We start from the raw sequence: 138,882 nt of genomic DNA, 5'->3' as shown, positions 1-138,882 counted from the left end.
AAAATTGTAGGGCCCTATAATGGATAACTCAGCCTCACATCTCCAGTTATTCTTACATATATTCAAGCATATGGTTAGTTCTTTTCTTTTGTTGTTACATGGAGGTAATAAGTAGAAATCTAGACAGAACATTAATAAAAACAACATATGACAAAGTTCTGCTAAATCTCTTGTATTACGAAGTCTGGAAATGATGCCTCAGATTTTCACCTTTAGCTCAGCAAAGCTGACTTTGTCCAGGTTTTCCAGCCACAGGGCAGGAATTGCCCAGAGGAGTTGTGGGTGCCCCTGGCAGTGTCCCCCAGGCAAGGCCGGACAGGGCTTGGAGCAGCCTGGACAGTGGAAATGTCCCTGCCATGGCCCAGGGTGAACAGAGGAGCTTTAGGGTCCAACCCCAAATGCTCTATATCCGAGCGTTTTCTCCTTCCATCCCCTTTCCTTTAAACGTTGCACTTGCCCAGGTGTGCTGGCTGCAGCAGGCCAGCTGTGTTGGTCACTGGGAATGGATTGTACACCATTTGTTTGAAACAGAACAGCAGAAAAATGCCACCTGACTCACTCGATCCAAGGTGATGTCAGTGACTTCATTTCCTACCCTTTTGATGTCAACTTATCCACTTCTAAACACCTACTTCCTTTTTTATCTCCCTGTTTCAATTCTTTTTCTAAGCGTTCCTAAAGTCTATTTCCTCTTGGAATTCTAAGAATATCCAGGAATGAAGGAGGAATAGAGTTCCCTTGTGATGTGCAGGTCCTCATAAGGCAGAGGATCTGTTCCCTGCCCCTGCAGTGTGACAGAGCAGTCCATGAAGCTGATTGTTTTAAGTGTTACTCAATTGATCTTCCTACTTTGGATTAAGTTTTACTTAATGATGAAGTAATGAGGATTATCATAGACAAAAAGGGCTATGTCTCTTTTGGGAACATACCATTTCTGAGACTTGACTTTATTTCAAAGAGAGCTATAATTCCTTCTTTAGGGGAATGTAATTTAAATTACAATCAAACAATGGGATTTTTTTAGCAACTGTTTGACACCGAATGATAGAAATATTTTACTGTGTATTTCTTCCTGGGGAAAGGATTGACTGCTCCAAGATTAACACGTTCTGGATGGGTGCCATTTTCAGATAGTTAGTTCAACTAGAAGAGAAAGGATCTGATTAAGGGGATCAAGCTCATTATTTGTTGTTGTTTGTACTCCACGCCCTACAATGGGAGTGAAATCTTCGCCTCTTTTCCTAACAATAATTAGGAGCAGAGGGTCTAACAACTGCACATTAATATTCCTTTTCTTTAAATGAAAACATGCAGTAGCTAAGCAATTAACATTCCATTAAACTTTACAATCTTTAAAAAAGCCTTCCACAAACATTCAAGACATAGCCAGACATTCAAAAAGGAGCACTGAGAATAAGGGACTTGTGGGTTAGGGATTTTTCTGAGGTCGATATTTTTCAGGAACATCTGCTCTGATGTATAATCCAAGTTCCTGTGGATGCTGTGTTCCAGTTCTCCGTGGTGCAGCTCTGGTTTTCGGTGGTCACCCCAGCAGCACATCGGGTGAGGCACAGAGAGGATTGTGACAGCTGCTGTCCCAGGATTCTGCATCCTTCATCCACACAAACCTGCAATTCCTGCTGTACTGTCACTGCTGACACCACTGAACTGTGTTTTGTGAAGACTGGATCCATATTACTGGTTAGTACATTTAATAATGCGAGCGATTTAAAGCATGCACAAGAAATCACGTTTCAAAAGGCATGTCTGGGTGGTCAAGCACTGTGCCTCCCAGCAGAAATCCATCTGCCCTTCACTTGAGGAGCAGCACTGTAGCTGGGAGTTACACACGGCCCTGGTGACCCAGATCTGCAAGGACTGAGGTGTGCAAACTACTTGTTGAAATCCAGACATGGAACTAGTCCCTTTAAACCAGTGGTTAAAGTCACTGGAGCACTCACTTGTGGAACCCAGGGCCCGAAGTGGATCTGAGTCATCCCCAGGAGCAGCCTGTGGCAGGCAGCAGGCTTTGCTTCCTCCAGGAATGCTGACTGACTGGGGACTTTCATTCTATTTAATTAAAGGAAGGAGAACCTTGCTCATACTGGCTGCTCCTATATTAAGAATAAACATAGGTCATACGCCTCAGACACCAGCAAGGGCTTACATTAGGAATGCACTGAGGAGTTTGGTTGAATTGGAGATGAAATCTTTTAGGAGATCACATTTTATTGCCTATAGAGTTCAGTGAATGGTGAGATGCTAAATTGTCGAAGGAGCAGAAAAAGAGAATTGATAAACCTTGTGCTTTTTACTGCTGCTAAAAGATTAGCTGTGTTGGCTGTAGGCAGAGCTGACTTGGCACTCTTAGGGGACAGATTCTGTGTACAGGGGCTTCTGCTTGGTGGCTGGTTGACTTTTCCACTTTTTCTTTCTAAGATGTATCAGGACTCACAGCCTAGGCTCTGCAGTGAAGTTGAGCAAGCTTTTGAGCAGGGTGTTGGAATTTGGGCTGAGATGGACTTTTATAGTATTGGAGAGTTTTATAGATATATATGCATTAAAGCAGAAATAAATTTAACTGGCAGTGCTTTTGTATTTTTGATTAGTACATTTGCTAGGTATTGAGGATAAAATGCAGGTTGTCCTTTTCCCAAAACCATCTAAGCACTCACTTTCAGCATTTTAGTGAGGTCACAATGTTGAATAACAGAAAATAATGCCTGTGAAAGGCTGAGATCAAGGACTGAGATAAGGACCTTGGTTCATCAAATACAGGAGCCCTAAATTTACAGAACATGGCTAGTTGTGGGTGTTTTTTTTTCTTTTTTTTTTATCAGTTCTTTTCTCTAGATGCAGTCCTCTTGTTTTTTTTGAAAGGAGGTGAAGCTAATGTCAATATATGTGAAGTTTTTGTTCAAATACTGACATTAAACCAGAAACTTGTCAGTAGAAAGAAGACATTTACACTTTGCCAAATGAACAAAGGAATAAATACATAACCCGAGGGGTAGCGCTGCTGCTGCTAATCTTACTAGCATCCATAGTTATTTTCCAAAAAGGGCAGTGTGTCTTGTGTCAGAAGCTTGTCATTTAGAGCTGGCCAGATGGGCCCAGATTAGGATGATGGTTCCCCAAACGAGTATGCAGGAGAATGACGCTGATGCAGCAGCTGTGCAGGGAACTGTAATAAAAGGTTTTAATAGAGAGAAGTGCCTGTGATGGATCCAATCTTCTTAGAGCTCTTGAGTACTCCCAATTTTCCATCAATGTTATTTCTGCCTTCATTATGTGGTGTAGATGAGTGTCACTGTAGCAGTCCCTTCCCAGGTTCTCAGTGGAGGCAGTGCTTCCGATGGTCGGAAACAAAAAACAGCAGGAGAAAGACTGACAGTCCTGAGTGGAGGGCTGGATGCAGAATGACAGCTCACGGGGAAGTACTCTGCAAACTCTTCAGCTGCAGGCTCACCCTTTCATCTGACTGACTGACAATAGCTCTCTGTCAGAGTGGTCCCCTTTATGTTTCTTCTGCTGCTCTTCCTTCCCACCCTCCTGTTGCACTGCCATCCTGGAATTTGTGGGGATAAACCAGTTCATCTCACTAAAACAGTGAGGAAATAACTCACAAAGATAAAGTTTGCTGCTCTACTATTTTGTGGTGCTGCTTGCTGTGGGAGCAGGGAAATGTCAAAGGTAATGACAAAGAGATGGATTCTGTGGTGTATGAAGTTTTGGCCCAGCCTGGCTGGGGTTGGAGGGACAGGGTTCATGGGGAACCTGCTGGACATGACCTTCCCTTTCTGGTGTGCCTCAGCTGTGGATTCAGGTCAGCTGAAACACCTCAGGTGGGTCGATTTGCTTTTATTTCCATGCAGGACCTGGGTGACACCAATGCGTAATTTAAGAGGTTGACACTAAAGGTATTTGTTTCCATGTGTTGTGGTGACTTCGTGCATCTGAAACTCCTGTCTGACCCACAATGATGTGGGTACTTGGCACATGCTGCTCGCCAAGAGCTGAGCCTGCCTCAACAACTGACCTGCTTTCACACGTGTCACCACAGGGGTTGAAGGGACTTAGGCTGTCTCCAGATAAAGGAGGAGTGATCTTTTCAGGATTAATTTCTATAAAGCAAAGAACACCTCAAAACCTGGTCTTACATTTGGGTCAGGGACTCATATTTTGAAAAGCACAAAGCGAAGAATAGATGAGCTATGTCACAGCATTACAGATTCATCAAGGAAATAGTATTTGTTTTCTTGGCTGCTAAATGATATGAGGCACATGAAATCTCCTAAAGTGAAAGGTAAACTTGAGGAATTTTGGTCTGATTGCATTCTTAGTGAGATGTACCTCTTCTCAGAAAACAATAGATGTTTTTGAAAGCTTTTCGATTGCATCCACAATGTTGGTATTCTCAAACATGTTTGTTCTCAATAGGCATAAAAAATACATAAAAACTAAAATGGGTGAACTGGACCATGGAACACTGTTTTCAGATCATAGGGTTGGTGGCAGAGGTATGTATGCTGTCATGTTTAATACAGTTCACTCAACTGTTTATGAAACATTCTGTAACTAATAGCCTCATACAGGAGCTGCTTCAGCACTCTGGTTATGGTTTGGGTTGGAAGGGACCTTAAATCTCATCCAGTGCCACCCCCTGTCATGGGCAGGGGACACTTCCACTGTCCCAGGTGCTCCAAGCCCCAGTGTCCAGCCTGGCCTTGGGCACTGCCAGGGATCCAGGGGCAGCCACAGCTGCTCTGGGAATCCCATTCCAGGGCCTGCCCACCCTGCCAGGGGACAATTCCTCTGTGGCTCTGTCCTGTCCATTCCCACCCTGCCAGGGGACAATTCCTCTGTGGTTCCTGTCCTGTCCATGCCCACCCTGCCAGGGGACAATTCCTCTGTGGCTCCTGTCCTGTCCATGCCCACCCTGCCAGGAAAGAATTCCTTCTCTGACTCCTGTCCTGTCCATACCCACCCTGCCAGGAGAGAATTCCTTCTGTGATTCCTGTCCTGTCTGTGCCCACCCTGCCAGGGGACAATTCCTCTGTGGCTCCTGTCCTGTCCATGCCCACCCTGCCAGGGAGGAATTCCTTCTCTGACTCCTGTCCTGTCCATTCCCACCCTGCCAGGGGAGAATTCCTTCTGTGGCTCCTGTCCTGTCCATTCCCACCCTCCCTTCAGGCTGCAGCTGTGCCCCCCGTGCTGTCCCTTAGGGATGCTGGTACGAGCCTTTCTGTTTTCTCAATAGCCCCTGTACACACGGAGGGGCTGCAGTAAAGTTCCCTGGAGTCTCCTCCAGCAAACATCCTCACCTCCCTCAGCCTGTCTTCAGCAGGAATGTCCCAACCTCTGGGCATTTATTCCATGGTGTCTGGGCCATGTTTCTGTGCCCTGGGCTGGGGTTGTTCTCTCAGGTGCAGAGGGGCAGACCCTCCCCTGGCACTGCCCGTGCTGCCTCCCTGGGCTCCGGGGGCACCTTGCCACTTCATGCCCGGGTTTTTGCCCACAGGGTTCCCAGGCTGCTCTCCCCGGTCCCTGCCTGTCCCGGGGCACTGCCTGGCAGGGCACTTGGAGAATCCTTCCCCAGGGAGGCACGGTCTGGGGATGTGTTGTCAGCCTTTGTGCAGGCATGCAGCAAATGGGAACCCTGGCGGAGGCTTGAAGGAGGAGGGTGGCATGGCCCTGCAGGATTTATTTTACCTTTCACCCCTCTGGAAAACCACATGTCAGGTGCAGCACTTCCAGCCACGGGGCTCAGTAGGAGTGCAGGAGCACTGGGGCCAATTTCACTACTAAGGGAACTAAAGCTGAGGTTGTAAGGAGATGCAATTCCTTATCCCTGTAAGCCTCCCAGCTTATGTAGAATGACTGAGTGTCTGTGCGTGAGATCTTCACAGTGCTAGGGCAAAAGTTCAGGTAGTTCATTTACAATTGTAATTGTACCATCAATTTTATACCTTTTAGAAAAAAACTACTCCTGTTGCTCAACCCAGAGGCTGCATAACCATTGAGGCAGTTTCCTGTCACTGCAAGAGGATGCATTTATTGAAAATCAGCTATTTCTGTATTAGAAGTTATTACAATGCCTGTAAATGCAGTCTTAAGATGAATTAATAACTAAATTCGCATGTACACTATACTTTTCAAATTAACTTTTGTAAACAGACCACTGTTACTGTTTCTTATATCATTTCTACTAGTTTATGTTTGTTTCAAACTGTCATTCACCAACTAACAATATCAGTATGGAAACTTCTAGTGTTGAAAACATTGCTTCTGATTTCTATCTGTGAAGCTTTCATTTTATGCCTTGCACTTCAATTATTACTCAAGAATTTGAAATGACCTTGTCTGTTTGATATGATAACTAGATAATTCGGTGGTTTCTGCAAGAAATGCTCCTTGCAGCCAGAAGTACAAACCTGTTGACTACGAACATCTGTATGAACTTGCTGCTGAGGCAAAAATGGCCTCTGCACAAATTCAGTTAAAGGTATGATTTCTGTTTTATTTGGAGTGTGAATGCTTTTGAAATCCTGTGACCATATTTCTTGTCCTTGCCGCAAAGAATCTGAGAATGAATGGGGATCGCAAATTTCTGTAAAAGCATTCAGCCAGAGAGGGTCAAATATGAACATTTATCATGGCTTCACTGTGATTTGGGTGTGTTAATGTCAATGTGTGGGCTTTCTTCAGATCAGGGGATGCAAAATATGTCTGGACTCTACTTCCTCAAAAGACAGGAAAAATTCATATTTTACTGCCCTGAGGAAATTCACCCAAACTTATTACACAATCCTGGGGGCAATGAAGAATTTGTGGGATTAAATGGGAAGGGAAGGCTGATCCAGAAAAAAAAAAAAAGCAAACAAAAAGATACAAAGTGAGGATTTCCAAAGTCAAGTGGAGGTAGAGCTTAAAAGAAGATTAAAAATGTTGGATAGCCATAAAATATAAAGGTAGAGCAGACAGAAAGGTATAAATTGGTGCAGAACATCTCAGGGGGTAAAGAGAGGAGAAGCCTTATTTAATACTAGAGAAGGGTAACAATGAATGAGAGAAAAAATACATTCTTGCTTTATAATATTGCTTCCTTTAGTGCATGTAAGTATCATATATCAAAAATTCTGGCAGATATTGCTTCATGGATTGGCAATACCAAATTCTGCTGAATTCATTCAGGCTTTATTTCTATTTTTTTTCCCACCTTCTCAAGTGTTTTCCAACTGAGTAGGTAGTAAAATATATATGGTGAAAGCTCCAGAGAGACTAGAATGTGTTCCACCTACTACTTTTTGTTGCTGATTCAAGCCATTCAGATTTTGGAGAGCTGAGTTACCCTTCCTTTGAGGTAGAACCAAAGAAACAAATGGTAAATCAGTTGCTGGCAGCTTAAGAAATAAAAAGACAGCACAACAGGAGAAAAAGGTAATATTGCAGCAGTTATACATAATGGCATTGCTGTTTCTATAAACTAATTTCAAGAGCATGTTAAATTTTACATGCAAAACTTTGTTTCACTTAATTTTAGAATTGGTTTGAGGATACAACTATCTTCAAATTGCTTTATATACAGTATTCTGTTTGCTTAAGTGTGATCTCATATAAGAGCTTTCATATTTAACAAGAGAAAGATGTAACAGTAGCACGTTTCATGAAATAGAGGAAATCAAGAGGAAACTATAAATAACTTTAAAAATGTGAAAATATGTAAACAATAAAGGGAGTCAGTATCTTTGATTTATAATTTTTTGTAGCATAGTGTTTGAAAGCATGGAACAGGCTCAAGCTCCAGGACGGGCCCAGAGGCAGTCCCTGGAAACATCTTGTGTCCTCTTCACAAACACACAATGCCCCGAGAGCCCCTATTGCAGCTTCTAGGGTAGGTTTGGTGCCCTGCACAAAGGATCAGCCACATTCCAGCTGGGGTTTTCCTTCTGTGACTGCCTGGCACCAGCTGTACTCACCTGGGGCACTGGACCAGGTGTATTCCCCTGATACTGAACCAGGTATATTCACCTGAGACACTGACCCAGGCGTATTCCCCTGGACACTGACCCAGGCGTATTCCCCTGGGGCACTGGACCAGGTGTATCCCCTGGGACACTGACCCAGGTGTATTCCGCTGGGACACTGACCCAGGTGTATTCCCCTGGGCACTGACCCAGGTGTATTCCCTGGGGCACTGACCCAGGTGTATTCCCCTGGGGCACTGGACCAGGTGTATTCCCCTGGTACTGACCCAGGTGTATTCCCCTGGGGCACTGACCCAGGCGTATTCCCCTGGTACTGACCCAGGTGTATTCCCCTGGGGCACTGACCCAGGTGTATTCCCCTGGGGCACTGACCCAGGTGTATTCCCCTGGGACACTGACCCAGGTGTATTCCCCTGGGGCACTGACCCAGGTGTATTCCCCTGGGGCACTGGACCAGGTGTATTCCCCTGGGACATTGACCCAGGTGTATTCCCCTGGTACTGACCCAGGTGTATTCCCCTGGGACACTGACCCAGGTGTATTCCCCTGGTACTGACCCAGGTGTATTCCCCTGGGACATTGACCCAGGTGTATTCCCGTGGTACTGGACCAGGTGTATTCCCCTGGTACTGACCCAGGTGTATTCCCCTGGGACATTGACCCAGGTGTATTCCCCTGGTACTGGACCAGGTGTATTCCCCTGGTACTGACCCAGGTGTATTCCCCTGGGGCACTGACCCAGGTGTATTCCCCTGGGGCACTGACCCAGGTGTATTCCCCTGGGGCACTGGACCAGGTGTATTCCCCTGGGACATTGACCCAGGTGTATTCCCCTGGTACTGGACCAGGTGTATTCCCCTGGTACTGACCCAGGTGTATTCCCTGGGACACTGACCCAGGTGTATTCCCCTGGTACTGACCCAGGTGTATTCCCCTGGGACATTGACCCAGGTGTATTCCCGTGGTACTGGACCAGGTGTATTCCCCTGGTACTGACCCAGGTGTATTCCCCTGGGACATTGACCCAGGTGTATTCCCCTGGTACTGGACCAGGTGTATTCCCCTGGTACTGACCCAGGTGTATTCCCCTGGGGCACTGACCCAGGTGTATTCCCCTCGTACTGACCCAGGTGTATTCCCCATGGACACTGACCCAGGTGTATTCCCCTGGGGCACTGACCCAGGCGTATTCCCCTGGGGCGCTGACCCAGGCGTATTCCCCTGGGACACTGACCCAGATGTATTCCCCTGGGACACTGGACCAGGTGTATTCCCCTGGGCGCTGACCCAGGTGTATTCCCATGGACACTGACCCAGGCGTATTCCCCTGGGACACTGACCCAGATGTATTCCCCTGGGGCGCTGACCCAGGTGTATTCCCCTGGGGTACTGAGCTCAGATCCCTCTGACCCGTGTGTTTCTCGTATCTGAAGGAGGGTTTTAGCTTTGATGCTGAGGGACTGTGACTGGGGAGTTTTCAAGCCCTTCCTTGTCTGTGTGTGAGTGCTGCAAAAAGCAATCCTACACCTTTTGCTGCTGCTGTCCCCAGCCCAGCTGGGGCAGAGTGGGGACATGCTGGGGGATATGTCTGGGTGTGTTTGTGTGGGTGTCTGTGGGTGTTTGTATGCCTATGTGGGTGTCTCTGTGTATGTCTCTGTGGGTGTCCCTGGATGTGTCTGTGGGTGTCTGTGGGTCTCTGGGTGTGTCTGTGTGTGTCTGGGTGTGTTTGTGTGCCTGTGTTTGGGTCTCTGAGTGTGTGTCTGTGTGGGTGTCTCTGGGTGTCTGTGTGTATGTTTGTGTGTCTCTGGGTGTGTGTGGGTGTCTCTGGGTGTGTGTGTGTCTGTGTGTCTCTGGGTGTCTGTGTGGTGTCTCTGGGTGTCTGTGGGTGTTTGTGTGTCTGTGTGGGTGTCTGTGTGTCTCTGGGTGTCTGTGTGGTGTCTCTGGGTGTCTGTGTGTGTTTGTGTGCCGTGTGGGTGTCTCTGGGTGTGTTTGTGTGTCTGTGTGGGTGTCTGTGTGTGTGTGTCTCTGGGTGTCTGTGTGGGTGTCTCTGGGTGTTTGCTCAGTGCTCCTGTGCATGTGAACACACAGGGCCGTGGTTGGTTCTGCAGCTTTGCCCTGGGCAGGAAAGTTGCAGGCTGTTTCCACCTGAGCCGAGTGGAATCCCAGTATTTCTGACTCAGAGCATCAGTCCTTTGCTGAACTAGGTGTGGAGCGAGGTCTTTATTAATTTCTCCCTGTTATGAACTAAACCAGGACTTTCCCATGTACTTTTCTTGCCTTGCTGCCGTTTTGCCACAGGACAATGATCACATGGAGGAGGAACTGGGGATGGGGAGAAAAGGGTCTGTGCCTGAGCTGGGGGAGCTGCTGGGTGCAGACAGGAGTTCTGGAGGAAAGGGATGGCAGGCAGCACAAAGAAAGAGTGGGAGAGAGCTTTTTCTTTGTCCTCAGCATGCACCGAGGCCAGAGGCAGTCCTGAAGCAGGAGGGGGAGAGGAAACCACTTGTCCTGGGCAGCCTGGCAGCCACAGGCTCCTGATCCTCTTCCCCTCGCTGCTGGCTGGCCAGAGTCATCTGGTTCCACTCCAGCAGCCTTCCCCTGGCAGCTCTCCTCTGGCTGAAGCAGGAACTCCATCTGTTTCTAAAGCAGGTATTCCTATTTTATCCAAAGTGTGAAGCACTGTTTTTGTGAAGTCCTCAGACAGTGTGAGAGCCTCTCTAATTGGATGGATTTTGTAAAGCCTCCTTTTTAGTAATACATTTTTGGAATTCATTTTCTTGACATACTTTAATTCTTTCATCTTCCCACCTGTAAGAAAGTATGTTTTTTGTTCTCCTGCTTATCTTTCCTCAACTTTCCCTCCAGGGACATAGGGATGGGAAAGGAAAGAAGAAAATGGGCTCATTTTCTTTCTCTTTCTCCTCTCATTAATTGTGATTTGAAATGCAACAAACTTATTTAATGAAAATTGGTTACATTGGAGCCCATTGTTCTCTAGAAAAACACAGTTTTGAAAAAAGCTATTAGGTTCATCATCCTGTGTTTAAAAGTTTCCATGTGAAGGCATTTGGTAAAACTGTTGAATATGTTCAAAACACAACCTTTAATTTTCCCTGCAGATTAAAAAAGCAGAGCAAGTTTCAAAAATTAGCAAAGAGCAAATGCTGATGAAACAGCATCGCCAGGTGTGGTGGCAAGAGTATAAGAGACTGAGTGAGAGCAGGTAAGGGCTGGGGAATCTGAGTGGGTCATTACTAAAGAGACTTCAGCAGGCAGATTTTGGGCTGGCACGCTTGATTCAAGGGACATAGAGAAAAAAAGATTATAATACCTGATGTGAAGGTATTTTAGTGTGGGGAAGGAATGTTTGTGCTCTACATGGAGAGGGGCTGTGACATGAAGAGCTCACCTGAGGGCAGGGAGGACAGGGGGTGTTGCTCTGGGAGCTGTTCGGTTGATCTGCAGCATCTGAAGAATGTGCCTTTGGAAGAGTATCAGAAGTTTTCAGATGCTTTTTATTTCCGTTAGAGTCTGTCTCTAGCTGTGTGTTGAGGTCACACCCCAGGGGACATTAACAGTGCTCTGCCTATTACCCTGTGTACTCAACAAGAGCATTTGTGCCTTCTTTACCACCTTTGTGTCCAAGTCCTTCCCTTCATACCTTCCCAGGCAAAGAGCCTCCTTTTTGATGTAATTATTGGAGTTTTTGAGACTCATCATTCTTGCAAAGGTAGTGAATAAGAAACTAAAGTTTCTGCAAAATGCATGTTCATTTCCTTCAGGCAAAAAGCAGAAGAGGAAATGAAGACTTTTCTTGATGAAGAAAGCCATAAGAACAACTTTTTTTTTGATTTGAGGGACTTGGGTAAGAATTCGTTATTAATTTCTTAATTATTTTTAATAGTCAACATTATCCTGATTGTTTGTTTGGGTTTTTAAATCCCTTTCTTGACAGGGTTAGATTTTCAGAGCACAGTGGTGTGTAACATTTTCTGTGTGTTTGAGAAAGTTTTATGTTTCATACAGAGCAGAAATTGTCCAAGGAGCGGGACACTTATCAAACAGATGCTTTAGCTCCTGTCTGGCAGCTACAGGAGGATTTGAAACTCAAGCTGGCTAAAATGCAGCGCTGCCTCTCAAAAGAATCTTGTCAGAAAGCCGAGATCAATTCAGCTGAGGTGTTACAGCAGGTCGGTGTTTTAACTTTATTTTTACAGTTTATTATCACCATATTTTTAGCATTTTCATTTATTTTTTGTTGAACTTATAACTCACGTGCAGAGTGTGCCATAAAGCCCCCTTCTAATAATGGTGTAAATCTGCTCGCCAAAACCTGTAAAAGCGTGGCAGTGTAGGGCTGGAAACCTGACTCTGTTTCTAAGTAAGAGTTTTCATATTGTAACAAGAGGAAGAAGTAACCATAACATGTTTCATGAAATAGATCAAATTTATGAAAAAGCAACAGAAGGCAGTTTTGGAAGGTCTCATCCTTGAAAGTCTGGCTTTGGAAAGAGAGCTTGAAGAGTACAAAGAAAATGTAAGTTTTCCTTACAGGTTCAAGTAGAAGCTTATGGGGGGGGTGGGGGTAAATGTGATGCAGAGCAGTGTCCTGAGCAGCATTTCTTCATGGCAGGCATTAGTGCCCCCTTCTGAAGAGAAAAACAGGGTTTTCCTTGAAGTTCCTCCCGAGCTGCTGTCCCTGGAATGCCCCTACCCTGAGCTGAAGGCACTGCTGATGGAGGAGTACCAGGAGCTGGCCAGGGGCCACTGGGCAAAGCTCCAGGAGGTGTCCCAGCAGCTGGAGGCTCTGTCCAGGTACTGACACGGCTCTGCACGGCTTTTTTGGGTGAAATGTGTCCTGCAGTGTGACTGTAAGCTGTGGGGCTGCCCCTGGGGCTGGCTCTGTCCTGTGCGGAGCAGTGATTGCCCAGCCCTGGGCTGGAGAGGGAAGCCAGTGCTGGCAAGAGCTGTCAGCTGAAATTATAAACTACATGTCTGGTGGATTAAGGAACCAACAATCTGGTGTGCATCAAATGTCCTTTTCATATGCTCTTGCAGGAATGGAAATTCTGCATGGTAATTACACTAGTATGGTTATGACAGAGAAGTGCAGCCTTTCCAACACACATCTCCAGTGCTTTTATTCATAAAGCAGATTAAAAGGCCCAATATTTTCACAAATTTTGAATCACTGAAGTAATTGTCATCACAAAGGAATGTAAAAGATGTATATAGCTTTGATTCAGATAGCCAAAAGGAGGAAAGATTTTTCTGTAAATGAAAATGTCTATTGAAAGGGTAGTATACATAATGATCTAGAAATGTAATAAATCTTTGTGTTAATAATATAAAGCTTAGCCTCTCTGCTGAGCCTGTCTAGAGTCCAGGAGATACTGAGTTGCAGACACTGGATGGCCTTTGACTTCTTTTTGCCATCTCCTGATATTTCTTTGGATGGCTTCAGGTTGCCAAAACACTGAGGAAGGGTAAGCCAGTGGAATGGTTTGAAACCTGGACAGGAGAAACTGGGGGGAGCAGGAAGGTCCCTGAATTTCTTTGGTGAAACAATCACATGTTGCTTCCAAGTCTGTTTTCTGTGTACACACACAGTGCAGTGTTTGTTCTGTCCCTGCTGCTGAATGAGTTTGGTGTGCTGGAACAGGCTAAAGCTCCTGGGTGCCAGAGAAAGGGGCGTTATCATCTACTTATATTTTGTACAGATTGTACAAATATTCTGTATGTTCTTCCTGTGTTTCCTGAAACCTCTGTGTTATTACTGGAGCATCCTGGCTGTTAGAACATGACACTCATTGAAAATTGTTTTGATTTATCCTGTATTTAGCATGTACGAAGCCACAAATGACAAATTTAAGCAGTTCTTCTGCTGCACTCTCTGATATTTTTTTATAGTTTCTCTCACAGAGGCTTTAACAACCTCAGAGAGAAAACTTGTGACAAATGCTAAATCACTAAATGTGTACAAGTCTTTCTAGTGGTTTTAATCAAAATTGTGTCAAAGTTTAGGAACACAATTTTGGTGGAAATTCATGAATGAAAATCCTTGATTCACACAGCATGTGTGATACTGAATAATAGACAGACGTGGATGTAGACAAAATAGTTTCTGCAAATGGCTGGAAAATCTGCTGTAGTATTTTCACTGAACATAGGCCAGGTGTGAACTCAGGTCCGGAGCTAACTAAGTTTGCACCAATAATTAATTCATGTTGGGACTTAAAGATAAAATGCCATATTTGCAATGGAAAGAGAATCAGTAGTAGCCTGAACACACGTGGCCCTTTGAAGGAAGGAGGTAGTGACCTCTAGGTGGGAAAAAAGCAGTGGATGGAGCTGGGGCAGGAATCTGCTGGGAGAGGCTGCAGGGCCATAGACCCAGTCTGGGCCAGTGTGCCATGCTGAGAACTGGAGATGGAGGGAACCATTCATGAACCATCAGTGATCATCTCAGGCATTTTATTTAAAACTAGACCTTGGGGACTTCTGTTTGCCTTCTGGTCTCCAAAGCTTTAACGTATTGTTGGTTTATGTTCCAATGATTTTATCCACAACAGCATTAAAAAGGAGTTTTCAATTTAAAAAAAAGAAAGACTTTGTTCTTACAGCATTGCTTTCTTCCAAGGTACAGGTTTGTAAAAGACTCAACTCACTTCTTACATTTATATTGTCTAATTTGCATGGAGATATTCTGTGCGTTTGCAAAGACGCAGCCTCGTGATGGAAGTATTCTCTAATTCATCATGCTGACTGTGACCCCACAGGCACAGATAGTGCTGTCACAAATGGAGTGACAGGTCCTTGACCTTGGTGTGTCCCCTGTGCTCTACTGATTAATACCCCCTTAACGAAGCCTTTGCAGTTACTGTCATTGCTCTGTACCCAGAGAGACCAAACATCCTCCTGCAAAACATTTTTGTCTTATTTTTGTGATCTGAGAAGTTGCTCAGTAGCACGTGATTCTATGATAGCACGAGAACTTGGTCACTTCAGCTGTGTCACTCGGCCACTTCACTTCCTCTGTCATCATATGCTGAATGTAGAGTAAACTAACCTTCAGTTAATACCATTCTGGCATTGCACAGCCCATTTTTTTCAACAGTTCAGACTGTCTGGAACAGAGAATTTGGGAAATGTATAGAGAATGTTCAAAAAAGAAACTTTAGAATAAGATAATGTTCAGGTCTGGTCTATTCTGTGTGATTTTCATTCACATTAGAATGTATGTTGCAGTAGTCATTGCTTTTAGAAATGGAAGAAGAGCCTGGGGTTTTTTCCAAGCCTTATACAGGATTATAGCCTTTTATAATCTGATTTAATTTCTTTTGATGTTGCTGAAAAAACATTTTTGTGTTTGGAAAATACCCAGGTCCTGTGCTATCCCACAAATTGTGGGCTTGAACTGATGTGTGTTAGAACGATTCTCTAAGCACTATTGTAGTTTTTTCCACCATTTCCAAGGATGTCTGAATTATTTAATTCACTGAAGGGTGAATGGAGTATTGCAGACTCAGCACTGCATCCTCTGCAGCTCCTTTCAAAGGAATGGGAGAGCAGGACAGAGTGCAGGAAATGCAGCTCTTTCAGTGGGGTGTTTCTGCTGCAGCAGTGGCACTGCCAGCACCAACATTGATGTCTCGGCTGGGGGGTTGACGTCTCACTTGGTGTCACTGTGTGTGTGTGGCACAGTGGCACTGTGTCTGTGTGTGTCATGGTGGGCCTGTGTCTGTGTGTCACTGTGTGTGTCATGGTGGCACTGTGTGTGTGTGGCACTGTGTGTGTGTGGCACGGTGCATGGCATTGTGCGTGTGTCACGGTGTCACCGTGTGTGTCACTGCGTGTGCCTGCCGGGGCCGGCGCCGTCCCCGCGGGGCTCTAGCGGGCAGAGGGGGCTCCCCCCGAGCCGTGTGTGCCCCCGGAGCTGTGTGTGCCCCCCGGAGCTGTGTGTGCCCCCGGGGCTGTGTGTGCCCCCCGAGCTGTGTGTGCCCCCGGAGCTGTGTGTGCCCCCGGAGCTGTGTGTGCCCTCGGGAGCTGTGTGTGCCCCCCGAGCTGTGTGTGCCCCCGGAGCTGTGTGTGCCCCCGGAGCTGTGTGTGCCCCGAGAGCTGTGTGTGCTCCCGGAGCTGTGTGTGCCCCCCGAGCTGTGTGTGCCCCGGGAGCTGTGTGTGCCCCCGGAGCTGTGTGTGCCCCCGGAGCTGTGTGTGCCCCCGGGAGCTGTGTGTGCCCCCCGAGCTGTGTGTGCCCCCGGGAGCTGTGTGTGCCCCCCGAGCTGTGTGTGCCCCCGGAGCTGTGTGTGCCCCGGGAGCTGTGTGTGCCCCCGGGGCTGTGTGTGCCCCCCGAGCTGTGTGTGCCCCCGGAGCTGTGTGTGCCCCCCGAGCTGTGTGTGCCCCGGGAGCTGTGTGTGCCCCCCGAGCTGTGTGTGCCCCCCGGAGCTGTGTGTGCCCCCGGAGCTGTGTGTGCCCCGGGGCTGTGTGTGCCCCCCGGAGCTGTGTGTGCCCCCCGAGCTGTGTGTGCCCCCGGAGCTGTGTGTGCCCCCGGGAGCTGTGTGTGCCCCCCGAGCTGTGTGTGCCCCCGGAGCTGTGTGTGCCCCCCGAGCTGTGTGTGCCCCCGGAGCTGTGTGTGCCCCGGGAGCTGTGTGTGCCCCCGAGCTGTGTGTGCCCCCGGGGCTGTGTGTGCCCCCGGGAGCTGTGTGTGCCCCCGGGAGCTGTGTGTGCCCCCGGAGCTGTGTGTGCCCCGGGAGCTGTGTGTGCCCCCGGAGCTGTGTGTGCCCCCGGAGCTGTGTGTGCCCCCTGGGCTGTGTGTGCCCCCGGGGCTGTGTGTGCCCCCGGAGCTGTGTGTGCCCCGGGAGCTGTGTGTGCCCCGGGAGCTGTGTGTGCCCCGGGAGCTGTGTGTGCCCCCGGAGCTGTGTGTGCCCCCCCGGGCTGTGTGTGCCCCGGGGCTGTGTGTGCCCCGGGGCTGTGTGTGCCCCCCGAGCTGTGTGTGCCCCCGGAGCTGTGTGTGCCCCGGGAGCTGTGTGTGCCCCCGGAGCTGTGTGTGCCCCCCCGGGCTGTGTGTGCCCCGGGGCTGTGTGTGCCCCCCGAGCTGTGTGTGCCCCCGGGAGCTGTGTGTGCCCCGGGGAGCTGTGTGTGCCCCCGAGCTGTGTGTGCCCCCGGGAGCTGTGTGTGCCCCGGGAGCTGTGTGTGCCCCCGGGGCTGTGTGTGCCCCCGGGGCTGTGTGTGCCCCCGGGAGCTGTGTGTGCCCCCGAGCTGTGTGTGCCCCCGGGAGCTGTGTGTGCCCCCGGAGCTGTGTGTGCCCCGGGAGCTGTGTGTGCCCCCGGAGCTGTGTGTGCCCCCTGGGCTGTGTGTGCCCCCGGGGCTGTGTGTGCCCCCGGAGCTGTGTGTGCCCCCCGAGCTGTGTGTGCCCCGGGAGCTGTGTGTGCCCCGGGAGCTGTGTGTGCCCCCGGAGCTGTGTGTGCCCCCCCGGGCTGTGTGTGCCCCGGGGCTGTGTGTGCCCCCGAGCTGTGTGTGCCCCCCGAGCTGTGTGTGCCCTCGAAGCGGGCACAGCCGGGGATTAGCGCCGCCAAAGCTGCTTCAGAGGGAGCAGCTGCCTCGGGGCTGCTGCGGGACACAATTGCTGTATTTCAGCTCCCAACAAACAGAGATTGTGCTGGGCTCCCTACGATGCTGAATACACGGAAAGCAGGCTCTACATTTAAAATTTGAGTCAGGCATTCAGCCTGGAAAGTGTTTGTCAATATCTTTGACAGTGCAGAAATCTGAAAATACCTTAAATATTCATGTCAAATGTGTTGGCGCTTTTTGGAGTTGTTTTAGATGAGATGTTCCTTTCTGGAATTTTACGGACGTGTGAGTGAGGTGACATCTCCCATTCACTCAGCAGGATATGTTGAAATTCTCCATGTGTTTTGTGGCTATGAATATGCTGGGCTGGGTCATGCTGGTGTGTTTTTTTTTTTTTTTTTTTTTTTTTACCACTATTTGTCTCTGAGCAGCTGACAAAATCTCAGCACAGCTGACAAATTTTGGCACAGCTGACAAACCAAGGCATTGGCGGTCAGTGTGTCCCTACTTACAATAAACTACTTGTAGCTCTCTCTCCAGCTGATTGCTGCCCAAAGGATCTCCCACAAGAATTTCTCCTTGTTTAGGGCAGTGCAGAGATCCCTGGCCAGCTGGAATCCAAAGTGGGGCTGTGGGAATGAGGGGCAGGAGCTGGGGCAGCTGCCCCGTGTGCTGAGGCAGAGGAGTGGCTGAGCATCCTGCTGTTGCTGCTCTCCAGCTCAGGAGAGATGCTCCCTGACCAACATCTCACTCTGCCTCACTGGGCAGGAGATCTCTGTTCATCAACGTGCCTGGGCTGAAATAGCCAAGGCAAAACATTACAAAACCCAGTCTCAGCTCTTAGAACTGTCTCACTACTGTCACTAAAGTGACATGTTGAGATGCCACCATCCTGAGGTGTGTCAGGACTCACAGAGGAGGATTACTGATTTCTTTAAGGGTAGATCATGGAGTCTAGTCCAATATCAATGACATGTGAGTTTCTCACAGAAATCCCTTTTGGAAGTACCCACTCTTTCTGCCTGCTGAAGGATGAGGCTGTTCCTGCACCTCACTGGGTGCAGTGCTGCGGAGCTCTGAGGCAGTGCTGCTGGCTTGGGGAGGCCAGGAGCAGCTGGGGGCAGCAGCAGTTTGGGGGGTGGGTAGAGTCTCAAGATTGCCTTCTTTTAATTATCCCTGGGCTCTTAGTCACTTCAGAAACCAGGTCACTGGGCTAGAGAGACCTTTTGGTCTGACTCAGTGTTGCTGCTTGGATGTTAATGCTGACAATGACAGCCTGACATTAATCCCTTCAGGGCCAAGGGTTCACACTGAGGGTAAAGCTACATCCCAGCCTGTGATGTTCCTTCAGATGGATGTTACTTCTCACTGCTCTCATTTTCTGAGCCAGACTCATGCAAACTGATTACTACAGCTCCTACCCTAAAAATGGTGAATCCAATGCCTTGCTGATGAGTTTATGGCTGTTAGGAGTTTGGTAAACTAGATCCTCATTTAGCTGCATGCAAGGATTGCCACTTCATTCATCCCCTTTGGATCATTCATTCAGTGCTCAGTGGTAGAGCCTGATCATCGTGTTCTTTTTCATGCTGTGTTTTCCCTGTGGGGTCACTGATTATCCATGGCATGTTTGAGAAACATGGTGACATCCCCCAGTAAAAAGCCAGATTAGAAACAGAACAATTCACTCCAGTGATGGCACAGGGTCATATCAGCAAAGCAATGTATGTTTGCTTTATTTCATTGATCTGATTTTGTCACCTCTGCCCCAACATCCAGTTTACAGCATCAGGACTGAGCCCACTCAAGGCTGGGCTGTCCAGAACCAGACTCCTCCTTTTCAGTGGATAAGTTATACTGGGCTGGATTGTTTTGCATTCCTGTAGGAACAGTGACTGGAAGAAAGAAGATCAGTGGGTTTTCCAGACTGTTATCAATCAGTATCCAAGTGATCTTCAGAGGAGGAGGACTTTGTACCTGGATATGCTGCAGAGGTATCTTCCCCACAAATCCAGGCAGGAGCTGGTCAGTGCTGATTTACATATTCATTCACTTATACAAATTCTTAAACTGTGTAGTGAACAGTTGTGTTAAAGAATGTATGTTTATTGAAGCTCTTTCATTTTAAAATTTTTTAATTATAAGTTTAATTCTGCACAGTAAAGAAGAAACATCTCTGTTTTCAACATGCAGGAATTTGAAAACCTGCCAGATTTTATAGTTCCACATAGTCCTACAGCCCAACTCACAAAAATGACTTGTTAGCATTGCTTCTGCTGTACAGTTTTATAGCTGTGTTATGCCACTCGGTTCTCTCGGTGTTGTTATTTTTCATGAGGATGTACAGCCTTGTTGCACTGTCTAGGAATAGTAATTTTAATTGTTCTGTGGCACACACATAGCATGAAGAGTGGAAAGTTATCTCCCACTCTAAGGGAGAGGCTATTTTTATACACATAATGCTTTCAAATTGATTGCTGATTCCCCTTGCACAGTGAATAAGCACATAGCAGCTAATTGAGAAACTCATTTCAAGGCCAGAACACTTCAGGATGTCATAAGGAAAGTAGGAGGCTTTTTTTATCTCTGTCTGTATTTTTAGACCATCTACTTCCCTGTGTTAGAGGAGTGTCTAGTGCAAAGGAATGACAGTGAAGTGATACTGGTACTTAGCCAGAGTTTCACTAAAAAATAAAGTTCTTGTGGATTTCAGAAGTTTTGCCCTGGACTGAATAGGGCTGAACAGTGCTTTTGACAGTGCAGGTATGTTTTAGGCTCAGCCACTATTAATGGGTCTCCCTACTTCTTTGAAGGTTCATTTAAAATTTAAAAACACTGAATTTCAAAATCCTAATTCTGCATCGCGCTGGTATCCCTTGGTATTAGCACGACGACTGTGGAGGTGTTAAAACCCTGCTAAGAATCTGTGTGTGGCATTGGGACAGCAGCCCAGAGCCTTCCCCAGCTCCTTCCCTCTGCACACAGTGCTCAGGGGCAGGCACTCAGTGACTGCAGCTCCTTGCAGGGCTCTGGGCTTGGAGGAGCAAACTCTGCAGCTCCTGCCTTGCTCAGGAGTGTCTTGGCTTCGGGAGTCTGGAGCAGCCTGGCACTGGGAGCTGCTGAGGCAGAGCTCCAGGGGCAGCTTGAACCAGCCCTGAGCTGACAGGAATGTCTGAGCCAGGCTCCAGGTGAGCCAGCATCCCCTGCTCCCCTGCCAAAGACCCGGAATTAGCTCCTGGAATGGTCCCCTTGACACCTGTGAGCAGCCAGCCACCTCTAGAATCTCATTCATCCCTATATATTTTGGGGATATAAGGCAGGTTCAAGGCTCTGCTGCCTCATTCTATGCAGCCTTAACTGTTCCTGCTGCCACCAAAGGCTTGAACCTTGAATGGACCTCACGGAATTAGGCCAAGGCAAGTGGAATTTGGATTAAACACTCCTTGTTTTTGCTAGGTGCTGACACTGGTGGTGGCACTGTGCTGCTTGGTGAACTAAGATTTTTATTTCCAATTTTCCTGCTAGGAGAGAAGTGAAGCTGATTCCCCCCTGTACTGCTTTTGTACAATTGCTGTTATTGGTGCCCCGTTTCTCTGCAGATCAGAATAGGCCAGGAAAAGGCTCATCTTGCTGGAAGCTCTCAATGTCTCTGGAGGCGTATTGAAGGACCAACTTGTCTGTGACGTCCTTCAGGGCAGGGAGGGACCTTTGCATTCCATGTATTCCCATTGCAAACAGAGCAGTGGGCCAGGAGGATGCTGTGCTGCTGCAGAGGGCTGTGCTGGTGGGTGTCACTGCCCAGGACACCAGGAGATGGTGACATCCCTGGCACCTGGCAGAGAGCCCTGGGAACACTGGTGATACAAGAACTAAATCAATGACCAGGTTTGCAAAAGTGTCTAGAATTTTCATTTTATCAAGCCCAAGTTTGTAAGCCTTTCTGAAATGCCCTCCTGTTCCAGGTTGCTCATGAGAAGACTTGGGCTCATTGTCATTCCCTCAGGAATCAGCACAGAGTCCTGCTGTCAGCCTGGGCTCAGGTCAGGAGAGCCTTTGTCCTCAGGGCAGGGGCAGCTGCTGCTGAAGCTGCTGCTGCTCATGAGGCAGAAATGGTGCTGGCTGATTCCAGGCAAAAGCAACTGGAGATTTGTGCAGACCTGAAAGCAAAGGTATGTTCAGTTATAAACCCATCACCAAATCTGTATCTAACAGATGCATTCAAAATGAAGTTTTTACACTAGCACTAATCTGTTTTCTGATAAATAATGGATATCTTTCTGCCCTTCTATTTATTTTTAAGAATGCTTTCTAACACATTAAACAATGGAGCCCATACCTTGTTTACCTTTGTTACAGAAGGTTCGCAGTATTCTGGTTTACTGTGGTAGAGGTGAAAAAAAAATGCATGTGTGGTTTTGGTAAGTGAATATAGTAAAGTGGGAGGAGGCTGGACACAAGAGGAAGATGTTGTGATGTTCGTGCCTCAGGTGTTTGTAGGAGGAATCCTGTTTCTGGGCATGAGAGACATGTTAAGATTTGTTTAAACTGCTCTCTGTGATTTTTGACTTGTACAGAAATGAACATCTGAGAGCATGCATGATGTGTTACTTCACCAATATTCTCTCTGCTGTGCCCACACTTTTCAGTGCAATACTGAACATTTGATTTAGGTTTTCTACGAGAAGGAAAGCACAGTGAAACCTGTTCTGTGAGGCAGGATTTTGATGTTGATGCTATTTTTCAGTCAGCAATAACACAAAAGCCCTTCTGTCTTGTGTTCTGGAGGTGTCTGGTGTAGGAAGGTTTGAATCTAAACACTTTAGGGTTAGAAACTGTCTGGGCATGACTAGGTGGGGACTACCCTGCTCTGACTCCTGTGTCAGCCTTCCCTTGAGCCAGGGGCAGGAAGGAGTGGCTCTCTGCAGCTGAGGGGATGTTGGGTGATTTTTCACCTAGGCCTTCCTTTCTGGAATGCCTGTGTGTCTCTTACCTGCACAACCAGAGATGGAAGGGCCAATTATTCCAGAGCTGTGAATTTGAGTGGCTTTTTTTCCTTTTGTTTCTTTTCTTTTTCTTCCCCACAAGAAGTAACAAGCTGGTTTTGGTACTTTGTTGTCTCCACGTAGTTCAAGGTTCTCACGGATGCACTGAACATTGTCTGAAAGTTTTTTGGATTTTGACCTCCTGTTTCCAGGAACTGTTTGAGACTTAAACCCACAAGGCCTACGCTCTTCAAGGGTGACCTTCAAAGGGATCTTTGCTAAAATGTTCAACGTTTGAACAAAACCATGTCACCCGTTTCCCAGAGAAGAGAAATGAGAAAGGAACATTTCTTTCATTAAAGGAGGATATCATTGTGACCTTGTTTTGATCAGCTCCACAGCTGAAAGGGCTGGAGGGAGGAAGCTGAGATTGGGCACAGAGCTCACTCATTTTCAGAGAAATGATTCTCAGTGTTCCATGGGTTCTGTTTTGGTTTGATGGGGATATGCATTTGAAAACTCAGAGTTTGCCCAGTTATAGTTAATTTTAGAGACTTCTGGAACGACTACACTTCTGAACTTTACAACTACAGGATGTTGGACATGGAAAGCAGCTGCTGGCAGGTAGAGGGGAACTCAGTCCAGTACCAATTCACAGGTAAAACCCATCCTGAGAGGGAGCCAGAAGATGGGTAAAAAGGGAGTCTATCTCTGAGGGAAAGTGTGGAACTGGAAATCAGGGATGAGGGCTGTTCTCCCACCTTTTCTTTTTGGCCATTGATTGACTGAATGTTTTGCATTTCAGTAAGTTTTGTATCAGGAGATCTTACCTCTTGCAGAGGGGCAGTGGATTGCTCTAATGATTTACCTGCAGGCAAACCCTGGGTGTGCTGGTGAGGAGGTTGTGTCTGTCAGAGGGACAGAGATCTCCTTCATTACAGCAGCAGCTTTCAGACAGAGCCACAGCATTTGTGTTGACCCCAAACGTGAAAGGAAGGGATGGCACACACATGGGAAGAGATGTAAAATCTGACTGGTTTGCACTGGTTTGGTTAATAACCACAATATCAATAACCACACAATATCACCCAAGTTTTATACAGTTCTCTTCCACTGCCAACAGCAAACCAAAGGGGCAGCAGACTGCCTAAAGTATACATGATTCAAAGCTGGTTTAAATGCACTACAAACATCTATGCCATTGGTGAGACTCCAGGCCTTGTGACTGACAGGGAGGGATAATTAAAAAGTAAAGCAGCAGAGAAGTTAAATTAATAGCAGTTTTTACTTGGAGAAAGGACTTTCAAATTTTTATTCCATGTTCCATCTGGCAGAAGATCAATGTGTGTCCTTAACAGAAATCAGAGTTCCTAAGGAGGAACTTTGGAGCAACTCAAGAAACTCAGGTGAAATAAATCACATGGGCCAAAGGCAGCCATCTAAAGGGAATAAAATGTGAAATGGATACTGCTGGGGAGGATGCACTGTACATTCTTGAGGAGTAAATGTGCCTGGTACGTGTCTCTAACATCCCTGTTTGCCCTGGGAAAGCAAACAAAGCCAGCCCTGAGGGCTTCCACTTGGATGAGGGATCAGGAGTCACTCAGGTCTGGTGTGCTCTGTGCTCCAGGGCTCTGGAACGGACACTGGAGAACAAATCCTCTCTCTGTAAAATTCCTTTTCCTAAACAACTCAGAGAAGCAAAATTTTCTACGTTGCAAGGTAGGTAAGGCATGAAGTGAGGAGTGATCTCTTCAGAGGATTAGGAGGTGCTGCCTCACAGCTGGGGTTTGAGGGACTTGCTCTATTACATCACAAATTCACTTGAGGTGTCTGCACACATTCCAAACATTACTTTTCTATTGAAATATCTTGTAATATTTGTGGTCATACAAAGTGATTTTAAAAGAAGACTAGAGGGAAGACCTACAGCAGCAGATACCAGGGCAGTTGGGTCTCCTGTGTGTTCTGCTCGAGGGGGGCTTTTTCTTCCTCAGCACAAAGCTGTGTTCCTGCTTGCCTTTAAATCTCTTCTCTCCCTTGTTTTGTACTCCAGGCTTAATCCCCATTCCAGTGCTAAAACCTCTTGCAACACATTGTGAATTTTGGGAGGGCAGCTCTTGCATTTCTTATCCTGGCAGAAACGAAGATAAATTAATTTCAAAAAGAAAAGCACTAGGTGGAATTAACAGGGGTATTGTGAATTGTATAAAGCATCTTGCAGACTGCTTTCCTTCTCTATGTGACAGTAAACTTAGGGGAAAGAAATGTATTTCCCTATTCAGCATGTAGTCAAGTCACTGGTTTAAATGCTGTGATTATGAGAGATCAACATTGGAGTACCACAGCTGAATGCTAAAAAAATCTGCAGAGGTATCACATCCAGTGCTTTGGCTATAATCCTATCATTTTAAAGGAAGCTTCTTAAAAGAATCAATATTTGAATAGTAAGCTACTTAACAGAATGTTTTTCTTTTCCGGAAGCGTTGTCTATTCACCACTGAGCTTACCCATTCATTTGTTGGGCATAAAAGATACAAGTTTAATGACCTAAATTTTCAATACAGCTACTCATGTTTGTGGTGAGCTGTAGTATTTCTCCAGAATGGACGTGAGCAAGTGTCTAAGACGCTAATGTTCATCAAAGATGAGGCAGCTCTGACTCAGTAATAAGTTTTCAATCCAGACCTAATAAACCTGGCTTGGATAGTCTGAGGTCAGCACAGACTGACACACCGTGCCAGTGTTTTTTGGGCCAGATGAAGCTCATGCACAGTCCATGTGAAACTCGTGCAGGGGCTGTCTCTGCCCGTTTGCCTTTCCAGCAGTGTTTCCCCTGTTTCCCTGTACCCTGTTCCATGGTGTTGTTATTTCTCATCTCCCCACCTCCTGCTGAACTCTTCTCCAGTGTATTTCTGGTGTTTGCCTGGGCCCTCTGGGCAGGGCTGGAGCCTGCAGAGCCCTGCACCAGGGACGTGCCGAGGGCAGTTTGCTGAAGGAGCCAGTGTTCCTCTGGATTGCTCCCAGGACACTGTCCCAGCTTTGTGCTGATGCCCTGGGCTGGCCCTGCAGGGTTTGGAGCAGTGTGTGGGCAGAGCACGGGCTGATGTGTGAGCTCTGAGGGCCACTGGAAGAACCCCCAGCACCCAGAAGCTCAGGTGCCAGGGGAGCAGGCAGGGCTCAGCCTGGCTGTGACCTGCTCACAGACCTCTCTGCTGGATTTGCCAGAGCTGCGAGATCTGGGGGAGCTTTGAGACAAGCACTTCTCTCAAATCTAGTTCAGATTGTCCAGTGATAGCTGAGGCCGCTTTAGGATGGGTAACTCGACAAGCAGACAGCCCCTGCTAATGGTGTTTTCTCAGAATCACCTTCGGTGAGGAAAGTGGCACCTCAGGCAAGCAAAGCTGCACCAGAATTTGCAGTTGTAAAGGGTCAAAGGAGCTCTCCTCCATATGATGGCAGATGGGTCTAGAAGAGAGAATTCTGTATATAAAGGAAGCAATTTAGATAAGTAGTTGTAAATAGAAATGCAGCCCGCTTAAGGTTATGCATGTGTGAATATTTAAGCCTATATAATATTTACACGTGTTAATAAAGTGTTGACATCCCCGTTGTCAAGAAAAGAGAGATGTTCTCAATAATGCTGCATGAGGAAAGAGAGGAACTACAAGGACAAGCTGTGAGAAATAAACTGTTCACACACAGCCTGGAGCAAAGATGATGTGACGTGGTGTCAGCCCCAGGGAACTGACACTGCTCCTGTTCTGGATCCCAAGTTTTATCCGCGCTGATCCCAGCCCTTGTGAGCAGTTTCCTCACTGGAATTGGTTCGTGGTGCTCCTCCTCAGGTCATGACTGAGGGCTGTGCTCAAGTGCTTTTCTTTCATGTCCATTTTCCAGATTTAAACATTTATATAGCTGAAGACAATATTCTGTTCATGATCAATACAGTTACTTTTAACCATTTTTCTGGTATGTATTATTTTAACCTCTTAGAGGTAGCCTGTGGGGCACAAGCTACTCAAAAATCTGTCAAGGATGTGAACCTCCATTGTTTTTCTAACCACAGCCAGAATGAGATTATCTTCTGAGATTAGCAAACTTGTAAATGTATTATTTCTTGATTATCCTGCTGCCAAATGGTCTAATGCTGCTCTAATTCTTCTTGTAGGTCTTGTGTAGGCTGGTCAGATGCAGAAATTGTCAGCTTTTACCATTTTTTGTTTGTCGTTCAAGACCCTGTGGAGTCTTGCTGTGACTCCAGGTGCTGTTCAGAAGTTTTCAGGGTTGAAGAATCCCCAGTTTAGAGAGAAAGGGGCAGATTTTTAGAGCTGAAAGTTGCTGAAGACTTCAGATAGCACCTGTTAATAGCACAGGAGTTTGTTGCTGGCCCCAGGTGGATGTTGGTACCTGCTGCTGTCAGAGGCTCACTGTCTGTGGGGTCAGGGCTGTGCAGTGACACAGACAGGACCTGCCAGGGCAGGAGAGCTGTGCCCAGGCACAGGGAGTTCCCTTCTCCCTGCTGCTGGAGTAGCTGCAGCCCTGCAGCCCCTGCCGTGGAGCTTGGCCTTGAGTTTCCTGCTCAGAGCGTGGCTCTGACTGCTGTGGACACCATGGAGCCCAGGGTTTAGTGAGCCCCAGGAGGCACAGGACACCCCTGGGGCTGTGCCTTCAGCACCTGAACAGACATGTGGACACCATGGAGCCCAGGGTTTAGTGAGCCCCAGGAGGGACAGGGCACAGGACACCCCTGGGGCTGTGCCTTCAGCACCTGAACAGACACGTGGACAGCAATGGAGGGTTTTAGTGAGCCCCATGAAGGACAGGGCACAGGCACAGGACACCCCTGGGGCTGTGCCTTTGGCACCTGAACAGGCATGTGGACAGCAATGGTTCTTGCTGAGTGCTGCTGCCTGATGGGGATGCATGACAGGGAGCCCTGTGCTGATCTGAACTTCTCCCACCTCCTCCTGCAGTCCCTGACACATTGGCTGTTCAAAACCTTGGTGGCAGTTCAGGAGGTTACTGACAGCTGAGAAAAGAAAAATGGTAGGTACCATGATTGTAAAAACTCGCTCCCTAAATTTAAAACATGATGGCTTTTTCACGTTGTTTGGATGAACTCCCCCTGCCCTGTAATATTTCAGACTCCAGGGAACTGTTCCTAATATACACTTTAATTTTTCCCCTTTTACAAGCTCTAGTATTCACACCCTGAGGCACCCATCTCATTAGCTTTCCATTTAGGAATACACACATACACTTCCCATTCCTATTGTATTTCCAGAAATAACACTGTTAATATTTTATATTTCAGTGTTTGGTGGCTTTGAATCGTGCAAGTCTTTTGTTTATTATTATCAGCTAATACAATTCCACATCAGGAGCAGGTCTCTACATCCCAGTTTCCTTGGCAATGTCAGCCTTGTTGGGGCACAATTTGCTCCTGAATTCTACAGTGTTGGTGAGCAAGTCTTGCCTGGAGCTCTGGAAATCTGTGGGGTTTGTGCAGCACAGGGCTGTATATGTTTGAAAAAACCTTTTTTTCCCAAAAAGAAGTGCACTACATTTTAGTAGTGGTCGGATAGACCATAAAGTTAGTGACTTAAAAAAAAAAAAGGTTATTTTTGTCACAGACTTCTATAGTCCTGTTTAATTTGTCAAATATTTAAGTCCAAGGGATTTATTATCCCATTAACCCAAGGGGGATTTATGTGGTTAACTTCTATTACTCTTGAGAGAAATTGCCTGAATCCTTACTTTTCTATGGGAGACTGGGGTCTTTAACTTTTTTTCTTTACATTTCCCTCTCATTTTCTTAAAAACATTTTCTTTTTCTGTGCATCTCAGAATGGCAGGGGGGTGCTCAGGCAGGAGACACAGATCAGCAAGTGCTGCTTTTGTCTGGAGGATGAATTTTGTCTGAAGGAGCTATCTTGCAAGTAAGAGGCTGCACTGCTGGCAATGAAATTCACTTTTTAACGAGTTTTCCATGTTAATCTTGTAGTGATCTCAGTTTGGCCAGTTCTAGAGGAGACAGAAAGCAAGGACTTTGGGTGGGAAAACAAAGTTTGCCAAATCTAAAAAAGTCCTTTTCCTTGTTGGATGATGTGTCCATTAGGAACTGGACTGGGAGCAAGATCCTTACTGAAGGGCTGATGTTGCAATCCCGCTATTTCTTCAGCACATCTTATCACTTCATCACCTTTTACATCTGCTTTGCTTTTTTCTCTTTTTCAGAAGGCCCTGGGAAGGCAGAGCTCTAAAATGGCCTTTTCTCTATAAACAGAACTCCTTCGGTCACCAACTTGTTCAGCCCTTTTTTTAAAAATGTGAAGGAAAAATGTCATAGTTGACGTGGTTTAAATCCAAATTTGCAATTGAGAGGCATTTTTCCCTCTCTGTGCCTTGTGGCTTCCATCTGGAGGAGCCAAGAGGTATCTGTGTCTTGCCATAAATGGGTAACTCTCAATTCTATATTGAGCCAGAGCCCGGGCAGAGGAGATGGGGATGACGCAGGAGGTTGGGAGGGGAGGAGAGGACCAGAGCTGCTGTGGGCAGGGGATCACTGTGCTTATCTGAACAGGCACATTGCTCAGTGTGCTTTTTGTCTGTCTCCTGGGCACAGGGTGAGCAGCTGTAGGACACTCTGAGGGGAGCAGTGCTGTGGGGAGACAGCGATGCCGGGGCTCCTACACCACACTGCTCCTCCTTTCCAGGGCTTCTTTCCTGTCCTCGGGGGCTGCTGGCCTCTGCTGGACTCACCCAAAGCTGCTGCTCTTGTGCTGTGCTCCAAGGGAACCTTCAGGAGCCCAACATGGAGCTTTGCCACCAAGAGCAGTGCTCGTGGTCCCTGTGCTGGTTTTTGGTGGCACACACAGTCTGACCCTGAGCTCAGGCAGCCCGTGCTGGCCTCATGGGGAACGTGAAATGGTGCTTTGGCATGGCTCCTGCTCACTGGATCTCCCACCTGCCTTGTGCAACAACCTTTGCGTGGTTTCTTTCTTTATCTTTATCTTTATGGGGTTTTTAAAATACTGAATTTTTTAAAATAGTGTTTGAATCTCTAGTTGTCTCATAACCCCATTTTGCTGCTTGTGCCCATGCAGCCCTGACCTGAAGCTGTTGTGTTCCTGTTGTGTTCCTGTGTCCCATCAGGAACAGGCTGGCTCTGTTCTGCCGTGGGCTTCCATGGCTAGCCAAATGTTGTGCTTCTTCTCTTTTGGGGTTTCTTCTACCACGTAGAATCTTCACTTGTGAAGTTATTTTTCTTGAAGAGACCTTCTAAATTTTTTCCCAGGCATTCTTAGAATCAGTTGTTTGAATTTGAAGAAGAAAAACAAACTTGCACACCATACTATAAATAAGGAAAGGTAAGCAGAAGTGATTCAGAGATTAATAAAACTCTGGGAGATTCTAGAAGAGTATTTAGATTGTGTCATTTTGTAAGGTTGAAAATATGATCTAGAAAACATCAGAGTGGGGATCTCAGAGGACTTTCCTTTTATGCTTTCAGTTATGGCAAACAGTACTGGTTTTATCGCAGTTATTGGGAATTTTTGTTTATGATTTGGGTTCTAGAAGCTTAGTGTGTCTGTGTGGCCCAGAGTGCTCTGAGCTCTGGGAAGTCATTTCTGACACTGTTCCCCGCAGGATTTTACATCCTGTTGGTTCCTCGTGCAGGTTTTTCCTGTTTCCAGAGGCTGATGTTGCCCCTGCTGGATCTTTGCCTCTCACTGCAGCTGCCCTGTGCTCTGTGTGCCCAGCTGAGGGGTTTGGTGCCACCTCTTGTGTCACCACAGGCAGCTGCAGGGTCTGTTTATAGTAACTCATTGCTGCCTGAAGAGAAAACCTCACACGGTGCTGTGCCACTGTGCATTGTTTTGGCTCTAAAAGAGTTGTATCTGTAACCTTGGGTGAATGGTAAATACATTATTGCTATTCAGATGTTCGAGTGAAAGGACTAATTTATTACTTTAATTAGTTTGTACTGTACTTTACATTATTGTAATATGCAATATTGAAATAATGAACTGAAAAAAGGTGTGTATGCATTGTGTTCAGCACAGCAATTTAATAAGTCACTTGGCAAAACCTCCTCTAATAACACATGAACTGTGAAATGTACTTGAAATGCCAATTGTAATTAAAAACTTTCAGAACTTTATGCTGGCAGTGCTCGTACTGCTAAAATGAAAACTGTTTTGTGGAAGAGGCAATGGGAGAGCCAGGTTTCAGTGTATTTTCAATATTGGTTTAACAACTAGGATTTTTTTAAAATATTTAAATGAAATATTTACTGTTGACACAGTAAAATATGCCCTCTGATTTTGAACTCACAGGAATGGAAGAATGCAATCAAGGCCGTGTTAATTCTTCTTGTGCAGTCTGTGGTCCCAGGTTGCTGCTGTAGTGGAGCAGAATTATTGTTTGAGGAGGGTTTTGTTCTCCAGACCTGCATGATCCTGCCCCTGGAGATGAAGACCAATGAATGCAGCAGGTGCCTTGGCACACTTCAGTTGTAGGAGTTCCGGCCATTCAGCACCAGGTGATCAGGTGTAGGAGTTGTGGCCATTCAGCACCAGGTGATCAGTTGTAGTTGTGGCCATTCAGCAGCAGGTGATCAGGTGTAGGAGTTGTGGCCATTCAGCCCCAGGTGATCAGGTGTAGGAGTTGTGGCCATTCAGCACCAGGTGATCAGGTGTAGGAGTTGTGGCCATTCAGCAGCAGGTGCTCAGGTGTAGGAGTTGTGGCCATTCAGCACCAGGTGATCAGGTGTAGGAGTTGTGGCCATTCACACCAGGTGATCAGTTGCAGGAGTTGTGGCCATTCAGCACCAGCTGATCAGGTTTAGGAGTTGTGGCCATTCACACCAGCTGATCAGTTTAGGAGTTGTGGCCATTCACACCAGGTGATCAGGTGTAGGAGTTGTGGCCATTCAGCACCAGGTGATCAGGTGTAGGAGTTGTGGCCATTCACACCAGGTGATCAGTTTAGGAGTTGTGGCCATTCAGCACCAGGTGATCAGGTGTAGGAGTTGTGGCCATTCACACCAGGTGATCAGTTGTGGGAGTTGTGGCCATTCAGCACCAGGTGATCAGGTGTAGGAGTTGTGGCCATTCACACCAGGTGATCAGGTGTAGTTGTGGCCATTCAGCAGCAGGTGATCGCTTTGCACCAGCAGAGCCCTGAAGGCAGGACACGCTCCCTGCAGATTCCCAGCCCCTGTGCTGGATTTCCCTGCCTGCCCCACACTGTGCTGCCCCCTGGGCACCGTGGCACTGCACAGAGCAGCAAATCCACTCTGCCCCTCTCACCGGAGCCCAGGGGCCCATTTTTAACTGAGAGCACATGGGCAGGACTCTTTGGGAATCTCTCCTGCCACCTCCTGTGGGTGTGGGTTCCTCTGCCCGGCACACAAAGCGATCTGGGGCTGTGGGGCTGGACCTGCTCTAGCACAGAGGGGTTTAATGTTCAAATGGGCTTTAAAAAGTGAACAATAGTGGTATTTGAATCACCTAGTTAATACCTAACTTCTGGTACTTCTTAAACTTCACTCTGCCTCTGCTCCATTAAGAATATTTTATCCTATATGATTTCAACTCTTCTTCTGGGAAAAGTCATGGCATAAGGCCAGCCTACAGAATCATGGGCACATTTTATACATATTTTGTAAGCATTTTTTTTTCTGGCTTTTACCAATGTTCCTTTTTTTTTGTTTTGAATTTTTTTGGGGGCGGGGGATTGTTGCAATTATGTCCTTTTTTGTCATAGTTAGAAAAATTTTTAAAGGAAATTATTCTTTTTAATGAAAAAGCATGGATTAGACAAACATGGGAGGGAGAAGGGATAATCTAAACTAATTTCATGTGCTGGATACAGAAAATAATAACTGGGTATTGTGAACAAGTATGCTACAGTAAAACTCTCCTCTGGTATCGTCATTACCCATTTTCCTGATTGGCCTTGGGCTCATGCTTTTAAAATCCTAACCAGAAAATGAAAAAGTAGATTCAGAATTGAAATAAAAAAATGCAAAGCATGTTCTACCCCTGAGTAAATCCATGTGTTGGTGGTGATTCAGGGCAGAGCAGGGAGCGCTGCAGCAGTGGAGATGCACACTGAGTTATTGGCCTGTCACCCCTGTCTGGGGAACTCTGCTGTGTGATTAACGCTTTGTCAGCTTACTGAAGGCCTGCATTTGATGCTTGGTTCTGCTCATTCGTTTGCACCTAAGGTGTCAGAAACCCGGGTTGTGCCCCAGATTGATCTCTGCCCTGGATCAGTATTGATCTCTGCCCTGGATCAGTATTGATCTCTGCCCTGGATCAGTATTGATCTCTGACTTGGATCAGTATTGATCTCTGCCCTGGATCAGTATTGATCTCTGCCCTGGATCAGTATTGATCTCTGCCCTGGATCAGTATTGATCTCTGCCCTGGATCAGTATTGATCTCTGACTTGGATCAGTATTGATCTCTGCCCTGGATCAGTATTGATCTCTGCCCTGGATCAGTATTGGTCTCTGACTTGGATCAGTATTGATCTCTGACTTGGATCAGTATTGATCTCTGACTTGGATCAGTATTGGTCTCTGACTTGGATCAGTATTGATCTCTGCCCTGGATCAGTATTGATCTCTGCCCTGGATCAGTATTGATCTCTGCCCTGGATCAGTATTGATCTCTGACTTGGATCAGTATTGGTCTCTGACTTGGATCAGTATTGATCTCTGCCCTGGATCAGTATTGATCTCTGCCCTGGATCAGTATTGATCTCTGCCCTGGATCAGTATTGGTCTCTGACTTGGATCAGTATTGATCTCTGACTTGGATCAGTATTGATCTCTGCCCTGGATCAGTATTGATCTCTGACTTGGATCAGTATTGATCTCTGCCCTGGATCAGTATTGATCTCTGCCCTGGATCAGTATTGATCTCTGACTTGGATCAGTATTGATCTCTGCCCTGGATCAGTATTGATCTCTGCCCTGGATCAGTATTGATCTCTGCCCTGGATCAGTATTGATCTCTGCCCTGGATCAGTATTGATCTCTGACTTGGATCAGTATTGCTCTCTGCCCTGGATCAGAGGCTGTGAGGGAAGAGGTGCATGGAGCAGCCCCAGGGGAGATCATGGCTCAGGGTGTCACACACCACACACTCTGCTGCTAGAAAGTGGATTTGTAATGGGCTTTGAGACGTGTGTGTCACAGCTTGGTGTCTGTGTCTGCTCGCTGCTGCAGTGGGCTTTGCTGCCTCCCTGCAGGTTTGCTCTGCTCTCCAGGGGCACTGCCACTGCCTCCCCTCAATATCAGCGACATGCAACTTCTTTCCAGACCAATTTATGGCCTGGCCACAGCAATGGCTGCAGTCGAACAACCAAAAAAGTCCCTGGTTAACAGATAAATCCATGTCCAGAGGAGATCACTGGAGGATCAGGAGAGGTCTCAGACATGGAGGGAACTGAACTGCCCCCAGTGGCACTGACCTCAGCATTGGAGAGCATTTGAAAGGAGTGGGAAGCAGGATGTAGGGAAATCCAGGCTTACAAAAAGCAATTTTTTTGGTTACATAATCTCTTACCTCATATCAGTTGAGAAAATCTGTGATGTTATTACAGAAGTTTAAAGCTCCTTCAAATGCTCCTGCAGCTTATCCCAGCTCCAATCTGAGTATGCTTTTAGCAGATTTCATTCACTGTTTGCTTGTCATTAGATTTTAAAGCTTTCTATATAGGTTTTGCTTCAGTCTGTTTCAAAAGCAAGGTAGAAGGGATTGCATGTTCTTGTGACTCATTTTCAAAACATTCCTTTTTGAGTTCATTAGCGTGGCAAGTGAAGGGTGACTGAAACAATTTAGCATTTTATTTTGGATTCTTAAACTGCTAAGCTGCATGAGCAGGCTGCTGGCAAAATTGCTCCACGAAGATTTCAATTTAGGCAGCCCTGGTGTCACAATTTCAGTGTGTGGGAAGCTTGACTGGGGAGCTGAGGCTGAAGGGAGCTCTCCAGCCCCCAGGTCACCCCTGCCCAAGCAGGGCCAGGTACAGCTGGTGACCCAGGACTGTGCTGAATCCAGGAGGAAACAGCTCCACAACCTCCCTGGCCATTCCAGTGTTCACCCAGCCTCTCGAGGGAAGTGATGAAGGCATTGGAATTTCAGGTGTTCCCCTCCTGTCACTGGGCACCTCTGGAAGAGCCTGGCTCTTTGCACCCTCTGCATTTTCAAGTTATTTTCACATCATCACTTTGCCTGCACTCCATGAGAAGTCACAGCATTGTTTGGTGTATTGCAAAGAAAGAAGTATAATTGTTATTTTAGCAGGAAGCAGGGCAAGCGCAGCATCGTTCAGAGATGCAGCTCTCTGAGAACCTTGGGCCGTGGGGAGCGCTGGTTTTCTAAAAAGAGCATCTTTTATAAGCACAAAGCAGAAGAGTTAATACTCTGCACACGCAGCCTGTGAAATGCAGTAAAGGTGAAAAAATTATAAGCATTTTCCTCTCTTTGTGTTAAAGCGCTGTAGCGTAGAAAAGCAGCTGAAAAATGGCTGCAATGCTTGTTCCTTAGAGGAGTGCAGGCTTCTGTTAGTGCTTGACAAATCCATTACAAAAAGAGCTGGCAAGGCAACAACCAGGAGACCTCCCGAGTCCTGTAGGAAGCAGTGTGGAACAGATGAGGACACAGTGCTGGTGACAGCTGTGCCTGGGACACTGCAGAGGCGGCACTGCCCGTGGCCAGGTGTGCACACAGGTGTCCTGTGTACCAGCACAGCCAGGATCACGTCAGGAATGGGTGTTTGGGGTGCTGGGCTGCAGGACTCTGCTCTGTCCCTCTTGGCCTCCATCCCTTCCTACGTTCTGAGTGCTGAAGGGAAACCTGAATTACTGAGATGGTTTTAGCAATTTGGCCTAAAACCTGTTTGTATGTGATTTTATTGCATATTACACCATCAGCTGGGAACTGCACATGAACACGCAGAAAGGTGGTGCCTGTTAATGCTTGTGCTGTTGATAAGATTATAAATCTTACTTTGTAAGCAGATTACATGAGTTTCCTTCCCAGTCTCAGCTGGGCAGGGTCAGTGTTACAGTCTGCTGCAGGACTGCCTCTTCAACTCTTTGCTCCAGGTTCTACAGTGGAAAGCACAGCAGGAAGAAGCTGCTAGACTAGAAGCTGCTGTAGCTGCCAGAAGAAAAGAAAAGGAAGATGAGAGAAAAAGGCTGCAGAGAGAACAGGAAACCATTCGTAGAGCTCAGGATAAAGAAAAAGTATGAGAAACTTTTATACATTTTTGCATATATTAATATGTACTATTGCTTCTAAAATCTATAACTGATCTCATGCACACGTATCCTTGTGAAGTATTATGTATTGGTGTAGAGATGGGAAAATGGTTAGTCAGGTCTTGCTCCTGTCCGTTTTAGCTCTAAAGCTGCCTGATCTGACACACCAGTTATGTTACTCTATCACATTTCTTGGGGATAAAAGCCTCAGCAGGTGGCTGTGTCCCTGTCACAAGGCTGGCTCTGGCTGCACAGGACAGCCCTGGGAGCTGCCAGTGCTGCAGCTGTGTGCTGCAATGCAGCAGGGAGCCTGGCTGCACAGTGCCTGCAGCACAGCGTGGGGCTGCAGGGACAGCCCTGGGGCACAGAGCTCCGGGGCCCGTGTGCTGACTCCTCGGGAACGGCTTGGATGCAGCTTAATAGAAACTCAGAAAAGCACTCAGTGGATGCAATGCTTTAGAAAATCAAACTGTGTCACAAGTGTTTGTGTCGGCCTTTTTACTGAAGTGCCAGGCAAAAATCCATGTGGTTGTGTCACTGAGGTTTCACCTCTGAGTTCCCAGAGAGGGGCATTTAGAGGGGATTTGTTGCTTAGGTCAGGAGTAGCTCTGCTGCTTCTCCTGTTGTTCCAGCTCAGTCAGTGTATTTGCCTCTGTGCACATGGTGTTGGCAGAGGCAGGAGAACCACAGGGAGGGAAGAGGCCTGGGGAGGCAGTGCTGACCCAACCCCACCAATACTCATTTTAGCTGTAAATACTCTGGTTGTGCAAACTTTTCTCTTGCTGTGTAATGTCCACAGAGAGCAGCCCTGTGCCTGTGCACAGACAGAATAGCAGCTGTCTGGGGTCAGCAGTCATACGTTTCATCGGAGTATTTTACATTCTAGATCCTTAAAAGGGCAGATACCTTGTACTGCAGCTGCTTTCCTGGGGAATGCAAGCACAGTGGAAGTGGTAGTCTTCAGATTGTGGTGGGAAAATATATCCAAATTAGTGTCCACAATCTGATTTAACTACTTTTGTTGTGGGGGCTTCACATAATCTTGCTCTCCTAGTAAATATTTATTCCGTTAACTTGTAGTGCTCTAGAACAGACATTTTATTCCAAAAGGATCAAAATTGGAATCTCTAACTTAATGCTTTTCTTACTTCCTTTGTTGTCACTGCCTGGGCTTTGGAATGAGTGTTCATTTGTTTCACTGTATTTGTTCAAACTCTAGCTGAAACAATACTGGGCTGAGAAAGAGCTCAAGTGGCAAGAACAGGAAGAGAGGGATCTACAACATCTGGAGGAATTGAGAAAATTAATGGCTGAACAAGCAGCCAAAGACAGAGAAAGGTAAAAGAAATTAAATGTGAATACCTATAATATCAATAGGATTTTCTTGTAATCTAATTTACTTTGATCTCCTGACTTTGTTTTTTAGAATACATTGAGGAAAGATATTTTTTTTCCTCTCTGTTTGGCAAATGCTTCAAACTATATAGTAAGGTTACATCCTAGGTGACTGTATCCCAGATGTAATTAATTCCAGTTAGAATTCATTCACATCCATCAAAATTTCAGACCATTGTAAGCACTAAACTGTCATAGAATGTAGCTCAGTAATAAGTTTTTCTATATTTCACTTTGCATAAGGATTTATAATCAGGTTTGGTTTGTTTGAGGGGCAAGTGAAAGGAACACATTCAGCACTTAACAGACTCGAAGATATTTATTGTTGTCTTAGAGAGGCCTAAATTGCTCATCTAGTTGTAGATGTTGTTCACCTGTTTGATGGGATTTAGGACTTGAGCCTGCTCAGGCTTGAATTGCCAAGTCTTTGTTGCACAAGATGACCTTTTGTGGCCTGTTGAAGAAATACTGATTTCATAGAGGAATATTCTGTCAGAGGAACATAAACCCCCTGCGTGGAGTCTGGTTGTAACTGCTCTCAAAGCACAGCCTGACTCTTTTTACATGAAGGAAGCACCAAGTTGTGTGGACCAGAAATGCAATTAAAATAGGATTAAAGTGCCATTGGCATTAGAATATTAAACTTGGTCTTAAGGATAGTGTGGGAAACACTACTTGAGTATTACTTTGTCAGGACACCTTGCTGACCACTTACTCTAAATGTCTGTGTCCTTTTGCTACAAATATATCTCCACCTTTCCTCAGCCATGCCTGCAGTGGTTTTAGCTCACAGGAGAAGGAGCACATGTATTTGAATTATTGGGAGGAAATAATCACCCCTTCAGGCTATTGTGAATCAGAAGTCAGTAAATGTTCAGCATTCTGTCCCTCAGAAGTGACCTACTGTACAGAATGAAACATTTCACTGTCCAGGCTCAGGTACACACGTGGCATTGTCATGTTCCAGCACTGCAGAACTGAGTGTCCTGGCATGTTCCACCTGTCAGGGCACAGCAACTGGGTTTATCTCTGCAGAGCACTCATGAAATGGGCACTGCCTGGTGCCACACTTCTGATCCAACACATTTTCAGGGCCTCTGGGAAAAGGAAAACATGAGCTGGCTGAATATTCCAAGTACAGGAGATGGCCTGAATAGTGCACAGAGTTTCTAGTAGGTATAATAAAATATTTTTAAATTTTTAAATATTTTTAAATCTGCTGTTATCCTGAACTGCTTTTAATTAAACTAAATTAATTTAAAATGAACTAATTGGGTTTGTTTATGAAAAAGAAGCCTATTACCACAGAGTCACTATGGTGTTCTGTTAATTCAGGTCATACTTTGTAACTGCAATATCCAGAGCTCTGAGCAGGTCAAAGTAAGGGGTTAAAGGCACCTGAAACTGGATGTAAATTTTCAAAGGATTGAGTCCAAATTTCTACAACTCCCATCTGAGACATTTGACTGATTGGACATTTCAGTGCTTGGCTGTGAATGTTCCTAAGTAGCTGCAGTTCTTTGTTGTCTCCAGGTTGTGTTAACCCACACATGCCTCAGCCCACTGGGTGAAACTTTGTGTGAGATCCCACAGATACTGAGCAATGAAATGTGCTGAGGATAGTGCAATCAGCAAGAAATCCTACTGAGTGATGTTCTCTGCATTCAGAAAAGGTGGGGAGGGGTTGTGATTTCTGCTCCAAGCCCAGTATCTATTCTCTCTTAATTCTTTTATCCAAGTCATTTCATAGAAAATCTGCCCCAGTCCTGTCAGATGCCCCCAGATTAGGCAAAAATCATAGTTCTTTTGTGCTTTCTTCTGTTCATTTGGTGCTGCCTGCTGATAGTGGTCCAGTTCTAAGAACAGGGTGGAGGTGCCTTACCTGACTGCTGGATGTTCTTGCTGGTGGTTATATTTGCTGATAAAGCAGAAATTGCGGATTTAAACTCCCTCAGGCTGAGAAGTGAGACTAAACTGTCTGAACAAGGGCTCTGATTACTGCTGTGCTGTCATAAAGGCTCTGGGCTGGCCACATTTGCAAAGAACAGCAGAGACTTCTGGTACTCTTTTTTTCCTAATAAAAATGGAGGGATTAGTAGCTGACAGGCTGAGAGAGGTGGGTGCTGCAGGAGGCCAGCAGGTGAGGGATACACCTGTGTGCTCTGCTGGCATTCAGAGGGGCTCACCCTCATCTCCTGGCACAGCTCTGGGGCTGCAGGGCGTCAGGAGCTGGTGCCCCTGTGGTGCAGCGTGGGGCAGGAGGAGCTGCAGTCCCTGCTGTACGTGCAGGATCACACACTCAGCTGCGCTGAATGTCTCCACTCCACGTGTCTTTAGAACACTGAATTATAAACTCCCTTTAATGTGGTATCAACAACTAATGTGGCATCAACTTAACCATTTAAGTCTCACTGTGCTTCAAAAATTAGCATCCAAAAAGGCAAGTGTTTGTGGCTACCAGTCCACTTCTCCTTTTTTTGCAGTGAATTTCAGTCAGGTTCTCCACCAGGTCCCTGAGGTAGGAAATAGTTTGAAAATGATGTTCTAAAAGAGCGTGTCCCCCACCAAAGCAATAGATTTGGCATTACTCTCGCAGGGTGACAATAAAGTTGGCATGGAATTGTGCAAATGTTTGCACTGACTACCCCCAGGAAACAGGCTGGCCCAGTCCTGGAGGGGGCAGCGAGTGGGAAAGACCTGCTGTGTTCTGCCCCAGCACCTGAGCTGCTGCCAGCCTGGCCCCACGCTCCAGGGGAAGGCAAGGAGTGCAGAGTGCCAGGAGCTGTGTGGGTGGCCCACGGGGACAGTGGTGGCCACTGTTTGCCCGGGGCTCTGTTCTCCTGGGCTGGGATGTGGGTGCTGCAGCTCCCTGGGGGCTCACCCCCCTCGTGCCACCTCAGAGCTCTCACACACTGCCCTGAAACTCTCCTGGGCTCTCCTGCCATAGTAGTTCATTGTTTCCTATTGAATATTTATGAGACAGTGTCTGAAAGCAGAGTTTTAATGAAAATATGTTTATCAAAAATTACGCAAACGCGTACCTGCAATGCTACAAAAGGTACCTTTACTGAAACGAATCAGTTATGCTCATTTATCAGCTGGTGATTTATTAAAATTTTACTTACTGTGGTGCTTAAAAGCAAAATTGAGCATTAAGATATTTTGATTTTGAGGTTTTCTATAAAATTACCTTTATGTAGAAAATAGTAGCTAAAATGTTGCTATAGATGTAATAGAGAGAAAGAGAATGAACAACTTTATTTAGATGTGAATAGGGTGAAATCAAAGCTTGACTAAACATTGGAAGCCAAGTAGAAAAAGGCGTTGGAAGGGCGTTCCGACTTTGGGAGATGATGTGCAGTTGACTGCTCCCTGCTCTCCCTGCTGCAGTCAGCCAGGATCACCTGGAATGGCCACGGACTGCTTCAGCTTAGCACTGTTTGGGATTCCTCTGTGCAGGAAAACTGCCAGGGGCCAGACCAAGTGTCTGAAGTTAGGCCTGGCCAAGAGCCCCCCAGTCTTCCTTGGCTCTGCACAGAAGCCTCAAGAGTACTGAATTTCATGTTTGATAACTCTGGAGTGTTTTAAAACATGTGTCACAAAAGTCAGCTCAGCAGAGTGAAATGATTTCAGTATTTTGTCATTTTTCATTAAAACAATGAAGATCTGCTTTTTATTAAATATTCTCCATATAAAAAGCAGATTAGGCTTTTTCCCTGGTACAGAACGACCCCCTGAGCACTACTGCTGTAAGCATTTCTCTGCCCAAACTACAGCGGGCACTGTGAGAGCTGGGAGCCTCTCTGGGGTACTCTCAGGCAGCCTGGTGCCACACTCTTGGGATAAATTTGTTTGTCCTGCTAACTGTGATTGGGTTACTGACACAGAGGTCTTTGCTGGCCACCAGCAGAACCGGTGGTTTAGTTCTGATTGTTACAGTTTATAGCACAAGTTATATATTCCTTTGAGTCAAGAGAGTAAGAAAATAACAGTACATGCTCTATTGCAGTTGAAGCAGCTGTCTCATTCCAATTTCTCTAAAGACAAGTTCAAATTTGCAGGGCAGAAGGAGGTTAATTCTCCCAATTCAAAGCATGGCATTGGCAATTCCTGTAGAACTAAAAGTGACATCCCAACGAATATCTCTAGCTCCATAAGGAACAGACTGCACAGTAGCCTAAGGATGCCTGCAGTGAAAGGGGCAGCAGCACAATTGTGCTGTGGGTAAAGTTCTGGAGTTGCTGCTGTGAACCTCCAGCTTTTTCCTTTGGAAGAAGGGTGTTAAGCCTGGAGGTTTTTTTCTTTTTCCAGTGACAAGACTGGGAGTGAGGTGTTTCTTTTAATGGAAAGGGTTATAGGAAAAATTTCTTCTGCTATACACCGATGTGAGAGAACATTTCTTCTTGGCAAAGAAAATGGGGGAGAAAAAAAGAGTACCAGGGCTATATAAAGCCAGCTAGAGAAAATCTGTGGTCTAGACACGGAATCTGAAAGGTTAGCCAAGTTGTTTAAAAGAACAACTGACCAACCAAAACCCACCGGGAAACAAACCAAAAAATCACAACTCCCCAAAGTCCTCTTCCCCAAAAAAACCCAAACCAAAAAAACTCCAACGTAAAGGCCACACTGAAACGAGAAATGCCCCTGGGAGGTGTTTGGATGAAGGCCCAGGGCACCGTGAGGTGGGTAAAGAGGAGCAGAGTGAGCCAGGCTGGCGGCACAGGGAGGTGGCAGTGTCACAGGGATGTGGCCATGTCACAGGGCTGTGGCAGTGTCACAGGGCTGTGGCAGTGGCACAGGGAGGTGGCAGTGGCACAGGGAGGTGGCAGTGTCACAGGGAGGTGGCAGTGTCACTGCCCCGTGTTTCCCTGTTCCCGGCAGGGTGCAGGTCCGGCGGGCACTGCTGGAGAGGCGGCAGCAGCACAGGAAGGAGCTGGCGCTGCGGCAGGCAGCACAGGGAGGTGGCAGTGTCACAGGGCTGTGGCAGTGTCACAGGGCTGTGACAGTGTCACAGGGAGGTGGCAGTGTCACTGCCCCGTGTTTCTCTATGCCCACAGGGTGCAGGTCCGGCGGGCACTGCTGGAGAGGCGGCAGCAGCACAGGAAGGAGCTGGCGCTGCGGCAGTGTCACAGGGCTGTGGCAGTGTCACAGGGAGGTGGCAGTGTCACAGGGCTGTGGCAGTGTCACAGGGGTGTGGCAGTGGCACAGGGAGGTGGCAGTGTCACTGCTCAGAGTCTCTCTGTTCCCGGCAGGGTGCAGGTCCGGCGGGCACTGCTGGAGAGGCGGCAGCAGCACAGGAAGGAGCTGGCGCTGCGGCAGTGTCACAGGGCTGTGGCAGTGTCACAGGGAGGTGGCAGTGTCACAGGGCTGCGGCAGTGTCACAGGGCTGTGGCAGTGTCACAGGGGTGTGGCAGTGTCACTGCTCAGAGTCTCTCTGTTCCCGGCAGGGTGCAGGTCCGGCGGGCACTGCTGGAGAGGCGGCAGCAGCACAGGAAGGAGCTGGCGCTGCGGCAGGCAGCACAGGGATGTGGCAGTGTCACAGGGAGGTGACAGTGTCACAGGGAGGTGACAGTGTCACTGCCCCGTGTTTCCCTGTTCCCGGCAGGGTGCAGGTCCGGCGGGCACTGCTGGAGAGGAGGCAGCAGCACAGGAAGGAGCTGGCGCTGCGGCAGGCAGCACAGGGAGGTGGCAGTGTCACAGGGGTGTGGCAGTGGCACAGGGAGGTGGCAGTGGCACAGTGTTTCTCTATGCCCACAGGGTGCAGGTCCGGCGGGCACTGCTGGAGAGGCGGCAGCAGCACAGGAAGGAGCTGGCGCTGCGGCAGCAGCAGCAGCAGCAGCAGCAGCAGGAGAAGCGCCTGGCAGCGCTCCGGCAGCAGGTTGTACACTGCCCCGGGCTCTCACTGCTGACACACGGCCCAGGCAGACACACGCCACCTTCTCCCAAAGCAAAGAGAGCAACTGGGGAAAAGGCACTTCAGGGCCGACTGCCCGAACTCCCCCCTGCCATAAATCCTATCTCCTTTGCAGCTCTGACAACAGGAACATTATGACGTTAAATTGGGCTGTAGGAGCTGCTGATATCTCAGAGGAGATAGAGAGGGTTTTTTCCCGCTTGGATGTGATTGTTCTTCTGGGGTTTGTTTATTTTAATAACCTTAAGTCTGCCTTGAGTCTTAGGCAAGATTTATGAGTAATTCATATTCTTTTTAAATTCTGAAAACTTGCACAGCTTGGATGACTTTTCTTCAGAGATGTTTGAGTCTCTGAAACTACTGCACATTACTTTTAAAAAGACACCTATAAAATGCTTACTAATGCTTGCTAATGTCATAGTAAAAGTAGTGCTAAGGTAATCTTTTTCCTACTGCTGACTTTTGAAAGAGTAATATTGTCTTGATTTACATTTCTGTACGTAATCTCCTTGTTTTGTCCTCCAAAGGGGCTGGTTGGTAGTCATGACCTGTTGAGCCCTTCCTGACTCAATTCTCTTGCCAGAGTAGAAAATGCTTCTAGAAGGGCCTTTCCCTGGGATGGTGCTGCTCACAATTCATTATACTTCTCTGACCAACATTTATTCTTTGTTTCACACTAATGAAATGCTGCTTCATAAAGTGCATACACTGTTTGTATGGGGAGGGGGGAAAGATCTTAACTAAAGTAATTTGGCCTGCAGATTTGGGCAACCCATAAATACCAAGATGACATTTTATTAAAGAGATGGGTGAAAAAATTACTGTATGCAATTAAATAAACCAAATTAAATTTGGGTTTTTTTCTTGATTTAGCCATTTTTCATATGGCCTTTACTTATTTTGCTCGTGCATCTTTCTGTATTTTTTCAAACTATATCTGAATATTTTAACAGAAAGAAAGTAAAGAATGAAAAAAGATTAATTCTGGCACAATACAATGTTTGGGAGTCTTTGATATTGATCTAGCCACAGGAAATTACACAGTTAAAGCAGATGCACTTCAGAAAAGAATCAGAGTTGTATTATTTGGGGCATATCACTCAATGTTGTTGCCCATGACTCTGTAAAAATTGTCAACTACCACCCTGAACGGTTTTGTTCCCATTGGAGGAAAAAGAAGGAAGTCTGGACTTGCAGGAATTGTGGATATTGCAGAATTAGGAGGCTGCTGGATCCCTGTGGGGACGGGGCTGGCCGCTGGAGCTCACGTCAGTGTGTTGGGGAGCTCAGGGTGCTCCTCTCCCACGTCCTCTGCAGCTGGGAGCCCGTGCCTCTGTGCCACTCAGAGACAGTGGATAACGGTGTTCTAAAGGGTGTGCTCAGGCAGGGACCCGCTCTCCCCTCGGCTCTGCACAGACACTAATTGTGACCCTCACTGTCACCTTCAGGTGGGCGTTGCTGCCCAGCTGGACCCTGCCAGAGCAGTGGCTGACACGGTGGCCTCCAAGGCTCGGATGGGCATTGGGGCCAAGGAGGAGGCTGAGCTGCAGCAGCCCCTGTTCAGGCTGCACACCTACACTGAGGAGCAGGTAATGGGCTGGGATCCTGCCGTGCCCGTGGAGCAGGAGCTCAGCCAACTGTGCTCGTGTTCCAGGGCACTCAGCTTGCTGTGGAGGCTGCTCCCTCCATTTCAAACGCGCTCAAGGAACATCTGGATGTCTTCAGATTCCCTCACTGTTCCCTAACTGCTCAGTCAATGAATTTGCAATCATTCCCACTCCGGAATCTGAAAATTATTTACAAAAAGAGAAGAGCTATGGTACAATCCTGTGGTGTAAAAGCTTTCTTTTGACACTGAATCGGATGAAATCTAACAATGTCTATAGCTAAAGTCCAGCACTTCTCCTTTTAAGACATTTTAAAGCTTCTCAGTTTGGTAATGGAAAGCTGTGAGTTTTGTTTCATTATTAAAATTCCCCAAATTTGACCAATCTATGAGGTTCTGACAAATCTTAACTTAAACCTGCTCTGGAAGCAACATGTTGCTCTTCCTTGTACTTCCAGTGCAGTCCCACCGCAGGCCATGGAACAGGGATTGGAAAGAGGCTTACAAATCTTGTCAGATAAACTTCTGACGAATTTCAGAAGTAATTTCCCTGGGATTAATTGTCATTCTGACAAATGGAAGTGGTGCTGCCATGTAAGCACAAGGCAACACTGTGAGAAAAATCATAAAGGCCTTTGAAGCACTCGGATTCTATAGGAACAACCAGGAGGAGATTGGAGTCTGTGCTGCACTTGGGCTGTGTGCTTGGAGAACATGAGGGAAGGCAGCAGCTCCTCAGGGAGCTTCTTGGCTACTATTGATCATTTCTGTGGTTTTTTAACAGGTCATTTCTGACCCCAGGCTCCGTGTCGAGCTCGCTCTCCGAGAAGCTGGACTGCATAAAACCCTTTATGCAAGAGAGGTTTTGTCGAAACTTCCACCACCAAAGCTTCCAAGAAGAGACATGGAGTCTACAGCTTTTAAAATGTAGAGCACCTCTCACCTGGGGGGCAGAGGAGCTTCAGGGGTCTGGTGTGGCCCCACAGTATGCAAACCTTAAACCAATTCCCTTGGGTTGTGTCCTAGAACTGCTGAGCTCCCTGTGTGTGCTCCCGTTCTGAAGCTCTGCTGTGCTCTCTGAGCTGTGCTGCATCTCATTTCACCTGCCTGCTGCGGGTCTGGAGAGCTGGGCTGTGCTGCTGTAGTGTGATTGCCCCTCTCCCCTTCCACTGGGAGTGGGACACCTTGCTAAAGGACTCCTACACACAGCACAATCGGATGTGCAGCACCTTGAGTAGGAATTCTTGGGAGTTAATTGGCAGCAGAAGTCCAGAATAGCTTTGCACAGCAGTTACTTTAGATTTTACTATGTTACATGAATAAATCCCACAATTTTGTTTCCAGGTTTCTTGAGAATTTGGTTCTTCTAGTTATAAAATCTTCATTGCCCTGAATGTTTCTAATATTCCTTGATTATGATGAGACTTAAACCTTTGTCTATATTTAGAAGGCAACTTGCTGCATATATAATGCAAACCAGTCATACAATTTCATATTGCAGATTAGTTTTTCAGTATGAATTATAAATGGAGCAGGGATCTTTATTTCTTTATTTTCTAGTGGGACAGACTCCTGAGAGTGAGCACAGGGTCAGCCCAGGAGCAGCATAATCCCAGTGTTGCAGCTGAGTTCGGTGGGGAAATGCTGCAGAGCCTGCCCTGAGCAGGGGGAGTGATGTCTTCTGGGCTCAGCCTCTGTGTGCTTGTGCTAAAATTACAATTCTGTGCATATTTGTGCTTTTTATTCTGGTATCTCCTTTGGGGTAACTCGTTATTTTTAAAACACATTTGGCCACCTCACAACTGGCTGGATATTGCTGTAGGGAACAGACAGGCTATGAGACAACTCTCAGAAAGGCATCATCCCAAACTGAGGCAGTGGATTTTTCCCCTTGCCTTTAACAGCAGATCTACAAGACAAAAAAAATTTGCACAACTGAAATTGAGATTATAGTTGTCATATTTTATAAATACCAAGATGTTAATGAAAAAGAAAGCTTAAAGGAAGCAGACATTGGTTTTGAAATAGCGGGCACAGATTTTTTGGCAGGGACTCGTGGTTGTTTTCATGTCAGTCATTTTTCAGGGTAGAGAGTGAGAAGTCTATAAAGTCTGGGCTACCTCAGTGCAATGGTAAATCAGGGCCTTTAGTGACACAGCGAGACCAGAATGAGGATTTGGGGGGCATTTTCATGTCACATTGGAGCCGGAGAACATGCAGGTCAGTAAAAGGGTATTTTGCACAGCACAACCAAGGCTGCTCATGCCAGGAGAGCTCTGCAGAGCCCTTGGCTGGTCCCCAGCCTGGCCACACACCTCTCCTGCTCCTGTGTGAAGGAGGTGGATGTTTCACCCTACTTCATAACGCTCACCTTAGCATTGGTTACAAGAGCTGATCAGAACCCTTCAGGAAAAGGAGATGCTTAGAATGACATTGGTTTTCATCACAAATCTTTCTACACTTAACAAAAAAGAAATCTTCTGAGTTTCACACATGCAAATAGTAATTTAAGAAGTGTTAATGGTAAATAGGCTTCTCAGCCTGCCTGTCTTGTGGCCCTGCTCTGTGGGTTTGGCTGGCAGTTCAGTGCTCAGCTGTCTTTATGCCAGGGATGAAGCATGGGCAGTTCACTCTCAGTCGTACTTGTATAAAGCTTGATGAATACTTCTCTGTGGAAATTAACTTACTTGTTTTCAAGATGGACTACTTATTTGTGAATGTTGGTGGTGAGGAAAGCGTTTTTAATGTTAACCAGGGCCTGCAGGTCAGGTCCTCAGCTGACCACGGCTGGGTGCTGTGGTGTCCCTCTCGTACTCAAACTCCGGCATGTGTCTCTTTGTGGCATTTTTAACTACTGTAGGAATGAAAATCTGAATGGCCTTTGTAACAGCAGAGACAATAATGGTCACAAATACAGATTCGTTTTTCATGTCATTTACTTAGGTTTTGTCTTTATGCCCAAAGCCAAGGGATCTCCTTACAGGAAGATCGCTGTGGACAGGAGTGACCCTGACAGGACAGTCCTTCCCGACGGCAGGAGCCAGGAGTGAGGAACCTGCAGCTCTTGTTCCGCAGCCTGAACTTGTCAGTGCAGATCTTGTCCGTGCGGTTCCGGCCGCGCTCGGCCCGGCAGCTCCTGCCCGCGGTGTCAGCCGGCTCCGGCCGCTCCTGCCCGCGGGGCCGGGGCTCTCCGCTTCCCGGAGGGGTCTGTGTGCGGGGCAGGGATGGGCAGGGATGGGCAGGGATGGACAGGGATGGGCAGGGCAGGGATGGGCAGGGATGGGCAGGGATGGACAGGGATGGGCAGGGATGGGCCGGACAGGGATGGGCAGGGATGGGCAGGGATGGGCAGGGCAGGGCCGGGCAGGGATGGGCAGGGATGGGCAGGGATGGGCAGGGCAGGGATGGGCATGGATGGGCAGGGATGGGCAGGGATGGGCAGGGCAGGGATGGGCATGGATGGGCAGGGGTGGGCAGGGATGGGCAGGGATGGGCAGGGCCGGGCAGGGATGGGCAGGGATGGGCAGGGATGGGCAGGACAGGGATGGGCAGGGTCCGCAGCCCCGCTCCCGGCCCGTGGCTCAGCCGTCACCGTCGGTCCGTGGGGAAGAGCCCCAGGCGCTTGCGGATGAAGGCGGCGATCAGGCGCTGCGGCCGCTGCTGGTACTCCCACAGCACCTCGTGCGACGCCCGGATCTGGTCCCCCTGCAGCCGGTCCAGCAGCGCCACGCACACCACAGCGGCTGCGGGAGGGCGGAGAGCGGTCACCTCCCGGCCCCGCGATGGGAGAGCGGTCACCTCCTGGCCCCGCGATGGGAGAGCGGTCACCTCCCGGCCCCGAGATGGGAGCGGTCACCTCCCGGCCCCGCGGGGACAGCGGTCACCTCTGGGCCCCGTGATGGGAGCGGTCACCTCCCGGCCCCGCGGGGACAGCGGTCACCTCCCGGCCCCGCGGGGACAGCGGTCACCTCCCGGCCCCGAGATGGGAGAGCGGTCACCTCCCGGTCCCGCGATGGGAGAGCGGTCACCTCCCGGCCCCGTGATGGGAGAGCGGTCACCTCCCGGCCCCGCGGGGAGAGCGGTCACCTCCCGGCCCCGCGATGGGAGCAGTCACCTCCCGGCCCCGCGGGGAGAGCGGTCACCTCCCGGCCCCGCGATGGGAGCAGTCACCTCCCGGCCCCGCAGGGAGAGTGGTCACCTCCCGGCCCCGCGATGGGAGAGCGGTCACCTCCCGGCCCCATGATGGGAGCGGTCACCTCCCGGCCCCGCGATGGGAGAGCGGTCACCTCCCGGCCCCGCGGGGAGAGCGGTCACCTCCCGGCCCCGAGATGAGAGCGGTCACCTCCCGGCCCCGCGATGGGAGAGCGGTCACCTCCCGGCCCCGTGATGGGAGCGGTCACCTCCCGGCCCCGTGCGGAGAGCAGTCACCTCCCGGCCCCGCGGGGAGAGCGGTCACCTCCCGGCCCCGTGATGGGAGAGCGGTCACCTCCCGGCCCCATGATGGGAGCGGTCACCTCCCGGCCCCGCGATGGGAGAGCGGTCACCTCCCGGCCCCGCGGGGAGAGCGGTCACCTCCCGGCCCCGTGATGGGAGAGTGGTCACCTCCCGGCCCCGCGATGGGAGAGCGGTCACCTCCCGGCCCCGAGATGAGAGCGGTCACCTCCCGGCCCCGAGATGGGAGAGCGGTCACCTCCCGGCCCCGTGATGGGAGCGGTCACCTCCCGGCCCCGCGATGGGAGAGCGGTCACCTCCGGGCCCCGAGATGGGAGAGCGGTCACCTCCCGGCCCCGCGATGGGAGCGGTCACCTCCCGGCCCCGTGATGGGAGAGCGGTCACCTCTGGGCCCCGTGATGGGAGAGCGGTCACCTCCCGGCCCCGAGATGAGAGCGGTCACCTCCCGGCCCCGAGATGGGAGAGCGGTCACCTCCGGGCCCCGAGATGGGAGAACGGTCACCTCCCAACCCTCCTGCCCCCCTGCCCGGTCCTCCTAAGCCTCCTGCCTAACCCTCCTAACCCTCCTTTTCTAGATAAAATCATGAAGGGTGTGTGTTGGACCTTCGAGGGGGTCAAGCCCATCCATGGGGAGGAGGTGGAAGCGACAGGACTCACCTTTGAGGCCACACAGTCCACACAGGGCAGCGAATGCCGTGGACTCCATCTCAATGTTCCTCACGCCGGCGTCATAAGCCCTCCTTAAATACTCCAACTTTTTTTCACTGGAAAAAGAGCATAATGCACCATCTAATCTCCCCTGACCTGGAAAGGAAGCAGAGAACTGTCACTGTTGGCCTTGGTGGGGTCCTGGGGCTCAGGGTGTAGGTGCAAACGGGACATCAGCAGTGCCCACATCCCATCTGAGGCCCACAAGGCTCTCCTGTGAGCAGCTGGGTAATTGGTATTCCCCTCAGTGTTAAAGGCAGCGGATGTGTCTCTGTATAGCGGAGACGCAGGTTTCCACACTGGTAAAAGGTGGATTCAGCCCACGGCTGGGAGGTGCCAGGGCAGGCTGTGCTCTGTGGGGACAGGCCATTGCTGCGGATCAGCTGTGAACGTCTGCCGGGTTAAATCCCAAAAGTGCCAGCTGGCTGTAGAAGAGGTACAACAAGCTGTGCAGAACGGGGACACTGAGGAGAGGAAACTCTTTAACGTGGGTTTGATTTTTCTGCAGGGGCTGCTGTGGAAGCTGGAGCTGCTTGCAGAGGCATTCCTGGGGCAGGCAGCAGCAGTGCTGCTTGGGGAGCTGGTCCCAGGGCACTGGTGCTCCCCTGCTGCAGCTGCAGGCACTCTAACACTGTGCTCAGCGTGGGCAGCCATCCCGAGCCTCTCCTCCAGCCCCTCGGGGGCTCTGCTGTCCTGCTGTGTGCCCAGAGCAGGGGCTCTGCTGTCCTGCTGTGTGCCCAGAGCACACCCCTGCCCCTGCAGCTCCTCCTCTCGCAGGGTCTGAGGGCCCTGGGGCAGGCAAACGTCACCTGCAGCTGGGCCAGCCTGGGACCACCCTTCAGTTTATTGCTGCTCCTGCTTTAATCCTCTCAAATGGCTTTTTGTTTAAATAAAATATGGACTCGAGCAATACACAGATGGCTGCATCTGCAAGCAGATCTAAAGGTTTATAAATAGTGCTCAGATTATTAATTCTTCATTTATTACGTTTCATCTATCCTGCCTGCAATCAGCATTTAATTTTGCAAAGGAAACGGTTCTAGAGTAACCAAAGTTTGTTTATGGAAATCTCTCAGGCAACCAAATGTTTTCCCAGTGTTTGGTAGTTCTGCAGTGACAATCCTGCTGTAGGGGAACAGCCTGGTGGCAAGCTGAGCAAGGTGCAAACAGAGGTACTGTGTGTCTCGAGGGTGCCCCCTGCTCTGCCCGGGCCCCCCAGCACCCCGTGGGGCTCTGCCTGCAGCCCTCCTGGGGCCTGGGCTCCCTGATGGCTTTGTCCATGGAAGAGCGGGGGCCCTTGGCGTCAGCTGTGGTGAGGAAGGGCAGTCAGAGCTGGATTTACCTTCGTAGAAGTCGTAGGTGCACATGGTGTGGCCAATGAGCGTGGGGAAGTCGGGAATGTCCCTGCTGCAGGCCAGCAGCTCCTCTGCAAGGCCCTTGTCCAGCTCGGTGCTCCTCACCACCACGTCCCCCAGCACCACCTGCTCGAAGCGTGGCCGGAAGGAGGAGTCCACGGCCGTGTCCGTGATCACGACGGAGCCAGCCTCGATGCCTGTGGAAATGGAAGCTGAGGCTGCCAGAGCTCAAAGCACCTGTGTCCTGCTGCCAAACTTCAGCACAGCAGGAAGATCTCAACAGATCTATGTGTGCACGCAGGGCTCTTTGTTTCAGTGAGTAAAGATGTCAGAGAATAATTGAAATTCATGAAGTACAGATGTACAAGTAAAATGTACAGGATCAGCACAAGATGAGTGATCGTGAGAACGTGCTGAGTGACAGGAGCTGCTCTGGCTTGCACAGATGATGTACCCCCAACCAGCTTGTGCAGGCATGGACAGCACTGCTGCCTCAGACAGGGGACATGGATTCATTTGGGTCACCACTAATCCATGTTTTCTGTTTGGGAAGTGACACATGGCTGTAGTGGAATCGAGGTTTTTGTACACTCTGAGAATGTGCACTCTGCCAAGCCACTTGCTACAACTGGGTTTAACCCAAGACAAAATACCGTGTTTAATATTTAGAGACCTGACAAAATGCTAAAGTTCGGAACTGCATGACCTATTGCTGAGAGTTCTTGTTAACAATAGCTGTTTTGCTCTGAAGAAAGTCCACGAATCGCTTACCTAAGCCCCCAGAGGTACCGATGCGTATAATAGTAACGTCCCGGCATTTTGCATGGTGCAGCAGTTTGATCAGCTCATGAAGCATAATGGAAATGGAAGGGATGCCCATTCCGTGCTGTTGGAAGGAGAGAAGAGAGAAACATCAGTCCTCATGAGGCCGTGGCAGGTGACAGGCACATAACTGCAACAAGCTCAGGGCTCTGCTGGGGCCTCCTCTGCTGGTGATGCCAACAGCAATTTTTTTGAGGGAGAAGAGACATGTTTTGGTCTTTTTAGTCTGTCCGGGTGAGGTGTCTAATCTCTTCTCCTCCCCTCGATGCTTTAAAGTCTCCTCAAGTCAGTGAGCTGGTATTTTTCCCTGGGGACCCTGAGGAGGCACACAGTTGATACCTGTCCTTCAAGGAAGGTTCACAAATATATCCCAACATCTGAATGCTCCAAGACCTTCCCCGTGCATTGCCAACCTTACACCACCTGCTGACTTGCACTTTGTTGTGTCCTGCTCTGCTCTGCTCTGGGAGGGGTGAATTTCAGTGAGGACAACCTGAGCCTTCACTCTTCCGTGTGCCTTCCAGCCTGTCCTCACCCCACACTCGAGCATCTCTGCTCCATTGCTGGCCACAAAGGACAATGGAAGGGTTTGTGTCCCTCGGTGAGGACAGGCTTCAGAGGCAGGTGTTTGCTGTGTGCCTTGCAAGCTGCCTGTCCCTCTTCCTGGCTCACATTCCCTGCCCTGCTGCCCTTCTGTCCCCAGCCCCTGCCTGGCTACCAGCTCCCCAGGGCTGGCACTGGCTTGTTCCCATGCTCCGTGGCCAGTGCTGCCCCACTCCCGTCTCTGCTGCTTCTCCCCAGGGCTGCCAATGATCTACAGCTGCTGGGGCTTCTGCATCTGCCCAGTGCTCCCCCGTCTTCTGCTCCCTTGCTAGACCAACATCCTTTTCTTGGCTTAACTTTTAAGTACAAAAAGTGTTTGGTGCTGTGGAGTTTGGTTTTTCCTCTTGAAAATGCCTCTGGGTTTTTTTTTTTTTTTTTTTTTTTTTTTTTTTTTTTTTTTTTTTTTTAATCATCTTCCTGAAGAAAGCATGTATGGAAGCTCAATTGATTAAGGTACACAGCCAGTTTTTGTGTTGCTTTGTCTCCTTTCTCTTAGCTGTGAGACCAATGCTCTGTTTGCCTGATATCATGTTTTAAATATGAAACCTTTTTGCATGTTGTTATTCTGGAACATCAGCCTGGCTTATTCACCAATGCCTAAAAAATTTATTCACATTGTAAATATTCAGAGCTGGAGTCTGTGTTCCTGCCCCCGTGTGTTTGAGCTCAGTTGTGTTTCTAAGCAACTTGCAGAGATGTGATGTTGGCAGCTGCTCTGCATGGGGCAGCCTTGTGCTCTGCCCCTGTCCCCTTCTGCACTGGCCAAAGGCGGTGCACGGCCACAAGCTCAGGGAGGATTTGCTTTAGGCTGTGTCACTGCTGCTGCCAGGCTGGGGAACAGCAAATCTTGTGGCAGTTCTCCCCCTCGGATCCTCTCAGACTGATTCCCTCAGGCTTGATTCCCTTGGTCAGGACTGGTTTGGTTTTGTCAGAGGGACAAAACACGAGCTCTGTTGTGTGAGGGATTCCGTCTCCTGTGAATCACGTTTCAGACTAATCTTGTGCCTGGGGAAATGGCATCAGGACCAAGCCTTCGGGTGTGAGTGCTCCCCAGCACAGCCTGTGTTTGCTTTCCCCTTTGTTCAGTGCCAAAAATCCTGCTCTAAAAGAATAATCTTTCCAAGGCTAGGTTTTTCTGTTAGAGCTGGTACCAATGTGATACTCCCAGCGACGTTCCCCAGTCGATGTGTGGTGAGAGGTGGTTTTGCCTCCCAGAGCGAGCAGAACAGGACAGAACACGGGTCTGTTGTCACTCTGCACCTCCCGAACGGGGAGCGCAGGTGCTGGGGGACACTGTTCCGACAGAACACGGCCCGGCGGAGCGCTGGCGCTGCGGGCAGCGGCTGAACAGCGAGGAAAGCTCCCCTGGTGGTGTGCGGAGCCGTGGGAGGGACGGGCGGTGCCGGACGGCAGAGGCACGGCCCCGGGACTCACGCTGATGGAGAGCACGGGCCCTGCCCGGTACATGGCGTAGCGGTCCGAGCCCCCGCAGATGTCGGCCACGTCCTCGCCGGGCCCCGCCAGCCCCAGCTCCCGCCGCATGAACTGCGCAAACGCCCGCATCCTCCTCGGGCTGCCGCCGACGCACACGAACTGCGAACAGATATCACCGTGTTGGTGCTCGGCTAGGCAAGGAGCACGAGTCAGCTGGGACATAAAATACCCCTGTGGTGGTACTTGGGTACAGCAAGGAGCACGAGTCAGCCGGGACATAAAAACCCCTGTGGTAGTACTTGTCTAGGACAAGGAGCACGAGTCAACGGGACATAAAATACCCCTGTGGTGGTACTTGGCTAGGACAAGGAGCACGAGTCAACGGGACATAAAATACCCCTGTAGTAGTACTTGGCTAGAGCAAGGAGCACGAGTCAGCCGGGACATAAAATACCCCTGTAGTGGTACATGGATACAGCAAGGAGCACGAGTCAGCCGGGATATAAAATACCCCTGTAGTGGTACATGGATACAGCAAGGAGCACGAGTCAGCCGGGATATAAAATACACCTGTGGTGGTACATGGCCAGGACAAGGAGCACGAGTCAGTCTGGGTGTGGCGGTGGTGGCACATCCTCGCAGAGAAAGCAGTGGGGTGCCACTTCCTCACCGCCAGCCAAGGGACAGAGGAATGACTGAGGGTCACAAAAGGAGCAGTTAACATGAAACCCGGGCTGTCACTCTGGCAGGGTGGGGACTGTCCTGGGTCTGAGCAGCCATGCAGCTGCACATACTTGGGTATCAATCCTAGGCAAGAAAATCTAAAATAATTCAGCAAAACTGAGCTGGTAGCACCACCACTAAAGCAAACCCAGATGTTGGAGGAGCTCACTGGTTAATTTATTCTATGGGTAGTGCTGACTGCAGTTAGTGAGCACTCCTGATGGCACAGAGGCCATAAAGTCGGGCAGTAAAAAGGACACATTTTACATATTAAAGGAAAATATGCTCGGCTGGAGATAGGAGGAGGATGTGTGCAGCTGCCAGGGCAGTGCTGCTGATGCTGCCAGGGTGCAGGGCAGCAGGAGCCCAGGCTGGGCTGTGCCAGGCTGCTCCAGCTCTGGCCTCCGAGGCTCTTCCCCCACACAACAAGGGAAACACTCTGGTTTGAAATGAGAGGATGCCATCGTGACAAGTCAGTTTTGACAGCAGGTCTCTACCAAAAACGATATGACATCCTCTTTCAGTTGTCTCCAGTAGATGATGATCAAGATGCTTGGGACAAATGCCTCCTCTGTCTCTCCTCCAACATCGGGTCAATATAAAATCAGGGTTTACAGAGCTACCGGTTTTTAAAATGATCATTTTGTGTTGTGATTTCCACCCAAAACAATCAAGGACAGGCAACTTCCCTGCCCAGGCTGCTTCGGCTGCCGAGCCCCTTAGCTGAGCAGCCAGACCCCACCCCAGAGGAGCGCTGGCAGCAGCGGGGCCCCGGCAGCACGGGATGCACAGCAGGAGTGCCTGTGCAGGGGGGAGCTGCTGCCTCGCTTTTGGACCTGCTCTTTACCTTTATGTCCCCAAACATCGCTGGGAGGTTGTGTGTCTTCGTTCCCAAGTCCAGGTGGTACAGGACGTCCTCCTCCATCAAGTCCAGGTGAGGGTTTTTAACGAGGACAAGCCCACTCCTGCAGGGAGACAAGCAGGAGATGGGTTGGGGCAGTGCCCACAGGGGGACAGGCAGAAGTGGGGACAGGGCAGCCTGGAGGCTCCAGGAGGGTGCACACAGCCCTGCTGTTGGACAGGGACAAGGGACAAGCCAGCTCTGTGTGGTGTTTGGACCAGCTGTCTTTCTGCTCCAGGTAACCTCTTTGACACATCTGTTATTTTATCTGTGAATCTGACAAAAAGTACGTCTCTGTATATATCAATTCTGTCAATGACAACCTTAGCTCTTTCCTTCACAGAGTTTTGCCAGCAATGTCCAGGGGTGATATACTGTGCTATTTCCTATGTGACAGTTTATTAGGCTCCTAGCAAATCAGGATTTCACACTTGTCCCAAATAGCTGCTGGCAGGGGGAGTGCAGACACTGCAGGCAGCGAGAGGTCAGCCTGCTTCCCTTTCCACCTGCTGTAAGGGATGGGAAGCAGCAAACTAACAGCGCACGTTAGTTCTGTAAGTCAGGCTTAAAGGGAACCCAGAGGACATTTTTCTTCTCTTATTAAAACAAATTCAGATATCGGCTGTTACTCACCCCGAGTAACCCGTTGTTTCGGTCATAGTGGCTTGGCCAGAGTCAGCTGAAAGCGATACCCTGCCAGAAAGGCGAGGACAACCCTGTCTGTGTCCTCAGCTGTCGGGGTTTAGAGCTCCGAAGAGGTTTCAGGGGGCTCTGCAGGGGGTTAAATACCTCCTGTGCTTTGGCAGCTCCCGAGGTCAGCGGTGGCCAGCCCCGTCTCCCCGCCCGCTCCTGCCTCAGGTGCCGAGGTTCCTCCCAGACCGGCTTTTGGGGCAGTGCGTCACCACTGACCTTGACTGGGGCTGCCAGGGCCGGGGCCGGTGACACCTGGCCGCTGACCTTGTGTCCTCTGGCCGCTGGGGTGGGCCCCGGACACGTGGCTGCACATGTGCACCCCGGGGAGACGGTTTGTCCAGCTGGATGTCCCGGGCACTGAGGGACACTGACAGCCTGGCCACTGCTGCTGGCCCGGACACTTCTGCCGCCTGAGCCGTCCTCTGGTCCCAGTAGGTGCAAATCCAAAACATCCCTGCCTTTGTCTGGGGCGCCCAGAAATGGAATTTGGGCTGTAGCCAACCTCCAGCCCTGCTCAGAAGAGCTCCTGGCCCGGGGAGGCTGATGTCACTCTCGGCAGTGCCCAGCTGGCTCTCATGGTCCCAGCCCAGGAGCCCATCAGAGCAGTGTGTGTGTGCCGGGGCCAGCCTGGCACAGTCCCAGCCCAGGGCAGCCTGGGGGCCTGTGGGATGAGGGGGTGATGCTCCTGGAGCATCTCCAGGACACTGGAGATACTGGTCCTGCTCCCTGTCCCAGCAACAGGAGGCACTGCCCTGGGAGATATTTCAGGCAGCTGCTGGAGGGGCAGAATCTGGCATTTGCTGTTTGTCTCTGGGAATTGCCGGTGGAAGCTCTGATAATTAGAGAAGTGCTAGGTAATTAATTACTAGGTGAAAGCACATTTTGTTGGGCCCAGTTGCACCCTGCATTCAGGCAGTGACGTGGTGCTGCTTTCCTAATGGGGAGGGACAGAAATTGTTGCAACTGAGGAAGCCTTTCCCTGAGCAAATGCCCATTTTGCTACCCCTCCAAACCCTTTAAATTGCAAAACCCTGTATAAAAATAAGCAAACATTGCAAGTCCGTGGCCTGGGAACATGTAAATTGGGTACCTTGCCCAAGATAGGCTCAGGATAGCTCGGAGAAGGAGAAGGAGCAGAGCTCTCAGGGATATTTCAGGCTTGCTGGAGTCATACCAAAGGCAGGCTGGAAGGATTTCTCTGCTCTGATGAAGTTCTCCCTCCCTGGATGCTGTTCACATATGCCTGCCAAAAATGACTTATTACTGACGCTCCACAGCACTCCTGAAGAATTAAGATCTGGAGACTCTTCCCTTTCAGACAGCACCAGATTTCTGTGAGGGGCACAGAAAAAGTTTCCTTGGGGCTGCACACACCTTCTGCCTGCCCAAGTCACTTGGTGCTGCTGCTGTGGTTTCAGGCACACGGCGATTGCACAGTGGGCTCCGTGCAGAGCTCCCAGTCCTGTCCACTGAGAGAGACCTGGTCTGGGGAACAGAAGCAGAAGGCTTGCTGCTGTCTGCCAGAGGCAGCTGGGAATGCTCTGGGGAGGTGAGATCAGGCTGAGCCTTCCTGTGGAGCCTTCTCTGGTCCCGTTTGGTGGAGGAACATGAGGCCCTCCAGCACGGCTGGGCAGGGCTCCCATCGGGGAGCAGGGGCTCAGCAGAATGGTGGATGGATGGGTGGACAGCTGGTCACTCTGCTGGACACCTGAGTGACCCTGTGGCAGGGCATGAGTGTTCCCACAGGCTGCCTGGGCTGCTAAAGGCGGTGCTTCAGTGTGTCCCCTCCTCTGCCTGCCTTCCATGGCACAGGATTTCTGGGCACACCTGTAAGGATCTGCACCTGGACACTTCAAACCATCCCACATTGACACAATTTTCCTTGGCACATGGACAACTTCTTACATATTTTCCTATGAAAAGTAGTGTTCCAGCACAGCCAGCTGGGACATCCCTGCCTGGTGGTGAGCAAAGCCCCTGCCCTGCCCTCCTGCAGCCTCTGCCCCGGTGTTCTCAGTCCCAGGCAGAGACCTCCCCCGTGCTGGCAAAAGTGCAAGACTTTGGAGGGTGGCCCTGCTGAGTGAGCAGGGACAGAGTCCCCTGGAGTCTCAGCTCCATCTGGAATGTCAGGCTGACAACTGGTGGGCAAGCAATGTTCCTGTGGTGTTTGTCCCTGCTGTGCCCAAGGTAAAAGGAACCAGCGTGTTCTGTTTAAGTAAACATGATTGCACCAAGGGAAATGGTTGGGTTGTGCTTTTGGTTTCCCAGAAGTGACAGTGAAGGGACAGCAGCCACCACCGCGGCCATTCAGGTTTCAGGACTTGTCTGGCTCAGGTCAGCTCCCTGCCTGGCCAGTATGAGAAGTCTCTCACCTTTGGTTCCTTCGTCCATGATTATTTTTCCCACGGCTGGTCTTGGTAAATCTCAAACTGAAGTGTTCTTTTCCTGTTCTTTTCCTACCTCTGCTGCCTGCCATGGCAGAGGCTGCAGAAGGGAATGGAATAGAGTAACACGAATCTAATAGAATTGAGTCAAATAGAATAGAATAATGGACTAGGATAGGATAAATACTGAAATAGAATGCTTTCAGCTGAAAGGGACCTGCAGTGCTGATCTAGCCCAGCTGTCTGCCTGTTTCCCTTCCTCGGGGCCGCGTGGGGAGGTGGGGATGGTGAGAAGCAAAGAGCACTGCCCCAGAGAGTGTTTGTTTGTGCCTGATTCAGAGCTAAATCCAGCCTCTCCAAGCGCCAGGCAGCGGAGCTGTTACCATCTGCGCTAGAGGATGACAAATAAAGCACCATGAAGCAGACGGCAGAGTAACATATGGCAGTGTAGACAGGCTCTCGGCAGGGGAAGAGCTGGGGAGAGCCAGCGCCCCCGCGCCCATCCGACACCTCTTGTCATGTTGGCCGCTGTTTCGGAGCAGGCAGCCCCGGGGGCTCCGCAGCCCCGCTCCCAGCCAGCCCCGGCAGCTCTCCTCCTCTCGCCTGCTCCCTGCCGTCCCTCCCTGCGGCTGCTGCAGCTCCCCGGGCTGCGGATGGGTGAGAGAGTGCCCGGCCCGCAGCTCAGCCCTGTCCGCGGGGCGGGGGGCAGGAGGGGACAGCAGGGACAGGATGGGACAGGATGGGACAGGATGGGACAGGAGGGGCAGGAGGGACAGGAGGGGCAGGATGGGGCACGAGGGACAGGAGGGGACAGCGGGGACACGAGGGGCAGGAGGGACAGGAGGGGACAGCAGGGACAGGAGGGGACAGGAGGGACACGAGGGACAGGAGGGGACACGAGGGACGGGAGGGGCAGGAGGGGACAGGATGGGGCAGGATGGGGCAGGAGGGACACGAGGGGCAGGAGGGGCAGGAGGGGCAGGAGGGGACAGGATGGGGCAGGATGGGGCAGGAGGGACACGAGGGGCAGGAGGGACACGAGGGGCAGGAGTGACAGCAGGGGCAGGAGGGACACGAGGGGCAGGAGGGGCCCGTCCCAGCGCCAGCTCCTCCGGCAGCACCCCGGCAGCGCAGCGCAGCCCGTGCTCGGCCTCCTGCCCGCACAGCAGAGCGCTGGCGAGCGCAGTCCGAGGGGTGTCCTGTGCATTCCGCTGCCGCTGGCACTCGGCTGAGGCACAGCACAAGCACCGGCGAGGGTTTTACCTGACAGGAGCAAGGCCGTGTGCCAGCGGCGCAAAGATTCCCTGCTCCCCTTCCTCGCCCCGTGCTGCCAGAAAAGCGAACACAGGCAGCAAAATGTGGATTTTTATCAGCTGTTTGCTCCGGCTCCGTGTTTTGCCTTGTTTATTATTGGTATAAAGCTGCTCTTGGCGCTGGGAGCAGACAGTAAAACACTCTCCAAAGGAACCAGGCTCCACAAACCCTCGGGGCACCGGAGTAACTGCAGCTTGTCAGGACGTGTTTCCCCCGAGGGGAAGCACTACCGCAAAGCCATTTATTCCAGGCAGAAATGGGCCGCCTGACCTGTGGCTGTTGAGGATTAATCGGGGAGCTGCTGCTCTGGCAGTCCCGTGTGGCTCCGCAGCAGGGGCCGGAGCGCTGCCCTCGGCTGCAGGAGCGCTCCTCACGCTGGCGGACAGGGCACTTCTCCCCCCGTTCCCTCTCTGCGGCCGTGCCCCCGGCAGCCGGCATTCCCCTGGGAACAGGCAGGGATCTGTGCCCCAGAGCTGTGCCCGCGGGGGCTGCCCCGGAGGTGGGGACACCAGGGTGACAGCCACCCACACCTGCCCTTGCAGGTTCGAGGACCACCAGGCTGGCCCCACAGATGCCTCAGGAAAAGGGCTCTGCTTGGGCTATACACAGTTTCTGGCTGGGCTTGGTGCTGGTTTGCTGCTGACTTGCTGCGGGAGCAGGGGTCCTGTCCCTGCCCTGCCTGGCCCCACTGGAATTGCTGCTGCCACCCTGGACAGAGTCCTTCCCTGGCCCCACAGGGATCCACTTCGGCAGGAAAAGTTGCTCCTGGCACCTCGCTCCTCCCAGGGCTGAGTTCCTCTCACGCCTCCAGGCAGGATGGAATTGAAGGGAGAAGGAAGATGAGCAGTGGGGCAGTTTGGCCACAGGGGCCTCTCATCTGCTCTGGGGCAGGTTCCCCTTGCTGCTTTTTGATCCCTTCACACTGCAGGGATGGGGGAGCTGCTCCAGCCCTTCCACCCCGCAGGGACAGTTAGCTGTCACCTGCCGGGAGTGCCCACAGAGGTTTGTGTAAATGCCCAGTCTGCTGGGACAGAGCAGGGATGTGGCTCCAGAGACGGGCTGTGCTGGGAGCAGACACAGGATTGCCAGTGGAATCTGCAAGTGAGCCCCTCTCTGCTTGTTCCCTTCCTGCCCAGCGCTTCTCTGCTCTCCAGGCTTCAAAGCCAGATGGTGTCTGGGGTATTTTTTCTCTTTTTCTTTTCTTTTCCTTAGATGGGTATTTTTATCCTTTTGTCTTTCTCTCTTTGGGCTTGTGGGTGCGTGTTGCAGCCACTGGTGCCTGTGGGAGCAGGCAGGAGGAGGGCTGGGAGGAGATTTCGGCCACAATAAGGCAAATGAGGCAAGGCCTGAGCACAGTTCACAAAGCCACGCTGCTTGTCAAGCCCAATCACGCCTCAGAAACAGGACAAGGAACAGTTTTCCACCAGGAAACATGTGGGGTGGGTATGAGCCCCACCCACAAGCTGCCCTCCTCCCTGTGCCCCACACTGCTGGAGTGCCCACAGCTGGAGCACGAGGTGGTCCTCGGCCCTGGCGCTGTGGGGGTCTCGGTGGTGGCTGCTGCATCACCTCATGTGCTGCATTTGTCAGGATCTGAGCTCACTGAGCACTGTTCAGACACTTTTCTGCTCTCCATGGGAGATCAGGGGCTTCCCTGCAAGGGCAGGCTTGCACTGGCCCCATTACTCCGAAATGAAGCATCCAGACCCTACTTTAGCCAACTTCATTGAGATGGAAACAGCTGAAGGGAATAAATGCTTGTTCCGGAGGAGGCATTTAGTTCTGCTGGTGCTGGGCCTGTATTTCAGTGCCCTGGGGAGGTACATGGAAGACTGTCCCTGCCTTTCCTCCCTCTCCCCTGGGAGAGGGAACCAAACAGGCTTGAAGTGTGGGTTTTTCCCTTTTGCAAATGATTCCTTTCCTTTTCCCCGTGTTTCTCGTGCTCTCTGTCCCCGTGTCCTTTCTCTTTCTCCTCCAGGAAGGCTGGAGAGGGAGAGTTTGTCCTGCAGCCCTCCCTGACCTGCTGTCCTGCTCCACCAACACGGGAGCCTGAGCCCCAGGCACTGGGCAGGCAGAGACCATGGAGCTGGACACGGTGGGAGAAGCATGATAGGGGTTAAAAATAGCCACATGAAAATCAAAGAGGTGTCTTGCAGCCTTCGAGAGAGACCCCTGCCTATCTCTGCAACTCTGAGGGCCAAGGACCTTGGCACAAGTAAGGTCCTGGCATCCCTCTGCCTCACCAAGGTTTTTAAGGTTAAACCCACCGTGCTCAGGTGTGCAGCCCTCGGGGCAGGGCTGGTGGGATGGCGCTGCTGGCGGCGCTGCCAGAGGAGATGCCCAGCAGGAGCAGCTCTGTGCTGGGCCCCCTCGCTGGGCTGAGGGCTCCCGTGGGTGCCAGTGGGCTCTGTGAGGTGCCCAGGGACAGCCCAGCTCCCTCCTCAGCCTGTCAGTGCTGGAACTCTCACCGCTTGATGCCAGAGCTGTTGGAGCTATGCTGCTTTCCCAGTGTGCAGTCTTACCGTGCATTTTCCTCGTGTGGAAAGGTCAGGATCAGAAGCAAAGCCTGGCAGTGGGAGGCAGGCTTCTCCAGCATCCTGCAGGGGAACGCAAAAGCACTTCATATGTCAGCAGCGCTTGCACTGCTCTGCAGAATGTACGAAGAGATTTTCTAAAATGCCTTAATTGTGATGCAGACTACGGGCACAGAGCATTAATCTCTGTCAGATAAAGCACAGATGTGAGCACACGAACCTCTGCCCACCTGCAGCGGGGTGTGCAGTGTGGCACAGGGGGGTGGCCAGGGACCCCCTTCAGCTCCCAGCCGCTCCTGGTGCTGGGAGGCTCCGGGGGGATGTCCGTGTGTCCCGGGCACCTGGAGCTGCTGTCCCCCGTCCTCCTGCCCGTTCCTGCCGCCCAGCCCCAGCGCCGACTGCGGCAGCAATTCCTGCCCAGGGAAAAGCGATGGCTAACGAGGGAATAAATGAGGGATTCTGCATCCTGTTTAGCAGGAGTTAATTTCCAGAGAGTGTTTGCAGGCGCCTTTCAGCGTCTCCGGCTGGAGCCTGGAAGGAAGGAGACAGGTGCCACCTTGTGTGGAAACGTTTCTCCCTGCAGCGGGCACAGAATTCCTTCCCCCTTTTCTTTTCGGTGGCGTCACGGTAACTCCTCCCAGGGGCAGAAGGCAGCCAGCCCTGCTGCAGCCCCGCCAGCTCTCCGAAAGCGCACAGCAGCAGCGCGGAGCCCCGCAGAGGTGGGGAAGGAGGGCGCAGGGTTACAGGCAGTGAAGCCCCGGGGACAGGAGGGGATGCCGGGGGTGAGAGGCCGGACACCACCGGGGAACTGCGCTGGCAGCCCAGAGAGCCCCGAGTGCTGTGATCCCAGCGGGGACACAGCGGGATTCTGCCCCTGGGCTCAGGTGAGACCTCACCTGCAGAGCTGCCCCGGCCCTGGGCTCTGACACCAGAGCGACCTGGAGCTGCTGGAGAGAGTCCAGAGGAGCCACGGAGCTGCTGCAGGGCTGGAGCCCCTCTGGGGACAGGCTGGGAGAGCTGGGAATGTTCCCCTGGTGAAGGGAAGGCTCCAGGCAGAGCTGGGAATGTTCCCTGGAGAAGGGAAGGCTCCAGGCAGAGCTGGGAATGTTCCCCTGGAGAAGGGAAGGCTCCAGGCAGAGCTGGGAATGTTCCCCTGGAGAAGGGAAGGCTCCAGGCAGAGCTGGGAATGTTCCCCTGGAGAAGGGAAGGCTCCAGGCAGAGCTGGGAATGTTCCCTGGAGAAGGGAAGGCTCCAGGCAGAGCTCAGAGCCCCTGGCAGGGCCTGAAGGGGATTCAAGAGAGTTGAGGACAAACTGTTTAGCAGAGCCTGTTGTGATGGGACAAGGTGTAAACTAAAAGAGGAGAGATTTAGATTAGAGATTAGGAAGTCCTTGGCTGTGAGGGTGGTGAGGCCCTGGCACAGGTTGCCCAGAGAAGCTGTGGCTGCCCATCCCTGAAATGCTTACACAGCAGTTTGTCCCTGCTTGCCATCCCCTCTCCCTGTGCCCTGGAGCTGAGCTGTGGCAGCAGCACCCTGCTGTGTGCCACACCACATTCCAGCCATAGGCTATTCCCCAAAATTCTGGGAGAATTGTGCTCCCAGAAAGGACCCTGCAGGTGAGCAGCCAGCTGGATCCTGCTGGGTTCACCCAGGGAGGACACGAGCCAGGCTGTACCCTTAGCTATGCCACTCAAAAAAGCTGAAGAAATTTGGGCCCTCCCAAGTGATTTTTTAAACAGCATCTCATGGCCCACACCGGTTCTGCTGGGCTGTCTGCCCTCTGGTACACTGCTGGGTTATTTCTGTCACCTCCAGCACTGACAGACATTCTCCCTCTGTCCCTTTCCAGCTGTCCAGAGGCATCACAGGGAGTAGTCTTCAGTTCCCTGTCCCAAGTCAGACGATGAATTACTTGTCTTCCCCTAACCAGCCTCTTAATCAGCTGTTGGAGAGGAAAATAAACGTGATGCCTGGCTTTAGGAGAACAAAATGATGAGAACTGTCCTCACTGTGGCTGCTGCTCCCTCTCAGCCTGTTCTCCCCATCAGCTGCTCAGGCCCTGTCCCACTCCTGTGCCATGGAGGCATCAGTCCTGGTCTCTGCTGGAAGGTGTCAGGCTGAGACCAGCACCTCCTCTCCCTCCTGGGCCTGCAGTCCGCTCCTTTCCCCCGTGTCTGCTCTCAGGATAGAGGAGCACATGTCAGGGCTGCTCCAAAGCACTCAGTGTGGTTTTCCAGCTCAGAACCTGGCCACTCTCTGTCTCCACGCAGAAGCAGCCTGTCACAGAGAGGGGCAGGTGATGAGACCCTCCTGAGCCCACGTGAGGAGTGGGAGGAGAAGATGCTGGTGACTGAGCCTTGTCCTTCTCTCTCCTCCTGTCCCCCGCCACATGGACCAGCGTGACAAACTCCACGGCGTCAAACGCCGGGCCCCTGAGCGCAGCCAGCGCCGGGAGCTCTGTGGAGCCCCAGGGGGACGTGCCGCTACTGCTGCTGGTGCTGGTGCCGCTGCTGCCGCTGCCGCTGCCGCTGCTGCTGCCGCCGCCGGTGCCTGAGCTGGTGCCTGTGCTGATGTTGGTGCTGATGCTGGTGCCGGTGTTTGTACCAGTGTTTGTGCCGGTGCTGGTTCCAGTGGCTCTCCCGGCCAGCCCCAGCTCCCGCTCGCCCACCGCCGCCCAGCGGGGACGTGTCCGTGCTCGTGCCCGTGTCCATGTCCGTGTGTGCCCGTGTCCGTGCCCGTGTCCGTGTGTGTCCATGTCTGTGCCCGTGTCCGTGTCCATGTCCGTGTGTGTCCGTGCCCGTGCCCGTGTCCATGTCCGTGTGTGCCCGTGTGTGCCCGTGTCAGTGTGTGCCCGTGTGCGTGTGTGCCCGTGCCCGTGTCCGTGTCCGTGCCCGTGTCCGTGTCTGTGTCCGTGCCTGTGTCCGTGTCCATGCCCATGTCCATGTCCGTGTCCGTGTGTGCCCATGTCCGTGTCCATGCCCGTGTCCGTGCCTGTGCCTGTGTCTATGCCCGTGTCTGTGTGTGCCCATGCCCATGTCCGTGTCCGTGCCCGTGTCCGTGCTGCCCGTGTGTGCCCATGTCCATGTCCGTGTCCATATCCATGTCTGTGCCCGTGCCCGTGTCTGTGTGTGCCCATGTCCGTGTCCGTGTCCGTGTCTGTGTGTGCCCGTGTCTGTGTGTGCCCGTGTCTGTGTGTGCCCGTGTCGGTGCCCGTTTCCGTGTCGGTGCCCGTGCCCGCCCCTGGCACGGCCCGGGATGAGCCGGGGCAGGCTTTGAGAGCCGCAGCTGGGCCTGGCAAGGGGACACGAACGACATGTGTTACAGGCCCTGGAACTTAAATATTTTGCTGCTATAAATGTTAGCGACGAGAGCTCTCGTTACATTTAAATGCCAGATGACAGAAGCAGAGGCCAAAAAAAGGTCCTTCCCAGCCAGGCAGAAGGAGAGGGGGCGACTGCGGCAGCGGGGCCGGCGGGACCCGGGGCTGGCACTGGGGACACCGCCGGGGCAAGGGCAGACAGGGGACAGCCATGGGCAGGGGACAGCCTGGGGCAGCCTGGGGCAGCCATGGACAGGGGACAGCCTGGGGCAGGGGACAGCCGAGGGCAGGGGACAGCCATGGACAGGGGACAGCCTGGGACAGCCTGGGACAGCCTGGGACAGCCTGGGGCAGGGGACAGCCATGGACAGGGGCCAGCCCGGCTGCGCTGCCCCGCTGGGAAAGGCGCTGCCCGCCTTGGTGACGGGCTCGGCAGCGGGCAGGGCACTGGCAGGGCACGGAGAGGGGCAGCGAGCGGTGACCAGTGGCCGCCGAGGGAGCGCTCCCCCGCGGCCCGCGCTCGGCGTCTGGAATGGAAATGCCGTGCCGGCGGTCCCAGCCGGAGCCCCGGGACCCCTGGGCGAGCTCCCACCGGCACAGCTCGGCCCGCAAAGGCTCCCCCTCCGCTGGGGAGTGCTTTCCATCGCTTCGGCGTAATTTCAGTGCATTCCAGTTGGCTGTTCCTCAATAACACCCCGAGCAGAAAGGAACCGTGCAGCCCTGTGAAGTGAATCTTTGCAATTAAGAGAACTCGAGCGCTTTTTGGTGGGTGTTTTGCTGAAAACAAAGCGCTGCATGTGACGGGCTTGGAAAGCACAGGACTAATTACCAGCGCTATTTTAAAAAAGTGGCATGAAAATGAGTTGTGCTGCTAATGCTCAGATGCAAGAACACGGTCCGCTTAATTTAATAATGCCGTGTAATTTGTGTAAAACCAAATTGGTAGCAATTATACATTATTGTTAATTACTTGGAGCTGGGTTCTGCTCTCTGTGCTCGGGCTGAATCGCACCTGGCCGTGGGGTTTGTGATGTAGAGAGGCACACGAGCTGAGCACCTGGAAAAGGCGAGCTGTGGAAGGTGCTGGGGGCGAGCCCCTCTCCGGAGGGACAGAGGCATGTCCCCGTCCTGTCCTCACAGCCCGGGGTCCCCCGAGGGGTCACTGGGAGCTCCGTGTGCCGTGGGGCTGTTGGGACTGGCCCCACCGGCTGCCCCAGCGCGGCTCCGTCTGTGACTCACCCCCTGACTCACAGACGCCTGATGAAATACTCCCAGTCGCATTTATCACGGCTAAATATTAGAACAAGCTCTTTAATTTCAAACCCGAGTGCTTCCTGGGGTTTTCTCGGCAGCTGTGCTCGGGCCAGTTGCTGTGCTGGGAGGGGCGGTGATGCAACTTTGCTGCCTTGCAACTGCCAGGTTTGCTTGTTTGCATGCATACATACAGATATATATTTAGAAATTTCCTCAAGGCAGAAGAAAATAATTCATGACAAGCAGCAGCTTGGAAGGTCACCTGGATTATTATTTCTGTACCGCAGCTCACCTCGACTGTAATAAGCAAAGTCTTTATGTGCTGATGTTAATAATGCTGAAGAGTTAAAAACCTCAGCAGCTCTGGAGGCAATTATCAGGCTGGCTTTGTCATGCACAGCCTCATTTTGTGTGCTGCAACAAAGTGCTATTTTACGGCGTATTTTAGAAGGGATAACAGAGTTTGTTAGTGGTGGATTTTTGCTGTTGGGGTCCGTCTGTCCCTCCCCATGTGGTGCTGCTGGCCTGGGCCAGACCCCCAGCCCTGCCTGCTCCCCTCTGTCGGTCTGGGGCAGGACTCACCACCCCACAGAGCTTGAAAAGGCACGGGAGTCTAAAGGGAGATGGTTTTCCCAAAGGAGGGGCCTGGTCTGGGGTCTGGCAGCCCCCTCTTGGGACCAGTTCCCCCATGGCATCTTTCAGCTGCGTGAGCTGTTTCTACCCTCCCAGAGCATTGCAAAGTGGTCTGACTTGAAATCCCAGCTGCTCCAGAGAGAGGCAGAATTTATGAAGAACCAAGGCAGTTCAAGTTGCCATGGAAATTGTCTCAAAACAGAGAAGCCCGATTTTGCTATACTTGCTGTCTTGGGAGGGTTTTCTGTGTGGAAGGTTGACAGGGTGAACCTGCCCCGTGGCTCAAGGTGTGCTCTGTGCGCGTTGTGTTCTGGGGCCCACAGACTTCTGCAGACCACGGTATTTGCATAACATTAATGTGTTTGTTCTGATGTCTGTGGGTGGCAATTTGTGCCCACAGTGCTCCTTTCACACGGACACGCCATTATTACATCTGATTAATGCAAACATTTTCCAGGAAGAAGTTCCAGACTGTTCCCTGGCATGGAAAAAGCCACACGAGGTTCTCCTGCTGAGAACTGGAAGACCCCAAATTTAATCACACTCTGCTCCTTGCAAAGCTGTGCCAAGTCAGCTGTGTGTGGATACCCCCATCAAATCCACTCCACCTTTCCTTGGGGGGCTGTAAAATACCTGACAGGCCAGGGGCTTTACTACCCTCACCGTGCCAGCACAGCACCTGGGGCACAGAGACAGCCTTGTCATCATCTCAGAATCTCCAAAGTGGCACTTCTGGCTCTGAGATGGCACTGCCAGCCACTGACCCAAACACTGTCATGATATCCTCCTCAGACTGCAGTCCTGGTTTTCTTCCCAAACAACGTTATTACAGATAAAATTCTACTTACAGCTGGAATTTCCTATCAACAATCATGTAACCTATAGAAAAGATAATTGAAAAAACCCTGCTCTGTTTGTAAAGCAAATTTATTTGTAAGGACGCTTATGATGATGAATAAGAAGTGGCATTCAAAAGAACAGAAAAACAGCCCTGTTTATAGATTATGCTGACATTTCTTTAGTAACTTAATTCTTCCCTCTGCTTCACTATTAATTAGGAATGAGTGGCATGAAAACTGTACATGATCCAGCTACAGGAGGCTGTGGGCAGGAGCTGCCTGATTCCAGTTCCCCCGGTGGCTGTGAATGAGCACTTAGCAACAGCTGTCCCTCGGTGAGCCATGCGTGGGCCACTCAATGACAGCCTCCAAAATTCATATTCTTCTACCAGATGTAAAGCAGAAACTTTGTCATGTTTCAACCCACGTGTCCCCAGGTAATCCTGCAGGCATTGGTGAGGGGTGGCTCTTGGCCCAGCAGTGTCACCCTTTCCTGGGAGCTCACACAAACACATGGACGCTACTGGCAAAAGTGCTTTAGGCTGCAAATAAGCAGAGGGGTGTTCAGAAGGGTTGGCTGCCAACACCACCTGGGGGGCCTCGAGGGAAACTTGGCACTCCTGGAAATGTAGCTGTTTGGTTAAATTTTGAAAAGCTGTATTAGATACCCAACCTTTAGTCTTCTCTTCTGGAAAATGGTCCTTGTTAGAGCTGTGTTTTCTCCCAAGGAACACCTACACTTGAGCTACTTGAATGTCACATTCAGCTACTTGGCAGTATGCTGTGGAAAATCACTGGCCTTGTGTTGTTGAGCCAAATGTAGACCTATTTGTATTTTTAAGGGAATTAGTATTCTTTTCTCTATTTAAAACATTCCTATTACTCATGGTGAGTCAAATCCTGGCCCCATTTGGAGGGCTGTGCATAAATGGGCTGTATGCACAAAGCAGCTTCATTTGGAGCATTTTCCAAACCCTCCATCCACCTGCCTTTTCCCAAGGGAATGAGCATTTGCCTCCTGCCCTGGCACCACAACTGTGATTGCTGCCCGTGCTGTCCCAGTCTGACTGGTGCTACATCTCCATGTCTCCTGTTTTACTCCTCTGAGTTCCTCACTCCTGTCTGCAGATGCTCACGCTGCTGCTCGGGAATAGCGCGTGGAGGAAAAGCACAACTGTGTCCCTTGTGGCACAGGAGCAGAATCACACAGGGTCAGATTGGAAAAGACTTCTGAGATCATTGAGTCCATCTTGTGCCCGTGTGCTGTCCCAGGCCATTGCTGTCCCAGGCCATTGCTGTCCCAGGCTGTGTGCTGTCCCAGGCTGTGTGTGTGCTGTCCCAGGCTGTGTGCTGTCCCAGGCCATTGCTGTCCCAGGCTGTGTGTGTGCTGTCCCAGGCCATGTGCTGTCCCAGGCTGTGTGTGTGCTGTCCCGGGCCATGTGCTGTCCCAGGCTGTGTTCTGTCCCAGGCTGTGTGTGTGCTGTCCCAGGCTGTGTGTGTGCTGTCCCAGGCCATTGCTGTCCCAGGCTGTGTTCTGTCCCAGGCCATTGCTGTCCCAGGCCATTGCTGTCCCAGGCTGTGTGTGTGCTGTCCCAGGCCATTCCTGTCCCAGGCTGTGTTCTGTCCCAGGCTGTGTGTGTGCTGTCCCAGGCCGTGTGCTGTCCCAGGCCATTGCTGTCCCAGGCCATTGCTGTCCCAGGCTGTGTGCTGTCCCAGGCCATTGCTGTCCCAGGCCATTGCTGTCCCAGGCCATTGCTGTCCCAGGCCATTGCTGTCCCAGGCTGTGTGCTGTCCCAGGCCATTGCTGTCCCAGGCCATTGCTGTCCCAGGCTGTGTGCTGTCCCAGGCCATTGCTGTCCCAGGCTGTGTTCTGTCCCAGGCTGTGTGTGTGCTGTCCCAGGCCATTGCTGTCCCAGGCTGTGTGTGTGCTGTCCCAGGCCATTGCTGTCCCAGGCCATTGCTGTCCCAGGCTGTGTGCTGTCCCAGGCCATGTGCTGTCCCAGGCTGTGTGCTGTCCCAGGCTGTGTTCTGTCCCAGGCCACTGCTGTCCCGGCTGTGTGCTGTCCCAGGCCATTGCTGTCCCAGGCTGTGTTCTGTCCCAGGCCATTGCTGTCCCAGGCCATTGCTGTCCCAGGCTGTGTGTCTGCTGTCCCAGGCCATTGCTGTCCCAGGCTGTGTTCTGTCCCAGGCCATTGCTGTCCCAGGCCATTGCTGTCCCAGGCTGTGTGTGTGCTGTCCCAGGCCATTCCTGTCCCAGGCCATGTGCTGTCCCAGGCTGTGTGTGTGCTGTCCCAGGCTGTGTGTGTTCTGTCCCAGGCCATTGCTGTCCCAGGCCATTGCTGTCCCAGGCCATGTGCTGTCCCAGGCTGTGTGTGTTCTGTCCCAGGCCATTGCTGTCCCAGGCCATTGCTGTCCCAGGCCATTGCTGTCCCAGGCTGTGTGTGTGCTGTCCCAGGCTGTGTTCTGTCCCAGGCCATTGCTGTCCCAGGCTGTGTGTGTGCTGTCCCAGGCCATTGCTGTCCCAGGCTGTGTTCTGTCCCAGGCTGTGGTGTGCTGCCTGCTGTGGCTCTGTGTCCATCCAGTAGAGCAGTAGAGCTCCATCCAGGAGCACAGACCTGGCCCAGGCACGAACGGGGTGAGACTTGGGCACCGAGGGCAGCCCCGGCTGGTCCTGAGGAGATGTCACAGCAGAGAGAACGGGCTCAGCCAGTCTGCCCCACTGGGCTGCTGGGACCTGCCCTCTCCAGTGCCTCTGGCATCCCACCACTGCTCCTGGCAAACACAGAGCAGTGCTGGGCTGCACACCATGGCACTGGGCAGAACAGTGCAGCATCAGGTCAATAATATTTGGGAATTTCTCATGCACTTGGTCTGTTCAGGATTGTTTGTACTTATTTAAAATGTAAGATGTCGTTCCTAATCCATCATGTCATAATGGGAGAGCTCTGCTGACAGTAATTAGATGCAGTTATTCTGGAAATCCGCTTCATTTTCCCACTTAGGAAGAAGCTTTTGCTTTTCCAGGAGCCTTGGTGACGTTGGCTTAGTGCAGCTGGCACAGGGCCACTGTTTCCACCCAAAGTCTGTGTCATGGTGACCTTAATGTACCTGAAGTGTCCCTGCCCACAGCAGGGGTGGAACAAATGGGCTTTAAGATCCCTTCCAATCCATTCTGGGATTCTAGGACATGGACTATGATTGAAGTACCACGGTTGGAAGAATGTACAATTTTGGGGAATTAATTCAGGTGGGTGAGGGAGGGTTAAACTTTCAAGACGAATGAAGACACCTTCAACCTTAAAAATTATGATGTGACGTAACTACTCTATGACTATTTTGGCATGAGAATTGGAGTCAGATTACTTTTTTAAATAAAATCAAGCACATAGGTCCTGTAGCAGGGTATTTGCAGTCCGGCTCAGCCCTGGAGGGACCTCTGGGTGCTGTGTCCAGCCCTGGGGACACCTCTGGGGGCTGTGTCCCTGTGCCCAGCCCTGGGGACACCTCTGGGTGCTGTGCCCAGCCCTGGGGACACTTCTGGGTGCTGTGTCCAGCCCTGGGGACACCTCTGGCTGCTGTGCCCAGCCCTGGGGACACCTCTGGGTGCTGTGGCCAGCCCTGGGGACACCTCTGGGTGCTGTGTCCACCCCTGGATCCTCAGCCCAGCAGGGGCAGGAGCTCCTGGAGCTGAGGCAGGGCTGGAGCATCCCTGTGCCCAGGAGAGGCTGAGGGAGCTGGGGCTGCCCGGCCTGGACAGGAGCCCAGCTGAGAGCGGCCCTCAGTGTCCCCTGGTGTCCGTGTCTGTCCCCGTGTGTCCCTGTCTGTCCGCGTGTGTCGGTGTCTGTGTCTGTCCGCGTGTGTCGGTGTCTGTCCCCGTGTGTCCGTGTCTGTCCGTGTCTGTCCCCGTGTGTCCGTGTCTGTCCCCGTGTGTCCCTGTCTGTCCGTGTCTGTCCCCGTGTGTCGGTGTCTGTCCCTGCGCTCAGAGAGGGTCACTCCCAGCGCTGGGCAGAGCCCAGGCAGGGCTGGACTCTCCTCCCCACCCCGGGGATGTCCCAGAGCCCCGCGGCCCCCGCTGTGCCCTGGGCTCCGGGGTGGCCCTGCCGGGACAGCGAGCGGCACCGGGGACTCTCGGGGGATCCCAGCCCGGCGCACTCCGGGAGCCAGCGGCCCTGGCTGCCCAGAGGCCCCGGACGTCTCTCATTCCCGGCGGTCGGGATTCCGCTTCCCCCGCAGCCGCACCGAACCGGAAGCGGAAGCGGAAGCTGCCCCGCCCCGGAAGCCGCCGGGAGCCCGCCGGGAGCCCGCCATGGCCCGCGGCGCCGGCAGGGGGCGCCGGGCGGCGCGGGGCCGGAAGTGACGTAGCGCCATTGCCGGTGCGGCGCTGCCCCGCCCGCGCTCCTTTGTCAGCGGAGCCGCCGCCGCCCGCGGCCGCCCCCGGCCCCGCCGGCCCGAGCGGGGCAGCGCCGCAGCACGGCCAGCTCCGGGCCGCTCCGTCCGGCCCGCTCCCGCGCCGTCCCGCCCCGTCCCGCCGGCCCAGCGGGTGAGTCCCGGCCGGCGGAGGAGGTCGGTCCCGCCGCCCGGGAGGGGTCGCGGGGGGCGGCGGCCCGGGGGTCTCCGGGTCCAGGCGGGGGGCGGCAGAGGCCCCGCGGAGCCGCGGCCGGGGGCGCAGCATCGCCGCGGTGCCGCCGGGAGGGCAGGGCCGGGGCTTTCCCTCCTCGCCGCTTTCCGTGAACTTGCGGCGTTTTTGGCCGGGCAGAGCCGATTTCCTCCGCCGGCTGCCGTGGGGCTGCGCGGAGCCTGGCCGGGTGGGGGGCGCGGTGAGCCCGCGGGTGTGCTGCCTCTGCCCACGGTGCGCCGAAAGCCCGGGGTTCGGTGGGGACGGGAAGGTTCCAGGCCAAAGTCCCCGGTGCCACTTCGTCTGCTCAAGGTGCTCCTGCCCTGGCCAAAGCTGCCGGTGCGGGTCCGAGCCCCCCGGTCCGCAGCCGGGGCTCCGGGGGCACGGTGGGCTCCGGCAGGGCTCCGGGGGCACGGGGGGCTCCTGCGGGGCTCCTGCGGGGCTCCGGGGGCACGGTGGGCTCCTGCAGGGCTCCGGGGGCACGGTGGGCTCCGGCGGGGCTCCGGGGGCACGGGGGGCTCCTGCAGGGCTCCGGGGGCACGGTGGGCTCCGGCGGGGCTCCGGGGGCACGGGGGGCTCCGGTGAGCTCCGGGGGCACGGTGGGCTCCGGTGGGCCCGGGGACACGGTGGGCTCCGGTGGGCTCCGGGGGCACGGGGGGCTCCTGCAGGGCTCCGGGGGCACGGTGGGCTCCGGTGAGCTCCGGGGGCACGGTGGGCTCCGGAGGGGCTCCTGCAGGGCTCCGGGGGCACGGTGGGCTCCTGCAGGGCTCCGGGGGCACGGTGGGCTCCGGTGAGCTCCGGGGGCACGGTGGGCTCCGGAGGGGCTCCTGCAGGGCTCCGGGGGCACGGTGGGCTCCGGAGGGGCTGGGGACACGGCCCGGGGGCACGGTGGGCTCCGGTGGGCTCCGGTGGGCCCGGGGACACGGCCCGGACAGGAGCCGCTCCAGCCGGGCACACACACCTGCCGGCTCTGAGCCCGCACGCCGGCCTCTGCAATCTGCGCCGTGAACCTCACAGGGGGAACTGCCCGGGCAGTCTTTCCAACTCTTGACTGTAAAAAGTGCTGAAATAACTTGTTTCTAGCAGTGCTTTTACGTAAATTGAAACGGAACCGGTTTGTTTTCCAGTCGTTGAGAGAGCAGTTCACCTTCAGCAGGTGAGCTCTCAAAGAGCTGGGGCTCGTGTAGGAGGCACCAGTGCCTCGGGATGATGTTACTGGTGGAGCTTCCAGGTTCTGCACTGGAGCGGCAGAACCGGCACGTTGGTACAGAACCACTTTTTTAAAAGATGCGTTGAGCTCTCAGAAGGGAGCAGATTCTTTTTCCAGATCTCGTGTGTTTTTGTGGTCTGCGTTGAAGCCCATCTCAGCTTCTCCTTGAAGAAGACTCCTGTGGCTGTAGCAGTTAGCTGTGGGCAATGACGAGTCTATTTTTAAGCGTTCACTTTTCTTTTGTTTCCTGTAATACGATCTTTGCTCTGATCCTTACACTCATCTTCAGAGGGACGGTGCTGACCTGGAATGCGGCAGGCACTTTGCAAATCCTCCCGGAGCCCTCTCCTTGAAGGGCTGGGGCTGTTTGAAGAGTGCTGGGGCGCCTTGCAATTGAAATGGAAAAGCTGGACTCCTGGCTGTGGAGAGCTCTCAAGTGCACGGCTGGGGCCTTTGATGGCCGAAACTTTTTTTTTTTTTGGAGGAGGAGGTGTTAGAGCTCTGTTTTAAGGGAACAAAAAGTTCCTGTATGCCCTGTGCTCTCCCCAGGAGGTGTTAAGTGTGTGCAGTGGTTTCAGAGGTTTGCCTTCCCTCAGGATTTGTTTGCTGGGATAAGACCTGCATTCCTCTGTTTCAGGGGCGGCTGTGTGCTCCTTGCCCAGTGGCACAGGACTTGGGAGAAGTTCCTGACTGTAACTCTTTGCCTCTTGGTCTCCTCACACTGAGTGAGAGGTGTGTTTTGTTCTGTCTTCATTTGGGGATAAACTTTAAGGTCTGTTGTCACTTAGTTCACCCGTCAGCCTCCTCAGTTTGTAAATAATCAGCTCTTACTTACTAAGTCATGGTTAGGACAGAATTATATCAGGTGAGGCTGTTATTTAAATGAAACAACTTGAGGGGAATACCCCCTGTTGTATGTTCTTACTTTTAAGTCTTATAATGTGTCTCAAAGTTTCAAGCTGGGAAAGGGAAATCCTCCTGACCTGATGCTGATGATGTTTCCAGAGGTGTTGCTGATATTTCCTGCCTAAGTTCAACTGCCCAGGAACTATTGTTAGTGGGTTTTTTATGATTTATTAGGATAGAAATTTAGAAAATGATTTATTAGGAAAATACTTTAGTTGCAGGGCTGTTGGGTTTGTTATACTCTGTAGAGAATAGGATGGCTGTGTTAGTTACTGGCAGAATTGGTGAAGACCTGGTTGATGTGTGCAGAGGTTCAGCCTCACCCTCCTTGGGCATCACTCAAAGTGGTTTTGGCCATTTTGTGCTCCTGGAGATTGCAATTCAACGTGCTTTGGGATGTGAGCATTTTATTGTATGCCTTAGTAGCTGAATATTTGATATTCTAGTGATTGTTCACGCTCTTAACACTTATGAAGTGGGTTGCATTTTTTCTGCTGAGGTGACCTGCTGAAGATCACCTCTAACACTGAGTAGAAAGATCCTTTTGCAGGAGAATGGAAGTGTGTGGAGGAGCTGAGGTGAAAGGGGAGGGCTAAATATAGCCATTTCCTGCAGAACTTATCTGCTTTTGAGGCTGGCTTTCCAAATGGAACTGGTGTCTTCCAAGCCCTCACTGAGGGTAGGAAGAGAACATGGGCGGGGGAAAGAACACCCGTGGGGTGTTGTGAGTGGGTTGTGTTTGTGGTTTTTGTTTTTTCCAGCCAGCTGGTACTCTGAAGTCATGCTTAAATTTAATGAAAGCCCGATGCTAAAATAGGATCTAGGGACAGCCGTTGTGAAATAATTAGGCACCCGTTCAGCCCTTCTTGTCCCTGCCAAAGAAAAGCTACTTGAATTCATTTACATTCTTGGTATTGGAACTCTCAAATGGGCATCTTGATACCTGCTCTGGTGTGGATAAACAGGTTAAAAACTTGTCCCACTCAACTTGTCCCTGGCCTCAGCCAGAGTGTGCACGTGGATTAGGGGATGGATTAATTACTTTAGGACCTGAGGGTAGTCAAGACTGAGAGAGTTTAAGAGCATCTTAGTTACAGAGATATCAGATGCTATAGAAATCCTCACCTTTTGAGCACTGCTGTGGACAAGTTCTGTGGCCACATGTTGGGGGTGTAGGGCATTTATATGCTGTACGTGTGTCTGTAAAAATCAGGAATGATGGTGTTTTCTAGCAGCGTTGGAAAGCTGAATTCCCATGTGTTTGAAAGCTGTTTTGGGATCACAAATTTATAAAATGTTGTTGACTACAAAATGTGTGGAATTCCATGGAAATACTTTCAAGAAATTCCTTTTTTCCCCCACTGTGCTTGTAGCCAAAACATGGTTTTAGAGTAATGCTTTCAAAAGTGTAGAAGTGCAGTCTGGTGACAGTAAGTGGTTGTAGTGCAGTAGTTTTCCGTGTTACATTGGAGCCTGAGTTTGCACATGACCCAGTCTCAGGTGATGGTAATCCCCTCCTAAACGTGTGGTCTTCTGGAACTGTGTGTGTACAGTACACGCAGATTCCCATTTCAGAGTGACTTGCACCTGTAGGGTGAGGTTGTTCAGAACACATTCCCAGATTTCTGCTCTGTTAAGAAGATGCACAGGGGACGAAGTGCAGTTCTGCAGCAGCATCGGGGCACACGTTTGGGAGGAAGGTGAGGAGAGTGCAGTGGGTGCACTCCCAGTGCAGTAAGTGCACAGCTGCTCTCTGTGTGGGGGAAGCAGCACTGCAGTTCAGGAGTGCCGCTGTTCTCTGCTGGCAGCTCAGATGCTGCCCTTCCCCTGGACGGCCAGAGCTGACCTCGCGATTCATCTGCTCCCGAGTGCTCAGCATCAGGAGCTGATCCGTCTGCCAGGCAGTGCCCGTCCCTCTCTGAGGGCTCTTCTGATGTGCTCTTGCCTTTGGTGTGGTGCCTCACCTCGCTGGTGGCCCGGTGCTGGGCCAGGCACCTTGGACACAGGGCTCTGCCAGCTCTGCTGAGGACGTGCTTTGCATTCCTGGTGGCTGCAGACTGCCGTGCCACCGGCTCTGAAACACCTCTCTAGCCCCCTGGATCGAGGTCCCTTATCTCAGGGGATGCAGTTCTGTTTGAATACAAACATTGCAAGTGCCCAAACAACTGGGATAATCAATTTCCTTCAGCTGCAGCTTCTTCAAGCTTGGGACCTGGTTTAGTCTTACAGGACTTCGGCTCAGCCTGGTTTTGCAAGGCTGGGTGAGGTGGTGTGTAAATGAACTGATTTGCTAAGGGGAGAAATGCTTGAAAGGAAATACTGTAGAGATTTTAAAGTCACAGTGGAGGGGAGTGAATGGGAAGGGATGATCTTAGCTAATTCCTTATTATGTAAGAAATGGGGAATACCAGGATAAGCAATTTTCAGCAGCTTTAAAACCAGTAGTTCTTGTGTGTGGTGCCTGTTTAAGCTATAGAGTAATCGAGGTGGGATATTCAGGAGACTTACTCTTTTGAGGAACAGCTGGATCTGTGGGTAAACCTGTGGGGGGCCAGTAATTGCAGTGATTCAGATGCAGTTTTGGGCTTGGGAATTTACCTGCGACTGGGAGGTGTGGGGCTGGGGGCAGAGGAGGGTGGAAGAATTGCCCCTTTATGCTGTGTCCTTATGCTTTTTCCTGAGCATCTGCTCCTGGCCTTTTCTGCAGTCAGGTTGTTGCTGGTTAGGGGTGTGTGTTGTAGGTCGTTCCCCCCTTCGGTGTGCAGAGGCAGTTCAGTGGTTCTCACCCCAGAAATCCTGTTGTCACTGCATCTCCCCTTCTGAAACACTCCTGGAGGGTCGGAGCAAGTCACCGTTCCCTGCCTATGATGCCTCTGGAAGTGTCTGGAGCTTGTTGTAGAGTAACTGCAGTCTGCTTTAGGGAAAGGAAGGCTCCAGCTTTGTTAAGAAAAGCTTAGGAAAACCGAGAGCTCCCGTTTGGTGATTGTCCAGGGCTGCCTTTGGAGTCATTTGTGTTGTCTGAAATAACCAAGATGGAGATGGAAGGTTGTGAGGGGGAACACCAAAAGCTGTTATCTGGGCCTTTTTACAGAAGATGTCTTGCTGCAGCATTTAACCTTCTGTCCCGAGTGCCTGGAATGTTCCTTCTCAGCGTGCTGAAGCTGGTCATCCCGTTGAATGGAGACTGGTCAGAGGACTTGTTCCTTGTCTTACAGAGCGGTTACAGTGAGCTGTGCTCACTGGAGGTCGGGACTTTCTTCTTCTGGCTGCAGACCTTACCTCTGCTAATGAGCTGCAGAAGAGAGGCCAACAAACACCTCTCCTAATTGCAGGTCTGCTGTTTGCCTGGCAAGGATCCTGTGACAGCAGGAGCGGGCTGGCAGAGCCGCCCTTGGCTGCGCCGATAGCTCGGAGGCTAGAAGTGCCTTCCCTTTGAAGTCCTGGAAGCTGCTGATCTCTGCTTTCAGGAGTCGGTGTGCCTCGGCAGGCCCCTCCAGCCCTCGCCCTGAATGGCCTGCAGTTCCTGGCTCCGTGGTTGGAGGCACTTGGGGCTGTGGTTGCGCAAACCTTTTCACCAGCTGCTAATGGCAAGGGAGTAAGTAGTCCTGCTTCTCCTTGTGCTCTTCTTTCTCCTGCTCTGGCATCTCTGGCCGGGTGATACGCTGGATAAGGCATTCATTTGGTTAAAACTGAGCCTGCCTTTGCCAGGTTACTTCTAACCCGGGTTAACTCCCAGCTCTCGTGCGGGTGCCAGGGAGGGATTTCTGAGGCTATGGGTGGCTGAGCAGATGCAGAGGACGGTGTCTGTGAAGGCTGGTGCCTTGCTGGAGTGCACCTTGGGGGTATTTAGTGTGCCTTGGCCTGCTGGACCTGCTGTGCTCAGCTCCCCAGGGGGAGTTCTGCAGATTCCTGGCTGCTGGCTTCCTGGTGGCTCTGGCTGTGACACCAGGACGTGCTCGGACACACATTTTTGGCGTCCCACCTGCCTGCCCTCTGTTCTCTGCAGGGAGAGCAGCAGTGGGCAGCCTGGCCCTGAGCTGCCAGGCACGGAGCCAGAGCTGCCCATGCTGCTCAGCCTGCCGGGTGGGAGATGTCCTGGGCTCTCAGGTGCTCTGGAATGCCAGGCAGAAGAGACGAGAGCGAGATCTCCCTAGGAACAAATGTAAAATTAAACAAAATGCGTGTTTGTATTAGTCAGCCTAAACCAGACTGTGCTATTTAGGGCTCTCCATTGCAATAAACTAGTCTCTTGTATTTGTGTGGGAGGACTGCAACAATTAAAGTCGTTTTAAGGCTGAATCTTAAAAGTGAAAACAAAATTAAAAGATAATGGTTTGGTTGAAGAGAATATTAATTGTATCGTGTTATAATACTCTTATGTTAGAGAAGAGATAGGTTGGTTATTGGTAAAAGTTGTGTCCATGCTGCATGTCCATACTACACGTTAAAAGTCTTCTTGACTTCATAAGGTGTAATATTTTTATATTTTTTTAAAATTCTTTAGATCGCAGCCCTTACTGCTGCTGGAGAGTAAACTACCTGCTGTAGCTGCAGTTGTGGGCAGCAGCCTGATAAAACTTTGGCTTTGATGGCATGGGCTGGGCAAATCCCAGGCTGGAGTGATGAACAACACAGGGAATAAAGGTTTTCCATTCCCCAGAATAGGAACTGAACAGAACTTAAAGACTAACTGGCAAAAAAAGATGAAAAGATATAAGGGTATGTGTACAGGATAATAAATGTGAATGGAACCCGTGGGGAAAAAAGAGGGGAAAAAAGGACTATTCCAGCTGATTTTGGAATCAGGAGGATGATTTGTCAGCGGAGTTTGTGGCAGTCAGTCTTGTGGCAGGATTACACTGTGTGCTTCTCCTTATTTTCTGTTGTCAGAATGAAAACATGTACAACTTGGAGTGCACCAGTCTGAGTGTTAAGGTAATGAATTCCTGTCTCCTTAGGAGTGGGATTTCAATAAGCTGTGCATTTAAAAAAAGAAGACTATTTTAAATTTGACTTCTAAATACTGGCTCCAGTTAAGTGATAAGAGCATTTGAGATGTACCCTTAGCACATGAAAAAGTGCTGATCCTCATGAATTAAAAAACCCCACAACAAGACGGAGGGGTGTGTTTTCTTGGTGATTGTGATTACAACAGGAAAAATAAATACTTGGAAAATGTAGGATATTCTTTTCTGGACATGCATTCTTACATACTGAGCATCGAACTAAGGAACTTTTATTCCACTTGACCTTTATTTTTGGACCGAGTTGCAAAACCTGTCTAGATCCTGAGTCTGAATGAAGTGATGATGATGAAAATTGCCATGCAAGCACCTTTTTACTCCACCCGTTCTCCTCCTTAGGGGTGACTAGGTGTGTGTGTGGTGTGGGACCATCTCTGCTTATCTCTTGACTGCCCGCAGTCGCACAGGATCTGGCTTTGATGACTTTGATGTCTGGTTGCTCTCAGGCAGAGCCCTTTGGCTCACTTGGGCAGCGCTTTGTGCCCAGAGCAGCTCGCAAACGCCCGTCTGTGAGAGCAGAGGTACATCTTTGTGGTTAGGATGAAGGTTAAAGGAGAGTCTCGGCTCTCCTCCAGCTTCTTTGCATAATTTGAACCCGTCTCTGTCCAGAAAGAAACATTCAAGTTATTTCAAGTCGCTGGGATAGAAGAAAAGGCTCCACCTAAAAGAGTGCTCAGCACTGTGGGCTGTGTTGTCCCCACTCCAAGTCCCCGTGTGGTGGGCATGGTTGGGAGGTGGCTGGTGGCTCCCTTGGGCTTCCCTCCGTGTCTGCTCTCATGGATCCTGCCCTCGGCTTCTGCTCTTCGACCTGTGCGCTTCTTAAATTCGTGAGCAACTCCTTGGCATGGCTTTTGCTCTCCCACATGAGCTGGTCTGTCAGTTGGGCCTTTACAAATGTGCCAGAAATGCCACGTAGACGCTTTTGTGTGTGTTTGTGGACCTGGCGTGTTTGCATCAGCCTCCAGTAGAGAATAATCTGAGTAACGTGTCCCAGCTTGCCAAAACAATAGGGTGTTTTTTCTGTCTTGGTGGAGGTATTTTACACATTTGTAAGACTCATGTCATACCTCTAAAGCAAACCTGGGCATGGTTGTTCTGCAGAACCTGTTCTAAAATCTAAACCCATTTATTCCCTTCCCTCTGTACAGCTTCCTTATGACACAAGTAACATTTTGAAGAATGAGTGGATCAATATGACTGTTTCTAAATTGTGGAAATAAAAACCTAAGCACCATCAGAAGTCTGAAAGAAATATGGTATTTCCATGCCTGATGCAAAAGTGGCATGTTTAAATGACTGTAAAAGTCTTTGACTTCATCTTTTAGGTTGGGATTTGATCCTGGACATTGTTTAGACATTCAAAGAAAATATGTATTGGACTTTCATGTAGAACAGTGTCCAGGATTTTGAAGGAACTTAGTCTTGTTTCTCCATTAGGAAAGCCAGAATGCCGTGCAGTGAGGAGCCAGAACAACAAACTGGATTTTGAAGCTTGGTTTTCTTACACAGTTCCTGGAATCTCTAGTGAGGAATTGGTGTTCCTGAGGCTGCAGTGCAGTTTTATGCCTTCTGTAACAAAGGATCTGTGAGGAGTAAAACCTACTTTATTTCCAGTCTGGGGATTTGTAAAACCTTGACATGCAGCCCAATTATAATTATGTTGGTTTAGCTCCCAGAGTGGACGCTCTTTATTCTAAAAGAGGCCCTGCTGTGTGCAACCAGGAGCATTGAAGGCCCTGAAGTGTTAGCGTTTGAATGGTTTTGGCTTAGCTTTAAAATAAATATCTACTGGATATGGAGCTCTGGGGAGCAGACTAAAGCAAGTGGAAAAGGTGAATTAACTGGAAGCTGTTCCACAAGGCTGGGTCCATAGAGCTGCAGCACAGCGGCAGATGGGGGCAGGAGAAAGGCATCTTGAGAGCTCACTTGTGTTTTGAGCCTGACGTGAAGTAGGTGCAATTCAGAGGCTGCTGTTCCTCTGCACGGGGTTCTGCCGTCATTGTCCTTGCTCTGCAGCATCAGCCCTGTGTGGCCACAGCAAGTTTCCTGCACTGCTCCCACAAGGAATAGTGAGAACCATTCCTGGCAGCAGTGGAAAGGCTGCAGTGTTTGTCTCCTGGCACTTAATGGTTCTTCTGAGACCTGAATGAAAACATCAGCAGGTTCCCTTCTTGAAGGCAGATTGACAGCTTTTGCTGTCTGTGGTGGAAATCTGGAAAAGAGGAGCATGTGTGCTTCTCCAGGGGTGTGTGTGCCACAGGGTGGCTGAGCAAAACAAACTGGCCACCCCTTGTTCTTTCTGGGGAGGAAAGGAGCCTCATGCAGAGCTTTCGGACTCCTCCTGGTAGGAACTGACAGGCCTGTGAACTAAAAGCAGCCCTGGGGCTGCAGGGTTTATGGGGTGAGGAGCCCCTGGGCTGGGAGTGAAGGTGGTCTCTGCTGGTGGCTCTCCTAAAGGAGAGCTCTGGAGAGCCAGGATGGTGTTTGGCCCCCATGACAGGTACAAGTGACCAGGGGTCAGTGTGAGAGAGGGACACTTTGTGGGACAGGGACTGTCAGAGGAGGGAATGGACAAAGGGCCAGGCATGTGGCCGAGTGTCTGACAAAGTAAGTCACTGCTTGTCAGCTGATAGTTGGTGCTGTTCACCTCTGCACTTGGTTCTTGTTCTGGGGGCTCGGATAAAGCAGTGGCTGGAGACACGTCTGGGTGGGCTGCCTGGTTCTGGGGAGCACAGCTGGCTGGTGGCTGTGGTGCCCTGCCATCGTGGCAAGGTCCTTGTGGCAGGGCAGCAGGAATACGGTGGCAAGGGAGTGCTGTGTGTGGCTTGGGATGGCCTTGCCCGAGAAGTTCCGGGGGCACGTGTGGTGTCTCACGGGGTGGGAGCTGTGGTTTGTACAGCTTTTCCCTGGAGGCAGTGTGAGGCCCTGCTCCTGGCTGTGGGGCTGGAGACCACAGCCCTTTGTTGGGCTGCGCTGGCTGGGACCCCTTTGGGGGGCTTTGGGTGCCCCAAAGGAGCACGGCTCACCCAGCAGAAAAGGTTTGTTCTCAAGTGCTGGCCAGTGGGAGCACCACGGGAAGTAAACCCAAATCAAAGCCACAAAGAGCCGTGACCCAGAGGCTGTAAATGAAGTCTCTGAGGGGGTGGTGTGCCAGCAGTGGGAAAGGATACCAAAGATGAGTTTTTTTTTTCTCAAAGTTCTGAAATACTCTTCCAAAAGTCTTAGGGCTTTTTTGACATGATCGATCTTGTTTCAGTCCCACAGATGTGTTTGGTTGTATGTGAAAGAGGCATTCTTCTGAACTTGAGTTCATAAAGGCGTATTAATTAAAAAATGAATGTTGGACAAGCCAAAAACACTTGCATGCCATAATTGTTTGAAATATGTCTGTAAGTGTGTTAGCTGACAGCTTAGTGCAGCTTGTTCTTGGGACCACAGCTGAAGGGAAAAGGTGCTTGATGTGTTCCCTTGTTTTTGGGAGATAACTGTGGGTCAAGGGTAGCCACTGTGTCAAGAAGCACACCAAGGCCAAAGGAAACAGGGCTGTATGGCCAATGTGAGTTAGAGCTGAGCATGGAGGTGGGTTTTCTGGTGGAATACTTGGTCACTTTCCTGAGACACCAAGGGAATATTTGAGTATCTGATCTCAAAGGGATATTCTGTTGATTCTCTGATCTTGAAAGGCTACTTTCTTATAAAACAAACAAACCCACTAGGAACGTGGCTTTTCTGTTCGAGTAATTTAGAATGTTTAAATACAGTAAATGAACATAGTAAGCATTTCCCATGTAAAACATGCAAAAAACCCACATCTGATTTTATTCAGAATTAAAAACTAGCAAGCTAAAACTTGGACCTTTTGGGAAAGATTTGAGGAATTCATGAGTTTTTCAGTGCTGAGCTGATCCTCCCCTGAAGGTCATGCAGAAACAGGCGGCACCTTCAGGGTTGTGCGTCTGGAGTATAAAAGTTAAAATTACTTTAAATGGCTGAACTGTTTTGGGTTTAATTTAATTTATGTTTTTGTTTACTTGTTTTTCTTAAAAACCCGCAGTAAATGCTAAATAAAGTGTGTTAAACGCTCAGCCCAGCCGCACCATGAGGAGGGTTTAAAGGTGATTAAACACCCCCTCCCAGTCTAAGGCTTGGGATTTTCAAAGGGTGTTTCAGCCCTTCCCCAGTGTGGTGCTGGTGTGTGGGCTGCTGGGGCCGTGCACAGGGACTCCCAGAGCAGCAGAGCTGCTCCATGGGCTGAGGAGCACAGGGCTCTTGTGCCCCCTGCCCAGACCAGCTCAGCCCAGGAGCTGCACGTCCTGTGTCCTTGGGCTGGTAACGGGGCCTCACTGGCAAAACCCCTTGATGAGTTTTCTTCCATAATTAGCCCAGTCAGGCCACTGAAAGTCCTGTTTCCCAATTAAAAATAAACTTTTAAATATTGTATTTATAAGGGTGAACAATCGAAACAAATGTATAGTTTTCCATTAAAAAATCGGAATTTTTGGGTGTTGGGGTGGAGGGATGGAGAGGGAAATGGTCTTTGAAGATTGTATTTAGTTAGTCTTAACAAGATGTTCATTTGTCTTCAACAGCAACTAAGAAAAGAACAAAAATAAGTACAAAATCAAAATCAGATAAGTACAAAAACTGGTTATTTAAGTTGTACTCAACTTCCTGACTTAAATCACCGTGATCAACTTGGAAGCATTTAAATACACACCAAGACCTGAAATGGGTATTCCACCCGTACAAATGTAAAACGCTGTTTTGAAAATTTCAGGTAACCAGGTAAAATTCCAAGTGTGTGAGTTTCGGGGGGATTTTTTGTTTTGTTTGTTTTAAGCCTTGAATTTTGAATCGTTATGCTCACACAATTGCTCAGTTGGGTTTATTTTTCATTTCTGTAGCTGGTTTTTTCCTGGTAGTAGTCCGAAGTTCATTCCATCCTGAGTACATCCCTGCTCAAGTGGAGTGAAATACCCCCCAGCAGTGCTGAAGTCAGTCAGTGTGGTGTTCCTTGCTGGGAGCAGCCTGTGCAGCCTGGCTGGATTTTCTGGTGGCCAGGGGTTGCTTTCTCCCAGGGAGCCGTGCAGACCTGCAGAGAGCTCTGCCTTGTCCAGCCCTCCCTAGAATTGCTAGTTTGGCAACTCTGCCCCTGGGAAGTTTACCACGGAATTATGCTGAAGCTGTTTGATTTCTTTGCAGCTCTGCTGTGGGAACTCAGTATTTTTGGGTTTGTTTTGTGGCTTGTTCTGCCTGCTCCGAGCTGGTGCTGCTGGTACCTCTGTCACGGTGCAGTGACATCTCAGGCCTTTGCATGGGTGACAACAGAGCTGTTCAAACATTTCCTGCCCTCTCCTCCTCACCTGGGGGCAGGTGAGCTGAGCCTGTGTTGGTGTGGTCAAATGCAGACCATGGAGAGAGCCTGTGCTTGGAGTTCCCAGCAGTCTGCAGACAAGAGCCTGTGCTCCAGGCTTACCTGTGGTGCTGAGAGGAGCCTGTGCCTCTGGCTGTACAGAGGTGGGACAGTGGCAGGCTCCAGAGCGAGGGAACAGAGCACTGAGTGCTGCAGGGACATGTGGGCTTTATTGCTGCCGGAGGAGGTCATGTACAGCTACAGGTCCAAAAATAGGTGTCCCTCTGAGCAGCTGTGGGTGAGGAGTCATCTCTTAGCAGAGCTCTTAGCTAAAGCTCCGTTGTTAGTAGTAGGGTTTCTTGCAGCAGTGTGTTTGTACAGTAGGTCAGTGTTAACTAGTGTCCAGCAGCCCTTGTCTTCCCCAAATGATCACTTTGAGGAACTTGGAGTGAGTCCAGATGATCATAGTATTAAGAATGGGAACAGAGAGAGACAAAATCAGGTGCTTTTCTTGGCTGAGTAGTTTTGTTGCGTAACTTGCGTAGGTAGCTACAGTTCAGTTTCCTGCATGGTCATGGAATGGGTATTGGGAGAATGCTGCTGCAGTGCGCTTGGAATTCAGGGAAATCCTAGGCAGAGCAGATTTTGTTTGACTGCATAAATGTCCCTTCTTGAGGAACAGACCCAACCAACGACCAAGCTCACACGATAGCGACTCACTGGTTTTAGGCTCAAGCTCTGCTAGCCCAGGTTGTGATTATCTTTGCACTGGGAAGCCGTGAGGAATGTTAGATGATGTGTCCTGAAAATGGTGAGAGGGACATGCAGGAAGTCCTGCCATCAGACCACAGTGGGACACGTCAGCCCAAGGCTTTGGTACAAAGCAGTTCAGTCTTGTCCATGTTTGTGGTGAATGTTCCCAGACAAAGGGCTGTGTGGATCAGTAGGGATCAGTAGGGGACTTCTGTTTTTCCCAGCTCATACTGTCAAGTGAGTTCATATCATTCAGTCAATTCTGGAGGTTTTGGAGATGATTTAGTAATTCCTGTTTTTTTCAGCCTACTGTCAGAAAAATAATGTATTACAAGCATTGATAGAGAATTCTTTTATTCAGCTCAGATCTGCTTGTTTGCTGGCAGAGCTCAGCTTCCTTTGAGTGAGTGCCTGGCTGCTGCAGGGCAGGCTGGGGACCCACGGGGACAGGGGCTGGGTGGGCCAAGTGTCACTGCTGTTGAGTGCCATTGCTGTGAGTTAATCCTGCTTTTCAGGGGGGACATGGCTAATATGTGAGTAGGTGCCTTGTGAACAAGCAACAGCTGGGTGCAAAGCAAAAATCTGCTAAAACATGACTAATTTCTGAGTGTTGCATAGAGTTTCTGTCTGTATTCAGCAGCAAATTACCATTTTGAGCTTATGCTGCTGTTGCTTCACTGGAGTTGGCATGAGCTGTGTGTTTGAACTGGTGGTCATTGCTATGAGACTGTCAAAGCATTGGTACAATGTGGGGGTTGGCTCTCTGTCCTTCCACTTGCAGCACGGCCCATTCCGTTCAACGAGAGCTATTTTAATTGGGTTCCACTCTGTGTTATGTTAAAACTCCGATGCTAGGCGCAGAAACCCGTGACACTTGTTTTGTTTGTTCCTGAAAACATACACTTCATTCTGCTGCGGCCATTCAAATTGGTTTTACATGATTGTCAGCTCAAAATAATGCTGCGATTGGCAGCGGCATGGCAGCTTCCTGCAGCCTGGGACCAGCAGTGGGGTAACTCATCCAGGGGGGCTGGGAAATGAAAATTCCTGCTCTCAGAGCATCGGTTGCTTAGCAGGCAGCAGCGTGGCCTTGGGAAGGGCTGTCCCAGCACCGGCTGGCCTTGGCAGGCAGCTCCATGTGCTGGGTCACTCTGGGGAACATCTCGGCCCCGTGGCCTGGCCCTGCTGTCCCCAAACTGGGCTGGGAGCAGCTCCGGGTGAGGCTGGGAGAGCTTGGGTGGTGAGCCTGCAGTGTGTAACTGCAGTGGGATGGCTGGTTAGAAAATAACCAGTAGTCATGACTTCTGTTAATTAACTACTAAGAGTTAAATAAATGTTGTTGGAAAAACTAGTCTGTGTTTATTTGGCATGTCTCTCTCCAGCCGAGGCTGGTGCTAGTTGGTACACGCTCCACTGCTGAGTCTGTCTGCAGCGTGGTTTTATGTTTTCCATCTGTATTGATTTTCATGATTCATTGACCATGATCTAAGCAAAAAGCAGACTTAAATGACACTGGAGACAGCTGTCTGTTAAAGCAGGACCTTTCTGTAGTCTGAAATGGCGCCAGGTTTTTCTTCCATTACTTTATCAAGTAACACACACCAGTAATATTCTTTGTTTAATTTCCTTTTCTAGGTCACCGGTATGTCACCTCTCTTTTGTGTAAGGAGCAGATGGTAAATTCTTACTCTAAACTTCCCTGTCGGCTTTGCTCCTGTTATTTTTCTGATAATCATTCGAGGTTATTCTGAAATGGAAGGGGCATTACATTGTGTTTGGGAGTCTCTATGAAGGACTCAGTTCTTCTCCCCGTGGAGCTGTTTTGGAAGGTACATGTGGGAAGTTCAGATAAAAGCAGAAATGTATAAAGCTTGGGAAGCTGATGTGTTGCTTTTTCCAGCTATAATCTGTCTCTCTTTGTATGGCAAGCTGAAGTTCCAGATGTTGTTTTGGCTTAGAGATAGTGGATAGGGGAAAAATAAGCATTCTAGTGTTAACAGAGTCAGCCTGTCTGGATCTGAGCTGACAGGAAGGAAGGAGAGATAAAACCTTCATGAGTGGTGTGTGCAGTGCTGAGGAGCCAGGGTGCTGTCCCTGGAAAGCAGTCCCAGGCTGGCAGTGCCCAGGGCCAGCTGTGGGCACCCACCCTGACCCTGAACACTCACTTGCTCCGGGTGTGCAGCCTCCCTTCTCCTGTTGAAAGTTAATTCTTCCCCCTCTGGTGTCCTGCTTGCCCTCAGCAGCTGCCTCTGGGGTTTGGGGGAAGCAGACCCGAGGTGAAGGTCAAACATGCTTTTGGGGTCAGGTGGTTCTGTAGCTCCTGCCTGCATTGGGCCTCTGTCTTGGAGCACCAGCGGATTTTTGAAGCTTGTCCCTGGCAGGAGCTCCATTTTTTGTGAGCTGCAGAGTGGTTTGCAGTTTTTGTGAGCTGCAGAGTGGTTTGTGGTGTGTGTGCTGGATTTCTTGTGGAGGAGACTGAGTTACAAGTTGCAAGCTCTGTTCCTGGTGTATGGCAAATTGCTCTGTCCTGAAACCTGGGTTCTCAGTCTCTTCTGGGGAGCAGGGGCAGTCCACTCTGAAGTAAGAGTGCAGAAATGCATGTTAGGAGTACGTGTGGTGGCCAGAAAAGGGATTTCCTGGATTAGTCCATAGGTTATATGTATAATAGTCTATCCATTTTCTGTGTTATATTAAATGCATAAATACACTGTGTCCTGTGCCTCTTTGATACCTGTTTGTCCTGTTAAGCTTATTTCTAAAAATGTACAAGCAGATTAGTTTTAATTAATTGCTGAATTTCTGTTGACTTCCTCCTTAATCTTTCCTTTTTTCCCCTGTTTCATTACTGAGTCCAGGAAGTAACAGTTTCTGGTCAAGGCCATGCCCATGCTCCTTCCCCACCGTGGCCTGGAGCCCCTTGGGGCTGTCTGGCCTCGGAGAGCAGTTCTGGTGAGAATGCTCAGGTCATTGCTTAATACTGCAGAGCTGGAAGGGAATAGTGCTGACACTGACTCACCTGAGGGACAGAGGAGCCGAGCTGCTGCAGTCCTGGCATCTGAAGTCTTGGCTGTTTGCTGCTTAGAGTTGGGATGGCTTGTCCTCATCAGTTTGTGTAAGTTGCTGGAAGGAGGGTCTGGAGGGAGGGGAGCTGCTGTGTGTTGGTGTAGCACAATAAAGGACCCTTGGAGCGTCTCCAGTGTTGGCCAGCTGGACACGTGTGTCAGCACAGGCCAGGACTGCAATGGCTGGACCCTTTTTGGCCTTGTTTGTATCTCAGAAGTGGGAGTATGTGTCTGGAGCTGGCTGGCTGACCAGCTGTGGTCGTGTATGCATTACCTGACACCCCAGAAACACCATCCTTAGAAATCCCATTGGGCTGAGATGTGCAAGGCACGTCAGAGTCAAGGGCCCGGTGCCTGTTGGGTGGAGGAAGATGCAGAAGGGGAATCTGGGTGTGGGAGACTGCTGCTGCCTACCTTTGTGCTGCTCACATTCCTCTCTTGGGCCCGCAGGCAGCAGTGGGGTGTCTTGCTCATGTGGTTCATGACTCAAGCCAAGCCCAGATGTTTTCATGCCCAGTCTGGCCTATTTTCTGAGAATAATTTTGGATGCCTCAGTCCATTTTATTGTGGTTTTCTTAGTGTCTAGTCCAGCTGAAGTTCAGATGATTCCTGGTGTAATTGTGTGCTCACAGGCAGACATGGCAGCTTCTGCTTTCTCTCTGCAGCTGTGTTCCTGCTGGCTTCAGAGCACTCACAATTAGAGCCATGCTGGTAAGGACCTGGGATAGGGTTTGGGTGCTGCCTTTTTTTTTTTTTTTTGGAGTGGAAATTTTTAGAGCATGAAACCCAAAGAGTCTGTCTTGTGGCCAGAAGATGAGTGAAAATGCTGAAGGTTTCTGTGAAGTCAGCTCTGATCTCGTTGACCCAACCTGGCTTTCCATTTCCACTGAGCAGTGAGTTGTAGGGACATGGAAACCCTTTTATACTGACTGTTGGACCTTTCCTTCAGCATTAGCTTGCTGACAGGTTGATGACAGTTACTATCCAGAGTATCCAAAATTTATTTCCTTGTGCCTTTGAGAGTGTTTTAGTGCCTGTTGACCCTTTGTAGGAACAGTTTGTATAGCAAGTTATTTGTGGGCAGTACATTCACTCCTTTAACTTGAGTTTGCCTCTGAGGAAAATGGCTTGATGTTACTGGAAAAAGAGTGGAATGGTCATCTGCTCTGTGTGAGCAAGTGCTGCCTTGTGTCCTGTTCAGAGTGGTCCCTTGCTCCATCACAGCCCAAGATGAGGAGGGCTGTGGGCCCAAAGCATATCTGGGGGCTTGCTGTGCTCAGGAGCAGTTGGTGAAGGTGGTCTTTGCCTCGCTGTCCTCAGTGTGTGACAGTCACAGCCGCGGCAGAGATGTGGGACCTTGGGAACGGCCAGGGGATATGTGTCCAAAGCTCACTGGAACTGAGAGTGTGGCCTTGTTCCCAGCTGCTCAGAGGTGTGGTGCTCTTGGGCAGTCTGTGCCGAGCTCCAGAGCCAGGCTGGTCCTGGGAGAGCTTTAGCTGAGTGTGCGTGAGGCCAGTCAGGGGATTTACCTGTTAAATAGGGACATGAGCCTGGCTGCTTTTGGCTTCTGCAGCGGCAGTTAAACCAGAAGTCTGTGTGAATCTGTGGAATGTTCTTCTGAAGATCTGCAGGTACAGTCGGGTTTGGCAAGGCCGTGTGAGATGAGCCTTTATTTTGACAGAATACAGCTAAAGGTGTAAGGGAATACTTAAAACAGCTCTGGAAAGAAGTGTCAGAACTGTGTATAACTGGGGTACATTTGGTGTTTGGAGAGGTGACCAGTGCCTGATGACTGGACTGAGGGGTGCAGAGCTGGCAGGGATGGACACTGGTTGGGACTGTGATGGGGGACCCCTGTATGGGGAGGGACACAGAGGATTGCCTGAGAGGTCAAAGTAGACACAGCTCTAACAGCAGCTGAGGAATGCCAAGACAAAGGGATTTGTAAAGTCCTCGAGCTGTTTCAGCACACAGGCTTGAATGTTAGACGGATCAGTGTCCCAGGTGAGACTGCCACAGGTAAGATATGGGGAGACTATGGAGATATGGACCTGTGGTGGAGCCTGTGGTACCTTTCAACGCCTCAGGTGAGAAAGGGGGACAACCTGCAGGATGCTTTGAGGGAGAGGATCATGGTGGAGGGAGAGAACAGGGTAAAGCTGGGAACTGCAGCACTGAGGTTAATGTTGCTGATGTGGGAAGGACAGAAATACCACTGGAGGGTTCAAGGATGGAGGAGAGCCTGAGCTCATCCTAACCCTACTATCCCCTTCAAGTGAGCTCTAGGTTGCATTGCCCTTAACAGTGAGTGCCCCTCACTGTTCCTGGATTTCATGAGGCTCTGTACAGCCCTGCTCCCGAGTGTCCCATCTGCACAGTGCTGGTGGGGGACAGCAGGCTGGGGAGCACCAGGGCTGCAATAATAGGGCCTTTGTTTGTGTCTTTGATTTAAGAACAGAATAATGTGGCTCTGGCCTGTCCAAACAGGCGAGAGACCAAACTGTGGAACAGTAGTGCTAAAATTCTGGGATGGTCTAGTATAATCTCTGAAGATTTGACTTTCTCATGCAGCAGGGTGTTTCCTTCTTCCAGGGACTGCTACCTGCGTTCAGTTTTGTGGACTCCACAGTATCAGTTAATGAAATGCTGTGCTGAGAGGAAATGCTGTTCCATGGCTTGTGCCCATGGAGTGTCAGGAGCTGCTGTTCTCAGTCTGATTGCTCTATAAATGTGGGTTAATTTTCTTTGGCTGGCTGAGGCTAGGAGCAGTTAAGCTGTAAGTGGGGTGCAGAATGAACACCTGACTTTTCCATGTCCCCTAACCTTTCTGACTTTGTAGCAGCCTATCAGTGCAGAGGAATGCTGCTCTAACCGCAGTGTAATCCCTCAGCAGTGAGCTGGAGGTGTGAAGCCAGGCTCTCCTGTCTCTCCTTGGTACCCCTGCCATGGTCCTGTGTTCCTCTGCGCCTCTCCTGCTCCTGTCCTGCTCAGGTTTATAGATTTATGTATCTACACAAAACCTCCCCATATATGTTTATAGTGTTTCCAGCTTTGATGGTTCTGTTTTAACTAGTGGCTGTGTTTGCTGTGTCATGCTGCCATTGTATTATTCTGACAATGCAATGAAATGGATTAAAAAAACCCACCAAAACTTTTCTTATTGTAATTTTTATCAAAATACCCCGAACTGCACTCAGGGTGGGATGCTTGGGCTAAAGGGCAGAAGCAGAATATTCTTGCAGTGATGACCCTGTGAAAAGAACTCTGGAGGGTCAGGTTTTACCCGGGCAAAATCTCGCTGGGAATCTTGGTGTGCAAATGAGGGTCCTCAGCAGGGTGAAATGTCAGCCCAGCTGAGGGGTCACCTGGAGAGTCCTGGGGCCGGGGGAGCTTCCAGCGGTGCCTTCACCTCACTCAGAGTTTGGCTCTGATCTGCCTGATAGCATTAGGGACTGCGAATAAAAAGCATTTGCACCTCTCTGGGTCCCTGCATGTGTGAAAACAGAGACTGTGGGGAGATGCTGCTTAATTAATGCATTTGTAGGAACTAGACGACATTGTTATCTTGCAGCAGGGTGTGCCCCAGCGAGAGATGGTCACTAAAAGCTGTGCACGTCATCACATCCAGGCTTTTCTGCAACAAGAAATGAGTATTTAAAATTTGTGTAAAGAAAAACAGAGAAAACCAGGAAAAAAACTCCAGCCTTTTTTTTTTTTTTTTTTTTTTTTTTTTTTTTTTTTTTTTTTTTTAGGAAAAAATAGGACTTTTGTTAGTGATAACCAAGTCGAAGATTTGTGTTTGGAAATGTTTGTTTTGGTTGGCTGGAGTGTTCTGCAGAAACTCTGAACAGGCGAGCTGTGTAATATTTAACTAGTTACTAAAAAGCATTTGAGAATGATTAGCAGTGGGTGATGTCACTGTGAGTCCCCGTGTCTCGGTGTCTGGCTGAGGCTGTGGGGCAGCTGTGGGGCAGAGGATGTTTGCTGGGAGGGCAGGGTCCCGGGGGGCTGTGTTTGTGCCGTGGGGCGCTGCCTGGGCCACGCCGTGCCCTTGTGGGCACCTGGGCGTGGGGCTGAGTGCTGGTGCCTGCTTTCCCTGTGGGGACAGAGCCGCACACAGCAGGAGCGGTGTGTGATGGGCAATCCCAAAAGCCCGGAGATGTTCCTGCCTGAGCCCCTCCATCACACCCCGCACTGATAACATCTGGAGTGAACACACTTACTGGTGGAGGAGAGCGGCCAAGGCTCCGAGACACAGCCTTTGAGTAAGTTGGAAAGGAAGTCACTGTTACTGGCTGCGTTTTGGGTTTGTGTGGCTGTTCTCATCCTTTTTACTGAAAGTGTTCGGAAACAGCTTTTACGGGCAATTCCTGATAATCTCTCAGTTGAAAATATTTGTGTTTTGGGACTTCATCACAGCTGCTGGATAAACCCAGGTGTTCTGTCTGGGTCGGGTTTGTGTCTGGGTTGGCAGTTTGTGCTGAGATGTGAGTGTCTTTGGAGAGGGAGCCGTTCAGGGGGAGAAGTGTGGCAGTCTGGCGGCAGGACGTGCAGGGCTGCTCTCAGCACACATGGAGTCACAGATCTGCTGGGGATTTTCCTCACTTTGTGGGCCTCCAGAATGGCCTTGGGGCGGTGTTCCAGTGTCTGTACAGTGTCCAACAGGTGAAGTGTCTGAGGAGCTGTGCAGTGGGGTCCTTTTCCCGGCAGTGAGCGGAGGCAGTGTTCCCCTCCGGTAGGAGCTGTGTGTGCCGTGTGAGCAAACCTGCGCACGTGTAGCAGGATCCGTTCACACCTTTGTTTACGGGTGGAATGCGTGAGAAGCCGCAGTAACCCGTGTGTCTGAGTGTCTGGAGCTGTGCAGTGCCCGGCTCGGTGTGAGGTGAGGGCTGACTGCGCTTCCCGGGGTTCTCATGGGCTGGCAGAGCCCTCCGTGTTCAGAGGCTGCTGTTTCCTGCAGTGTGCACTTCCAGCCGCCCTTCCCCGTGTCCCAGCGCTGGCATGGTCACTGAGCCATGGCCCTTGGTGAGTGGGGGCTTTGGGCGGTGCTGCCCTGTGCAGGCTCTGCAGGGGAAGGCTGCTCATGGGCAGAGCTAATCCTTGATCCTTGCCTCCCGGTGAGGTTATTTACCCCGCGAGGCAACAAATGATACGGAAAGATACAAATGTGTCTTCAAAGGCGCTGGGAAGTTGCGGATCGATTGAAAAGTGTCTGTGCTTGCTTCATTGTTTGAGTAAGCCGTCTGTCGGTGTGTTGCCCAAGACCCCGAACTGATGCAATACCTACACACAGCCTGAGCTTTTACACTGGGCCAAGTGCCTTGTGTGTGCTGCCTCCTGCAGCCACAGGGAGGTTCTGTGCCCACGTGGAACCACCGGATGGTTTGTTTGGAAGAGCCCTCTAGGATCATGAAGTCAGACGATTCTTCCAGCAGTGCTAAGGCCACCACTAACCCAATGTGCCACATCTGCAGAACTTTTAAATCACTCCAGGGATGGGTTTCCACCAGTGCCCTGGGCAGTGCCAGGCAGCCTGTGATAAGGCTGGACAACCCTTTCCATGAAGGAATTTTCCCCAGTATGCAGCCTGAACCTGCCCTGGTACACCTTGATGCTGATTCCTCTTGTCCTGGCCCTGTTTCCTGGGAGCAGGCTGTATTTATTTTTATATGACACTCGTGCTTTGCTGTCTTTTCTTTTAAGAGCCGAGGGTTTGGCTCTTTGTGAGATGCTAGAGTTACTGACCGGGACAAACTTCCAGGACACTTTACACTGTGTTGTTGCCTTTCGTGTGGTGGTTTATTCTTGCTCAGCAGTGCTGTCATTTTGCTTTGTACGGGAGTAGAGAAGAACCAGTATCCCATCCTTCACTCTCTCTGTGTTTGCGGTCACTTGAGTCCGGGACATTTGGTCTTTGTGGGTGGCACTTTGACACGTGTTTGGATCTGCCAAGTGTGGATGTGTGCCTTGTGCATTTGCAGGTGTGTACCAAATGGAGTTGGTGGCTGGCTTCCATCTTCTGGCAACCAAGTTTAGACCATAAGAGAGGAGTGCCCAAGGCTGTGGCTCTCTGACGCAGGGAATGCCTTTGTGGGGCTGCTCGGGGGTTGTACCTCTGTGTGAGCTTCAGTTAAAGCTGCGAATTATTGCTTTTAAATGTACATTTCTCCTTCTGTGGATGAATTCAGCTCGTGTGTGGCTGTTGTGGATGGCACAACTGTGATCCAGTATTATGGATGTTTTCTTTTGATAGGAATCTGGTGAGGTACATGCAAAATATGTACAGCCCTTGGGCTCTTGGCAGGGGGCCACTGGGACTGTCAGGGATATCTGGGTGCTTCTGATCTCATCCGGAAAGTCTGAGCTGCTCCCGGGGTTCATGTTCCCATGTCTGTGTCATATGGAGATGAAATGCAGCCTGAAGTTTCTGCAGGAGTGGGCTCACTCTGCCTGCCACAGTCTGTGCTCAGTGCTGGCACTGGGGACTAAAGGCCATTTCCCAACAGCCTGTGCCTGCAGGGGTCCTTGTGGTGTTTCGGGTTGTCTCAACTGGTTCCTCTCTCCCCTGTGGCTTTTTGCAGCCGCTGTCCCGACAGTCCCAGTCCAGAACTTCACCCCACGTTGCTGTCAGGCCATACAGGAATGATTTGGCAGGACACAGTTTTCTTAGGAAGAGAGGAGAGAGCAATATCAGCTGTGAAAGTGGAGCAGGCATTGGGGTTTCGGGGTGGGTTTTGCAATGCTGGGACCTTGTGACTACAAACTGTAAGGATTCTGTTGGCTCTGTTACCTGAACCAGTTGTGTGACTGTTATGTTGGGTGTCTTCACCACATGTTTGATCTGCCTTGCACTTGGCTTACTGTTCATCTGAGCTTCCAAAGCCAGTTTAAAGGACTCCTTTGGAATCCAAGGCTGGCCTTGGAGCAGATGCTGGCCTGCACAGGAGCCAGCGTGCCTTCCTTGCCTATGCCTTGTGGCAGGTTTGTTTGGAAATCTGGGAGCTGCCACTTTGAAAGAGACTTTTCCATTGATGGCAAGTTCTGGTTTTCCAGTGGTAATGTGCTTTTGCAGGACCGAAATGATCCACTTTGCCCTATATGTGGCTGAAACTCAGACACAGTGTCCTACCTCCAGCTGTGCCCTGTGGTGTCCAGTACTGCTGCATGTGGAGTGTGGCATGGTGTGCTGGGGTCCCTGCCTGTGTGGGGATGTGGTGTGGCACAGGGCACTGGGATCCCTGGATCCCTGTGGGTATGTCTGTGGCACTGGGATCCCTGTATCCCTGTGGGTATGGGCTGTGACACTGGGATCCCTGTATCCCTGTGGGTATGGGTGTGGCACTGGGATCCCTGTATCCCTGTATCCCTGTGGGTATGGGCACAGGGCACTGGGATCCCTGTATCCCTGTGGGTATGTCTGTGGCACTGGGATCCCTGTATCCCTGTGGGTATGGGCACAGGGCACTGGGATCCCTGTATCCCTGTGGGTATGGGCACAGGGCACTGGGATCCCTGTATCCCTGTGGGTATGGGCACAGGGCACTGGGATCCCTGTATCCCTGTGGGTATGGGCACAGGGCACTGGGATCCCTGTATCCCTGTGGGTATGGGCACAGGGCACTGGGATCCCTGTATCCCTGTGGGTATGGGCACGGGGCACTGGGATCCCTGTATCCCTGTGGGTATGTCTGTGGCACTGGGATCCCTGTATCCCTGTGGGTATGGGCACAGGGCACTGGGATCCCTGTATCCCTGTGGGTATGGGCACGGGGCACTGGGATCCCTGTATCCCTGTGGGTATGGGCACGGGGCACTGGGATCCCTGGATCCCTGTGTTTATGGCTGTGGCACTGGGATCCCTGGATCCCGGTGTGTGGTGTGTCAGGCAATGCTGGCAGCCCCATCCCTGTGTGGAGCCCTGGGATCTCTGGGAATCCCTGTATCCCTGTGTGTATGGCTGTGGCACTGGGATCCCTGTATCCCTGTGTGTATGGCTGTGGCACTGGGATCCCTGTATCCCTGTGTGTATGGCTGTGGCACTGGGATCCCTGTATCCCTGTGTGTATGGCTGTGGCACTGGGATCCCTGTATCCCTGTGGGTATGGGTGTGGCACTGGGATCCCTGTATCCCTGTGGCTATGTGCTGTGGCGCTGGGATCCCTGGATCCCTGTGTTTATGGCTGTGGCACTGGGATCCCTGTATCCCTGTGTGTATGGCTGTGGCACTGGGATCCCTGTATCCCTGTGGGTATGGCTGTGGCGCTGGGATCCCTGTATCCCTGTGTGTATGGCTGTGGCACTGGGATCCCTGTATCCCTGTGGGTATGGGCACAGGGCACTGGGATCCCTGTATCCCTGTGTGTATGGCTGTGGCACTGGGATCCCTGTATCCCTGTGGGTATGGGCACAGGGCACTGGGATCCCTGTATCCCTGTGGGTATGGCTGTGGCGCTGGGATCCCTGTATCCCTGTGTGTATGGCTGTGGCACTGGGATCCCTGTATCCCTGTGTTTATGGCTGTGGCACTGGGATCCCTGGATCCCGGTGTGTGGTGTGTCAGGCGGTGCTGGCAGCCCCATCCCTGTGTGGAGCCCTGGGATCTCTGGGAATCCCTGTATCCCTGTGTGTATGGCTGTGGCACTGGGATCCCTGGATCCCTGTGGGTATGGCTGTGGCACTGGGATCCCTGGATCCCGGTGTGTGGTGTGTCAGGCAGTGCTGGCAGCCCCATCCCTGTGTGGAGCCCTGGGATCTCTGGGAATCCCTGTATCCCTGTGGGTATGGCTGTGGCACTGGGATCCCTGTATCCCTGTGGCTATGGGCTGTGGCACTGGGATCCCTGTATCCCGGTGTGTGGTGTGTCAGGCAGTGCTGGCAGCCCCATCCCTGTGTGGAGCCCTGGGATCTGCATTCCCCCATCCCGAGCGCGGCGCTCCCTGCCCGTGTTCCCAAGGCCCTCTAGTGGTTCCACAGGAGCCTGCCGCTCCAATCGAACGGCAAAGATCCTGTGCTCAGAAAGGAGAATACCTTTTGTGCATTTTTGCTGGTTGCATGTTAATTCCTGTTTATTTATCTGGGTTAAATCCCTACCCTTCCCTTGGGAAAAAAGTTCCTGTGAGTTCAGACACCAGATAGTGACTGGATATCTCATGGATCTTGACATCCATAACAATTTTCTCTGGGGATTTATGACAGAATGTCTTGTTCCTTACATTAAAATGTATGTTTTCTTTCTCTCTAAACAAGCAGTAACTGGAAGGGGTGTGCTTGCTGGTGTCACTAGAACCAGACTTTGGTGCTTATGTATGTGCATTAATTGCTTTGAAAAAGTACTTTTTTTTAAGCAGTGGGAATAACACCTTTGAACTCATGCTCTCAAATAATTTTTGAGGGAAAATGAGTATTTTGTAAAGGTCAGAGGCTCTCTCCCATGCCAGCTGAGCTGTGGAGGTGGAGTGGCTGTGCCCAGGGCTGGGAGCCCCCTGCCCAAAACCCCGGAGTGTCCTGGGCTGCACAGACACGGGGCAGGCTTTGCTTTGGTGCTGGGGACACGGGGTGTGTGTCACAGCCTGCTGCTGCTGTGCACAGCTCTTCTCACCAAAGGCAGACAAGATATCCCCTGAGGCTTTTGGGAAAATGAATGGCTGCAACAACAGCTTCATAGAAGCAGGGTTTAAATTGGAGTATTGGGCTTTTTTTCCTTGGGAGGACCACGCATGCTGTGAAAGGCATAAAATCTGTTAAAAGTCCACTATGGTTTGTCTGCCTCTGGGGGCACGGCTCTGACTTCCATCCTCATTCTCCCCTGAGAAATGCGGGGCAGGGACTTGTATGTACAAATATTCGTGTGTATATTTGTTCCTTTGATTTCAGGACCTGAAATAAACTGCTTGAAAAGAGCAGATAAATACATGTAACTGGCAGAGTTTCCTGGTGTTTGAAGCCTCCCGTATCTTCGGTCCCACGCTGTAGGCAGCTCCTGGTTCGTGTGCTCAGCCTCCTTTCCTGGCAGAGCAGAGCTGCTCCTGGCCCTGCTGCTCTCCCTCAGCCAGGTCTGGCACATGTGGGACAGCTCCCACCAGTGCAAACCAACCCATGCTGGTTTTGCCTGGGCCCAGAGGCTGCAGCCCTGAGTTCCTGTGGAGGAGCTGGCTGTGCCCGAGCAGCAGCTGGTGCTGCTGGTTAACCTCTGAACCTGCCCAGCAGTGTTAAAGTCACTTCTGGTGTTCTTAAAGCACCTTTGCCTTGAGCTGGATGTCCCTGCTGTCTGAAGGGCTCTGCTGGGGGACCCATCCCCATCCCTGCTGGGATCCCCTGGCGTGCTCCCCCTGCTCCCATCCACGCAGCCCCAGGCTGGCTTTGGCTCTTTGAGCTGCCGGCGTGTGGAAAGGAGCAGGGCAGGTCCCAGGAGCTGCTCTGCTCTGGGCTTGCTGAGTGAACAGAATGTTCTGCTGGCAGCACGTGGGGACCCCAGCACTACCCTGCCTCGGGAGCAGGGACCCCTCTGAGCTGATCTGCAGCATTAGGCCACTGATGGTTCCCTGGGATAGCTCTCCTCTGCTTTCAGCTTCCTGTGTGGAGTGCTCTCTGCTCGTGCTGTGTGACTTGGTTTGGTCCTGTGTCCAGTGTGATTGTTGCAGGTTAAATATCAGCAGGTGTTACGGATGCCTTGGGGTGTGTCAGGGACAAGCTTCCTTGGGGAGTGGGTCTTTGGAAGGGAGAGCGTTGCTCTGGGAGGTGATGTGGTCAGAGCTGCCTGGGCCTTTCTGTGAAAGCAAGAACTGAATACTTGGGTCAGAAATTTATGATCGTTTTAACTGATGACGAATCAATTACTGGAAACCAATCCATGTCAGGAAATAAATACTGAAGTAATGGCTTGGCTTTCATCACTGAGCACTTAAGAAGTGCTAATGATTTGAAAAGGCACAACAGAAGAGATCTGAAAGGAAAATGGCAGTATCGGATTTATTTTCAATTTTCATCTGCTTCAATTAGAATTAAATCTGAGAAATGGAGACAAATACCTGCACATAAGGAACATGGAGATGACTCAGTGGCTTGTCGAGGATGACTTTGGTTTGCACCTACTGCTTGCTGCTGCCCTTGACTGGAATTTTGTTCCATGTGACCAGGCCAGAGAGTCTCTGTAGGAACTGGCCAGCACAGGAGAGACAAACCATTCTGAGTCTCTAGCCCTGTCTGTTAAATCCTAAGAAACTGCAAAAACGTTTCTATTCAGAAGCCTTGTTTCACAGTAAAAAGTAGAGTGGTCTGTTGTTTTCTTGCAAAGACCGAGTATCGTGGCAAAGACTGGAAAAACAAAGGCAAATCCACTCCTTTATTTCCTGTTTTAGGGGGAGTGTGTTGCTCTGCTTAATGCTGGGATCAGCCTGAGCTGTTGCACAAGGTGTGGTTACCTGTCTTCAGCAGGGAAATGGACTTGGGCCATCGAAAGGAAAATCCTTGGAGAAGCAACTCAAACTGGGAAATTAATTTTCGGAGAGTAGCATCTTAAATACATCTCGATCTTTTTCTTGCCATCCAGCAATGGCTTTTGCCAGTTAATGGAAGTTATTCTGAGTTTTCTGGTGGAGATCTTTTCTGTTTCCCCTCAAAGCCCAGATAATCCAGTTTTACAGACCACCTTCTCAGCTCACAGTAATTTAGCTTTTTAATGACCGGTTTAAAGAATGTCCCGTCTGTGTTACATTCCTGCCTGGTGCTGGAAGGGTTCATATTTCCCTACTAGAAGCCTCAGTATGTACACGGTAGTTGCACGTGCTGTCTCTGTAAATCTGAAAAGATATTGCAGTAAATGCATGGATTTTGTAAGTGAAGGAAAGTATTTAGGAGACAAGACAGAGTTGAAAAGGGGACCAATGAACGTTGGGTTGTGGTTTGAGTAAGGAACTGATAAAAGGCACTGCTGAATGCTGCTTTTGGGGTGGTTGCATTTTTAGACAGCGGTGGAAGCATACAGACCTCTCCTGTCTCTCCTTTCTGCAGCTCCAGGGTGGTTGATGGAGTTATGATTCTCCCTGTGCTGATGGTGATGGCGTTCCCCTCTCCGAGCTGGCAAGGTGAGTGTTGTGTGGGCTCAGAGCTTCCAGTGTGGTCTTTGGTGACTCTTCCATGACTGATTGCTCCAGGGAGGGCACTGAGTTTGCAAAGTGACTTCTGACACTGCTTTACACAGCTGTGTGCACGTGAAGCTTTTCTGATACGAAGTGTGTTTAAGGTTTGCCTCAGAAAAAGGGGAATAGTATTTCCACTGCCATGGAAGGGCAGGAATGGTTCATTTGAAGATCTCTTGGATGTTTTGAGAGATGAGCTCCTGAAAGATGTGTACTTGCTACTTTGCTACTTCACAAACAGCCTTTGGAAAACATTGAATAAAAGCTTTCTGGGAGTAACTTGGTTTTCTCAGTTTTAAATTTTAACTTACTTGAGAGAGGTCTCTTGTGTCTGCTGTGACGTATCTTTGTCATGCTGAAACAGCTGAATTAAAATTGTTGCCTCCTACTTAGAGGGTCTTCAGCACTACCTGAAAACAATATCACTTCCCTTGAGCAGGTTTGATTGTCTTATGATTTCCTCTAACTGAAGCTGTTAAGAGCAGGATGATGTCTTTTCCTGGCCTCTTCCCGTTTGCAGATGATGAACGGAAGCTCAAGATGGTCCCCTACGAGTGTGTGTGTGAGGGCACGTCCTGCGGGAACGGGGACCGCTGCCAGGGCCAGCGCTGCTTTTCTTCCCTCAGCATCAACGACGGGGCTAAGGTTTACCAGAAAGGCTGCTTCCAGGTCTATGAGCAACGGAAAATGACCTGCAAAACACCTCCATCCCCCAACCAGGCCGTGGAGTGCTGCCAGGGACACCTGTGCAACATGAACATCACTGCGCAGCTGCCCTCTTCCAAAGGTGAGAGCTCCATTCATCACTGCTGCATCTGGAGAGAGAGGGGCTTGGCTTTGATCTGCTGTGCTGGGAGAGAGCTGGCTCCGGGAAGGGTTTCACAGGGACAGGATGCCCTTTGTGCCCTGGTGCCCAGCCCGGGGCCTGCTGGCACACATCTGGTGCCCAGGGGGTGGCTGTCCCTGTGGCTGGGGCAGTGAGGGGCTGCAGTGTGTGCTCGGGGTCAGGATGGAGGCTCTGCCTCTGAGAAATGGCTGGCTGCAGGTGGGGGCTGTGCTGTTCCACAGGGAGCATCCTCCCTGCAGGTGTGCTCACACCTGGCTGTGGCACAGCCTCTCGGTCCTGCTGAGTGGGTACCCAGGTAAGGGTTGGTGTCAGTGCTAATGGGTTTAAAGACTTTCTCTGGGAATCTGCAAATTCATTTTTTTTCTCTCTCTTTTCACACTTTTTCCCTTCCTCTCTCTTTCCCAAGGGCAAACCTTTCAAGGAGAAGCTGCAGGTTACAGCATGGAAACACTAATCATCGTTATCCTGGCTCCTGTGGTAGTGTTGATAGTTTTCTCTGCAGTAGCTGTGCTGATCATACGGAGAATACAGAAAAACCACATGGAGAGGCTCAATTCTAGGGATGCAGAGTATGGCACAATCGAGGGCCTCATTGCCTCCAACGTGGGGGACAGCACGTTGGCAGTAAGTGACCTACCTGTGTGCAGGTTGTGAGTTTCCCTCATTTCCAAAGCCCCCTCTCTTCCTTCTGTGTGGCCACGTCACTAAGAGCAGGTTTTGCTGCCAGGGGCTGCCACTTGGCCTCAGGACATGAGTGGTGCGGTTCCCGTGCTCCCAAAATTGTAGTATTAATGAATTTTAACTAAAAGATGGGTTTGGCAAATGTAGGTCCTTTGATCTGGAGAATCACTCTGAACTGTTTGTGTTCCTGGGCACAATGTCAGCACATCAAGACAGAGTGTGCCTGACTCTTGTGTGGCCTGAAGCAGTGGTGGAGAGCTGTGCTGCATGTTTCATACACAACAACCTGAAGGGCTGGAAGAGATGTGATGCTAGGTGGGAAAGAAAATACAGATAATTTTGATGTTTAAAACCTTCAGACCTGACAGCCACGATTTCGGTAGCAGGACTCTGGGCTATCAGTGATGTTTTGTTGGTGGAAGAGCAGTGGGAGTTCTAATAAAGGTGCAAAGCTTACTCAAAGCTCAGTTTCCAAAATATGCTCTTGCTCATGAGGTCTCTAGGAAATACAATGAGCTGGGAAGTGTTCCCTTGCTGCAGGGTGACTGTCCCTTCCCCCTTCCCTGAGCCAGAGTACAAATGTCCCAGCAGCTGTCCCTCACTTTATCTGAGCAGAGCAAGTAAAGCTTCAGGCAGATGGAGGGCTTGTTCTTAAGCAATGCAGAGCTTTCTTCTTGCACTGCTGAGATAAAATGTCCCCAACATTAAGAGGCTGGAAAGCATTTTCTGTTTTGGTGCTGTCCCACCACAACGTGCTTTCACTGCAGGGTTGAAGAGTGGCTTATGGCTGTGAATATTTCTTTTCCTTATTTTGCAATGCCTTTGGCTGTCTTGAATCAGCCCATAAGGCTTGATTGCATGTTACTGGTTTAAAAGGGCCAGTCTTGATGTATCCACCATGGCCCAGGCATGTGTGCAGCTGGTGATCTGTCCTTAAGCACTGACTTCCAGCTTTTACCAGCTCTTCTGTCTTACCTGGGCAAGATCATTTCAAGCCATTTGCAAACCTTCTAGTTATTTAATGTTACCTAGAAATGGTGACAAAACCTGGGAAGAATGAATCCAAGTTCTGTTTCAGAGAGCTGTGAGGGCTTGGTCTGGTGGAGCAGAGCCTCTGAGTGATGGTGCCAGTGCTGCTGCTCTGCCGCCCAGTGTGGCTGATGCACAAAATGTAATTAACTGGTAGTTCCTGTGCCTAAATGTTCATCTAAACAGCAACTCTTCTAGATTCCAGATTTTTCTTCTCCATTGTGTTTTAAGTCACTGGTTTTGTCACACATTAGGTAGGTTTACATTTAGGATTAGGCTCTGCAGTGTAGCAAGAGCTTAAAGCCCTAAGCTGCTTAGTGGGCATGGAAGGAGCTCTGGCCTCTTCAAATCTTGTTTTTACAGTTGCTGTAGATAAGCTTGGGAGTGTTTTTTTGGTTTTGTTGCTTTTGTTTTGCCTCCGATGCAGGCGTGAAGGAAAATGTGCCCTCAGTTCATGTTAAGAAGTAAGGTAGTCTCTGTCACTCCTAGATTATCTTTTTCTTGAGCACTCATTAAGAGGTTGTCAGAAGAAATGAGATTTCATGGATATCTGGTTCAAGCACAGCAATGCAGTTTTCTGGAGGTAATAGAAAGTTGATTACATTTAGGCTTTTTTATCCTATTTTCCTTTGTGAAGAAAGAGTCCAGCAATAGTTGTTAATGCTTTGAACTAATACAAAACTCCTGGCTGTAAAAGTAGCTGGGCATTAGCATTTTACAAGGCTAATGGGATTTTAACATTCAATCAGGATCTCTCTCATGTTTATTATAAGCTTACAGCTCAAAGTCTGCTTTCTATGCACTAAAAATACCAGAAACTGATAGAGCTTTTAAGAAAGATTTGTTAAAGAAATTTTTGTGGAGTATCAGTGGCAAATCTTGTGTAGGTGATGCTGGTAAATCCTCTCACCTTGTTTATATGAAAAGTGGCTTTGGTTTTAAATACCTGCATGAAGCTTGAATAGGTGTCAGAAACAGAACTGAGAGCACATAAGGGAAGTAAAAGAGGAGCTAAGTGCTGAAAAAGGGTAGGATCTCATGAGAGAGGATAGCTGGTAGGCCAGGAGTGGGCTTTCAGTGCACAGACATCTATTGTCATGTATTTACTACGCTTATTAACAAATAATGACTTACTAAACAAATGCTCTTTGACCCCGAGTGACCAAAGGGCATCCCCAGAGCCACAGATACCCCCGAGCTGTAATGTAACCGGTCCTTTGTGCATGTCAGCGGGGAAAAATGGGGTTTCTCATGGCTTCTGACTTCTGTTTTTCCTTCTGAACAGGATCTGTTGGACCATTCCTGCACATCTGGAAGTGGCTCTGGACTTCCTTTTTTGGTGCAAAGAACAGTAGCTCGCCAGATCACACTTGTGGAGTGTGTAGGTCAGTGTCTTCTGGGTGTTTTGTAGGACTTTAGTATTAATTTTAAGGATTCATTAATTTTTTTCTTCAGCATATTTTTTATTAATAATTGAGCAGTGTTAAAATTTGAGTTTGGGAAGCATTTGGGTCAAAGATACCTGGAGGCATTGACATTGAGCCAAGATGCTGTGCAGGCACTGAAGGGGTGAGGAAGCTATTGGGATAAAAAGCTTGGCTTGCAGACAGTGTGTCCTGATCTCCACAGGACAGGACTTGGTTTTGGTGGGGTTGATGGGGTTTTTTTGGTCCTTTTTTTGTTTGTGGATGGGTTTGGGGTTTTTTTGGGGGGTTTTTTTTTGGTGTTTTTTTTTAATCGTCATTTTGTGTTTCTGCAAAGGCTGATGATGGAATAGAAATGTAAAGGCTCTATCCCCAGCATTACATTTCCTACCTGTCCTGCTCACTGCAGAGTTCACAGCTTTGTGTTGTGCACACTGACCTTGCCGTGTGCTGCAAAAGCACTTTGATTGCTGGTGGTTGGATGGTGACACCTCCCAGTTCAGCCCCTCTGTGCTGCACTGGTGTGCAGGGAGGGGAGATCCTCACCCACTCACTCACAGCTGCAGTGAGAGCAGACAGGGAGAAGGGGCACAGTGTGACCCCAGCTGGTAAGAAGTGCATGCAGGGGTGGCCAGACCAGCTGGTGTGATACCTGGCTCATGACAGCCCAGTTCTGCCTGCTGAGGGCTGTTTGTCAGCTGACAGCTTCTCCTGTGTTTTCCCTCCACCAGGAAAGGGCCGTTATGGAGAAGTTTGGAGGGGTCAGTGGCAAGGAGAAAATGTTGCTGTGAAGATCTTCTCTTCTAGGGATGAAAAGTCCTGGTTCAGGGAAACTGAGCTGTACAACACTGTGCTGCTGCGGCATGAGAATATTTTAGGTAAGTAGGACAAGCACATTCTGTATCCTGGTGTAAAGGTGAGTTACCTGGACAGGTCACTTGTGGGGCACTGCACACTCCTCAGACAGCTCACAGTCTCTAGTTCTTGTCTTGTGATAAATAGCTGAAGAGAAATTTCAGGGAGAGTGTTCCAGGAGGGGCTGAGTCTGAAATGGGGAATGTGTCACAGCAGCTGTGACTTGTTGCTCTGCAGTATTCCAGCAGGAAGCAGTTAATCAACCAGGTGAATCAGGTGTTGGCAGCTGAGCACACAGAAGACAGTGGAGGTGCCACAGACCCCCATGGAAGGGGCTGGCTCCTGCAGCTCTCACTGCAGAGTCCTGCACAGTGTGTCAGGGGAAGCTCTGGTGGATCTGTGTTGGGTTGTGGTCTCAGTTTCCCTGCAGAAATGGAGGGAGAAAAGGTCAGGAGGAGTTTGTAGTAGGATTTAGGGACTTGAATACTTTTCCTTATGACTGAGTAAAGTGTAATATGAATCCAGTATTCTCTTCTGTTTAACTGTTCTGCTCAGGGTGAGAGTAAGCTCCTCTGGTGTTTAAACTTCGGCTATAGCTGCATGATGTATCTTTTTCCCTGGAAATAGGAAAGTAAATGAACCTTGTGCATCGCTCCTACCTCATGTGCTTGGTTCTGAGAGCTGGGAAAATGGCTTTGTTGTGTTGGGCCATGTCTGAGGTTTAAGCAGCCCTTTGATTCCTGATAGATGTGCCCTCCTGTCACTGGTGTGCCACCTCTGGAAATAAAAGCAGCAGCACATTTTCTGAGTGCTGACACTGCCTCACCCAAAATCTGACTTTAATCAGTTTTCCTTCAACTCCTTATTCTTGCTTCCTGTCAGAGAACCTTCCCTGGCTCTGTAGCTCACTCTGCTAGACATTTGTGTGTTTCCTGAAGCAGTTCCTTTGTTACTACAAAAATAATTTGGTGGCCTCCTGAAATGTGAATTATTGAACTTCCCAAGGGAGCAAATGACTTGGCTGAAATTACATTGCATATTTCCCTTGGTGCTCTGCCTGTGTTTAGTCTGTCTTGGTAACTGTCAAATTTGTTGGCTGTTTTTAGGTGCAATAATAAGCAATATCACAGATTAGAGAAGTCTCAAGTCTGAGATTATGCACAGGTCTGACTTCAGGAGGAGAGAAAGCAGTGGGTGTTCTTTCTGACAAATGTATGTGAGCTTTACATAAACATGGATTGTTAATTTGATTTGGGAATAAAACTTCTGTTCCCAACTAAAGCTGTTGAGGTGACTATCTGGATATATGCAGATGTGACAAGAAGGGATCTTCCCCTGAATTTGGGGTTCAATTTTGAGACATGACATTTTTGAAGACAGTTCTTGAGGTTCCTGAGTTTTGAACAGAAAATTTTCTCTATTTCTTTGTAGAAAATCGTTGTGGTTGGGCTACACATTTAACCCTTTTCTCAGCAGCCTGCACTGGCTGACTGTGGGCTCTAAAAATGGAAATGGTTGTTCATGGCTAGATGTTTGAAGTGTTTCTGCTTTCCCCCTCAAGTGGGCAGCAGCAAATGTGCTACAGGCTTGGGGTCTTTGTGTTTGACTGGGAACTTTCCCACCCCCAAGTCCTCCAAAAAAGAAGGAAAAATAAAAATATATTTCAGGTGTGAGGTCCTAACAAGTAGTTTTTCGGTGTGACTGACAAATATATAAATGAGTTCTTGTGAATAGACGTGAGTTGGAGTTGCAGCATTTGTTGGCTCTGTTTTCATCACAGTGGTACCTGCAGTGGTCTGCAGTGCAGCTGTAATTGAACGAGCTGTGCACTGCAAGAGGGGCCAGCAGTGCTGACTCACCTTAGCACAGGGTGTTCAGGGCTGGAGAGGACCCGCAAGGATCCAGTCCCACTCCTGAGGGGATGGTCTGTACGGGGCCAAACCCACAATTAGCACAATTATCTTGGCATTGTCAGCACCCCGCTCTAACCGAGCTGCTTTCCTCAGGGAGTCTTGAGAGAGCCCTGTCAGTTCATTTCCTCGTTTCTCCTCCTTCCTCTCCCCCTAGGTTTCATTGCGTCCGATATGACTTCCAGGAACTCGAGCACGCAGCTGTGGCTGATCACACACTACCACGAGATGGGCTCCCTGTACGACTACCTGCAGCTGACCACGCTGGACACGGTGAGCTGCCTGCGCATCGTGCTGTCCATCGCCAGCGGCCTGGCGCACCTGCACATCGAGATCTTCGGCACGCAGGGCAAGCCCGCCATCGCCCACCGCGACCTCAAGAGCAAGAACATCCTGGTCAAGAAGAACGGGCAGTGCTGCATCGCCGACCTGGGTGAGCCCTGCCCCTGCCCTGCACAGAGCCCGGCCCCGGGGGGCTGCACAGAGCTGGGCTCCTGGGGGGCTGCCCGGGGCTGGGTTCCCGGGGGGCTGCACAGAGCCTGGCCCCGGGGGGCTGCACAGAGCCGGGGGCTGCACAGAGCCCGGCCCCGGGGGGCTGCACAGAGCCCGGCCCCGGGGGGCTGCACAGAGCCCGGCCCCGGGGGGCTGCACAGAGCCCGGCCCCGGGGGGCTGCACAGAGCCCGGCCCCGGGGGGCTGCACAGAGCCCGGCCCCGGGGGGCTGCACAGAGCCCGGCCCCGGGGGGCTGCACAGAGCCCGGCCCCGGGGGGCTGCACAGAGCCCGGCCCCGGGGGGCTGCACAGAGCCCGGCCCCGGGGGGCTGCACAGAGCCCGGCCCCGGGGGGCTGCACAGAGCCCGGCCCCGGGGGGCTGCACAGAGCAGGGTTCCCGGGGGGCTGTGCCCTGGGGCTGGGGGCTGCACAGAGCCCGGCCCGGGGGGCTGTGCCCTGGGGCTGGGGGCTGCACAGAGCCCGGCCCGGGGGGCTGTGGCTGGAGGGCCCTGGGGTGCTGTGCCCTGGGAGCGGGGTCTCCTGAGCCATAGGGACCCCATGGGGGGTCTCTGAGCTGCAGTGACCCCGTGGGGTGGTGTGCCCTGGGAACAGTGTGTCTGTATGCCCGGGGTGTGTCCATGTCCCCGCAGTGTCCCGCAGTGCCCTCCCTGGCTGCTGCCCGCAGTGTCCCCGCGGTGTGCCCGTGTCCCGCAATGACCCCGCAGTGTCCCCGCGGTGTGCCTGTGTCCCGCAGTGTCCCCGTGGTGTGCCCGTGACCCGCAGTGTCCCTGCAGTGTCCCCGCAATGACCCCGCGGTGTGCCCGTGACTCCGCCGTGTCCCGCAGTGTCCCCGTGACCCCTCTGTCCCCGCAGTGTCCCGCAGTGTCCCCATGACCCGCAGTGTCCCCGTGACCCCTCTGTCCCCGCAGTGACCCGCAGTGACCCGCAGTGACCCGCAGTGACCCGCAGTGACCCGCAGTGACCCGCAGTGTCCCCGTGACCCGCAGTGTCCCCGCAGTGACCCCTCTGTCCCCCCAGTGTCCCCCAGTGTCCCCGTGACCCGCAGTGTCCCGCAGTGCCCTCCCCGGCCGCTCCCCGCGGTGTCCCCGCAGTGTCCCCTCTGTCCCCGCAGTGCCCTCCCCGGCCGCTGCCCGCAGTACCCGCCGCGGCCGGCAGGTGGCGCAGCCCGGCCCGGTGCCGGTGCCGTTCCCGGTTGTGGCCGGTCGCTGCCGTGCGCGGGTCCCGGAGCTGCCGGGAGCATCCTTCGGTTCGCTTCTGACACGCGTGTGTCCTCCCGCGGGCGGCCGGAGCCTGTGCCCGCTGCCCCGCTGCTGCGGCTGTGTGCGGCCGGAGCCGTGCAGAGCGGGCCGGGAGCCGGGAGTGGCTTCCCTGGCACCAGCCGCGGTGCTGAGGAGCAGCCACAGCCCCTGGCTTCTTCACACCTTGGGGGGACGTCTCACAGGAACTTTGTTTGCTTTTCTTTGAAGATAAGGGAGAAAAGAGTGGTGGAACAGTATTGCCTAGGCAGCAAGTGTAACAGGAGATGGGAATTTTTAAAATAACGATTCTACCGCGCAGTTTCTGTCACTTGTGCCTGAGGGATTTGAGATAGAGACACAGAAAGCGTGAAAGCCACATATGTGGGCCTCTGGAAACTTGCTGTGGGAATAGTAACAAATGGAGCAGTAAATTGAAAATACAAAGTGCCAGAGACTGGCTTTTAAATAAATTTGTAGTTCACTCTGAGGAGGGGCAGCAGATCCTGGCATTGATTGACATGGCACTGGTACAGTGAAATCTATTATATTATTTATCTAGATGTTTGAGAGATTTTTCCAAGAGAACACAGCAGTAAACACTTCTTGATTAGTTTTTATGGTAGTTAAATAGTTATTTTTTTAAATGTGTGCTCCTCAGACATGCATCTGTCACATTTTTCCTATATTCCTCCTCTGTAAGGGAAATTCACCTAAAAATTTGTTGCTTCTGGCATGCATTCATGCCCTTTCTTCTGTGAGGCTCTGTCTTGTTTCCACCCCCTGGTGTCCTCCTCTCAGGATGTGGAGCTGGGAGCTGCTCTGGCACCCCAGCAGCAGGAGCTGCAGTTCCAGCCCTGGCTGGCTCAGATAGGCTCTGCCTAAGCAGAAGCTGGGTGACAAAGTCCAGGAGTGGATGTTGTTCCTGCTCAGGCTGTCAGCTGGGGAGAAGCTGTGCCTTTGTCCTCCCAAAGCAGAGCACGTGCCTGATGCTGGGTCTGAGTTGGGCAGTTCTCCCTCGGAGGGGTCAGCACCTGGGGCTGTGCCCAAGCAGCAGATCCTGCAGTGTGCTAAAAGGGTCTTGTCAAACCAGGCTGTTCTTCTTTAGGAGCTGGTACCTTAAAGCAGGAGCTGCTCTGCCATGTGCTCAGTGCCCCTCAGAGCCCTGTGCTTTGAGAGCCCCTGGGGTGGAGCAGGGTCTCCCAGACAGCTGAGATGCCTTTGGGATGGGAACCAGGCTGCCACACTCTGTCCCCTGAGCCCATTGCCCCACCTCCTTGGTCTGGGGTGTGTGGGATGCTGACTGGCCTCTCTCAGCTGTAAACCTTGACCTGTTGCCCTCTAGAACCTGTTTTGTTCAGTTTGGATGGAGTTTTATGGTTTTTGGTGAAGTGTTCTCTGAGGTCCTAACATTTTCAGAGTTGGCCAGGAAATGTGATTTCTAACCTTTGTTTGCTGTTGCAAGCTTTCTTTAAAAGAAAAACTGTAAACCATACACACTGTGTAATATAATCTAATATGAATTTAAAGTAGTACATAAAAGTACATGTGTGTGTGTCAATATTTGATAAAAGTACTTGGATCTGGGAGCAGACATCTCATCAGTCCAGGATCATGAGAGGGTACATCAGGTGTCCCTAAAAAGGGTGGGGACAAACATTTTAACAGTGCTTGTTGTAATAGGCCAAGGGGAGGTGGTTTAAAGCTGAAAGAGGGTTGATTTACATTAAATATAAGAAGTGTTTTAGAGTGAGGGTGGGCAGGGCTGGCACAGGGTGCCCAGAGCAGCTCTGGCTGCCCCTGGATCCCTGGCAGTGCCCCAGGCCAGGCTGGACACTGGGGCTGGAGCACCAGGGACAGTGGGAGGTGTCCCTGCCATGGCAGGGTGGCACTGGATGAACTTCAAGATCCCTTCCAACCCAAAGTATTCTGTGATCTTTTTAGAGGTGCCATAAGCATATTCTTATCAGCTTGAAATACCTTGAAGTGCGCTTGAATTGTAGAAAAGGATTTTCCAAATTTTTGCTACGTTGAAGAACAGACTGTTCTTTGGAGAGAAAAGCAAATGAATGATCTGGTGATCGGTTAATTTTTGTGGGACTGAGGTAAAAAGCCTTTTAAGGTTCACCTAAAATAAACTCCTGTTAAATGCAAATAGTGTATGTCATTCTTCGATTTGCTGAGGAAATTAGGGAGAGTTTGTGTGGCCCGCTCTGTGGCTGGGCTCTGCCATGCACCCACTGCTGCTCAATTTGCAGTGCTCTCTGTTTACCGTGGCCAAATGAGTGCTCTGTGTGTTTCCAAATTTACAGTCATTTAGTCCCTCACGTAATGTTCTCTGCTTAAATGTTTAGTAATTAGTAGAAACCAGGTAGAGTGGTTTTGTCTGACTCATTTTAGATCTGCTTGAGGATGTTTATTTTTCAAGCTGCTGCAAATACGCTGTTTTTTGTTTTCCGGCTTTATTTTTTTAACTTGTGTGTGTCCTTGGTGCAGTGTTTTTCTCCTCCCTTCCCCGCGGTTCGGGTGTATCCACCTACCCAAAAGGTCTATAAATAAATTTGAATGCCGTGTAAAATTGTTTTCTCCTAAGCAGCAGCTGTTTGGCCTCTGTGCATCCGTGCCCGGGCTGCTGGGGACATCCAGTGGCTGCAAAACACTTCATGACAGTGTTTTGCAAGAGTGCAATAAAATGCCTGGTGATAATCCCTTAGGAGATAATGGGCCTGTCTGCGGCCTCAGGGGCTGGTTTTGCTGGCCAGTTTGGAGCTGACCCCGTTGGCCCTTGGACAGGGGCCCTGGGCTCCTTCTCCTTCCAAAACCACCCCACGGGGTCGCTGCTCCTGGGGCCTTGAAGCGTGCGCTGCTGCAGTTGGAGGGGACTTAACAATGACTTGTTTTCTGTGTCCTTCAGGCCTGGCAGTCATGCATTCCCAAAGCACAAACCAGCTGGACGTGGGCAACAATCCCCGTGTGGGCACCAAGCGCTACATGGCCCCGGAGGTGCTGGACGAGACCATCCAGGCTGACTGCTTCGACTCCTACAAGAGGGTGGACATCTGGGCCTTTGGCCTGGTGCTCTGGGAGGTGGCCAGGCGCATGGTCAGCAACGGTGAGTGCCTGGGGCTGCTTCCCCTGCCTCTGGACGGGTGAGCACACGGTGCCCCAGGGCACAGCCCCTGGCAGCAGTGTGCACAGGAGCAGCTGGGCCCCGCACTGCTTCGGTTCCTGAGAGCTGAGGAGGCTCTTGGTGTCTGGGGTACAGTGCCTGAATCCTCTTACCATTTCTGTTAAGGCAGAGAAGAGAGTCCCCTGCTCGTTCTAATTCATACCAAATTCTAATTCATACCAAAGAGATAAGGTTAAAATTTTAGATCACAAAGTCTCTTCCTTGTGCCATTAAAGCACAGTGAATATTTGTAGGTGTCTGTTTCTCATGACAAACCCTAAAGGACAGAAGGAAAACATACAGGAAGTGCAGAAGGGATCAGAATTCAGGGCTGCTTTTGCTTTGCTGGGTTGGAATGCAGCACTGGCCTGTGCACAGGGACAGTCCTGGCACTGGACACAGATATTGCTGCAGCAATAGGCTTTACCTGAGCTGCTCTTGAACGGGCAAGGGTGGATGGTGCTGGCAGCTTCACCAGGTTGGTGTGGAGCTCCTGGGACTGCAGACCTACCTGCCTGTGGGTGCATGCCCTGGGAATTCCATTCTGACTGAGCTCAGTGCCACCATGGACAAACTGAAGGTGATGCAGATCTGTCTCTGCGTTGGTCACGTCAGGACAGTCTGAAGTTTCAGGTGCTGCTGATACTAGTTGCACAGAACAGTTGCACTGTACTCCTGGCTGTCAGTGATTCCATGTCCTTGCTCTGGTTGGGATGGAGTAAACATCTTCCTTCACCTCTGTGCACTGAGCGGTGTGGGAATCACTGCTGGTCAGGTGGTCACTCTGATAACCCTGTTTGCTTTGCAGTGAGACTTTGGCATGGGGAGTGAGGCTGCAGGAGCTGGAGTGTGGTGTTGTGAAGGGGTGGTGGTGTCTTGGGGGGCCAGAGGCACTCACCAGCTCCCTGTGCTCCCCCAGGCTCATGGACAGCCTTCCAGTGACTAGGCCTGGTTCAGTGCTTCAGCTCACAGACACCCTGAACTTGTTTTAACATGACTACTAAGTCTGGTAGTTCTTGATTTTCATTTATTTATTCCCTTTTAATTGTTTTTTAAAAAACATGCCAAATGATCATCCAGGTGACACAGTGGTTGTTGGTATTTTCTTGTTTAGTACAGGAGAAAAAATGTGATAGGAAGCTCTTTTGGCACAAACAAGTACTTGTGTGTTGTCTGTGTGCTGCAGTAGGGGCCAGCCAGCATTTTCTCAGTACTCAGAATGGGATTTCAGTCCCCAAAGCCGTGTTTGCCTCCCTTCAAATACAGCAGTGCTGGTTCCCTGGAGAGTCCCCTGCTCTTGGAATGCGCTCCCTTGGTTTGGTGCTTGCCTGGCACTCACAGCTCGGATCCTTGGGAATTGTCAGGGGTGTTCCCAGGGCTCTGGTCTTGCTCCACAGTGGCAGTAACTCCAGAAGCTCAAAGGTGGTTCCTACTCCAAGGAACCCTGGCGTGTGGTTGTCGTTTCTGTGCGAGGCTGGAGCTGCTGCCATGCTTTGTGTTGGGTGGAGCAGTGAGTCCTGAAGGGCTCCAGGAGGGCTGCAGAGGGGCTGGGGACAAGGGCTGGAGGGGCAGGACACAGGGAATGGATCCCACTGCCAGAGGGCAGGGCTGGATGGGAGATTGGGAAGAAATTCTTCTTAGCTGTGAGGGAGGTAAGGCCCTGGCACAGGTGCCCAGAGCAGCTGTGGGTGCCCCTGGGTCCCTGGCAGTGCCCAAGGCCAGCTTGGACACTGGGCCTTGGAGCACCTGGGGCAGTGGGAGGTGTCTGTGCCTGTGGCAGGGCTGGGATGAGCTGTGCTTTAAGGTCCCTTCCCTCTCAAACCATTCTGGGAGTCTGTGGAGTAACAAGGAGTAAAGGCAAGAAGGCACTGTGGGTTGTGTCTGACCGGGGAGCAGAAAGCCAGCGGCCCCAGCAGAGCAGTAGTGACAGAAGTGACAGAAGTCACCTGCAGGCCGTGCAGGAGGCACAGGCTGGGGGTGTGCTGCAGGAGCTGGGTGTCCCCGGGCAGTGGGTGAGGGCAGCGTGTCACGGGTCAGTGCCACGCTGTGGGACAGAGGGTGAGTGGCTCCTGGCAGCACTGAGGGCTGCTGCAGAGCTGGGGGCTCCCACGGGGCTGGCCAGCAGCTCAGAGCTCTGCACAGGCACTACTGGAGTAAAGGCCAGCCCTGCTTCCTTTGTCTTCAGTACTGCGTGTCTTCTGCAGCAGCTCTGTGCCCTGTGCTTGGGAAAGACCACATGACAGCAGTGAACTGGAGCCAGACACTCTGCAGTGATAAAGTTCATCTGTAATATCCTCGTGGCCCTGGGAGTGTGTTCAGAGCTGTGGGACACAGCTGGATTTGGGGTTTGTCTCCTGCAAGCTCTGGCTTTACCTGCAGGACGGGCGTGGCAGCGAGGGCACAGAGGGTTGTGTTCCTGAGGTCTCACCCTCAGCTGGGTTCTGGGGTCAGCAGGACAAGGGTGACAATAGGAATTCAGCCCAGCAGGTGCTGTTTGCTAAATGCAATTGGGAATTGCTCTCAGCAGGAGGGTGGGTGATGCTGCTTTACACAGCACATGTTATTTGTCCTGTGTCCACGCTGGAATAGCACCAGGCAAACTGCAGGCTGCCCAGTGCTCCTGATGGAGGCTTGCTTGGCTACCACATCTCCAAATGACCCTACTATGCTCCAAGGCACTTCAGTTTCCTGAAGACTGTTTCTGTTTTTGACTAATCATCACAGACAAGGGTTTACAGATTTTTGCAGAGTATGCACAGGAATATCTATGGGACTTTGATCTTCATCTCCAATAGAACAAGAAAACAAAAATTCGGCTGTTGTAGGAAAGATTGAGAACCTCTTTTCAGCTTCAGGGTATCCAAAGCAGCAGAGATCCTCCTGGATTTCATGTGTGGCTGTGGGACAGCAGGTTTCAGCAGCAGCCATGGGTGTTTTGCTGGACACACAGGGCCTCATTAGCTGTGGCTTTTTCCACGCCGCTGACCCAGATGCCTGTCTTTGAACCCCAGTTTGTAAATTGGCTTCCTGAGAACGTTGCACTCCCTGGAGATGGTGTGTGAGGCTGATGCAGTGAGGAAGCAGAGCTGCAGGTGTGTCCTGGGGGGCAGCAGAGGGCTCCAGCCTGGCAGCTCTGTCAGCAGGGGACGGCTGGGGGAGCACACACACACACACACACACTGACGCTGGCGGCAGTGCCAAACCCCAGGACAGTTTGCTTTGGCCACGTTGTTGGTCTCAGGACCAGGCTGGGTGGGGCCTGGAGCAGCCTGGGGTAGTGGAAAGTGTGCCTGCCATTGCAGGGGTGGGATGAGATGGGCTGTAAGGTCCCTCCCAACCCAAACCAGTCTGGGGTTTTATGAGGAGGCGTTGAGCTCCTGAGTGCCACGGGCTCTCGGGGTTGGCTTTGTGATGGCACGTGGTGCCAATTACACCATGCCAATTTACTGTTTTCATAAGAAGGAATGAAATGCTTTGAAGCACCAGCTTGAGGCTCTGTGGATGCTAACAGGCTTATTGGACTCTTTCAGGAGTTACAAAAGCACCTGAGTGTGTGCTGAGCCTGTTAGAAACCTCAGTGCAGACCTTACATTTTTGCATTTGCTGGTAGAAATCCCAGTTTTTGATAGGCAGGAGAGCTGCATCTGTTATAAAACATGGCCTTTTGGGCAAGGGATTTACTTCTCATCCTTTCAGCTCCAGCATCTGCAAAGTGGGTCTGGCTCATACTTTGTGGACTTGCAATATGAGCTAATTAAATAACATCTTGAGTAGAAAAAGTTGTTCTGGGGCAGTGTGTGCTGTTCTGTTGTTCAGAGGCTGCGTGACTCTGTAGGGTTGACTTCTAGAGGATTTTCGTGCCTCTATGACAGGTGGGTTATGTGTTCCCTGCAGAAATGCTGCTCACTCACAGCCATTGAGTACTGTGTGTTTGTGTCTCACCAGGTATTGTGGAAGACTACAAGCCACCCTTTTATGACCTGGTTCCCAACGATCCCAGTTTTGAAGACATGAGGAAAGTGGTCTGTGTGGATCAGCAGAGGCCCAACATTCCCAACAGATGGTTCTCAGACCCGGTCAGTGTGGTGCTGGAGTTTCTCTGGCACAGCCATGGGAGCTTTCTCAGTTGTCACTTGCTGGGGGGATGATCTGGATGAGCAGCATCACCTCTGCAGGGGTTGGGATGTGCTGGCCTGGCTGGGGAGCACTGAGCAAACTGACCCCTGCCAGGTCCTGAGCTAGTCACAGATCTGCCTTTAGGAACATGAGTTAGCAAAATCTTACAGCTGCTTTTCCTGGTGGTGGTTCTCTCTCTGTGGGGAGTGAAGGGGAGAGAACCAGCCCAGGGCTTTCTGTGGCTTACAGCACACACAACAGAATCCTGGCCTCTCCTGCCTATAAAGGGGCTGTTGTTCTTTTTGAAAGGCTGATGCTCAGGTGTATTTTTCTTCATCAGTATCAGTCTGGCCTCTCCAGGCTGCCCAGCTGCTTTGTCTTTACCCCTGGAGCTGTGAAGTCAGTTTGAGATCTGCAGGGCTGGGCAGGGCAGAGGGCCCATCTCTGAGGTTTGGGTGTGGAGCTGTGCCCTGTGCTGGGGGCCCAGCCACTTAAATCTTGCTGGGCATGATGAAATCACAGGCAGAACTTCTGTACCTTCTCTTCTGTGCCTTCATGGGTCTGCAGGAGTTGGTGTCATTGAAGAGAAATTCTGTGTAGCGTTTGCTGGATTACAAAAAACCCCCACACTCCATTGTTTGATTAGAAAAAAACCCCACACTCCATTGCTTGATTAGAAAAAAACCCCACACTCCATTGTTTGATTAGAAAAAAACCCCACGCTCCATTGTTTAAAGCTGCATTAGCTGGTCACTCCAGTCAGCCCACGGGCCACTTGTGCTCTTGGTTTAATCAAGCTGTCCAACTTCAGGAGCTTTTGCAAAGGTGGAAGCTCTGTATTTAATAAACAGTGGGAAACTGAGAATGGAGTGTTGGTTGGGCAGTGGAAGCTCTGTGTGAGTGCTTGGCCCCAGGCAGTGTGTTCCCTGCCCTGTTATTTGTGCCTGACCGTGTGCCGTGTGCTCTGTACCCGCAGACGCTGACGTCCCTTGCCAAGCTGATGAAGGAGTGCTGGTACCAGAACCCCTCGGCCAGACTGACAGCCCTGCGCATCAAAAAGACTTTGACCAAAATTGACAATTCCTTAGACAAACTGAAAGCTGACTGTTGACCCTCTCCTGGTGCTGCTGTCCCGGCAGGAAGGCACTTGGCTGGCCCGGAGGGCTCTGGCCAGGCGGCTCCTGGCCCAGGGGCTGCTCGGGGCCTGGGGAGCAGCGGGGGGACCCCGGCCTGTCCCTCTGCTCCCGACACCTGGGCGAGCGCTGGCCACTCAGCTGCGTGTGCTGTGGCTGAGCTCGTGGCCTGAAGGAAGACAGAGAAATCCTAAGACAAGATCAGGGCATTAAACAATGGCTTTGAACAGCTTCTTTTTTCTTTTTTTTTTTTTTTTTCTTTTTTTCCCCCTTTTTTTCTTTTTTTCTTTTTTTTTCTTTTTTTTTTTTTTTCTTTTCTTTGTATTTTATTTTAATTCTCCTAATCGCTCCCAGGGTGAACACTTGGAAGTGGTAAATTTTAATCAGCAATATTGCCTGTGCTTCTCTTCTTTATTGCACTAGGAATTCTTTGCATTCCTTACTTGCACTGTCACTGTTAATTTTAACGACATGACTTGCCAAAAATATGATTGGCTGTATCCTGCATTGATCTATGCCTGAGTAATAGGAAAAGAATTCGGTAAACTGAAAATGTAACTGTCAGACTTTAGCTGCATTTTACATGTGTACTGATGTTTACAATAATGCTGAACATTAGGAATTTCTTGTTTATCCAAAACTTGCAAATTATTTATTACTAGTGCACTTGCCAGTTTTTTAAACTGTAAAATAAGTGCATAAAGTTAAAGCTTATTTTTATGTGGCCTCTTTCATGATTTCTTACACAGACATTTTTGTAACACAATATAACCTGAAACATGAATTGTTTTCTGTATTATCATGTTACAACTCGATAGTCACATTTTAAGTGCTTCACATTTGTAGGTGTGTGGTCTGTACCATATTTTAAGTTGGAATATGGAACGTATATATAGCCATTTCCCACAGGACCTTGCGTCTGGCATCTTACTGATCGGGGAAAGGAAAGCAATGGAGGAGTTAACTAGAATATTAGGTCATGAATGCTGTGGGGAAAATGCATTTTATTTCTTCTAAGCTATATAATATGCATTTAAACTCTGCCAGAAAAATAACTATTTTGTTTTAATCTACTTTTTCTATTTAGTAGTTATTTGTATAAATTAAATAGAATGTTTTCGAGTCAAACGTCGGAGTGTTTTAGTCGTGTTACTGCTGTCAGTGATCTGGTGCCCCTCCGAGGTGCTGAGGCTGCAGAGGGGCAGCAGGAGGTGCTGGGCTGTCCCTGTCCCCCCAGCCGTGTCCCTGTCCCCCCAGCCGTGTCCCTGTCCCTGTCCCCCAGCCGTGTCCCTGTCCCCCAGCCGTGTCCCTGTCCCCCAGCCCTGTCCCTGTCCCCCAGCCCTGTCCCTGTCCCTGTCCCCCAGCCCTGTCCCTGTCCCTGTCCCCCAGCCCTGTCCCTGTCCCCCAGCCGTGTCCCTGTCCCTGTCCCCCAGCCCTGTCCCTGTCCCAGCCGTGTCCCTGTCCCCCAGCCCTCCCTGGCCCAGGATCCCCAGCCCACAAGTGTCACCTCTGTGGGCACCCAAGGGTTCCCCGTGCCTGGACCTCTCCATACACTCCTCTCCTTCCTTACACCACGTGGAGGAGCCCAGGAATGGCAGTGCCCTCTCATCCTTGGGAAAGAGCTCTTTTATTCATTGGGGTTCTCCTGGAGATCCGAGGCTCTGGGCAGTGATCAGCCTCCCCACGGTTCCTCTCTGGGGGTGAAACACTTCTCTGAGGTTTCCCTCAGCCCTTTGAGTGCCAGGTTCTGCTCTGCTGGCCCTGTTCCTTTCCCTCCTCAGCCCCATCCTCCCTGTCCCGTTCCCGGGGGAATGCCTGATCCCACCTGGTTTTAGCAGCAGGAGCCCGGTGTGTGGTGGGTGCTGACAGCGCCCTGAGGAGCTCTGCAGAGCACCCTGAGCTGGCACCACCTGCCAGCTCTGATTGTGTGTGAGGAGAGCAAACTGGGAAAAGCGGATCTGATGAGTTTCTCTCCTAGTTTGTAACAGGAATTCAAGTGCCTGGATGTGCTTTGGTTGCCTTTAGGCTGGTGTGTGTGAGCTGTGTGCCGGGCTGCCTGGGACACGGCTGCAGCCCCGGAGGGTGGGGTGGCACCGGGGGTCGGCGTTGGGCTGGAGCTGCTCTGGGGGAGCTCCCTGGTGACAAGTGCAGCTGCCAGGTGACAGTGGGCACTGCCTGGGGCTCTGCAGTGACACCTGGAACAGGCTGCAGGGATTGAAGCAAGGCGGGCTCTTGTGGAGGTGCCGGGGGTGAGGCCAGCAGGGATGCCTGGGCAGGCTGGGTGACAGGAGTGGCACTGCAGACAGAGGGGACAGAGGCAGAGCTGGCACTTCGGTGTGAGTGTGGAGTGCGTGGTCAGGGTTTGGGCTGGAGTTTTCGCTTTTCCAGTGCCTCAGCCTGTTGTGCTGAGGGCTAGTGACAGCTCTGGCTGTGCTGGTGGAAGCCGGGCTGTGTCCCTCAAACACTGCCACACTGAGTCAGCATGTCACTGGGCTTTAGGAAGATGCTCCTGTTCAATACCTGCTCCAGCTCTTCTGTGCACTGTAGCATCCTCTGCTCCGTGCTGTGTTCTAGAACAGCACTGAGTGCAGGCTGGGGACAGCCCTGGGGGCTCCACACTCACTGCTCCCTTTGCACCGGGGTTTTCTGAGCCCAGTGCCGGGCACTGGCTCTCAGCTCTGCTGGGGCTGCTTGGGATGCTGCAGGATATGGGGCCTGCACCAAGAACACCGCAGTTCTCTCCACCCTGCTGTCAGGGTGTTGTGCAGAGCCACAAGATCCCCCCTGAGCCTCCTTTTCTCCAGGCTCAGCCCCTGTCCAGCTCCCTCAGCCTCTCCTGGGGCTCCAGCCCCTTCCCCAGCTCTGTTCCCTTCTCTGAACACACGGGATAACCAACTTAAGGATAAACCCACAGGCCATAAGAACACCCCGGTAATACTCTCTATCCTGTGTTAGGTAAAGAAGATTATCCAGAAAAGCCACTGGCAGAGTACAGGGTCTGTCAGTGCTGGGGGTCCTGGGCACTGCTGGGTGTGCTGGCAAGGTCGCTGCTGCTGCTGCTGCTCTGAGGACTGCCTTCTGCATAGGAAAAGATTTATTTTAAACATAGTTCGCTTTCACCCCCTGCTACTGAAGTGCTTTTGGTCCAGGTAAGGACTGAACTGTTGGAAGTGTTAGCTAGTGTGCGTGTGTTGGAATCGGGTTGCTGTTTGGCAGATGTGAATCAAGAAAGAGGAAGGTAATCGTTGGGAGTTATTTGTTAGCAAGTTCTCATCCCTTGCCGTGGGAGAAGTCGTTCAGCACTGCTCTGTCCTGATGTCAGGTGCTGCCGAGGACAGGCAGGGTCTGTGCTGCCCAAAGCCAGCCTGGGCTCCCCTTGGGAACTGGAGTGTGGAGAGAAGGGCAAACCCAGCCACAGCCAGGGAAGCCTTATCCATGGTCTGTGTGATTTACCCTGTTTCCACCTGTCTGGGCAGTCACAGGAGAACATTTGTTGCTGCTTTTCCCTGGAGGTGTCAGGGCTGGGGCACTGGGGGAGGTTCCCAGGAAAGGGAACACCCCAGCCTCCCATGCTATTTTTGCAGCGTGTTCATTAATCTGTGTTCCTCTTGTACCTCCACAAAAATCTAATCTTCTAAAGAGATTTGGAATTCTTATATATAATCTGCTGCAGTGAGGGCGTCGGTGTGTTCATTACTATGGCGATGGCACAGGCAGTTCCCTCCTGCAGCTGAATTATTCATGTGTCTGGCAGGTTTGCACTGCACCAGCCAGGACAGAGCTGCTCCAGCCCTGCCTCGCTGGGGCTCAGAGCCTGCTGAGAGGGGGCCCTGCCTGGAAAAACAGCTCCAAGGAGCAGAGCTGCCTGCAGGATTCACTGTCCTGGTGGTGGGGACAGTCCCCAGCAGTTACAGGAGGAACGCTGGATGGAACCTGAAGGGTGTCAGATTTTGAGGGTTCAGGAAGATTTTTGTTTGAATTTCTCTGTTGGCCAGAGAGGCTGTGGCTACCCCATCCCTGGCAGTGTCCAAGGCCAGGTTCAATGTGGCTTGGAGCAACCTGGGACAGTGGAAGGCGTCCCTGCCATGGCAGGGGGTGGAATGGGATGGACCTTCCAACCCAAACCATGCTGTGGTTCCACTGTTGTAGCTGCAGAAGGCTTTTGTTGGTGACTGGTCAGGAATTTGTGGTCACTCCAGGGTGTCCTGGGGACGGACAGCTGCTGGGAGCAGCCTGAGGCTGGGCACTCCAGTTACTGTTGCTGTAGGGAAAGCACTGAAGGCTTCCTCTCTCTCAGTTGGAACTCCCCTTGTGGGCCTTCTGGGCTGGAATTACCCATCACAAATCCATGTGAAGCCTTCCAGAATTTTCTTTACCTGGATTAAACTGTTTTGATAGGGACAATTCTCTTCCCTGCGAGGCAGAATGTCTGCTGTACAAAATGCTCAGCCCTGGCGCAGTGGTTGGCACTGGAGAAGGGCAGCAAAGACATTCCAGGTGCAGTTCCATTTATAGAGAGACATTCTCAAACACAGAATACATTTTAAAGATGAGGTTTGTGTGGGGAAAGGGTTTTATCCGATGCCGAGGGGCTGTGACAGGTGCTCTCAGCTGGGAGCAGCCCCTTGGCCATTCCCTGTCAGAAGGGACAATCCAGAGCTGTCAGGGCCTGCCCCAGGGAGCCGTGGCAGGACAGAGCCACAGGCTGCTGGGCACGGATCACATCCAGTGGCCAAAGGGGCTGCAGGAGCAGAGCCTGGCACCTGCTGCATGGCTGCAGCTTCTCTGGGTGTGGCCTTGTCCTGCAGCCCCTGATCCCGTGTGCTGCAGCTGTGGGAGGGATCTTCAGGGCTTTGGGACTCCTGATCCCTGGCCCAGCCTGTTCTGTTCCTGCCCCACTGCTCGGGGCTCTGGGTCTCGGGGTGGTGGCCTGTGGGACAGCGCACCAAAGTGTCTGCGAAGCCTCACACCTGGGGGATGTCAGTTGTTGGTTTTATGAAAAAAACCCCACAGGGTCCCCCTTGGCACCACAGTGGCTTCCCTGTGTGACATCCAGCTCTGTGTCACACCCAGAGTGCAGCCCTGGGGCTCCAGTCCCCTCCTTGGGGCTCTGCACCCTCAGGTCTGAACCTCTGAGGTGGATTTAAAAGATTATCTAACATCATAATTAATAGTTTGTCACTGACTGCAGCCCCTACCCAAACACTGACCACCTTCCCCAGTGCTGTGACTGTCCCCTTCCACTGTCACAAAACTGCCCTGAGCTCCTAAAATCAACAGCATTTGGGTACTGACATCAGTGTCAGCAAGTCCAGGTCTTGGTTTTCGTGCAAAAATCTTTTCCTCTCAAAAAATGAAAAGCTGATGCTGTGTTCAGCTTCAACACCTGGATTTTTCTTCTTCCCATGGGTATCATGGAGAGAGTTTTTAAAGAGGTTTTTTGGTGGCTTTCACAGCATGGAAAAGGCCATGATACCTTCCTCTCATCCCTGTGTGTTCTTCTGTTCAAGCTCAGAGATACGCCATGTGTCAACTGTGAAAAACTGCCAGAAGGAAATCATACCTCCAAGGCCAGGGGCTTTTTTGGTTAAAGACATTAAAACTTGCAGTTAACTTCTTTGGATCTTAGAAGATGATGACACCCTTAGTGTGCTGCCAGCTGGAGTCAATGACTTCGCATCTCCCCAGTCTCCTCCCCCGTGGTTCTCTGCAGCAGTTTCCTCTTATTTTCGCCACCCCAAAATGCTTTTTCCCAGGTTTCATAAATATCTCAGGTTCACGGCACGGATCTCTGTTGGTTCTTGGAATGTTCTGGAGAAGCTGGAGCCGCGGGGTGGTATCCCAGTGCTGTGCCTGCAGCTGGGCAGGTTTGGCTGTGTGCTGTGTGCAGGGAGCCGAGGGCAGCTGGTGCCCCGGGGCTCTGCTCCCTGCCCTGGCTCCAGCACTGGCCTCCGGCTGGGAGCGGGGCCCTGGCACAGCTCACACGGCTGTGTTCAGCTGCCCGGGGGACACCCGGGGCAGATTCACTCTCAGCTCTCTGGTAATGGGCTTCTCTGGGAATTTTAAACTCGTGACAGCCCCTCTTTACCGGGAGAAAGGACCCTGACACCAGTAAATACAAAAAAGTGTTTTGTGGTGTTTTCTAATTGTCTGCTGAAGTGAGAGAACCTAAAACTGTGTCTCCTCTGAAAGCACTTTAAAAAGGAATTTGCATGAGAAACTTGACACAATTCCATGTTCTCAGTGTCTTTTGCTCTGCTTTATGGAGATCTTGAATTCACATTAAACCTTTAGGAAAAGGGCTCTGGCCCTCTGCCTTATTCCAGCTTGGCACCTTTGGCCATTCCAGCCATTACCAGGGGATGGTTCCGTTTCCCTGTTGCTGTTTCTGGGAAATCTCCTCTCACTCCCCTGGGAGATGGTTCCAAACTGGGCCACGGGAAAGTTCCCCTTGGAAATTGGTGGGTTGGGCTTAGGTGGAAAGAATGTCCCTGGATCCCTGGCAGTGCCCCAGGCCAGGCTGGACACTGGGCTTGGAGCAGCCAGGGACAGTGGGAGGTGTCCCTGCCATGGCAGGGCTGGCTCTGGGTGGGCTCTGAGGTCTGCTCCAACCCAACCCCTTCCATGATGAAATAACTTTTTAACTGCACTGATGCTCGCCCTCTGGACACTCCTGGTGCCTGGTGCTCAAATTCTCCAAGAGTTCCACTGCTGCCCTCCTCAGTCATGTCCTTTCCAGCAGATTTGTGGGCCAATGTGTGCAGGAGCACACCACGGAGTCTCCACCTGGGCTGAGCAAAGGCTTTCCCCTGGTGCTCTGCAGCACTACTGCCAATCTACCTCAGATCCTTCCCCACTGGCCAGTTGGCCCAGCCCAGCCCAATTAGTGTTTGCTCCGTTTCACAGCCTCGGGAAGCAGCATCTGGGCAGGGGGTGACTAAAGAACGATAAAAGGTTTCTTGGAACAGTGTGGGAATTTTTCACCTCTTGTTCTAATTGCCACAGTCAACAACATAATGCTTTTGCTGGAATATATCATTCTGATTGTAATTTTTGATGGCTTTATGGTATTTCTGGACGAGCAGAGTGGGGCTAAGGGAGTCCAAGGCTGCTCTTTGGCCAGGACACTGCTGAGGGAGGCAGAGGACCGAGGGGAGGGGTAGCTGCTGCCCTGCTGCCCATGCTGGGGGTGTTTGTGGGTTTCCTTTGGTTTTTCTTGCACAAAATTTCAGTAAATCTCGGTTTTGTCCTGACGTTGAGCAAAACAAATTACAAAACAAAATTCTTGTCTTTTGGCCAACTCTGTGAGTGCCTCCAGTCGGCAAAAGTTTCTGTGGTGTTACCTATTTCCAGAGGCTCCTCCCTGCCCAGGCTGTTTCTGTCCCCATGTGCCAGGCCATGTGAGCAGCTGAACTGGGGAGCACATTTGCCTCACAACAGCCTCAGAGCCTGGTGGGGTTTTGTCCCCTCCCATTCCTTGTCTTGGTGTTCTTTTGCTTTCTGCTGGTGTTTGTTGTGTCAAAAGCCTGAGGAAGATCAGGCAGAGGGTGAAGGCTCAGTGATGATGGACAACCAGGACCCAAACTTCCAGCTCCTTGGGTATATATATATTATTTTCTAAAAGCTTTGATTCTTCTTCTTTACAAGTGTAGGAGACGCTCTTTTCATCCCTTCTGCAAAGTGTGAGCAAACATGTTCTATACAGACGTTTTCTTTCTTAAACTGAAGAAAAGCTAATTACATAATTCCGACTTTTATGTCTTCCTTTACATGGGAAAGCAGAATAATTCTGTGCTGTGAACCTAAACAGAGTCTGAATGAGTTATATTTACATTTCCTAGTAGCACTGAGCAAATGAAGCGAATTGTTTGTAAGACTTGGGAAGGAGTGGAACTGGCAGGAGCAGCCTGCGTTGGTCGGGTCTGACAGCAGAGCCCGGGTGCTGCCGAGGATCTGAGGATCCAGTGTTCCCTGCCGGTGTTCCCAGAGCCAGCTGGGATCTCCAGGAAAGTAATACGGGGCTTAGCAGGTCCTTGGCAAGTCCTGGATGGCTGAGCAGGTGCAGGGCCGTGGGGAGCGTGGGCAGCGAGCAGGCGCTGGCTCCGGGCTTTCAGAAGGGAATCAGGAGGTAATTTTCCTCTCTTGGTTTATTTTTCTGGCAGCCAAACCTTCATTTATTTTATTAGCTCCTGGCAGGTATTTTCTAAGCCCTCTGCAGTATTTCCCAAGCAGTGAGGTGGGCAATACTCTGCTGTGCTGTGTTTCAGTGCAGTTGGACAGTAACCCACAGGGATTATCTCCCGCTGCTCTGAGGGACTCATGTTGGACTTCATTAAGATGTTGCAATTCCCATCACAATTAATTGAGGATGGGGTGACATGGAAGTCCTGAGTGTCCTCCCGGGATCAGTTTAAAAAAGGAAAAAAGTGCAAGAGCAGCTTTTTTTGGTGCTGTTCAACAGCCACTTGATCCCAGGGTACCTGGGTTTCATCTCTGCTGTGTCTGTGGCACGGTGGAGGGCAATTCGTTTTCTTGCAAAGAGAATTTAGTCAGATGATTTCGGCTTGTGAAGTGTAATCACAGAATCCTAGACTGGTCTGTGTTGACAGGGACCTTAAAGCTGATGCAGTGCCACCCCTCTGCCACGGGCAGGGACAGTCCCCACTGCCCCAGGGTGCTCCAAGCCGCGGCCAGCCCGGCCTGGAACACTTCAGGGATGGACAGCCGCAGCTTCTCTGGACAACCTGTGCCAGGGATTTTCTTCCTAACACCCCATCTGGATCTCCTCTAGCTCAAACCCATCCAAGGTGCTGCAGGGGCACTGCGAACTGCTGCTGGGTGACCCGGTGCGGCCCTCTGGAGCCGTCCCGCCGCAGGCGCCGAAAGGCACCGATGGGGGTTTGGCAGAAGCTCCTCGGGTTAAGGATGGTCCCGGTCCGGGGCAGGTTTGCGCATCTCCGCAGGCAGAAGGCCCGGGGCCGCCCCTGGCGCTCCGCTGCCCGCTGCCCGTCCCGGGGGCGGCAGAGCGGAGCCCGGCCCCGGCCGGACCGAGCGGGGGCCCGGCGGGGCGGGGGGACCGGGCGGGGCCGGCCCCGGCCCCTCCCCGTAAAGCCGCTCCAGCCGCTAAAGCCGCGGCCGGGGAGCGCCACCGGCACCGGCACCGGCAGCGACACCGCCGGGGCAGCGGCACCGGAGCGGCACCGGAGCGGCCCCGGGGCCATGCGGGCAGCGCCCGGCTCCGCGCTGAGGGCGGCACTGCCGCTGCTGGGAGCCGCCGTGTCCCTCTGTGCAGGTACGGGAGCCCCGGGAACCGGGAGCACCGGGAGCCGGGGGAGGGCCCGGGAGCACCGGGAACACCGGGAGCCGGGAGAGGGCCCGGGAACACCGGGGGCACCGGGAACACCGGGAACACCGGGAGTTGGGAGCGGCCCCGGGAGCCCCGAGAACACCGGGAACACCGGGAGCACCGGGAACACCGGGAGCCCCGGGAACACCGGGAACACCGGGAGTCGGGAGAGGGCCCGGGAGCCCCGGGAACACCGGGAACACCGGGAGCACCGGGAACACCGGGAGCCGGGAGAGGGCCCGGGAACACCGGGAGTCGGGAGAGGGCCCGGGAGCCCCGGGAGCACTGGGAGCACAGGGAACACCGGGAGCCGGGGAGGCGGTGGTGGGGGACGCTGCGCTAGGAGCCCGCTCACCGATCCCGGCCGTGCGCCCGGCGCCGCTCGGGGCTTCGGGCTCCCGGTGCCCTTAATTCGGCCGCGGGGACCAGAAGTGGGTCAGCGGGGATTTACCGGGGCGGAATCCCTGAGGCTTCTCACACCATCCCCGCCGGGGCCGGGCAGCGGCAGGTCCCGGGGCGGTGCCGGGCCGGGGCCAGCGCTGTCACCGAGCCGTGCCGTGCTCCGGGACCGGCGCCTTCCACACGGGCTCGTGTCTCCGGGCCGGGCGCTGGGGACGGTCCCGTCCGATCCTAAAGCCGCGCTCTGCGGCAGCGTCTGCACACCGGCCGTAAGCAGGGCACAGAATATTTTACAGTTTTTCTATGAGGTTTACTGGATTTTACTTTCCCTCCGTGTTCTCGGCAGACAGTTCCCTTGCGTGCGCTCACTAGGGCGGTGCAGAGAGGGGAGGTCCCAGCCCCAGCACGGCCAGGGACCGTGCCCGGCGGCGCATCCAGCTGCTCACAGAGCCCCGCTTTGGGGCAGGACGTAGGGCTGTGTAATACCGCACCTCTGGGGATCTCTGGTGCCTGCGCGGGGTGTCAAACCCGCTCCGTGCCAGCTCCTCTCCGTCCTTCTCTCGGCTTGTGTTAGCCGGGTGTGGGAGTGAAGCCCAGAGAGAGCCCCGTGCAGCCCCGGTGTTCCCGGTGTGCCTGGGTTAAACCGGAGCGCGGCTCTTAGCGCTCCCCTCGGGCCCCTCCGGCGCTGAGGAACCGCCTTCGGTTGCTGTGTGTGTGAAGTGTCGCCTTGCTTTGCTCTCCGAGGGGCAGTGCAGGGTCCCCTTCTCCTCACCCCGAGCCCGGCTCAGCCTTGGGGAGTGCACAGAGCAGACAGGCAGAGGTGTGGCAATAGAGGGGACAGTCTGGATGGAAAATTCCTGGTCAAACTGCTCGGATGTGACTTTGGGAGTGCTGGGGACTCTCTTATGCAAGCACTTCCAGAGCTGCAGTGGATCGGGGCTGTCAGCCCTGGGCTATCTCAGCTGCCTGCCCGTGGAGTTTGTACCCTCAGCCCCTCACGGGCTGGGACCAGCAGGTTCATCCTCAGCTCTGTGCCTGTTATTGCACAAACCCCTGCACTCACACTGCTCTGCTGTGTCTCTTGTGTCCCATAAAGCACAACCCTCCCAAGGATACATCGCCTCTTCGAACCTGAAAATGTCCTTTGGCAGCTCATTCCAGCAAAAGTAATTTCCCTGGGTGTTGTAATCTTTTCCCTTCCCTGTTAAGAGTCATTTCAATGCCTGGACTCAGCTCCTGCCTGCTGGGTTTTGCCTTGGCTGCTGAGCTTTTCCAGAATGGGGATTTTGAGTGTCCGGTATCCTCCTTCCAAAACGATGATATTTGCAGATGTTTATAAAATCACTCGCCAGATGTTTATTTAAGGAATCAAAACTCTGGAACTCTCTGATGTCTCTCATTCAAAGATGTTTTCCTCAATTCTAGAACAAATAATTTTCCTCTCTTTTCTACAACTTTCTAGTTTTTGTCCTGTTCGGTATCAGCCCTTTTTACGGTGTATTTGTATAGGGAGCTTTTGCTCCAATTATTTTCTTTCAGAGCCCTCTCCAGAGGGGGGACTTCTCCATACTTTTCATAACAGTCCGAGAAGCAGATTTAGTTCTTATAAGAACTGTCATTGTTCAAAATTCTGGCTTTGCCTTCTGTAGAAAGGTGCTACAAGAGAATAAACTTGTCAGGGACAGGGTGTCACTGCTGTGACTGGGGTTGGCGGGTCCCTGCTGTGCTGGGGGTGGCCCCGGAGCTCAGCAGTGCTGGAGGAGGGAGAGTGAGGTGCACTCAGCAGCCACGGCGTTCAGGGCTCTGGGCTGGCAGCTGTGGCCTCTGTCCCCAGCAGTGGCAGTGGTGTCCAGCAGGCACAGGTGGACTGTCCCCAGCAGTGGCAGTGGCAGTGGCAGTGGCAGTGGTGTCCAGCAGGCACAGATGGACTGTCCCCAGCAGTGGCAGTGGTGTCCAGCAGCCCTAGGTGGGACTGGCCGTGTCTGTTGGACACACCGGTGCTCTGTCCCCAGCAGTGGCTGTGGTGTCCAGCAGGCATGGATGGGACTGTCCCCAGCAGTGGCAGTGGCAGTGGTGTCCAGCAGCCCCAGGTGGGACTGTCCCCAGCAGTGGCAGTGGCAGTGGCAGTGGTGTCCAGCAGGCACAGGTAGGACTGTCCCCAGCAGTGGCAGTGGCAGTGGTGTCCAGCAGGCACAGGCTGACTGTCCCCAGCAGTGGCAGTGGCAGTGGCAGTGGTGTCCAGCAGGCACAGGTAGGACCGTCCCCAGCAGTGGCAGTGGCAGTGGTGTCCAGCAGGCACAGGCTGACTGTCCCCAGCGGTGGCAGTGGCAGTGGCAGTGGTGTCCAGCAGCCCCAGGTGGGACTGGCCGTGTCTGTTGGACACACGGGTGCTCTGTCCCCAGCAGTGGCACTCTCACAGGCACCCGGGGCTGTGGGGACGGTGACCAGGCTGCCTGAGGGAGGGGAGCCCTTCCTCCTCTGCTGCCAGCCTCCTCTGGGCTGCCCAGAGCTGTGGGGTAAATGTGGAATGGTGAGGACCCGACCCCATCCATCTCCTAGGTGTGATCTCTGATTTCTTCATAGAACCTTCAGCTCCCCAGGATGGCCTTTGGCCTGACAGCTCATTTCTCAGTCTATACCTGACCCCTTGGCCATCCTGAAACTCTTCCTCCTTCTCCTGTGCCTTTTGAGGTGGGTGACAGCACCTGATCCCACATGGCAGAACAGGGCTGCACCTTCTGCTGGAGTCTCCTGCTGTGCTGTCTCCGTGGGCTGAGGAGTTGTCCAGCCCTCCCCAGGGAGGCACAGCCCTCTGCTCCCCGTGGGGAGGACTGTGCTGCTCCCTGCTCGGGCACAGCGGAGGCTCTTTGTTCTGGGATGAGATGTTACCCTCCTCAGCCCGGGGCAGCGCTGGAGTCCCCATCCCTGAGAGCCCTGGATGTGGCACTTGGGGACCCGGCTTGGCAGTGGCCACGGCAGTGATGTAGGAGCAGCTGGACTCGGTCTCAGAGGGTTTTCCCATCCAAACAGTTCTGTGATTCCATGGTGAAATTGTTTTGCAATGCTCTGAGCTCGGTCCTTCTGCCTCCAGCAGCCCGTTACTCATTTCCTGCTCCCCTGTGCAGCTCCCCGAGCACCCAGCCCATGTCCCCGTGCCCAGCCCCGTGCTGCTCCTCTCAGAGCTCAGCTGCCGCCAGGCAAGCAGGGGAGAGCTCTGAGGAGAGCAGGTCTGGCTCTGGGGAGAGCAGAGCAGGGTCTTTGGTCTGACCCTTTGGCAGGGTCAGCTCCCAGCTGGAGAACCAGGGGCTGTGCCAGGCCCACACCCAGCCCACGGCACCTTTACTGGCACCTTCTCTGCCTTTTGTCCTGGCTCCATCACCAGCAAGGGGCTGCACAGTGGGAAACAGCCAGTCTGAAAGTTTTGGGATCTTCTTTGAGCCTCATTTTGTCACAGAGAAAGTTTGTCACCTGGGACCCTTCTGAGCCCAGTGAGTCAGGCCCAGGTATGTGTCCTGCAGGGTGGAAACATCCCCAGGGATGGAGGTGGCCCAGGGACAGCCGTGTCCTGGCTCTGGGGTCTGTGCCTGAGGCAGGGGACCCAGGCAGTGTGGAGACCCCACAGCCATGGGAGCCCCAGATCTGTTATTTGGAAATAAAATCAAAGTGTGTCTGTAAGGACACAATAGACAAGGACTGTACAGAATGATCAGAGATAGAAGCATTCTGGATATTCAGCATTTCCTCCCATTGGGCTGCTCAGATCTTTGCTTTCCAAATTTAATTTTGAAATGTTCTGCTGCTCACTCTGGTGAGCAGTGATGGATTATGACTTAGAGGAAGATTAATGCCCTGTTAATCTGTGTAATGAAAAGTCTGTGCTGAAATGTCGAACCTTGTGTGGTTCCTAAGAGAGGGCAGGTCTGGGCTTTGCTCCCCCGGAGTTTTTAGCTCAATTCTGTCAGCCCCATGGTGTCAGTGGGCTTGTGTGAAGTGTTCGATTCCTTCCATTGAACTTTTGAAGTTGCACTGTCTATCCCTGTGCTTAAATTACTCCCTGTCTTCATGAAGCTGGTGTTTAAACTCCTGTCTCCCATCCCTTGCTCCCGAGCCGAATCACGCTTGTTCCTCAGTTATCCACTGATTCACGGACTTGATGCTGACACTTGCTGGCGAAGGGGTGGAAGCACACAAAATCCATCTCCTACGGGTTTGCTGGGAATCAGGTGCTTCCTCCTGCTCCGCAGGCTCATTGTATGGCATGTCTGCCTGTGCTGCGTGTTTTCTGGCAGTTGTAGTGAAAACTAAACTGCAGGAAATGTCACTCTTTAGGTAAGCCAGGCAGATTATTTTCTCCTCTGCAGACCAAGTGCGCTGCCCCTGATTGATGGTGGGACTCACCCCAGGATCTGGTGTGCAGTCCCAGCTCCTATTGCAAGAGCAGCAGGAAAAAGCCCTTGAAAACACAAATGTCTTAAAACCCCCAAACAAGTGGGACACCTGCCCCTGCGGTGTCTGTCTCCAAGAGCTGCTCTCCCTGTGTGCAGTGTGTGCATCCCCTCGGCTGCCTCTTGGTTTGTGCTGCTGGGTCCTGTGAGTGTCAGCAGCCCCTGGGAGGGGACCCTCTGTCCTTCGGTGTGTCTGTGACTGCTGTCCCTGCCAGGGACCCTCTGGGCTCTCCTGTCCTGTCCTGTCCTGTCCTGTCCTGTCCTGCTGCAGCTCTCCAGCCAGTCCTGGGCACAGCCTGCCCCTGTCCTCGGGGTGCTGGGCTTTGGGCAGGGTCAGGACAGGTTTAGGAGGCACTGCTGCAGGGTTCCAGGCTCAGAGGGAGAGCTGGGACCCTTTGGTGGCCAGGTCTGGATGCCTGGCACTCTCTCTGCAGCCCTGGCGTGGTTCAGTTGTTCACTTTCTCCTGATTTCTCAACCAGGGAATGGAATGTTTTGAGGGAATGGTTGTGCTTGAGTAAATAAAGGAGTCACGTTCATTAGCAGATTAAAGAGTGCCTTATTTTGAAAGTTTGGGGGCACATTTTCCTCCTGCCTCTTAGATCCTTTAACTCTTTGCCGGTCACCTGATTCCATTCCCTGGTTTCCAGGGTGGTGGGAGTCCTGGCTTCTGCCCTGAGGCAGTGCACCACCGGTGGCATTGCCAGGACTGTCCTCAGGAAAGGGCTTGAGGAGGGAGGAAACATTTCTTGTTGCAGATGGGGACTGCAGAATTTCAGTCAGTATTGCAAATCCTTCCTCTTCTCCTGTGCTGTGAAATGGCTCTGTGGGAGGGGAAGCAGCTCCAGGGTGGTGCTCCTTGGACACTGAGAGGAAGATGTCCCATCACTGTTCCCCCCTGGGCTGTAAGCTGAGGGAATGCCTTGCTGCCTCCTCTGGGACAGCAGCAGAGGCAATTCAGAGCAGGAATGGTCCAGGTGTGTGATGTGGGACTTGGGATCGCGGCTGTCGATGGACTGAGGTGGGCAGACCTTTCCCAGGGAAGGAGCTGTTGTCAATAACCAGGAGCAGCACTGGGCCTTTCCTGGTGGAGCAGAGCAGATGAAGCACCAGCTGCGGTGAGCGCTGTCCCTGAGGATGGCAGGGGTGGGGACACAGGCTCCTTGGGGCAGCAGTGGTTGCACAGCTGTCTGTGACACCAGGTTTGTCACCTCCCCTGCTCAGTGGGGTGGGAACAGCCTGGATCTTCCCAAGGGCATGTGCAGAAAGGACCAGGTTCCCCCCCAATTCCACCAGAGCTGAGGCAGCTGAAGTAGCACAGGTGCAAGAAACCTGTACTTTTGTGGTTGTATTCAATCATCTTTCTGCTCTGCTAGAAAAGGGTTCTGGATGGACACAAATGCTCCTGAAAACAGGCGCAGGGATTTGTACCTGGTTTGTGATTTCCATTAATTTTTCTACCTGAGAAGTCAGCCAGCAGCACAGGCAGGTATCTGAGGAACCTGAGGCTTCTGCTTTTGTAGAATTGTATTTGAATGTGGTCTGTGAAAGTCTTCTGTGATCAAAGTGTGCTGTCTTTCCCAAAATTTCAACCCTAATTTTGTTTCTGAACAGATTCAGGTCCAGTTTTCCCTTTTTTCCCCCTGTGTGAGGGCAGGATCTGGTGGTGCCGAGGCCTTGTCATTCTGGCAATGGCTCGGTGGGGTCAGGGGGAGGCTACAGAGCTCCTCAACCATCCTCATGTTTGTGGGGCTCAGAGGGGCCCTGGGGCTGCTCAGGATGTGCAGGGACAGTTTTGATCAGCTCCGCTTTCAAGTAATGTGCAAGTACAGCGTATGGATGAATCTGTCAGCTATCCACTGCAGGTGACGTCATAAAGATCATTTTCCCTTTTATTTTTAGGCTGTGAGAAAGGAGGAAAAACACCGTAATGATGTGTCTAAAGCCCCGAAGACACTTGCAACAATCTTAGACTCATTTCCTCAATAATGCTTTTATTTTGCAGTTTTGGTGATGATGTGTCTGTTTTCCTTCTGCTAGGTCTCTAATTTATTAGGGTCTGATGAGTCTTGCTGCTGGCAGCAGTCCTAGGCCCAGGGTAATGTCTTTAGGGAGAGGTTTTGCTGTTGTACCGTGTGTGATGGACGGGGCTGTCCGCTGTGCCGAGGCTCTGGCACACCCTGACCCAGGACACACACGGACTGGCCCGGCCAGGGCAGTTGGGTGTGGGCTCAGGAGAAATGCCAGCAGCTCTTGTTGGAGAGGGGATGGAGATTGCCGTGGGGAAAGCAAAGAGTGACACAGAAACCACATTTGTGCTGCTGTCTGTCGGGACTTCTGTGCTCCTCGGGGCCTCTGAGACTGCAGAATCATGGACTGGTTCAGGCTGGGAAAAGATCTAAGATCATTGAGTCCAGCTGTACCCCCAGCACTGACAAACCCACCACCAACACATGCTTTTATTTCAACTCTCTGTTCTCCTTAAATAAAAGAATAAAACTATTATTATTAATAATAGGAACAACAACAATGACAATAATAACAACAACAATAACAACAACAATAACGATAATAGTAACGACAATAATAATAATAATAATGACAATAATAATAATAATAATAATAATAATAATAATAATAATAATAAAAGCCCCTCTCCCCCACAATTCCAAAAGGAACAGAGGGATTTTTGGCTGAAATCACTGTCCTGGGCAGAGCAGGGCTCAGCCTTGCAGAGCTGGAGCTGACCCAAGGGTTGCCCGGACCAGGTGTCCCATCCCAGGAGACAGGGGGAGGAGTGTGTCACTGCGCCCGTGGCCAGCCTGGGGTGCTGTGTCGCTGTGAGCCGGCCCGGGGCTGTCACCCGGGCAGCTGTGGCACAGCTGGCTGCTGCTGTGGGATGGGCAGGGTGCTGAGGTTTTGGGAGCCACCAACAGCTCTCAGGGGAGCTGCTTTTTGGGGTGGCCGCTCTTCTCCACCACACAGGGCAGAGGACACCTGTGAACTCCGGTGGAGCCAGGATTTAGGACGTGTCCGGCGTGGATGTGGGGACCCGTGCTGTTGGGGGTGTCCCGGTTGTGTCTCCTGCAGTCACAGCCGCGGCCCGTGCCAGGGCTCACAGGGCTGCTGGTGCCCAGCCAGCTGGCACCGTGTCCCCGGGCTCTGCCGTGCCAGGGCGCTGTCCCCACGGCTGTCCCCTGTTTGCAGGGCTGCAGTGCGTGTGCCAGCTGTGCGAGCACACCAACTTCACCTGCCACACGGAGGGCGCCTGCTGGGCCTCGGTGATGCTGATGGACGGGCGCCAGGAGGTGGTCAAGTCCTGCGTGTCCCTGCCCGAGCTCAAGGCGCAGGTCTTCTGCCACAGCTCCAAGAACGTCACCAGGACCGAGTGCTGCTACACCGACTTCTGCAACAACATCACGCTGCGCCTGCCCCTCGGTGAGTGTCCGCCCGGATCCGGGCAGGGAACCTGTCCCCGGGGCTGTAGGACCTGTGTCACCTTTCTGTGACACACAGCTGGAGCTGTGCCCCGTGCTCCAGGGAACATGGCTGTGGGACCTGTCCCCACGGCTGTAGGACCTGTCACCCTTCTGTGACACACATCTGGGGCTGTGCCCCTTGCTCCATGGAACATGGCTGTGGGACCTGTCCCCGGGGTTTAGGATGTCTGTGACACACAGGGAACACGGCTGTGGGGCCTGTCCCCAGGGCTGTAGGACCTGTGTCACCTTTCTGTGACACACAGCTGGGGCTGTGCCCCGTGCTCCAGGGAACACGGCTGTGGGACCTGTCCCCGGGCTGTAGGATGTCTGTGACACACAGGGAACACGGCTGTGGGACCTGTCCGCGGGCTGTAGGATGTCTGTGACACACAGGGAACACGGCTGTGGGACCTGTCCCCGGGGTTTAGGATGTCTGTGACACACAGGGAACACGGCTGTGGGACCTGTCCCCGGGGTTTAGGATGTCTGTGACACACAGGGAACACGGCTGTGGGACCTGTCCCTGGGGTTTAGGATGTCTGTGACACACAGGGAACACGGCTGTGGGACCTGTCCCCGGGCTGTAGGATGTCTGTGACATACAGGGAACGTGGCTGTGGGAGCCTGTCCCCGGGGTTTAGGATGTCTGTGACACACAGGGAACACGGCTGTGGGACCTGTCCCCGGGGTTTAGGATGTCTGTGACACACAGGGAACACGGCTGTGGGACCTGTCCCCGGGGTTTAGGATGTCTGTGACACACAGGGAACACGGCTGTGGGGCCTGTCCCCGGGGTTTAGGATGTCTGTGACACACAGGGAATGCGGCTGTGGGACCTGTCCCCGGGCTGTAGGATGTCTGTGACACACAGGGAACACGGCTGTGGGAGCCTGTCCCCGGGGTTTAGGATGTCTGTGACACACAGGGAACACGGCTGTGGGAGCCTGTCCCCGGGGTTTAGGATGTCTGTGACACACAGGGAACACGGCTGTGGGAGCCTGTCCCCGGGGTTTAGGATGTCTGTGACACACAGGGAACACGGCTGTGGGGCCTGTCGCTGGGCTATAGGATGTCTGTGACACACAGGGAACACGGCTGTGGGGCCTGTCCCCGGGGTTTAGGATGTCTGTGACCACACAGGAACGCGGCTGTGGAGCCTGTCCCCGGGCGTAGGACGTGTGTCACCCTTCTGTGACACACAGCTGGGGCTGTGCCCCGTGCTCCAGGGAACACGGCTGTAGGAGCCTGTCCCTGGGGTTTTAGGATGTCTGTCACTCTTCTGTGACACACATCTGGGGCTGTGTCCCTTGTTCCAGGGAACGCGGCTGTGGGACCTGTCCCCGGGCTGTAGGATGTCTGTGACACACAGCTGGGGCTGTGCCCTTGTCTCAGACAGCTGGATGTAGCCTGCAGCTGGCTCTGCATTGGAGGGCACTCGGTGCCTTTCCGAAGGTGTCCCGAGGGCTGCCCCCGCTGTCCTGTGAGCAAGGGACATCCCTGGGGACAGGAGCCGGGCAGGACCCGCAGGCTCCAGCAGGGACCTCTGGTGCAGTCTCAGCACCCGAGCCTTGGTGGCCGTGCTGGGGTGAGCCTGAGGCTGGCCCGGTGACACGGAGCCTTGTCAGCGGGGACGAGGAGCGGTGACACCCCTGCTCCTAAGGACGGCGAGGAAAAAGGTCGGCGCTGCCCGGAGCCCTGTGTATTACCCCGCTGCTGCAGTGTGTGACTCTGCCAGGCTCGAAGTTGTGCAATGAAGCTGATTTGGTGCTTTCTAAAAATAATATTTATACTATATTTAGCATAATTTTAGTTCCATTTATTTGTTCTTCTTTCCAAGATTTGTGTTTAATCTGAGCTTTTTTGTAAAAAGGTGTAAGATACACTATTTTATATGCTTACAACAGTGAGCTATGTTATAGATAAGAAAGATGCAAATTAAAGCACAATTAACATTATAACCTGAATTTGAGCTGTTATCACGTAGTTCTTAATGGAATTTGAAAGGCTGTTGCTGGGCAGACCATGGGGAGCTGCTGAGGGAGCCTTGGGCACTGTCACCTCCTGCTGAACCCTGGTACCAACCTTGCCTGTGCTCTGGGCAGGAATCAGGATTGTTTAATTGGTGCTAAGGACCATTTATATGATGCTTGCGTCCCCACAGATGACTGGGGATACAAGCATCATAAAGTCACCCTAGGACATTGTTTTTCTTCCAGCTGACCACAGAAGGGCCACACTAATTGTGGCCAGGCTCTAGAAATAAAGTGCCAGGGTGGTTTTTCCAAGCTGGGAAGGAAGCTGCTGTTTCTAGAGGAGCACCAGAGGCACATCCGCTGTTCCAGCACTTGTACTGGGACTTGCAAAACCTCTAGTTTCATATTTCAGCACCAAAAAAAAAAAACCCCACGGGTAAGTGAATTCTTACCCTTTGCTCTAAAGTTCAAGGGGAGCTCCTGTCAGTTGGAATTGTAGCAGTGCCAGTGTGGTTTCTGTGCTGCCTTTTCCCATTGCCCTTCCTCACACAGTTCAT

General features: G+C 51.6%; 3 protein-coding genes across 5 annotated transcripts; 2 read left to right on the top strand and 1 right to left on the bottom strand.

Moving 5' to 3' along the window:
- Positions 1–4,460: 4,460 nt before the first annotated feature.
- Positions 4,461–45,757, top strand: CCDC148 (coiled-coil domain containing 148). Its single transcript, XM_066323342.1, has 14 exons — positions 4,461–4,520; positions 6,384–6,505; positions 11,108–11,211; positions 11,771–11,853; positions 12,015–12,178; positions 12,430–12,525; positions 12,622–12,803; positions 19,448–19,586; positions 21,524–21,730; positions 35,673–35,813; positions 37,048–37,166; positions 42,981–43,101; positions 44,586–44,726; positions 45,528–45,757. Exons 1-14 carry the CDS (start codon positions 4,466–4,468, stop codon positions 45,672–45,674), a joined length of 1,821 nt encoding a protein of 606 aa, XP_066179439.1. The 5' UTR covers positions 4,461–4,465; the 3' UTR covers positions 45,675–45,757.
- Positions 45,758–48,214: 2,457 nt separating this feature from the next.
- UPP2 (uridine phosphorylase 2) lies at positions 48,215–56,503 on the bottom strand. The gene is made up of 7 exons (XM_066323228.1): positions 56,375–56,503; positions 55,688–55,805; positions 54,118–54,276; positions 52,030–52,144; positions 51,246–51,455; positions 49,853–49,999; positions 48,215–48,486 (listed from the first exon to the last, which is right to left on the bottom strand). Exons 1-7 carry the CDS (start codon positions 56,398–56,400, stop codon positions 48,332–48,334), a joined length of 930 nt encoding a protein of 309 aa, XP_066179325.1. The 5' UTR covers positions 56,401–56,503; the 3' UTR covers positions 48,215–48,331.
- Positions 56,504–73,096: 16,593 nt separating this feature from the next.
- ACVR1 (activin A receptor type 1) lies at positions 73,097–119,810 on the top strand. 3 transcript variants are annotated; one of them, XM_066323226.1, is made up of 10 exons: positions 73,097–73,251; positions 101,644–101,717; positions 102,292–102,558; positions 103,025–103,242; positions 105,614–105,713; positions 106,484–106,630; positions 108,675–108,950; positions 113,179–113,376; positions 117,379–117,509; positions 118,526–119,810. In XM_066323226.1, exons 2-10 carry the CDS (start codon positions 101,666–101,668, stop codon positions 118,658–118,660), a joined length of 1,524 nt encoding a protein of 507 aa, XP_066179323.1. In that variant the 5' UTR covers positions 73,097–73,251; positions 101,644–101,665; the 3' UTR covers positions 118,661–119,810. The 3 variants fall into 3 exon arrangements, with proteins under 3 accessions (XP_066179323.1, XP_066179321.1, XP_066179324.1); XM_066323224.1 differs by having other exon boundaries at positions 73,097–73,274; XM_066323227.1 differs by lacking the exon at positions 73,097–73,251 and adding an exon at positions 93,878–93,899.
- Positions 119,811–138,882: the final 19,072 nt, after the last annotated feature.

The sequence above is a fragment of the Sylvia atricapilla genome, chromosome 7, assembly GCF_009819655.1.
Source record: "Sylvia atricapilla isolate bSylAtr1 chromosome 7, bSylAtr1.pri, whole genome shotgun sequence".
NCBI lineage: Eukaryota > Metazoa > Chordata > Aves > Passeriformes > Sylviidae > Sylvia > Sylvia atricapilla.
The sequence above is the reverse complement of the archived record's forward strand: the minus strand, read 5'-3'. Positions and strand labels throughout refer to the sequence as shown.

Coding starts and splice junctions, on each gene's coding strand:
- CCDC148 (XM_066323342.1), top strand. CDS start 4,466: ATGGGTGAACTGGACCATGGAACACTGTTTTCAGATCATAGGGTTGGT. Junction 12,179..12,429: donor CAGCTGAGGTGTTACAGCAG/GTCGGTGTTTTA, acceptor TTCATGAAATAG/ATCAAATTTATGAAAAAGCA. Junction 35,814..37,047: donor GAGCTCAGGATAAAGAAAAA/GTATGAGAAACT, acceptor TTCAAACTCTAG/CTGAAACAATACTGGGCTGA.
- UPP2 (XM_066323228.1), bottom strand. CDS start 56,400: ATGACCGAAACAACGGGTTACTCGGG. Junction 52,145..54,117: donor GGCCCGTGCTCTCCATCAGC/GTGAGTCCCGGG, acceptor TCCTTCCAACAG/CACGGAATGGGCATCCCTTC. Junction 48,487..49,852: donor TGGACTGTGTGGCCTCAAAG/GTGAGTCCTGTC, acceptor GCCCTCCCGCAG/CCGCTGTGGTGTGCGTGGCG.
- ACVR1 (XM_066323226.1), top strand. CDS start 101,666: ATGATTCTCCCTGTGCTGATGGTGATGGCGTTCCCCTCTCCGAGCTGG. Junction 106,631..108,674: donor GCGGCATGAGAATATTTTAG/GTAAGTAGGACA, acceptor CTCTCCCCCTAG/GTTTCATTGCGTCCGATATG. Junction 113,377..117,378: donor CAGGCGCATGGTCAGCAACG/GTGAGTGCCTGG, acceptor GTGTCTCACCAG/GTATTGTGGAAGACTACAAG.